General features: G+C 38.9%; 3 long non-coding RNA genes across 3 annotated transcripts; all 3 read right to left on the minus strand.

Moving 5' to 3' along the window:
- Positions 1 to 42,694: 42,694 nt before the first annotated feature.
- On the minus strand, positions 42,695 to 44,769 carry LOC114003372. Its single transcript, XR_003546205.2, has 3 exons — positions 44,683 to 44,769; positions 43,188 to 43,244; positions 42,695 to 42,795 (listed from the first exon to the last, which is right to left on the minus strand). It is a non-coding gene; the product is annotated as an uncharacterized LOC114003372 (long non-coding RNA).
- An 8,499-nt stretch (positions 44,770 to 53,268) lies between these two features.
- On the minus strand, positions 53,269 to 59,181 carry LOC114003369. The gene is made up of 2 exons (XR_003546203.2): positions 59,066 to 59,181; positions 53,269 to 54,966 (listed from the first exon to the last, which is right to left on the minus strand). It is a non-coding gene; the product is annotated as an uncharacterized LOC114003369 (long non-coding RNA).
- Positions 59,182 to 60,453: 1,272 nt separating this feature from the next.
- Positions 60,454 to 118,404, minus strand: LOC120324411. Its single transcript, XR_005565698.1, has 3 exons — positions 118,328 to 118,404; positions 63,022 to 63,088; positions 60,454 to 60,479 (listed from the first exon to the last, which is right to left on the minus strand). It is a non-coding gene; the product is annotated as an uncharacterized LOC120324411 (long non-coding RNA).
- Positions 118,405 to 144,179: the final 25,775 nt, after the last annotated feature.

A 144,179-nucleotide genomic window follows, 5' to 3' on the forward strand; every position in this document is an offset into this window, starting at 1 on the left:
CAAGCGTGCATCCAGTACAGTACTAATTAGTCTTTCTGACACCAAAGCCTCAATCATCTATCCCAGACCAAACGGTGCACTATGGGATGTCCCACACTGACAGTTCTTGAAATAGACACAAGATTTGAGGAAATGCCACCAATATTTCCCTTTCCTCACCAGAGATGCTCTCCTATCCAATGAATTTTGCTCATCTTAGGCTGGGGGAACAGTCTCAGTGAGGACTTTGGAATATTTCATCCTTCAAGACTAGCAGGATTCATGAGATCTGAAGCTCATGCCAGATAACAGCTCAGTGAGTTTTTCCTGATCTGTGCCCAGTCTAAGCCCAAACTTGAAATTCCTGGACAATACTAAAAGTGCAATTGCAACAGTTATGAGAGCAGAGCTCACAGTGCTGATATGAAGAGCCATGAAGACTGCAAGTTCTTCTTGTACAGTAAAAAAATTGTTCATGAGGAAGGTGATCTGAATGATAGTTGCAGCTCTCTCAACCTTCCTCCTGCCACAAAGTTTTTCAGACCCATTAAGAGTCTGTATCTATTACCAATGACTAAACATCACTATAAAAAAGACTTCCAGTGTTTCACAACTTAAATATCTGAAAGGTAGTAGAATATCAGTTAATAACTCATCATTACTATCACTATGATGTTTGCATTACATTTTTAATAACACAGGAACATCAAAATAATTATGAAGGCTATAGATAACTTAAAATCTGATATTCCTGAACAGCTCCTTGTAAATTTTTCTTCATTTTATTCTACATTTATTTATCCTTTGTATTAATGAAGCACTTAAACCTTACTCTTTGCTTACATACCAATACAGATTTCTGTCAAGAATAAACACAAAGTGAAAAGTAACTAATTGTTTATCAGCAAGGTACATTTGTTCTGCATTTTCAAGAACATCTGCAGAAGTCTGAAGGGAAGAAATCAGATCTCTGAAAGAGATTTCTAATTCTTAGAAAAATAAAAAAAGCACTCACATGTATTTAAGAAGGCTAGGAGAGTTAAAATTCTTTGCTCAAAACCTCAAAGATTTTGTTTTCAGAGAATTTACCTAAAGATTGTGCATTCTCAACAATTCTGAATAATCAGGTCTGATTCTGTGAAATCAATGATTATGAAAAAAATAGACCCTAAAGTTTATCCTTGTGCTTTACATGAATACCTGATATTTCTCTCTCCTTCTTTTTAACTCTTAGACCCAGTCCACTGTTCACATTTCTAGGCATAGCAGACATTTGATTGTTATTTTCTCCTTATGTTCACATTTTTGAGTCCTGGAGCAACCTGTGGCCTCAGCTGTGCAAATGTAAACCAAGCAACTTCATTCACTTGACTGAGTTTCCATTAGCAAAGGCATAAGCAAGACTTGGCTCTCACACCTGATGTGCCTTACCACTCTAATAATCTCATCTTGGGATCTCAAAAACAGAAATACTCGAGTGTTCATAACACTGTGCTAAATATGTGTCTAAGTCTATTCCAGCTCAGGCTTTTACTAAAGAACCATTTAAGAACTGTTTGGCAAAAAAAGAACTAGATTCTTTCACCTAAGTTTCTAAATTTACTATTTAACTATATATTTTTTCTTTAAATATGCTGTGGCTCACACATACTTTCATTTGCAATCTGTGTACACAGTGAATAGCTATACACATTTCATATGATCAGCCCTGTTTGCTTTCTGTGTAAAACAGAAGAGGTCACTGTATTTGAGACAAACCTGAACTTGCAACTAGAGTAAGAAGTATCTTGAATACAAACAACCAAGCAATCTTGCCCTAAAGTCAACACGAACCAGTTGATTTTCCTCACTGAACCCCTGCAAATGAGTTAAGTGGGAAAAGGAAAACATCTACTTCAGGAAAGACAAAAAGGAGCTTTTAGTCTGCTAAATGCAAACATGCACAGGACCCACTCTGCCTGACCAGGTGACCCCACTTCTCCCTCCCCACTGCCTGCATGCTCCAGCAAACTCCGAGTCCCCTCTCCCAGCTCTTGGGAAGGAGGGAAGAAGTTTACTACAGGAGAAAGAGTTTATAGCTCACCAGCTGTGTGAACAAACTCAGACTTATTTGGCTCTATGAATGGGGCTAAATCAATGAAACATCAGAGCTCAAAACTGACGCTTTATTTCCTTCAGTCTGAGGTTCTGCTCGCTATAAACATGATCTGGAACAGCACGTGTGAGACTGTAAAGCAAAAAAGAAATGAAAACAAAATGTGATTGCACGTGAGATCAATTCCATGCTGACGTGATAATACGTTCAAAATTCTCATTTCTGTAGAAAGCTGACCACAGGCACTTCATCAATCAGTATTTCGATTTGTAATGCGTTCCGTATGGTTTTCTGTCATTACTTAATGGGGAACATCCCCTCTGAAAACATCTGACTCTGAGCTCTGCATCGAGAGAGCTGCTCGTGTTTCAACCACGTTTCCCAGAAACTGAACACTCAGCAACATATTCATTTTAGTGACAGCCACCACTAATGAGAAACAGCCATGTGTTCGTTGAATTTTTACAAGCCAAAGAAATTTATATTAGCAATGAAAAAAAAATTCTCAGATTCGTTTACACAACTGAATCACTAGAATCTCCAAAATCTCCAAAATGTCAATTTTAACATCCTAAAGCTTATACTGAGTTGGTGTTTGTACTTCTCCTGTCTTACATTTCATAGTTTCTCTCTCTAGTTAGGCCAGTTGTTCTGACATGTGTTTTGCATATCAGGAACAGGAAGCTAGGGCAAGAATTGGAGTGTTTATCACAAGCTGAGAGCTAGTGGGAAAAAAAAAAATAAGTCCATCAGAAGTAAAAGACTCATACAACAGTCAGTGGTGGCATTAGATCAGAAGTGCCTAAAAGAAAGCAATTAGAAAAGCTGAGGCTTTTAATTGGAGAGTTGAATTATTTTCCTGTGTCAGTTTTCTCACAACATCAGGGGATTACTTATCTCAAACCTTCTTGTTTTTTGGGTTTGGCTTTTTTGGGGGACTTTGTTGGGAGGTTATTTTTGGGTGGGGGGTAATAAGGAGGAGCAGCTGTGCAAGATTTTGACTTGCCAATATATGAAATTTTTTAAAAATTGCCAGATCCACAAGACATGCAAGTTGTGAAGAAACTAAAATTCAGATTGTGTGTAAACAACTGTGTGTTTCAGAAGACTAGAGGTACCGAGTGCTGTACCTTTATTTAGAAGAGTCTCTACTAGTTTTTCAGGGTATTACTTTGAAATGGTCATTAAAAGTGAAATAATAAAATGGCTGGATGTTCAGTATGCCACAGAGTCACATTGGCAGAATTTCTGTAGAGAAAACCTGTGTCTCACTAATCTGCTAAGACTTATTTAAATCTACCAAGAAGACACTGACAAAGGATAATTTGTTTCCATAATGAACCTGACAGAAACGAAGCAGGATACCAAGCAAGACAAAGCTCTAGTAAGAATGAGAGTAGCAACTCTCCAAGATCATGGCCCAGCTGCTTTTTACCCTTACTCCCAGGGACTTCAGCAGGATTCATTCCAGGAGTAAACACTTAGAAGGAGGAGTTTTACATCTGCTTAAATTTATGCTGGGCTCTTCTTCAAGGCAGCTTACAAATAATTTCTGAAAAAAAATTAAAACAGTATTTTCATTAATAGTATTTGACAGCTAATTAAGTCAAAGTCAGACATGAAAAGTCAACTCATATAGTAAGTTCAAAGCATGATTAATAAACACTTCTCACTTTTTTAAAACATCCTTCACAGGAGTACATTATGTTTCATCACACTAAGAAAGTTTACATTTGCCTCCTAAATTCACTACTCTTAAGAAAATGGTCCCTCCAGAACCTTGTTTAGCTCCAATAGCAACATTTGATCTTCACTGGAGAAACTCGTTATGATCTTGGCTGTTCATAGACAAAGAAAGAAATGAAATCCTAACCTCACAAGTGACATGAAGACCACCTAACTTTTAGGTTACCAGATGCAAATGGAAGAGTCAAAAATTTAATTCACCAGAACAGTAATCTGCAAAATAAACAAATTCAGAAAAAGCATGGTGCGAGCAGCTGAGTCTCTTTAAAAGCATGTCTAAAGCAAGGACTTTTATAAGGGATCAGAAAGTTTCAAGCACTTTGAAATATGAGAGAGGACAGAGTTAGAAAGTAGAAAACAAAATCCTATCTGAAGAAAAGCATTTGAGACGAAAGATGAGGAAAATACCATAACTAGAAATTAAAAGAAAGCAATTCAGAGAAAGAAATTAAACAGAGATCAAAGAATTTTGATCAAAATTTGCAGGTTTATATAAAGGACAGTTACTGAGCTTCAAGACATGACAGCTATCATTTTACAGAAGAAAAAAATGGCAGACAATAAAAAAAAATTAATGTTTGTTAATAGACTTCTAGAAGCAAAGGCAAGGAAATAGGAACATGAATGTTGTCATGTATAAGCAAAAAATGCAGCACTCTGAGCTCGAGCTCCAAGCACCAAGACCAGGCATCGACAAAGACAGCCCTAGCAGGAAAGAGAGCAAAGTGACAGCGCACAAGTTAAGTGTCAGGCTAATCCAGGTAACTAGCTTGCAGATGCAAAAAATAAGCTTGAAAGGATGTTTTCTCAAAACAAGAAGCTGAACGAAAGCACACCTGAAATGGACTATCGGTGTGCGCCTCACCACATTGCTGATCACTCAGATTGCTCTCCTGACCTTTTTATTGCCTTCATTCAGAAACTGCATGTGTGTTGAACTCAGTCTTTTTTGTTTCATTTCATCTCTTAGTTGTCACAGAACGACTTTTCCAACTGGTAAAGAGCTTGTAGGTTTTATGCATGCCTTGTCCCTGTGAGTTGTCCCAGTGTGTTTCCCAAAGATGTCGTCAGAGGTAAACTTCAACTACATGTGTTCAAGTGTATTTCCTTCTAAGAACTCACACGTTCACCTCTGAAAAACAAATTATGCCAGATCTGATGCTGGCTAAACTTGGAACTGAAACTTTCAGAGGTGTTCCATTTTTTGCTGTCAGGGATGCATTTACCACATTTTGGCTGTTTGGAACCCAAAAAGTATGGCAGTGGCAGTAACAGGTCTGCTGCTACCAATGTCCTACCTGACCTCATGCAAATGGAAAGATTTTCACAATCATTCTATGGTGATAGGGAGCAAGGTAGAAGTGTTGGAACATGTGTATGCATAGCATTTGTCTGTCTGAGAGAAATTATTCAAAATCTCAGTATACAAAAAGGTAAAAGTGAGATGAATCGTGAATTATTTTAGTCACATTAGTAAACATTTATCTAGCTTGCTCAGATATAATCCTGTTCCAATTTGAGAAAATTAGAAAGGCTACATATATGTATGTAGGTATTTCTAAATAATAGCAGCAGTAAATAGTAATCCCTTGGTACCAGAAAATGCGCGAAACATGTTATTTTGCTTTTCTTTGGATTACTGTATTGATGTTAAATGTCATAACACTGTCATCCTCATTTGCAGTGAACAAATTGAGAGAGCTAAACTCTGGCTAGTTGCTTGTGGGCACAATTTCAGAAAACTGCACTTTGGATACTCTACTTGTCCAAAACTATCTTCCTGATGTTGGGTAGAAGATACAGTTCAGGACTTTATTTTTTGCAGGGAAAGCTGAAAATCTGATGTTGGAGAAGATGGGCACACTGATCCAACCAACATGAGTGGGAACAGCATGAGGCTTGAATTTGTAAAAACAGATTACAGTTCATTTTCCTTTAAAGGGATCCAGGCTTCTTACCAAAGATGGAGAAGTGCTTGCAGGGACTCATTTTTAATTTTATGCTAAACCCTGAATGGAAGTTCACCTTGCTCCATCATGTTCCAGGAAAAAATTGAGACCTTACCAACAGATGAGGAACAAATGAATCGAAAGAAGTCTTTACAATGCCATGACTAAGTAGTTACCCCTGTTCCATTTCTGCTGAGGGGAGGTACCTGGCAAAAGTCACCGCACTTCTTTTGCCAGGTACCTGAAGGAGAACCAGCCTTTGGTTCCTGCCGCTACCACAGGCTTCCCATTGCTGATTATAAATTATAACTAATAATATAACTAATTATAAAAAATTAGTTATCTATAATTATATCTATATCTATAACTAACAAGAGCTGTCACTCTGTTCCTATGACTAATAACTACTTATTAGGATTATTGTTGTGACTACTATGCTAATAGTCGACCAAATCCCAAGCTCCCAAGTCATTTTTTATTTACATAGAATTATTCTCAGTAGGTAAAACCTGACTTTGGCATGATTATTTGGTCAGCATTACTCTTCTATTTCCAGAGCTATGTGGCTACACTACTCCTTTCACCACCAGTAATAAACTCACCTTGTTATTTTGCAAGAACAGATGGGCTGCCACTCTCTTCCTCAACTCTGAGGGTAGGGAAAGTAATTTTTAATCATATTATTGTTTTGGTTTGGGTTTTTTACTTAAGAGTCAGAGAGAGGGTGAGTCATAATCTGTTTGCAATTCAGCAGCTGCCTCCTACTGTCCCCCTGAATCATGAGTTTGGATGAGGCATTACTGCCATGGTCTTTATCATTTGTAGAAAGGGCGTGATTAACCGACCCTTATAAAACTTTCTTGCACAATTGGGCTAGCTAGCTTTTGTTTGGAAGGGATGCAGTGAAATCTGACAATTGGATTGTGAGAGGAATTTGTAGTGTCAAAAGAAATTTAATCACAATTTTTCTTTTCATTTCTTTTGACACTGATTTAAGTAGTTGCTTTGATATGAGGTTACTATAGGAAAGAAGAACAGTCATTTTAAAGGTGTCTTTCTGCAGCCATAGCTGAAGATTTTAAAGAACTGCCATCTATGACATTGTCAACCTCTTTAGTTTTCTGAACTTTCACTTAATGTAGAGTATTCTCTTAATTATGGAAGATCAGATATATCTACTGTGCACAAGATTTAGAGTGGCTTAAAAAGTAGAGGTATAAACCATGAAACTCTGAAAACTTTGAAAACTGATACAAAATTTCAGGTATGCCCTTTTGTCACGGTCTTATTTTCCATGGTATCACCGGAGAGGAATCCCTGTAAACAGTTGCTGATGACACAGATGAACCTGAATGTCTGAATGGTCCCGCATGAGAGAATACAGAATGCCATTTTGATCCCCTTTTCATCAAGTGTATCGGCAACCACCTCCTAAATCCTTCTGGGTCCCGTGATAAGCTAAACTTTTTGGATGCAGTTTTGAGTGTATGAAGTGATTTAGGGACTTAGTAAAGGCATTCTGATTTTCAGTATATTAAATACTGACTGTGGGGATCTAAGACATGCCCCATTATTAAGGTTGACCTTTAGCATATCCTGATGTTCAACTTTCTTCAGTAACTTTGAGAGGCAATTTATGCCATGCTGCTTGCCATGTGTGATTTTCAGCTCTTGTTATGCACCTTCTCCCTTAAGTGCTCTGCAACAACAGTTATTAGTGACAAAAACAATAATCACCATCTTAATTTATGGTATTAGTTACTTGGAATTACAAGACATTATTTAACATTGGATCTGCCCATAAAAATTGTAGCTGTGCCCCAAAACCCAAATTAATTTTAATGCTTAAGGAAGACTGCTAAGTAACAATAAAAAAATGCCATGTTTATTAGGATTAGCCCACTTAAAAGGAATACATGAAGCTTCATAAATCTTGTGTTGCTTATGCAATATGCAAACACTTATTTTATAAAAAATATGTGACTTGACACTAACAACCTTTTTACTGTGTCAAAATAGGTGTCACTATTGAAGAGCAATTATTGAATATATTCCTCAAAATATGAAAAAAAGAAAATCTTAAGTTGGTAAAATACAGATAAATGTCTTCCTGGCTATCACTGTTCTACTGATAACACACTAATTCCAGAGCACATAAAAACCTATGCTTGGTGTAATTCCATGATGTCTTATGTAAATATAATACATTGAAATCATGTAAATATAATAATAGCTATTTCTTATTCAATACTATCCTTCCATAGGCAGTAAAAGCAGAAAAGTGTACAGATTTTTATTTGCGCTTATAGAGTTCAAGATAAGATAACCAAATTGTGATGAGAAGCCCTATTGTGTTTGATCAACATAGCATATTTTAATATATTGGCAGCATAGTACTGCTGATGTTTTTTATTCTTTCTGTTGTCTGTTTCAAAAATATTTAGATATTTAAAAATTGTGATGTTAGGTGCTTTAGTTAGACTGATGTTACCTAATAAGCCTTATTAGATTTCAAAACATTGTTTTTCATATCTCTTTAATCATTCCCTGAGTACAGCACACATATGAATAATTCATTACTGATAAATAATGGAAATAATTTCCCAAGGTGTTGCATACTTACTCAGGATTCACAATCCCTTCCTTTAATAATTGTAAGCATATTTCACTGAATTTGTGTTAGTGAAGTTAATGCCTAAAAATCAGCATTTTCTGTAGTAGCCCTCTGGATGGTGTTTAGCCAAAGGCACAGCTGTTTGAGCAGCTCTTTGTGTGGGTTACCAGGGAATGCCCACAGAAAGCCTGTTTGTGTGCATTACTGGGGGAAGGGCTTCTGTACATGCACCGAAATGTATTTTCTACTCACATTGTACAATCTCCTTCCAAGTTTCGAATCTCCTGGCACATTTTTATGCTTCCTGATGACCTCATCATCATCATATAAAACATGACTTGAAGGAAGAGAAAACAGGTGGAGGCTAAATTTTAGTGCTTCCCATTCTGTCCTCACTGCTCCCTCCCACCAGGCTGCCTTCCTTCTCCTCCTCCTTCCTCACTTCAGTTACCCAACAAAAACCAACAAGTGAAAAACTAACCAAGGAAATGTTTCATAAGAAAATATTCCATGGCACCCTCTCCCTGACACACACACACACACACACACACACATAAAAAACAGCCTTAGTAATAACCACAACCATCCAGCAAATCCAAAAAAGCCAACATAATGAACACACAAAAGTGTAAACTGCTAAACTGTGATATTCAGTTAGTTCTTGGCAGAACAGTTTTTAAACAAATAGGGTTGATATTTGATCAGAAATAGACACTTTTTCTTTCTTTTCCTTTCTCTTTTTTCTTTCTCTTTCTCTTTTCCCCTCCCTTTTGTCCCCCCTCTTTCATCTTTTTTTTTTCTTTTTTACTAGAAATGAATTATATTTGGAGTTCACTGGAGCATAGATAAATGCAAGCTAACGTATTTTTAACTTGATTACGTTCTGAAGTGATGTATAGAGGCACATAGCTACAGTAAGTGATTCCATGGAGAGGGAAGAGGAGGGAGGGAGGGGAAAGCCCTCCGCAGATATGATAAGGAAAGCTGGGATGAATTGTGGGCTCTGTTCTCTGTTATCCAAGGGTGGCTAGCTGCTGCTGCACTAAAGGCCTTTATTCCCTGCCTGTGGGAAAGTGGTGGGCGAAGGCTGCGTTCTCAGTTACACTGCACATGCAGATTTTAATTAGCTGGATTAAAAACAAGACCGTATCATGTCCTTTAGCAGTATTCTATCTAGAAACAAAAGATTTTCTTTCCTGGCTTCTGCAAGCAGCACAGTACAGCATTAATAAAAAAAAGGTCATAGCAGTTCAAGATGAAAGGTCACACATGATAGAAACTCTGTGTGAGGGGGACATCATGTTTATCTCTGTGATAAAGGAGCTCTGTCCAGGCAGGTCAGCACGCCGTGCCTCAGCAATAGGAAAATATAAACATATGGAGTGGATAGATGGTGGAATGGGAAGTATGGAAAAGTAAGTCCAGTTGTGGAAATAGAGGTGGGAGGGTGGGGGTGGGGGAGGGGGGTGGCGAGCAAATTGTTAGAGAGAGAATATAAGCTGAAAGGATCCATCTTTAAAACAGCTAAAGAGGGTCAAAAAGAGCCTGAGATGAAGCCTGGGGTGAGGGCTGCATAGCACAGCTCAGAGCCTGTGCCTAGTGAATAAGCATCGAGTCTCTGGTGATACCCTCTGCCAACAGGCAGGGAGTACCAGCTCAGGCCACTGAGCTATGTCCTTGCACACTGCAGCTCACTCACACATGGGCAGAGCGTGCATCCTTCTGTCCACAAAACGACCATGGAGATACTCATCCCTGGGTCAAGCTTCAAGCCTCTAATCCCAAAGCTCCCCAGAATTAGTGCTTGAGCTGAAATTGGGGGGTTTATGTTTTATTTGGGCCACAACTATCGTGTTGAGGTTTTGTATCTTAGGTTTTGGTTGTTTTCTTCTTTTAATGGGGAGTCAGGCTTTTCTCGGGTGAAGACCAAAGGAATCTGCAGGTACTTCCAAAGGAGCATTAGCCCTGGAATGCATGGAGCACTTTCAACACCACCATTATCAGTAGGAGCGAGATGCAAGCCCTCTTTGACTTCTCATAAGATCAATCTGCAAAAATAAACACATTATGGCCTTGCAAACCTTAACTGATGCAAAGATCTCAGTAGGTTTGAGTAGAGCCACTGCCATATGCAAGCATTCATGGGAGAGTGCTTCATGACTGTGGGCAACATAGAAAAGGAAGGAAAAGCGAGGCAAAATTAAATTTTGGTCTAATATTTCTCCTCTGCTTTGCCGTACTTCCTGCTTTTCAAAACCCAGCTCAGGGAAAAAACATCCATTTCTAAGTAAACCATTCTGAGCAACAACCCAACTCTTTTCTTCATAACATTTTCATTAAATAAGATTCTCACAGCCTGGGTCAGGTATGACTATGTACATATTGGGTTCTACAACCTCTTTTATGAGACTGATCCATGAATAGGTCAATTAAAAAAGAAAGAGTCTTTTCACTCTAAAAGGAACATTGGATGAAAGCACAAAATCAAGTTCTCATGGTTCAGCAAGGTGCTGCACATCAAATGACTGCATTAATTAACAGCACACTCAGCTTGTAGCAAACCTGAGGCAAAATATGCATTACCTTAAATGTTGTTGAGATCAGTACTTGTCAGCTTCAGTAATTCAATCATATATCAGCTCTAAGAAAAGTAAAGGTTAGCACTAGAAACCAGAAACCTTCTGGATAAAACAACACAGGTTTTTTTCATTTTGAGCAGCAGTTCAGAATAGTAGTTACCTACCAAACTGATAATGCAATGATTAAAATGTCCCAATTCTGCTGCTGCAGAATTGGAAAATCATGGTTTAATTCAATACATGTAAGTAATCTCAGTAATACAGCATGGCCTAATATAATAATTTTGTATAATGAGCTTTTTAAATCTACTTCGCCTTCACTGCCATTTATCTTTAGAATAGAGAAAAAGATTATAGCCTGATTTGCCGATTCTGATCTATGTTGCTGCAGGCAGAAGTATAACATAGTACTGTGAATTACAGTATTACATGGGATAATTGGAGTACCAGTGAACAGAGTTATCTCTAGAAACACAGAGCATGATATAAGGGTCATCATACTCGTGTCCTTTTTGCAGGGTTTAAAATAAATTCGCTTCCCGGAGATGTGAAAAAAGTTGCCACTGAAATCAAAGGGAGTTTTATGTTCCCTTCAGTTTAGCATGTTTATGTGACCTTAACCATCTGGTGTGTTTGTATCACAACAACTCGCAGCTTTTTACCCCTTTATCCAAACCGGGTGCTGAGTCACACAAGTTCTTAGTTACTTGCTCAAAGCCTTATGAGATCCTTTATTAGATAGGGGAGCTGAAGCTGGCTTTCCCAAAGGCTCAGCCTGTGTGAAAAACCTCTTGGTAGTTCAAAACTGACAAGTTTTGAGCAGGTAACAACCCAATTTTATTACTGTATGTAAAAAATGTTCATTTCAGTACTCATTTGGTAAAGAAATAGAATGAGAAAAAGAATCCAAATGTGAAGGAGGTGAACAACTTAATGATTATACTTCTCAGCTGAGAAGTATATTGGTCACTGAGACCAATAGGAGCTTCCTGTTGACTCCTGGCAGAATTACTGAGGTTTCCCTCTGGCATGGAATAAACTAAACAAGACCAGCAAGACATGGGCCTGAAAATGTCCATACTACTAAATTGGTTCCTGATATAGTTTTGGCCCAAGCCTGCTAATGCTCTTCCAGATAATGCCAAAGCACAGCTTGGGTATTAACCTGGGTCAGGCACGATCTCCAGTAGATATTTTGGATGTGGCCACTGTGATTTGGAGAGCAAGACAGTTTAGCTACATGAAGTCAAGCTCTTTCATGCCAGTTGGCCTCTAGGAAAAGTCTCTCACCAACTTTATTCAATAGCTTAGATGTAGTCAATGTGTCCAGGTCTTCCTTTCCTTTCCAGTCTTGCCAAAGCCAGCAGTCAGTGCTTCCAAACATTGGCAGCATAACATGGCATTCAGCAGGGTGACAGGAGTGACATGATTTGACCATACAGCATTCCAAAATGGAACACAGTTCATTATATTTTAAAGAAAAGCACTATTATTGAGGGAGTGGACTGAAGCAGACCTAGAATTAATAAACAAACCACAACACCAAATGATACAAACAATTGAAAAATGAATAGGTCAATTTGTTTCAATTAATTAGGAGCTAGTTCTTTGTTCCTATAAAGCTGTCTGCGCAATAAATAAATAAATAGTCTTTTTTTATAAATACAAACTGTGATATTATGTAGATTCCAGGTATACTGTTAATAACATTAAAAATAGAAACCCTTACTTTAAGTATCACACAAAATGTGGTAGGTTCAAGATGGAAGAAAACATTTTAAATAAAGACCTTCTAGTTTAAAGCAATAATCATCAACACGTGGCTTACATATAGTATGTGGCAGCTGTAACAACATTCATATCTCAGTGTGCCTGGTCTTAGGCAGAGCAAGGGAAGTGCTGAAAACAGTAGCATTCCTCATGGATCTGCTCCAGATCCCACAGAAGTCAGAGAGAATCTACACTCCATGCTTGCTTTCACACTTGGGCAACACAGCTAATGTTGAGCAAACAGACCACAGCTATGTGGCTCTCCCAGCAAGCCAGGCACATAAGAAAAAAATTCAATCTGCTCCCTAAAGTCAGGATTGAGGGCAGGAAGGAAGAGAAGTAGAGAGGTGGCACTACAGCTACCTGCTTCTTTCAGCAAAGTCTGTCTTGCATTAACCCTGACATCTGTGACGGCCTTAAAGCCTCCCAAGACCCATTGGGTAAATAACCATGGTGGGGTTGTTTTTTAGGGAGACAAGGGAATATGGTTTTATTTACTATTATCCTCAATATGATGTTGCAAAACATTGTCCCTGCTAGAAATAATCATAACTCAATACCAAGTCATCAAAATTAACATGAATCTTGGACTCAGTTGACTTACTCATTCTGGAAAGGTCATTAAAGTTTCTGCTGTGGGGAACTGAGAAACAATGACATGTCTCAGGAAACAAATCCTTTTTAATGCTGCCCTGCACTTCTGATGTTTCTGCTCCACTTCAGGTTATGTTATGGGGAAAGAGGAGAGAGCTGATCTCTTCTCCAAAGATATGGCCGTTGCACTGGATAAGCAGACAAGGCCTGCCTCACAAGGAAAATCCTTCTGCAGCTTTCCATGACAAACCAGTTGCGAAGGACTGTGAAAAGGGAATTCTGGTGATTTAAAAGGTACACCGGAGAGACATCAAAATTACATATGCTTTTCCATATCCTCAGCGTACATGAGTTAAAGATCTCAAAAGAGAAGTGCAGCAGGCAAAGTTCTATCTACCTAGCAGTGAGGCAGACTGAAAGTTCGTCATGGTCAGCTTGCTGAGCCTTCCCACAGTAGAAATATTTTGTGTCAATGTGAGTCAAGCTAAGAACACAGATCCTCATTCCTTGATCAGATGCATCCAGTCAGATGTTTTTTCCTGCCTACTCTACCCTAGGAAGTCAATATGAAGTAAGAAGCAGCACAGGACACCTCCTATGGTGGTGCACGTCAAACTGAAGAAATGGTAGTCTATTGTGTGCAAACTTAAAATCACGTTTGGGAGAGGTGATAGGAGGTAAACTAATTTCTAAGTCATTCCAAAAATAACTAATTCTATTTGTTTAGTTTCTGGGGTTTTGTTTTTAAATTTGACAGCATTTTTGAGATTTAATTTCAGGTTGATAGTGTCTGTTCCAATCAAAAATATGCTCAAATATGGACCCTGTAAACCTCTGACCTATATATTTGATTTGAAACTCAAGGATTACCTTGGTAAATGAAAAAACACTGGGAAAAAATACCTCATAACTGATATTAAATGATGAAATAATGCCAAAAATGAGAAACCAAAATAATTTTTTGCAAATGTGTTCTCTATGGATCAAGATTTCATAAAGATTTTTTTAGGGCCTCAGAACTGATAGTACTGTGGCAGGCACAATGCAAACATGCTTTGCTCCCAGAGGCCTGGCATCAGCACAGCTATTGTATACCATAGCTTTCAACCCACACTGGAGCAATGCTGTAAATCAGGACTCATTCCACCAAAGTAAATGGAGCTAAATAACCGTAAAACTGGTATGAGAGAGAATTCAGGTTGTTAACCTCTAAGTAGAGCTTGCATTTGTCTCACAACCTGTGTTTGATCAGGCTGTATTTTAATCATTCAGAGTGTGAAACAAGACCCTCAAGCTGGGAAATTAGTATTTGATTGTAGTTGAGCTATGCTTGATGTAACTTAATGATACTAAACTTTTAGCATAAACTTCTTGGCCCATCGTCAATAAAATTGTCTGAATTTGAATGGAGGTGTCTGATTCTAACCTCAAACAGCAACTTGTGCCATCTTCCGACCACAGTCTAATGATATGAGAACACAAAAGTAACTACAGGCTACCTTCTTTGACCTGGAAGTTCCCAGAACGTTTCTCCAGGAAAAAGAAAAATTACTATCAGATAGTGGTAGTAGATTGATTCTGGTTCTTTCTCTTGGGAATAACAATATTTTATATTACACTACTTTTGAAAACAGGAAGCTGAGGCCAGGAACCAGAATCTCAGAACATCTACCATCCCCTCCACTTTTTGAACACGGGCTTTACTTGTTATTTTGTTCCTCAGAAGAAAATTTTTGTCTAAATTTTCAATGAGCTGAGGCGCTTAATATTAACTGTTGGCTGGCTAGGGCTGGCTGGCAGGGATTTCTCCTTCTGGAGCACTGAGACACCTTCACTGCACTATAAGTTCAAAACACAGGTGTGCAATTCACATTGTCTAAACTGCTCTGCAGAGGACATAAAATCTGCTACATTAGGTAGTGTGGCCCTATTGTATCCATGAGTCAAGAGAAGAATTCCTCCTTAAAATGGATGCTTAAACTCCATGAAAACATCATCCCAACGCTCACTAGCAGTCAGACAGCACACAGGATGTCAAGAGTTCTTTTGAATGGAAGGGATAACAATGCAGAATGTGTTCAGGGTGAATATTGAGCACACCTTTGATCCCCTTACTTTCAAAAAGGCATAGCAGAAGGAGGAGAGCTAAGGCAGGATGCAACAAGGATTAGCTGGCATGCAGAAAAGCTTCTCTATGTGGGGAGTTTAGGTGGTAGAGGATTTCTTTATTTGGAAAAAGAAAAAAAGATGACTGATGAGTTGACATAAAATTAGGAAAAAAATCAAGAAAGTATACCGGAAAGATAATTCAGCATTTCTTTGAACATAAAAGCTAGGAAAGCATACTAGGAGGACTAAGAGTGATAGACTAGGAAGACTAAGGGACATGTTGTTTTGCTTTATACAGCTATGCAGTGTTGTAAAGGCCAAAACTATTAAAACCCAAAAAAAAATACAATTAGAAATACTCCAAAAAAAACACCCATAGAGGGTTACTGAACATGGAGATACGGACTCCTTCACTCTTTCTTTCTTTGCATGCATTTTGATGATATGATCATTTCACCTCACAGAGATTCCATATAATTTCATTAATTCTTTAAAAAATTACTTAGGATTTCCCACTGTCCTAGGTTATATATTAACATAGCAGTTTTATATACATATTCAAAGGAAAAATTATTAACTACACATTAAGAAACAGCCACATCCACATCTGGATTTCAAGTTCTTTACTGTTCAGAGGTATCTGGAACATTTTTAGTGACTAGTGTTATTAGCTGTATGTTATATGGCAATTTAATGCACATTGTGGATTGTGTGCAAAAATTCTTCAGCATGCAGTTCCTGTTTTCTGATTTCCAGCTACACTGTAATTTTAAGTCATTTATTCATGATGTTTGGTTTTGGCCCTTGTGTGGGTAGTGGAAAATCATGATAAAAGAGCCATCGAAAAATGCGAAGAAAAAATCAAGGAAAGTACACTTCCTTTTTTTTTCCCCCCTTCAATCAGAAATCCCAAAGAGCAAAGATAAGTTCAGGGTTTTTTACAACTCCAGCCCATAAGCCTGTCACTGCACAGAAGGGAGAAAGATGTTCAAGGGGAAAGGGAATACGCCATGACCTGAGTCAAGTGGGTGAATTTCAAGAGTTTCACTGAGCTTGCACCCTGATTGCCAGGCCACCCTGGCACCAAGTGCTCTTTCCACCTCGTTTCAGTTTCTGTTTTCTACCAGTGTTAAGGAGTTTTCTGTTTTATCATGGGGTAAATCTGGGTTTGGCAGATACAAAAAAAAAATAAAATATGCATTTCACTTTCTCTGGGAAATGTAAACAGCATCCACCCAGCCAGCACTATCAGTTAATGTAACAGCAGAGAAAGCTCTGGTCCAAATCTAGATTTAACCTCCTGAGTGGCACATACAGATGAAAAAGGTAAAATAATTAGTCTGAAAAGGTTTATCCATTTATTCCACTGGCACAAAGACCTTCTTTGCTTTATTTTATGTGATCTTAAGGATCTCGTTTCCCTTTTTTGACTATGTAAATAGTAAAAAAAATGCTGCTGCTGTATAAAAAAAAAGCATCAAACTCTAAAATTATTCAGAGAGAGAGCATTAGTTTTAGCCTTCTGTTTGTGCAATTCCAATAGGTGTATTTAAATGTAAATGCTACCCTTTCACCCTTGAGCCACCTATTCTTGCAACCAGCAGAAAGAGAGCATTCATGGTATAATGTCTTTATGAGGACAGATCTTATACTTAATTTCTCATGTGAATCCAACTCTTTTATAACACATTTTTGTGAGATTAAAAGAACAATATTAGTCTAGTGGCTCAGCAGCCAGATCACTGCTCTGTCACATGGGAGATATGGGTTCAAAGGGGTGGCAGGCAAGTGTGCTGGGAAATGCATGATGGAAACTGCAGCCATGGAAAGATTCAGTCCTCCACTCTCACAGAATTGTTTAACTTCGCATTATCTCCACCCTCGGGCCAGACAGAGCCACTCTGCCTCCAGTTCCTTACAGGAAAGTGTCCAGCTGCTGCTCCCTTACAGGGAACTGTTAGGAGTAGAGTTTGAGACCCCAGCTCTTTAAATCATTTGTGTTAGCTTGCATTTGCACAGAAGGGAGAATTTTCAAGAAGGAGAAGAAGCTTTTTGAGGATACATTTTCAAAGTCCCTTTGACTGCCCTGTTTCACTCCATGCCCATGCACTGAGTCATAGTGTGTTCAGGTTATCCGTGCTCGTGGTATGTGCATGTCTGAACTGCACAGCTTGTGAGCACATGGCATCCGAGACTCTTAGCAGAGGTATGACTTGATAATAAGACTGACAGAGTAAATCAGATCTTGTTATGTCAGGGTAGAGTCTCACAAAACCTAAGCACTTTGTATTAAGAGATTTATTTCTCGAGCAGGGAAGAGCTTCAGTTAATTTTGGTTAAGCAAGTTGAAAAATAAATTAATTAAGCAAGGTCAAGAAAACTATTTTATTTTGCCCTTACTGAATCAAAATCAGGTGTAATTTTTTTTTTCAGAATGATTTTTTTTCCTCAATCTGAAGCATGGTTACATGTGACAGACATCAGACTTTGGCTTCATGTCACCTTCATGCAACAACAAATACGTTTTGGAGCATGGCTCTGAGACGGCTCTAAGACAACATAGACTGGTGTATGTTCAGCACTCCTGATTACTAGAATTATTATGCTTTTTGTGATGCTGCTCAGAGGACACAGTAATAAGGAGTCTTTGTGCAGAGTGACATACAAACGCTTAACAACATGATATTTTTCTCCTAGGATCTTACAGCCCAAGTACAAGACAAGTTATTTTCTCATTCTTTAGAAGCTGTGTGACACAACACAGAGAGGTCTGTGTATGCCACATGCACCAGTACCAATGTCAAGCATCCTTCTTACTTCCCTCACTTCCCCTTCCCTTGATACAGAGCATATGTCTCATTGTGGCACCAAGCACAGTTAAACCGAGGGGAAATAGCCTATTATTTTAGGAGGTGCAGGACCAAGCACCTGGAACAGTGAAACACTTGGAAAGGACTTCTGTAAATATTTTAGGTTGTAATATATTAAACAATTAAGAGGTGTTGGTATTTCTCTGCTTGAGGGCATTTAAAACAGGGAAGTCCCCTTTAAAGGCACCAGACCGGAATGTGTATGGTCATGCTCCTTAAAACAAAAACTACCTGTTCTTTCCCTCCCTTTCAGCAAAATGTCCAAGTTTGAGCTGACTTGGTCTTTCAGCAGAGGAAATGAAGCCAGATTATTTTAATGCTGTTTTAGAGAGTTACCTCCTAAAAAAAAAAAAAAAAGTCCGAAGAATAGAACTTGTTACCTTGAAAGCTCCACTCAGGTAATTTAGAAAATTGTTTTGCTAATAACCTTAATGCATTGCTTGTGTACTCAGGACTGTCAGCATTACAGGCTACTACAGGTTAATCAGTAAATTGCTGATACCAGCTTCAACCAACCTTTAAGAATTCCTGCATCTCTTACATCTTTGGTTCTATTTTCCTCACAACAATAAATCAGTCACTGTGCAACACCAAATTAGCATGAAAGAATAAGAGCTTAATACTGACAATTCTTAGCTGAGCTCACAGTCAAAATTAAGTGCAGTTAATGAATGCGTAGTTAATTCTTAGAAACTCTTCTTCAAGCCCTTTATAGAGGAGTGAAATACAAGTTCTTTTAGACAGGTACACAGAGGCACATGCTTACACACACATACATACCCCATACATGAGTAGCCTACATGCACATATATACATATAGATAAATTCCAAACAGGCAATCTTTAGGAAGCTTTGTAAGAGAAACAAGAAAAAAATTACCTACTGGTCTCTATAACACCAACAAATGCACAGATTCTCTGGAAAAACTTCAGAATTGTCTGCTCTAATATTTTCTAAAATTATGTTAGCAATCATTTTCACCAAAATATTTTTCTGACCAAAAAAAAAAAAGACAGAACCTGAAAATTCTTAACAGTGGAAAATATCTGCTTCAAGCTGCTCGTAAGAAAACAAATACAGGAATTGGCAACTTCTGTGCAGTTTTAGATCCGAAGTAATTATGGCAGGCTTTTGCTTTAATCACTTATCTCAGGGCAGCCCATCAGATTAACAAGAAGAAGCAGAAAAGTATTAAAACTTCGTGAGTTACTGGAATCTTCTGGAACTGAAAACTATACAGATGGTCTGCAACATATTTGTATAGAAGATGCTCAATTGTTGATGGGTTCCCAACTATTATAGTAGCATAGTAAGAAGGCAGATACTGGGCAGTGAGCACTGAGCAACTGTTGTCACTGAGCCTTCCCCTCTTGGCTGCATCCCCACTTGCCCAACGAGCAGTTTTGGTCTCCCAGAGCAGAGACAAAGGTTGCTTTGGAGAAGTCGGGAAGCCTAAGAACACCATGTAGATTTAGGACTGGATAGGAGGTATTGTGCGGAGGCCATGCCCATTACTCATCCGCTGGCAACGGGCTCTCTTCCTTTTGTCTGGAAAGACGGTAAACTTTCAATGCCATCTGAAAACAGAAGGCCTTTCACAGAGTGCAAGAACTCTGCCATCTCAATCATGTGAAAATATTGTAAACACTTTCCCAGCCCCCATTCAGCTGTCCGAAAAGCAGAGCTAGAAAACACCAAACAAAACAGGAAGGAAAGAAAAGGGTGTGCATTGCGCACTTCGGTTTAATTTATATTTTTTACTCTGAATAGGAATTTTTCTTGGAATTTTCTTTTTTTTCCTTAACATTAGTGAAGAGGGTTAAGTAGCTATCATAGAGAAAAGGCAGTTAAAGCCTATTCTATGTTTTATTCAGAGGAGAAAAAAAGAGTCCAGTGCCCAGCAGTTTCTCTCCAGCAGAGCAGCTCTCATATTTCCTTACAGTCCCTGCAAGAATAGATTTCAAATGTGCTACGGGACTTGAATTTCTCTTTCAGTGCTTAGACTGACCCACCCCCATGAACTTTTTCCAGGAGGATCTTCTCTCCAAACATTTCATCTACGCAAGGGTTGTATTACTGACATATCTTGACATATACAGCAATACGTACAGCGTGGGAAGGGTTTCACAAAGAAGAATATATTCAGCAAATACCTGCCTGTGTGTGTACATATATGTTTGCATGTATATCAAACGTAACATATGCAAAGTATACATGTCATTTGCATAAAATTCTTAAGCTTCTTGGTTTTGCCTGATGACACCTTTTATGCAGGTTGTACTGGTTCACTATACCCTTAACTAGGGACAGTGGTTTTCACTGGTATATTCAGTGCATCATGTCGTTATGCAAAAGTTATGCAGTTCCTCGCTTTAAAAAGGCTGTGCTCATTCTGCTGAAGCCAGGGACTACTTGAAATTTCACAGTAACTCTGAACTACAGTAACACATTAGCACCACAGTTCTTCACTATTTGAAGTATGAGGTTTTCATTTAGATTGGTCAACTTAACCCCAGAGAGGGGCAAAGAAAAATAATTGTGCTGGTGGGAAATACACTTTGCTCCATTTTGTTCGGTTTGGTCCCAAAGTCAATTCTGAACAGAGCAGGAGGAGATAAGCCTGGATGTATTCCTGATCCCCCATCGGCAAACTCTCTGCTCCTAACCTAGGAAAGGGTCAGCTGTCATCAGCAAATTCTGTATATTCAGAGGAATATACAACTGCTATCTTGGAAGGTACTTCTTATTAACATTCAAAAAATGGTGCACACTGATGGAAATCAGTCCCCAAAAGGACAAAGAGAACTGACTGCTATAGGAGCATATCATATGCAGGGGAGGCTCTCCTACCTGATTTCCCCTCACTCTGCTGTAGATGCAGACAGTTGGCATAAGTAACAAAGGAGACTTTATTACTTAGATAGAGGGATATGAGTTTGCAGACCAATTGTGCTATCCAAGTAAAGAGCAAATGTAAAAAGGCAAAACAAGTTTGCATGAGTCTATGTACATTAAAGCATGCTCAGTGCTCTCTTCCTCATCAGGCATATCCAGCTAAGCTGTCCTTTGACACCTCTCTGCATGCAGTAGTCCATGTGTGCAAGAAACACATAGATATGAGAGTTCACTGTGCTCTTGAATGTTCCTCAGACCTCTTATGACATTGATTTTGCTATCTTAGGCATCTTATGACTTTCTGCACTGGCTTCTGCTCGACAAGAGGAAAAGCTATGCCTTTCCCTGTGCTAGAGATGCACTCCTTTATGCTGGTGAAACCAGCAACTGCTCAATAAGCTGACATTCCTGTTTCTGATTTAAGTAGATCTCAAGGACCATAATGCACAAAAATGCATGAGAAATTATTACCGAGCAGTGCCAGATGTGACACGTGGGGAGGGCAGGTTCTCCTCACCACATCTCAGGATACACATTATGCATTACTATGGCCTATTTATGAGATTTAGTTCAGCACTTTAATTTTGTACCCCTCCAAAAAGAGTGTATATTAGTATGTTGCCCTGGTTTCATCTGGGATAGAGTCTAGATAGTCACTTAGTTTTTCTATGCAGTGAGAACACAAAATTATAGGTTAGAGAGTGAGGAAAAGTAGTCACCAATAACTGAAGCAGGGGTTGATAAACTGCCCAGCATTTTAAATTCTCAGCTGCATTCCTTGGGACTGCCTTGCACATGCTATCTCAATACTCCCCTCCTCCCCTTTCTATTTTATAAAAAGAAGCTGCAATAAATTAGAATTTTATGAGACTCCAAATAAAAACCTTCACTAAAATTGAAAACGAGACAGAGATGTAGAAGCATATGGAAGGTTTATGAGAGCAGAGGAAAAAAAAATTATCCCAAGGCAATAAAAAACCTGTCTAACTCTTTCTTGGTCTTCACAAACCAAAAATTACAAGAGACAGATGAAGAAGTTTGCTGAACAACACAGTATTGGTACAACTTCCAGCATACAGACATTATAGTTTCTTACTCATTCTTCTGATACAAGGCAGCCTAAGAACTACACTTAAGACCCATTTTCTTAATTTCTTTATAAAATACTTCAAAGTTATACATGGAAATGAGATACCTTTCTGCTTTGATCCTTAGTATAGGGTTAACCAAGCAGAAGTGGCTTCCCGGCCCTTCATACAATTTTCTTTGGAACTAACCACTGCACCCTCTGAATTCTATCACTAGCATTTTAAGTGTTTTATGGGATAAATACACTTTTGTTTAATTTATATTTTCATCTTTGTTCCAAACCTGAAAGTGATTAACTTGGACCACTGTATACAGAATTTTACTTCTAATTCTTTTTTTTCCCCACTACTTCTCCCATCCTCACCACTCTCCCCTTCCAGAATGGGGTGGGTATGGGATTTTGTTTAGCTAAATGATAGAGTGGTTATTAAGGATTGTTTTGCTTTATTTTTAAATACAATAATCCACATTCCAGACATTTCTCTACCAGACACAGTGGTTTGGAAATGAAGAACACTGCAAGCAATGAAATTGGGGTCTGGCTTTAAAGTAATGCAAAATAAATGAAGAATATTTAGATTTTTCCTCTCTAAGATGACCAAAACTTGGGGGCTAAGCTATGGGGATATGGTTTGGCATCTTATATCAGAAGTGAGAATCCTATAGTATGTTTTGTTCTAGGAAAACAAAAGCAGGTTCTGTGCTCAGTCCCCTGTTAATTTTCATTTATAGTGGACAAAAATGATACTGACCAGCAAAGGACAATATTATATTGGCTTAAAAGTGTACTGATTTTACACTCCTGCTAAACTGGTCCGTTGTGAAACACTTAACAGTTATAGCCATAAAGTAATCCTTGCTTCCAATACCCAGTTAAAAATTAATTCAAAATGTGTGCAATGGACAGCAAGAATTGCCCATTGTGCCACATCTCTCAGCTGCCAAAGGCAAATAAATTCTGTAAAGAAGGTGAGAAAACAAAGTTGAAGACAACCTATATCAGAGTGGGGGAAGTATATTTACAGACCAGACAAGCTCATGGTCTGAGTAGGTGGTGTTTCTACAGAGAAGTTGCTACAAAGGGCTCTGTGCTCCAAAGATTCACTCTGTCCTGGAAATGAGAATGTTCGTAAACATCATAGAGAGAAACATCTGAAGGTACTTGGGGTTTTTCATCTTCCTTTAGATACAATCTCACTGAAACTCAGAAGACCTCTCCTCAGAGTGCTACAGCTTAATCAAACACCATGGAAGTATCGTTCTTCCAAAGGAAAACCAAACAATATTGTGACACATAATTCATTAAGAGCACCTGTTTGCATGGTGTCTTAAAGAAGCTGAGAAGAATTAATATTCTTGAGTCTCCTTCTTTCATTAGAGAAGTGATGAGAGAGGAGTTATTCAGACCTTGAATAGGATTGTGCCTGACCTCTATTTTATTAGAGTTTTGAATGTCCTTTGATTCCTTCTCTTTTTCTATTTCAGCCTAAATCCCTGGTTTCCTGTGTGCAGTCCCATTCAAGACATTCTCTTCTGGTATCTGCGTAGATGGTAGAATACCACAGTTTGCAGATATTGAACCAGATATTCATAATTATTCAAAGATGGGCCTATAAGTTCAGATATTGAATAAATTTGAACTCTTTATACCTTTCCTTCTGCTATAACAGATAAACTTACACAATTTTACAAGGGATTTGAAAGTAATGATAAAAAGTTTATTTCCTCTTCATTTATTACATCAGTTGTAACAAATTCTGACATATTTTTTGTTTTCAGAGACTGTTCATAATAGATGTTGTTTCACTCTAATTATTTTGCCACACAAAATACTCATACCTAAATACTGCAACAAATAAGAGCGCTACAGGGAAAATCAAGCAGTCCTGGGGGTCTCTCAAGGTCTTCTGGATCACAATCCCAAGCGAAGATAGGAATCCTTCTGAAGCATGGTGCCTAGCTGGAGTTCACACCTTTCTACAACAGTGTTAGGTGGCCATGAGTCCCCTTCCCGAGTCAGCACCCCATTTGTCTCTAACAAGTCTCCCAAAAGGAGGATGGTTAGAAGTTCATCAGTGCGGACCGGTCCCACAATTTCCCAAGGCAAATCTTGACTCTGCTCCCTCCACACTGCTTATGTTGCCTGCTGCCCCAAGCATTCATATTTCCCCCGCTCTGTACAAGAGATGTAAGACAACTCTAAACACAGCTGTCAAGTTCTAAAATCAGCATCAAAGCTCAGTAAAAGCAAGAGGGAAAAACAATATGCTTAGTTAAACAATGTGGCCTCAGATCTCAAAGGGTTATACAACGAAAGTAATACCCCCTTTGAGTTTTGTATGTGGCAATCATTACCTAACATCCTCAGTCAGAGCCTCACTGTTTATGAGGTGATGAGAAAAGAGTACAGCTCCCTTTTGTCAGTAGGACATCTCCACTGCCCTGCAGGAAAATTTTTGCTATATTTCAGATGTATTGAATCTTCTAGACATTACAAAAGCAAGACATGCACTGTGCACTCTGGAGCCATCACCTCTCTTGTTCAGTTCATAGGTTTGCCAAGGTCACAGCAAACACTCTTTTACATCATAAGACTTACCTTTAGGCTGTTTTACTCCTCCACAGGAACCCAAAAGGATTAAAACAGTTTTATCAAACCAGAAATAGAAATATTTACTTTTGGAAACATTGGTATTTCTAAACATTTCTTATTTCTTTCCTTCCCCACTGATACTGACTCTCAGTCCTTGAGCCATGAGAAGTGGCTTAAAAGTTACTTCTCAGGGAAAAATTTTTGCCTGTTAAAACACACACACACACACACACCCAGACATAGTTAAGGCTTTCTGCTGCACTACTGGTACTACAATATACCCACTGGTACTATATATACCCACACTATGTATGGGTATATATAATGAGTATTTATACATTTGTGCGTTGCATATTCATTTTTTCCTATACAAGTCAGCTTCTTTTTTTTTTTTATAGACATCAATTTTTATGCTTAGTATGAATCCTTATGATGGTATAATATGATCATCTATTTAATGTAAACTACAGAATTCACCAGTTTGTTGACACCCTGATCCCAGTATATTTCTTTAAACTGTAATAAAGATGAGACAGTCACCCGAACAGCTTTTATTGGAAAATCTGTTTCTCCTCTCAATTGAGCAGGGAGAGAAGCTTAAAGCTGAGATCAGGGACATTCGGTGCCTGTTCTTCAGGAATCTGGAGTAAGCCCGGTCCTCTCCAGAGCCTTCCCAAGGCTCTTCTGGGAAAGACCCTGAGCCACTGTGTTGGTCCAGAGGCAAAAGGTTTAGGAAGAAAAAATAAGTCTCTTGAATGGCACAAGAGTTCTTCTTTTTTTAAACTCCCAAATGACCAGGTGAGTTGCACAACTTTTGGCCCTAAGGGATCTCTGAGAGGCATATCAATGTCAACATTTGCTCATGCAGCAGGATGGATGCAGCCAGAAATGTGTTTAGTAATACAGCTACTTTTCAGCAGGATGAGGGTTTGCTCTTGTATCACAGCCACGTATGAAACACTTCTTGCTGCCACTCCATTTTAGTTGACATTTTGCTTGATAACAGGATGTGCAATATTCCATACTGCAAGTGTGAGCAAGGGATGGGGAATACTCTAAATGCTGAGTTACTGTTATCATATATTCACTGGAAAAGGGAATGGCTTTGCAAGGATCAGGGCATACAGCCCTCATTTCAGATCATTCTAAAAAGGACTAGAGACCAACTCAAGACTAAACAATATGAACAATTTTTCTCCTGCAGAGGGGCTACAACCACAACAGTGTATGCTGTACTCTTCTTCCTAGGTTACACACCAGGAGACAAAGACAATAATCCAGCAGCCCTAGTATGTTATTCAGCAACAAAGAGATGGAGCCTCCTGCTGCTATTCCCCCTCTAACAGACCTTGCTGGTTTTCCTCAAGCATACAGGAAACCTTATTCAGCACAAGAGGTATCAGTTTACCACCTAAAATCATCTGGGCCACGCCTGCAGTCTGTTAAAAATGTAGGGAGCTGGACATGGTGACAAGGAATGAAAACATCTGAGCTATTCAGTGATGAAGGCAGCTTGATGCTTCTCCACTGAGAACAGGTGATTCTTCAGAAACAACACGGGAGGAGTGACAGGTATTTTAGGCTCCAGGCAGGAATAATATTAGTATTTTAGCTGTTCCTCAATAAAAAAATTGGAGGAATAAGAGTACAAAATAGCTACTGTTTAGTGCCACATTTCAAAGTCTACCTTAGATGAGCATCCCAGGCCATCAGGCAAATAAATATGTGATTTATGTATTCCAGAAATACATACACTTTGATCAAAATTATTCTTTCTTTTTCATTCATTCTGTTTTAATTTCCGCTCCCTTCGCCAGAGAGGGGCTGTGGAACTATGAGCTCCCTGGGACTCTTTCCCCATATGTGACATCATACCACGAGCAGCTTATCTCTGCAAAATGCCTGGAGGCCTGTAGAGGAAAAAAGAAAACACACACACCACCCTTACCTCCTCCTCCTCCTCCTCCCAGTGCTTGGTCAGGATTGTAGTTCTCAGCCTGGCTTTTGGTGTTATACCCAGTTTGAGCCCAAGCAAATTCCATTGAACTCCTCTTCCTGAGGCTCTCATTTATTTAAACAGGTTGGATGTATGGACTGGGGAATGAGATGCTGGAAAGCAGTGCCATGGAAAGGGACATGGGGGTCCTGGTCGATGGCAAGTTGAATGTGAGTCAGCAGTGCCCCAGCAGCCAGGAGGGTCAACTGTGTCCTGGGGGGCATCAGGCACAGCATCGCCAGCCGGTCAATGGAAGTGATTGTACCACTCTGCTCTGCACTGGTGTGGCCTTACCTTGAATATTGTGTGCGGGTTTGGGCGTTACAATATAGGAAAGATATTCAGCTATTAGTGTCTAAAGGAGGGCAATGAAGATGGTGAAGGGCCTTGAGGGGAAGCCGTATGAGGAGCGGCTGAGGTCACTTGGTCTGTTCAGCCTGAACAAGAGGAGGTTGAGAGGAGACCTCACTGCAGTCTAAAACTTCCTCGTGAGGGGAAGAGGAGGGGCAGACACTGATCTCTTCTCTGTGGTGCCTAGTGACAGGACATGAGGTAATGGTGTCTCGGGGAGGTTTAGATTGGATATTAGAAACAGGTTCTTCACCCAGAGGATGTTTTGGTGCTGGAACAGGGTCCCCAGGGAAGTGATCACAGCACCAAACCTGACAGATTTCAAGGAGTGTTTGGACAATACTCTCAGGCACATGGTGTGACTCTTGGGGATAGTCCTGTGCAGGGCTAAGGGACTCAATGATCCTTGTGGGTCCCTCCCAAGTCAGCATATTCTGAGATTCTGTGACCAGAATTTCTGTACTTCCCAAAATGCTGCTGCAGCTGAACCAGCAGCTACAGGTATCAGTTAAGAACATGTAATGGGGAATTTCATGCTGCAGAGGGACAATAGCAACACAGCAGCCATTTCTAGAGCTTAAGTGCTGGCAAAGTCAAAAGCGATGCTTGACTATTCTGTAACTTTCTTAACTCAAAAGACCATTAGCTGGCATTGTTGCATAAAATTAATAACAACCTTTTTTTTTAATTAAAGGCTGTCCCACCACTCTATTATCTGACATTAATTTTCCATATGTTTCCTTCACCACCACTCTTAGGCTGGCTTTGGTTTACAGAGTTGGATCAGATTTCTTTACAAGCCAGGACATTTGCTGGCTTGCTTACTAGCTTGAGGCCAGTTATGTTTGAGTGAGGCCCAAGCAAAACAAGTGAGATTTGGTGTCGTTCCAGTGAGTAGGCACCAAATATACATGATCCAAGGTTGCTGTTTTTTAAAAGTTTAAAATTTTTAAAGTAGAAGTTCTTTTCATTATTTCAGGTTTCTTTTTTTTTTTTTTTCCATTTCTGTTTTATTTTAAAACAGCTTGTGGATGATACTTGCTCAAATGTTGCAGGATCCCTCCTCTTACAATAAAGCAAAGCTTTTTATTCTGTTTTCTTTACACTAACCATAAAGCAAAAGTTTCTCAGTTATCTGTATTTTTAATCACAGATGGGCAAATGCATAAGTATATTTGTAAAAGAGTAGCTGACGAGAAGAAGATGAATGAACCATTTTGTTTTCAGTCTTTGTACAAGATAATGAAGTCTAGTGTTCACAACTCTTTCTCTCAAAAGCAGTCAGATTGCATGTGAAACCCTCTAATTCAAATCTGATTTCTAGAAACATTCCTTACACTGTCACAAAGTCAATAAAAAATAATTAAATCTGAAGTGTCCTTCCATCCAAGACTTAAAAATAAAATAATGAGTACCTGAATAATCACTGATTCTCTAAATATATCCTGGATTATTTCATTCTTTTTTTTTCCTTGTTTTTATGTTTATTATTCTCACCACATCTGAAATGCATTTTAAATGCTTTGGGACAAGGACTATTGTAAATTGCCAAGAATAGTTGGGGGCCTTATGGAAATGCTAAAGTAGATTTCCAAAAGTAATTTGACACTGAAGGACCTCCAGACCTTTGAAAACCCCCCATTTTATATTCTGCACAGCATATGCACAGAAACTTACAGTAGCAGAACCAGAGTACAATCCAAATGTGAGACAAAATGAAAATACCAGTATTAGATACTGCATTTCAGGTTTAGTCAAACACAGAATAGCATGCTAGTAAGCAGTAGTTTGAAAATATCTTCAATCTAAAGGGATTCTTATGAAAGTATATGTCTTATCTGTCCTTAGCTGGTGCAAAGATATTCCCCTTGGTTTTGTTTCATAAATTCCAGCACAGTGTTATAAATATTGTAACAGATGTTATGTGAATGCTGCATATAAATGTCGTAATGTCCATATCGTTATTTTTAGTAGCACTTATCAAGGCAACCAAGCACAGACCCTGTAAAGCTAAGCATTTACATAAATACAGATAAATATTTTGTTCTGGACACAAACAACGCTTAGGCCCCACAGCACTGAAAACCCCAGCTCCTGACTTCCAGCAGTGTGCTTGCATGCTGGGTTCCAGAGGTTTGGGAAGCAGAGGACATCCCAAACAGAGGACTGAGCTGAAGCTGCTAAGCCATTACGAAATTAGTTTAAGCCTCTCTGGAATTTGGTCACCTATTTCAGTGCAGGAACCTCCACCCTCCTCCACTGTTATTTAGACCTCCTTCACCAAAACAGTAAGAGAAGTGAGTGCTGTTGTGGCCAGGCTTGCTTTACGCAATCATGCACAACCAGAGCACTCCTTCAGACTGCAGGAGAATTGGGCTCAGTTCCCTCTGGGCATGAAGAGATATGTATTATCCCTACCTGTGCTGGAAACTATCATGTTATAGGTTATTCTGCTCTGGAAAGTTCCTCCTCTTCCTTCTAATGTTGTTTCTTTTGGTATGAACCTAACCTAAACTGAACATCCTATCAACTCTATTTTATTTTTCTCCTTCACATTTAATATTCTTAGAGGGACAAATTATTCACTATCTGGGACTATTTACAAAGTAACAGTAAATACTTTCTTGAATACTAATGTCCTAAATTGCATGTGTTTCCCCCAAAGCAAATTAGAGTTTGATGAAGGAAGGGTTAAATAAATAGTCCAGTATAGAGAAGAGAGAGAAACTAACACAGTCAGTCCACTCAGGGCCTGGAAGTGTTCTGCAGAAGCCAGTAGCTCATCCCACCAAACCACAGGGACATTCCTTTTTCTTGCTTGCTTTATGATTTACGGCATGGGGAGGAAGGGAAGGACACTAGAAGAAGAAGGGGACAGGTGAGGAAAAAAACTGAACACCTCAGTGACGAAAGTAAACAGATCATATAGGAAAAGGCAGGTTTGCAAGTCATTGGTAAAAGTGCAGTTGCTTGGTTATTATGCCATGAGGTAGGTTGGACAGAGAGCATAAAGGGGGTAGAGAAGAGTCTACATACTGATCTCACTGAAATCCCCACAGAGATCAGAACTACTGCAGAACCACCAAAAAACCCCACCGTGAACCACTAAATGTGGAGCTGAATGAGAAAAGAGATTAGGGGGGATAGCTGGGAAAGAACAGTCATAGAAGCTAAGAAAGGGTGAGATTTCAAGGAGTTGATGGAGTGAACAGCATTAAGAGAGCAAGTGATAGGTAAAGAAAGATGAGGTTGCAGAATAGACCTGTTACTGGATCAGGAAAATCCCAGCGGGGGATTAACTACACACTACGGGTTTCTGTGCTTAGATACAAAAAGCTTTACAAGCCAGATTTTTGGCAAAACCTCATGAGTCCCACACTGGAATAATTAAAATAAAAGCTGTTCACTGAAGTTATTTTTGGTGGGCATGTTTGGATCAGAGAGTAGAGTTGTTGAGCACAGTATAATACATGCCAAAAGCCCTATTATGTGCCTGCCACTGCACCCTGCCATACTTGGAAATATGTTCAAAAACTGTGGTAGGCAGTCCTTACTGGCTTCACACTTGAAGGGCAAACCAGTGCTACACATTTCAGTTGGAGGTCACAGCACTGGTCCTGAGACATTTCTCCTGGAGATAGGGGCCCTCTCAGTTGAGTCTGCAGCAGACCTCAGGGAGGGCAAGGGACTAGTGTAAATGGGCTATTCCTACTCAAAATTGATAGATATATATATCAGAGTGACAGGGGCATCGAAGTCAACAAAAGGTTATGCCATGTGGTGTTAGGCCGTGTGGTGACCCTCCTATCTGATGAAATAGGGTGCTAATGCCAAATATACCTTCACAGCTGAAACAGGCTGGCAAACCAGATGGTAAAGCATTAAGACCCACTAGAAAATTATCACTCTACTCAGGTATAACATTTTGGTTGTCTTGCAGTGGAATTCCTCAAAGGACCCTTCAGAGAAGCTGGATGCTTTTCTGAATGTTCCTTCACCACAGGCTTTTTTCCCTGAAAAGCCACATAGTACTAAAGTTGTTGTAACTGGAGACCAACAGAATACAAAACAATTTCTGAGAAAATAGCCGTGAACTAGAAATTTCAGAGGAGGAGACAGAAGCCACGTTTGGATTAAGGATATATCTGGCCCAGAACCTGTCATTGCTTGTAGGGAAAAGTGGTAGACATCTAAGTAAATTCAAACTTCTTTAAACCCAAACAGTATGTACAGGGCTTGAAGTGGCTGAAGCAACCCTGAAACATTGCAACAAACAACTGTCACTATCAATCTGCCAGGGACCACAGCCTCCTGAGAAGAGAAAAGCAAAGCCCATACCCCATTTCCTAGTGAAACCACACCCACAGTACCATACTGCTTCTCCCCTGCAGTAGATGTAGGCCAGCAACTTTTTCCTCAAGAACATCTCCTTCCTTCAGCACACAGCTCCAGATGACCCACAACAGGGCAATTTGTCTTCCATTGCTGTGAAGGTTATTTTTTCCTCAACACTGGACAATGCAGTTGACCCTCCTTACTGCTGTGCAACTACAACCTCACCTCCAGGGAATAACTTTCGAAATGGGGCTTTTGCTGAAAGAGAAAATCAAATAATCTGAGAAGGTCCTTAAAAAGAAAATAGAACAGATACGTATATTATCTGTCGAGATGTGTTTTTTTCAAAGTAGTGGTTGTAATTTGCCAAATTCTTATTTAAGCAGCTTAGATTTACCTAGCATTTAACTCAGCCATGAAAGTGTTAACTAGCATGTGTGAGACTGAGTACTTGTGAACTGTTGTATTTCTGTCATCTGAAAGCTAAACACTGTGTTAGGAAAGTCCAAATGGTGGCTTCATCCTCAGAATGACAGCAGAAAGAAAAATATTTGCACTTTTCCCCCTCTAAGGGGAGGATTGGAAAGGAGTGTTTCTCTCAAGACACTTCTTTATTCTCTTGACAGGAAGAGCTGTGCTGCTGAGACTGTCTCCAGTCACATGTTACTAATACACCAGCTTCTCTTGTCTGGAGCCCATGTTGAAAATATTGTTTTTCCCAGAAATCACAATGTTCCTTGGCTTTATTTTGTGAACACCAGACTCCCTTTGCTCCATACCCTGGCAAAATCTCAGGTTACTTCTGTTCAACAGGTCCTCAGAAGCTACACAGCAAAGTTGTCAAAGCTGGGACTTGTCTAGAGTTTGCAAACTAAAGCCAAAATCTTTCTCCAGCTGCACCTATATAGCTCTGATACACCCTCCGTTGTCATGGATGTTATTTTGTAGATCAGAAAAAACAATCATCTCAATAAACTCTACTGATCTTTTTTTCTGTCAGCATCTGAATCTGAGACTTCTGGAGCCAATTATGACTTCCTAAAAATGCAGTCTGGATTCAGAAAAAAAACCATTTTCTCTGACACTGCTTCTGACTTCTTTTAAAACAAAATGGAAAATATCTACAAAAATAAACTCATTACTCTCTTTCAAATCTTACCTTGAAATACTCGTTTTGTGCAATAGCCATTTAAAACCTTAACTGCAGTGTGATTACTACTGGCTTAGGCTGTGCTGATCAATCTTGCTATGTTGGTACTCCTACCTCTTGTCTGTGTTCATCTCCTGAGTCTTTGTTGCATGTTCAGGCTGTGAGCTCTTTAGCGCAGAGATTGCTTTTACCTTCTCAGTTTGGACAGGAGCTAGCATCATCAACCTAAGTGCTAAGCTAGTATGAAGGACTAGCAAGGAAGACAGTTTTGCTTTGTTAATGAATGACTGGTCTTTTCATGACATGCTGAAGTTCACAGATAGGAAGAATAGTATTTGTACAATATTACGGTACAACAAATATTAGACATCAATTTGAATTTTAATCTACAATGTTCAGAATTAGAAATTATTGTGAACACTTTGACCTCTTGCTAAAATTTGGGACATCTTAAGAACAATCCTCATTTAATGTTTTTGACATAAAAATGTTTTCGTCATAAATATCACTACCAAATAAATCTTTTCAATTTTTCTCTTTTCAGCTTCTCCTGCCTGGAAAGAAGTATTGATTTTGAAAGATTAAGGGGTCCAGGCTCAGGGCCATATTCTGTTCTCTTTGGCAGGTCTGTAAAACCACAGCAACTCCACTGACCAAAGCTAAGTTTCAGGGAGAGAAAACATTATGTAACACTTTTGTTGGTCCCATGCTTTGCTATATTCTCACCTCTCTCCACAACCTCTTTAAAACACAGCCCCAAAATACCCAGCAGTGTCTGCTACCCTGTGCATTGTGAACAGCAGGCGATTGCATCGGCTCATGAGCCATCTGGAGCCAAGTGGGTGCACTCATGCTGGTCAGGGCTCCCTCACACTACCACAGGGGTGTCAACAGGAACATCACAGCAGCTCAGACACTGGGCCTCTCTGATTTGGTAAAGTTACCAGAGATAGTCTCCCTGCTGCCTTACTTATTTTCATGCCGCAGAAATACGAGTTACTGTGGTAAAAGATTCCATGGAGCGTGAGATTCCCAACCCGGGTCTTTGGAGGTTTGCATTTCTTGCTAGCAAGGCCTGGGTGCAGTTTACACAGATTGGCTGATGGGCTCCTACATTGAAACCGGGCAGCCGGTTTGCACAAGCCTCTAATTCTAAAATATGTGTAATTTATATGAGCTGATAGAGAGGATAAGAATCAACTGTCTGTTTCCCAGTTAATAAAAAACATACAATGAGAGCAGAACTCTGCCAGCATATCTTGTTTACCCAAAAATGTTTGGCATTAAATGTGAAATCGGAAATGAACTCATTATCTGATTATTTTCATTTTGAAGAATTAACTGCTTTGGGGGAAAGGCTTGTCTTAAACAGTTCCCTCATATGGATGACTAATTGCAAATACATATCTCTGAAGAACACGGCAAATGCTCGTGACACTCAGGGCAGGACAGAGCACTATCAATTTGGCCAAGAACATTAGGAGTATCCTCTCACGTGGCCTATTCCAAAACAGAAGGAAATATGTTTAAGCTAGCAGCATCATGCCCAAGCAGGTGAGAAGAGTGTCAAAAGAGGCAATGCTCTGGAATTCTTATCCAGGCAATACAGATAAGAAGTGTTTAACAATTACTTGTAGTGGATTTGCTCCTTTCCTGCTGAAAATATAATTATATAGCAGTATGGATAGTTACAACTTTCTGGATGTAGAAGTATGCTGAAAACAAGTTCCCTCAGTAATACAAATGAACATATCTCAGTAAAAATTGGGAAAATGGAATCAAATACCCTTTCAGGGCTAATAATATTTTAGGAAAACTTCCCATTCTAGGACAAAACCCAGGTCACTGTGGATTAAGAGACAACTGAATTCAAGCCAGCACATTGGCCTTGTTTGTCTCCTGCTGTTTCTTCAATTCAATCTCATTTGTTTGATCTCAGCATTCAGTGTTTTCTGGTTAGCCCTCTCTGTAGCTGGTTCAACAGCTCTTGCTCCTTCTAGGGTTGCTGAGTGCCTTCTCTGTACTTCAAATCTGTATTTTCTTTCCCTGCTGGGGTCTGGAATGAATTTTCAAAAGGGTACTGTGGAGCCCTCCACTGTGTGTCAGCGCTGTGCAAGTTAAACAAGCATGTGCCTTCCACTGAACGTGGAAGCCTCTTCCTTTCTTACTCCAGCTGAAATATTCCCATCCCCACATGCCCTGTGAACCTATCTGCAATAAGACCATATGAATGGCTTAAACTTCTCATTCCTCTTAGTTACATCTGATTTTTTTCTTTTTTTTGCTAGCCCAGCAATCCAGAGTCATAAAGACATTGAACAGTGTTCAGGAAGGCAGTAAACAGCCTAAGATGATTCTGGGCCGCCCAGCAAGCCAACACATTGCTTCACAGGCTTCATGCAGGCCGTGGATGGTATTTAGCATGGGCAGGGACAGCCCTGATACTTTTCCTTCAACTCAGCCAGTACAGAAAGCAGGTATCCAACAATTAGTCAGTGAAATCCCTACACACTTGGTCCCTATCACTCAGCTCAGATCTCTTTACAGAGCAGATTCAGTCAGGAACAAGAAATTACCCTGTCTGAATGAATAGCATTAGTGTCCCCAAAAAGGGGACACAATCCCAGTTGTGATTCTTTCTTAGTCTATGTTCTGCATTAGTTACAGTGGAAAGGGAAAAAACAACTCCCCAGAGCACATCTTTAAACTTCTTAGGGACTTTTAAAGGACAGAACCCATCAATTGCAATACTCACTCTCTGTGATCACGACACAGTATTTTGCAGGAAAATGCACAAATATAGGTAGAATTCTAGAGGTAAAATGTGTCACTGTAGATATAGACTATAAAACAACATTACAGGAAAAAAAACAACCCTGGAAACATTACATTCCCACCAGCAAAGACACACATTCCCAGCCTAATGCTAATGTAACAATTTTCATGTACTCGTTTCTTTTTCATGTAGCAGTGCACACACCAGTGCCCTGCCTTCTCTCCAACAGCTGGTCTAAGGCACGGAAGGGTCACCAGTACTGTTATCTTTCAGTTCCTGGAGGCTCCCTGCTCTGGCAAAATGCCACACTTCCTAAGCAACTCTATCTTGCCCTAGAAGCTGAAGAAATATTCCCTAGTTGAACTGTTAAACTTTCATTTCCTATCTGAGGTTGTTATCAGCATGAGCAGCATTTTAAAGTCTATTTTGATGTTTGCTCTTTTTTTCTTCAAATCTCCAAAAGATCCTAGTTTGGACTGAAAGACAGAAATGAGCATGAGCTTTATGAGTTCTTTGCTATAGCAAATGTAAGCTTTTAAAATAAGGTATTTTGGATTGTCTTTCCATTAAACTATAGAAAGTAATTAACTGGGAAGTGTAAACAGTTAGCAAGTGTGAGCACAACAGAACAGGTTGTTTGATTCTCTTTTCATTCTAAATGAAATGGAAAAGAGAAGGAGTAACAACTTTCTCAAAGGACTTTGTCACGTGTTATTTGCATATATCTTTCACTTCTTCTTTCACAGCCTATTAGACCCTGGAGTTGAAGCTGTGTTCTTCAACTTCCTCCTGTAATCCAGACCAAACCATGTTACTCATAGCTGTATTTTTATCTCCTTGAACACTGAGGTTTTCATGGGTTTGAGGGGTTTTTAATTGTTATTAATATGATGTTTAAAATTATGTCCAAAAATTTGAAAGTTACATCTGCTCCCCACGTTACCAAAAAACATTCAATGGTACTGGTTTCTATCACACTTGATGTTGCTGTTACTGACACCTTTCATGCCTTGTAATATTTTAAGGTCTTATCTCATTAAAGAAGGGCAATTAGAATATAATAACAATCACCTCATCACCATCACCACTGCTGATTAAAGAAAGCAGTTTGTTGATCGATGTTCATGCAACAGAAAAGAGCAAATGTGTCCTAAAATTTTCATGGCCATAATGTCACCTGGAGTCTTTTCCTGTAGTTTTTGCTTTTAAATTATTTCTCTCAATTTCTTTTTATTTAATCCAATTTTAGATTGGGACTGCTACTTTGAGGTGGTCCTGTCACCTGCTCCCTTCACCCATGGAGAACATGCAGCTAAAGACCTACTGTGGCTTTGGTCAGAGTTAACCAGAGGCCCTTAGTTAACTTAAATCCTCAGCAAACCACTTCATTTGTTTCTAACACACCGCACTGTGTCATGTAGACATATGTAGTGTAAGACCATTTCCTTCCCTTGCCTAACCCTGTAGCTGAAGGGGTGGGGATGTAAATAGCAGGTGGGTGGAGGCTATGGTCTTCCTGAGGAGTCCCTGATTGATTGGTCTTGCAGCAGCTGCCATAAAAGACACTCGGCAGATATACAGCCAGCCATGGGCACTCACTCATTGAAATTTTTAGCTCTAATATAAAAATTTATTTTGGAATGTTGAATGACACAACAACAAGCTGAACTGCCTACAGCAGTTGTATATTTTCATCTGCAAGTTTTGTACATCTTTGTGATGGCTTTGGCTTGTCCTAAGTTGTAATGATAATAATATATAATAATATAATATCTTTCACATCAGTGTTTGGGGCTGAACTGAATCCCAACCTCATTTTTAGAGTGTCCTCCCTTCTTTGACAGAATACAGCACAGGGTACAGGAGGCATGTGGCACAGGCATCCCCAGGTGCATACCTGGTCAGGAACAACTTGAACTGTTGGTGCCACAACCTGAATAATAGAACAGATCTAGCAGTTCTATAAGCTGCACATCTACTACTGTTTCTGTCTGTCTTCAAGGAGTAATGAAGAGGAAGAATAGCAGTTGTCAGTCCTCTCTCTTAAAGACCGATTTACTTGCAGGCTCGCTGTGTTACTTTGTTTTCATGAAACTTTATTATCAAATATTTCATTTTCCTGATAAAAATATAGTCAAGTGTACTGTCTGTTAGCACCTGGAATAGTCAGTGGACAGATTCTAAATATATTAAGCAGTTTTGTTTGTCCAATTTTTGGAGTAGGGAGTATTTATGAGTCAGCTTTTCCACATCTTCTGGAGCCACTCAGTAAGTGTGGGTACATAGGTTGATTTCCACACTGCTGCTGTTGTTGTTCAGGTTTTCTGTGATTCTGTACTCATAATTGAAAGCCATGTGCCTTGAGAACAGGGGGAAGACAATGAACCAAAGATCAGGCACACATGCCATAACCCACAATATTTTTCAAGGTTTTTTCTGCTGATTTTTTCCCTGTCAAATTGCATGCTGAAGTGTGCCATTGACTTTTTTTGCGGATAGCGTAGTCTCTGGTCTTAGTAAACCAGCTCCTTAGGGACTCAGGTTTACTCAAAATACAAGGCAGATGCTACTATGGTAGCCAAATATACTGTCTCAAAGAAGTAGCAAATAAACACGTCCCATTTGTCTTCAGGTTAATTTGGAAGATGAGGTTATACAGCAGAAAACACATCAAGCCCTACTACAGGCTCTCGGGAAAGTTATGTTACATTAACCCAACTCTGCAGCTCTGGAACTTGAGAGCAGCAACAGAAATGGCCAAGTAGCTTCCAGCTGAGTTTTATACAGCAGCTTGTTTTAATAAAGCATTGTTCTCTGTTATATTGAGGGTCCTAGGGCTGTAAGCAGCACAAAATCAAAAAAAAGCCTATGGAAAGTTTAAGCCTCAAGCAGAATAAGCATATTTATTAGTGTGAAAATTTACCAACAGTGTTTTCAAAGGCACTTAAAATGGAAATCTGCATGTCTCGTGCTGAAGCATCACAAATGAAGTAAAATACCAAACAACTTTTCAGTCTGACTAAGCCTCTTCTTTTTCCACCTCCTAGCCCATCTCTGAGGATAGCACTGAATGAGTTTTATTTTAGTCTGCTGGGAGGTGCAAGGTTAAGGACATGTGAAAAAGATGTGATTTGAGTATCTTTATAAGAGAAAAGACCATACACATAATTTCTTCTGTATTTCCACAAGCAACATGCAGGGAAAGTTTAAAACCAACTTCAAAAATCTTCTGGAAGTATCCACATGCTGGAAAGATTGAAACCATCTGAGATGTGGGTGTTGCCATAAGTCAAGGACACTTCTGAACACATGTAATGGCTACTCTCATTAGCCTTGATGAGATGAAGTGTATCTGAGAAGTTTGGGGTAGCAAGTCCTATCACAGTGGCATGTGTGTTGCACAGATGAGATCTGCCATAAACAGTTCGGTTTTGTGAAAGGCATGTTTTATAACCCTTTGGCTTTAGACCAAATGATAACGGATTCCAGTCTAGGTGACTGTGGTGGCTCAGACACATTTACAACATTGGCTTACCCTGTACATCACGTGTTCATTTTTCCATTCTCCATGTCCTTTGCTACAGGACATAAGAGGTTGATACCCTCAGTTCCTTCCAGTCTCATTTAGTCTGAATTTACAGCTGCAGTAGAACAATCCGGTTGGTGTCTTGTTTTCAAGATGCACCGTCTTATCTACCTATCTGCACTTTTTTCAACAGCAAAAGGTCTTCCTCACCCTGTGCAAGTATCTTCGTGCACTGGTAATCATTAACATTTTTAAGCCTACCTGCCACTTCCCTCCCCAGACTAACTACTGAAATGACAGCATGACTACTCTGCAGAGAAGCCACACAGAGCTGCAAGATATGCTGATTACAGGAGGTGCATCTCCCAAAGCGTGGTCTTTGACAAAGCACTGCCGTCTGCACTGTATCGTAATGACTGTTCTCTCATTGGTGCCTCAAAGCATTTGGGTTCCCATGTCAGATATGAAAATGAATAGCCATTTCTTCTCCAGGGTAGATGCAATGCTAGAATTGCCTGAATAGTATATTGTAGCCACCCTAGCCCAATCTGGGGCCTCCCATTGGATTTTATGAACAGAAAAGGGTTGGGTCTGGCTGATAATTTGGGAAAGAGATGAGAGGGGAAACCCTCAGCACGGCAGGAACTGATGTTACTGAAACAATAGCTGGAACTCTGACTCATTGCTGGAGCAATGTCCAAACGAGCATCAGAGGACATGCTGTACTGCAGAAAGAGCCAGCTTCTGTATAAGCTGCACACCAGGAGACCAGAAAAATGCTTAATTTTGAAAAAGTTAAAAATCCATCTACACATTTTTCAAGAGTGAGATCAATATCTCTCAGGTGGTTTTAGATTTGCTAAATACATTTTGCCAGACTCCAGCAATTTTAACTGGATTTTAGCATGTCCTTTGCTTTTCTGCTTTCTACAGTGGTAGGGTAATGCACCTTAAACAGTATTAACAAGTATTCACTGTATTCACTGGCAATATAGCAAATGAGTGCTTTAAAAGTATTTCCTGACTTAAGCCTTATGATCATGCAGAAAGTTTTAAAAGTCTGGTAAGATGAGTTCAAGAGGTCTTGGATTTGTTAAAATGCCATAAAGGAATGCTCTGTTTGGGGCAGGCAGACAGTCTGATTATGTGCCTAGTATGATCACAAAGCCAGGAGGAAAATAGAGAAAAAACTGAGCTCACCTGCCTGCCTAAGGCCAACCTTTTTGTTTCTTAATGCAGCTCTGCTCTCACTATCTGAATGAAATCATACTTGGAGAAAGCATGTCCTTTAGCTCAGAGCTGCAGTCACAAGACTGCCTTTTCGTTCCTGCTACAGAGGGTTTTGCATTTCAGGCGTTGATGAAATGATTCCTACGTAAGGTAAACAGGACTCAGTTCAGCTAAATAGAATAGATTTCTCCAAGACTTCAAGTGAAAATTAAGAACTGCAAAGCAGTTTAGGCAAAAAGCTCAGTTTCAGGGGAAGATATTATTCACTGCAGATTTTTAAGAATGAAAACATCAGCTGAGTCAAACTATCTCAAAGACAGAATATTTTATGTATGAACAGCTTAATAAATGGAAAAATGTGTAAATCTGCTCCTTCTAGAGCATTATAAAATGACATTACATAGGAGATTGATTTCCAGAGCTCCCAGGAGAATGCTCTCTGATACACGTCTAAGCACCATTAACACTGTTACCAGGGGGACAATATACATGTCAGTATAAAGTACATGATCAGAACCTTCTGAATTACAGCTCCTTAATTAGTGTCCCTGTGTCAATTATCCCATTCAGGATGTCAAATATTTCATGAGGATTAAATTTCAAAACACAGTCTCTCTGATATATAAAATCCCAAATGGCTGTTCAAACATATATCAATGTTATTATATCACATACAGCAGGTAAAAGATGAAACAGTCTTCCACATAGCTCTATGATTTTAAAGCTACCATGATTTTGATACCACTTAATTTGGCTCTGCAGTTGCATCCATATTTTTTTACTTGTGGGGATACTCACTGTACTAAACAAGAGGAAAAAAAAAGATTCAGGTTTTCAACCTAAAAAGGATTCAGGTTTTCCTTTCCAAAATAGTGCCAATATTGTAATGCAATACCCAAACTGAACCTCTCTGGTCCCTGAATCCAAAACTAAAGGGCAGAGGAGAGAAGGAGAGGAAGAAGAAAGGGGCTCTACAATGCCAGCATCTGAGAATTTGCACATTTTTCACTGCCAGGGAGTAAGGAACGTGCATGCACACAGATGGGATGTAAGCAAATCCAGTTAGAAGTGTTTGGGCTTTCAGATTAAATCAAATTTCCTCTAAGAAATATGGGTTTCTTGGTATATATTAATATTTAAGTTATAAAACAAACTTGGCCTTCATCTATTAGAGCAAGTAGATCTCTAGGTGAGCAAAATAATGCTGCACATATTCAACAGGACAGAGGCACACACCTAAATTAAAATCTCTCTGTAGTTCTCAAACTGAGATATTTCCAGAATGAAGATGAACTTGTGAATCAAGATATGGATTATTTTACACCGCGGACAGCTTTAATGTCTCACAAATTAAAATCTTTTAAAGTTTAATGTTTGGTTTAACTTGTTAACCTTTCCCTGCCGCTTTTCCACAGATGTCTCAATCAAAAAGTGGTTACATAAAAACACCCTAATGAGCAAATTTACTGACTGAAACCAGGACAAAGAATCTTAATTGACTATTCAAGCAAATGCACAGAAAGCAACTTTTGAGGTTATAATTGTAAATATTGTGTCAGAAACTCAGCCCTCAGAATGACACTCGTCTCTTTGAGATAGAAGCAAGTACTAGCAAGCCTAATCTGCTCAAATTTTGTCATTAGACCACACAATAGACTACTCTTGAACAAGCAACAACCTAGAAACTAGTCCCAGAAATAATTAAGGAAATAATTTAAAATATCAAAGGAAAGAGGATCATGTTTGTCTGCAAAGAGGCAAAATATAGCAAATAAGTTGTGTATTACAAACAAATATCCCAGTCAAGGGTTTCTTGTACTTCATTTGTGCTGTAATAGAGTGAACTAAAATAAGAGATTAGAAAGTGCCAAATATTATGAATACAAAGCTCTAAACTATAGCATCTTTTAAGATCTCAGACCAGACTTTAGAAGGAGGGGAAAGAAATAAAAAAAAAACAAACCACCACACAAAAAAACCCCCAGAAAAATCTAAATTATACCAAAATGCCTAGAAGAGCTTTACACATCTATAAACTACATTTTACCAAGTAATTTCAAGGATATTTCAAAGTCCTGACATTAAGCTCCTGCCCTCACTGCTTTCTGTAAGCAGGAACTCCCTTTATCCCACCCCTGTGGGACCTGTGAACTGTGAAGACAGGGAATCTTTTTAGACATACACAGAACAAAAAGTGCAGTGTGGTTCCTCCCTATGCTCTCATCCCAAAGCGGACCCTGAACACAACTCCAATACAAATAATATCAACTACCATTGACAACAAAGTATTTTCCCATTAAAATGGATCCCTTGTCCAAATTACATTTTTCTTACATTTGCTATTTTATACCAACTCTATTAATAAAAGGCAGTTATCATTTTCATCCTGTACTATCCATTTTAGCAGTGCCTAAATTCACCAATTCATCAGCATACCTTACTCTTTAATAAGCCAAGGTCAAACTAATTTCCTCCTCCTAGTGCTCTCTCCCCCACAACTTCTTCACGTGTTTCAGCTTTACTTTGAAGTGACTTCCTTGCCTGGCATGCTAAAATCCAGAAACAGAGTGCCTATCATTATGACTGCAGTTCATGCCCTGACTAGTCACAGCAGAAGGAGAATTAGACTATAATCTCCTAAACAATGTAGAATCTGTAAATCAAAACCAACCAGCTCTTTTTGGCATGTAGATCAATGAGCCACTGTGAGGGTATGAAAATCCAAGCAACTCTTCTAAGATAAAGTCGACCTCAGTGTATGAATTTGTTTAGTTTGAATTTTTTTTTCTCCTCTGCACTTTATCTCCCCAAAACAAGTCTTCAGAAAATAGTTTTTATTGCATTCTGAAAGACAGTAGCTTCTGCTGGACCAGATAGCAAAACAGGCACATACAAACTTAAGCTTAGAATACAGGCAGTACAGAGATTCAAAACAACCTACCTTCAGTACTACCCCACTTAGCTCTCTTGATGGTAAGGATGTTTGCATTTCTTTGCTCTAAATATAAAAACAAACAACAGTGGCTGTTCTAATCAAAGGAGTATTAACATGTTGCCAAAAAATTTACAATGCATTAAAACATTTATACAAATCTAGAGTCACTGAAGAAACACAAACTACCCATAGCCATTTACAGAAAATATCTAGAGAGTGAGAGGAATGGACTTGTGCCTGATAGAGAGAGTAACATACAGCTTCTTGGCATGGAACAATAATTTCCACAACACAGTGCATGATGGGTTTCTACTTGCAGAAGTGAAGCCCTATCATGCTGACTGATATGTCATCATGCACACAATTTAACCGGGATAGGCCAAGTCCCACTGGAGTTCACTGACACTTTGTATTGTAATTTACTTAAAACCTCACAGGTGTACATGGAGCTCTCTTCGAGTAACACAGGTGAGCCTAAATATAACTCCCCAAATAAGTGTCCATGGGACCAAATTTTTCCTTATCTCTTCTAGTGAAAAATGTCAAATCAAAGGCTTGTGGGAAAGTGTTTTCAAGTAAAATTTTTTCTCTCTAGTTCTCTTTGGCTTCTCAGCTTTGTTGTCTGCTAGGTTCATCATGTTTTCTGGGTTTTGTTCCTTAGAGGCTGCAATGCTCTGGGAAGGGAGAGGGTGACAGAGGCCGATCTGCTGACCACATACACCCAATATGTGCTTCCTAAGTCTTCCTCTTAGTAACATTTCCAAAATGGAAATTCAACAACTACCATAAACAAAAAAAAAAAAAAATCTGTAATCCTAACTCCTCTTTCAACTCAATTTTTCATGCCAATGTGGACCAGTGTGGAAAGAGAGGGCCTCCAGAGTATCAGCTTTAGTAGATGGGGACACACAGGATAGCGTGAAACAGTTGGAAGGCCAGGTTTAAACATGTAACCTGAAACACTGGAAACTAGAACTCACAGCGGGTCTTAGCAACAAAATCAACAATATAGGCAGCGCATGACATGTGATCACCAAAGCAGAAGCAAGGTTGCTTAAATATAGCCCCTGTAGGTATTAGAATATTTCTGAGAAGTACACATCAAGCATGAGACAGATGCTACTAATAAGTAGAGCTTTAGACATTTATTTTTGCATTTAAATATCCAGCTATATTTATCTGAAAGACTTAACCATACCATTCTTGAGAGAAAGGTATGCCAGTTACTTACTGCTGTCTAGACAAAAAGATTTAAAACTGGAAAAGATAAAACCTTTGTAAAGGAACATGGAAAAGTGCTTTAAGAATCCATGAGAATCTCTGCACTTGAGTCCCCAGAGCTCTGGCTTTAAGAGATTTGTCTGTTCAGGAATTTAGTATATTCGTTATTTCATAAACAGTTTCCTAATGCTTGTTCTTGAACCTAAATTGTTTGAGTTTGGGGGCAGAGGTTAGTAAGTTACGAAAACTCTAGAAAGCTGGGGAAATCAATCAGTCTTACAGGCAGGAGTGATGTCTGATGATCATCTGACACTTTTGAAGTTGTGGCCATGGTGTGGTGAACCACTTCAAACTAGGATATAAAGATATGAATCATCTACAGTGAGTAAACTGTCCCACTTCCAAATTTCCTGAGAAAAAAAAAGAAACAGACTATCTGGACACTCATCCTAAGTGTTTGGACAGCTTTAAATGATCCTGTGATCTCAGTGAAGAAATTATTCTTGAAATGAGTTACATGTTTCACCTCTATTTATAGCATAACCATAAACCAGACCTGCTAAACAGAGGTTTCCCAATCTCTGCTACAGATATTTGGTACCATGTGGTACATAAAGCTGGAAGGAAACAGCATACAAAAGAGTTACCACAGACTTCAAGGAGCAGAAAGGTATGAAGAATGTCACAAGCTTCTCTAAATATTCAGAAACTGATGTATTTTTTGGATAGTGGAAATATTTCTCCACCACTACACCCTCTAAGCATTTAATCACCAGCCTAAACAATAACAGACTGAGAGCAGTGTTCAAGTAACACTTCAGAACTTCAGGTCCCTATCAAAAGAGAGAGCTCCAGATAGACACAGGAATGAAATTGATGCAATTCATTCCTTGGTCACCCCATTTGCAGTGCATAAAATATGATCTGGAGGAATAACCAAAGACAAAGTCCAGGTTATAAAAAGTCAGTGCACTGGCTTTACAGAACTCATTCTCCCATTCTGCTGGGTATGATGTTGAAGTTCAGGCCATGGACACAGTGCACAGCAGTGCACAGAACACAGTGTTCTGCATGGGTCTCTTTCAACCACGAGCTCCTGAGAGAGCTGCAGTCCAAAACAGCAGGAGTATACATAAAGGTGGCATGAGTCAGACACCTTTCTTTTCCCAAAGCTTTCCATGGGCAATTGCGTAAGAATTAATTTTACTGAATACTCACCCTTATTCCCTAATTAGATCAAATAACTTCAGAAGTTACAATTAATTTCATTATACTTATAATAGTGATCTTTAAATATTTCCTGGTATAAATCAATATAAGTTTATCAAAAAAATTCACACAGCAAGAATGCTAAGCAGTAACTTCACCAAACCTAGTTCTTGTACACAGGGAAATATTGCTCATTTTGACTAGGAATTTTTCCAATGACTCATTGGATCTCCTCATGGAACTGGCTGCTATTTGAGATAAGCAAAGTTGCAAAACCTACTCCTATCTTTATATAAAATTATAAGAAGCAGAGCTGGAAAGGACTTTAAAAGGTCATCTAGACTGTTCTCAAGGCAGAATCAATATTCATGTCACTTGCTACATATATATGTTCTTAATGATTGTGACTTCACCACCTCTCCAGGCTTACCTATGTTTACTCTTAGAAAGATTTTCCTAACAACTATTCTAACTCTCCCCCGGTGTAATTTAGTTTGTTGTTTCTTTTTAAGTCTGTCGTGAACAAAAAGGACATATTACCTCTTTTCACAACAGAATGGTTCTTTTACATCTTAATTATTGCCCTGACCCTTCCATCTTCTTTTTTGAGTGCTTAATAACTTCAATTTTTCAAGTTCTCCTTGGCTGCACTGCTCCAAGCTGAGACCTTACCAGTATAAATTCCTAGAAGATTACTTCTGCAGGCTACATTCTGGTTTTCATATACATACTAGTTGGTCACTTAGCTTTTTAATAATTCATCAACTCATGCTTAATTTGATTCACATTCCCAGATCTTTTCCAGAGAACTGCTGTCTATTGTGTTACCCCATCTTGTATCTGTGCAGATTATTTCTGCCTAACACTTTGCATTTTTCCCTATTGAACTTAATCCTATTTTTTTCAGATGATCTCTCCAATTTGTCAAGATCATTTGGGATTCTAATTCTGCTTTCCACATGTTCAGAAACCTCCATCTCCTGTCATATGCAAATTTACTACATATAATATTATTCTTTCATTCAGATAATTCATGAGAATATTTAACTATATTTAATTGACAATAACTCCCTGTAGAAACTTCTCAGTATATATTTCAATTAAACAATATAATTAGGTCATTATTATCTATTTTCACTTTTAATTCAGCTTTGCATCTACTCACAAGACTTCATTTCCTTAGCTTTCTGATTAGGGAACCATTCAAAAGAGTCCCAAAACGTAAGTAACATAAGATCTGGAGACTTAGTCTGTCCTCTCTACCAGTGGATCTGTTACCTCATCATAGGAGGAATTCAGTTTGCTCTTAACAAATTATTAGATATTCCCTCTCTCCATGCTGTGTTGTAGCGCTTATGAATGATTAGAAAGTTTATTGCACAATATTTTCAGAGAGATTTTGGTGATTTTGTCATTGAGCATGAACTGACAATCAAGTATCAGCATGCAATATCATGCCAATTAATTTTAACCAAAAATCAAAAGGACTTTTGAATTCTTTGTCAGCAAAACATTCTTCAAATATTCACTATTATAGGGGCAGCATCTGTAAGAGGTCTTGAGTACATATAGAACCATGCACCTCATATAAAAGATGTATCTCATTGATCAGCATAGTAGAAACATCCCCCTATGCTGATTTATGTCTCAATGCAGCATTGATTGGAATAAAGGCACCCATAAAATATAAAGATACCATGTGGTCGTGAATCAGTTATGCTCATTCGGATCACACTCAAAGCACTTATGTCATATTGTTGACTCTTCAACCACCTGCTCTTGACAAGGAGGTCTGGCACACAGTCCTTGAAGCATTCTTGATTTGCTTCAGTCATGCTCTGTTCTGATTATAAAATAAATTGACATCATTTTCATATTAGTATCTTTTGAATAGTTAGCCCTATCTGTACGTATGCATAAATGAGATGGAAAAGGAGCAGAAGATACACGGTTTCTTTGGATGAATAAGTTTTTTGCATTAGTCAGATGATATAGACTATCTAAACACACATCTGCCAAATTAACATTGGGTTAAAAATGAAGCGGCACAACATCCCTGATCAGATTTACTACTAAAATAGATGATCTACTTTTCATCTGATGTCAAGTCATGTGGAAGACCAGGAGGCATTCAAATGTAAGAATCCAATAGAATCACCCTTGGAAATAAAGATGTTTTATTATTAGACTTTATGCAAAATAAAATACAAATGCACATTATATATAAACAACTCTGTACATAATTAAAATAAAACCCCTGCTAATCCTAGCAATGGTCTCCATAGTCATCCTGTGTCTAGGTGTGGAGTTTGTCTGCATTAATAGGAGGGGAAAAAAATGTAAAAAAGAACTGTTCATACTGAATCACATGAGAATATAAATCCATTTGTAGATCAGTATTCCCAGGATCTATTGTATTTGATCAAGAGCATTATTGAAGTTTTATGTTCACAGATGATCTCGTGCAAAACATATTGCTGGAAGAGCATCTTCACTTTTGAAAGGATGCTTAAAAAACAGTTGGAAAGTAGAATTTCACGAGTTGTTTAGGGGAAAATTTTCCCTTTAGTAATCTCATTTAAAATTGAGTTATTCCAGATTTATATTAAATAGTGCGAATAAAAAAAATATTGTCTTTCATAAATAACACATAAGGCTCTTGCTGGCCTTTCACTTCCGGTGTTACCTTTGTTGTCTCTGCAAGGAATTGGATAATTACGGGGTTCTCTACTTGCAAATTTATCCAGAGTCTCAGTTGCTAGATTTCCTTCACCCAACAATCTCATTCATTCAGGTTTAAAAATACTTTATGTAAAAATATAACATATTCTTCATGAATTTGCAGCAACAGGAAAAAATAAAAAAGAGTAAATGTACTTGAGACTGACATTTGAGACCAAACACATTCACCTGCGAGACTGTCTTATTGGACACGTAAGAATTTCAAAATTCAATAAATATGGACCAGGAGACAGTAAATGTCTCAAACCACAAATCAAATCTACTGAAGTCTTAAAGAAATGTTCAAGTTACACGTGGCCTTCAGGACTGTCAGTTGGTCCATTCCAGAACAAGAGGAGTAGTGCTGTCAGGAGCAGTGATGGTACAGAAGGAAAATAATCTCAGTACAATTACCAGTTCTGAGGACAAGAGACAAATATCTTTCCGTGTAGCTATGATTAATCAGTATTAATACAGCTGGTATTCTATTCTAATAAGATTTAGCTAATAACAAAACTAGAATTTTGTAACCAGGTCATTTATTACCATCCCTTCATTCTTTTTAGCCTATTACTGACTAACTTTAAAAGGATGAGATGCCATGGTCTGTGTGAACTTTGAAGATGCCATCCTACTAAACAATAAGTGGAAAAGATTTGACAAATAAGAAAATCACATACCTGCTTCTCACTAAGTAACTGTCTACAGCTACATGGAGCAGGGCAACTGCTTTTTTCCCTCACCCCCACCCCACATCAAACCTATCCTTAAGGCAATTTCCTGACACGGCACTTTCAGCTAATGGGAAAGTATATTATAGGACACAGAGAGAACCTATAAATGGTAACAAGGCTAAACTCCCCAGCTCTGGACCCCCATAACCTGTTGTTAATCTAGTCACTGAGGAAATGGTGGTATGATGATAATTACTTCTCAGTTCCTCCAAAGGAAGTGCTGCATGGTATACTTTAAATAGAAGGAAAGAATACTGTCTTTTTAGTATTTTTATCATGCATTGTTAATCCACTGCATTCCTGTGGTGCATTCCACTGTGACGAAGCCAAGGGTACTGTCTACCTGATGAATCTTAGATGGGCAGCAATTTATAGCCTGTGACTGATAAAATTTATCCCACTATAGGTACCACTGATCCTGCTATATTCCAAGTTCTTGTAACAAGAAAAAAACACACCTGTCAGACCAGAACTACAAAGAACCTTCCAAGAGATGAAATGAGGCTCTTTCCATTGATTTCAGTGGGCAGTAGGGAAGGATGTAGGCTTTACTAAACAGCAAAATTTCAAAAATGCTTGTTCCTGAAAAATACCCGCTCATCAATAGGAGAAAATTCCAAGAGGTTCACCAAGAGTAGAAAAGGAAGACTTACATAAAAGGGAATTAGACTTTATAAATATCTTTCTTTTAAAATGAAATAAAATATTAAATATATAGACAAAGGAACTGTTAATATAGGTCAGGATAGGCCTATATTAACTAGGATGCATAATTCAAATACAGCCAGCAGTCACAGTGTCAGAAATGCACTAAACTCAAGTCTTGTGTGTTTTTGTCCAATATAGAATGGATTCATGCTGTGAAAGGGTCATACAAGTCTTGAGAAACAACAAACCATGGTGCAACGAGGAGGCTGTTATGCTCTGGTTTCTCCATGTTCCCTAAACTGTTCAAATCTGGCTATAGTGAGAGCATGGCATGGTGTGTCAGAAGACTAGAGAAGCTTTACTTCACAGCAGCAGTGGAAGATTTTATTGCCTTCAGTGCATATGTGGTTAGTAAGCACAAATCCCTTTGCACACTGCTCTATGAAGACACCTGCAAACAATGAAGTGAAAACAATACAAGGATCCCCAGGTCACAAAGGGCATGCAGATGCCTATGGTTTGCCTGCCTGCCTTCCAGTACGGTAACCCAAGTCCTCACCGTGCTGAGTCTCTGACTCATGTCTAGAATCTTTTGTTCATTTTGGAAGATTATGCCTCTCCCTTAGCCAAACTTCTTCAAGCATCTTTAGTCCAGAGGGTGAACTGCGAATCCTGGAAGATCAAAGTTCCCCTTAAGATTTGAGTAGCTTATTTCTTCCTGTGAGTCAAAACAATGGAAAGCAGATCATTCCTCTTTTTGCTCCTGTAAATTTGTTTCTTCCCATGGAGACAGATGAGGTGGCAGCAGATGGAATTAGACAGTCAAACGTTTTGAATGTGTCTTGTGCAGCCCACTGCACTCTCAGGAATCCAGAGCAGCTAGTCTTGTAAGGGAAATGAGCACATCCTTGAAAATCAAATACCTGGCATCAGATGTGCAGTTTAAGCGTTATTTCCAGCCTTAATAAACTAATCTAGAAAACAGCTTGCTTTCCCAAACTTGCTGCTTCTCTCAGTCTTTTCCACTGAATAGTTGTAACAAGTAGTGGGGACATAATTGTGGATTCATCATAAATTTGGGAGACAGGAATTTCGAAACCCAAAATTTTAATACTGGTAGTTGACACTGTGTATTTTTATACAAAGTATTTAGTCTCACTATGTCTTACAATTCTACAAACATCATATACTGTATTAAAAATAATAGAAAGACACTGTGCCTAGGAGGTTGCCTGCAGGTGGTTATCACGTGAGCAGTAGACACATTATTGAAGCAATTCCTTCTTGCACATCTATGCCAGAACAACAATGATTAGAATATTTAGATTCTTTTGTTCACTAAAAACCTCTGAGGTATCCATCTCTCCAGCTGCTGGCCTTTAGTGAAGATGAGTTACTGTCTTCTAAAACTTTTATGGGCTACAAGCTGACTTTCAGGACAAATAGTTCCTTTTTCAGGTCAGAACCAAAACCTGTTGCATTAAATTATATTTGCTGTTGCCATGACAACATGCTTTCTTTGCTCACACTTCATTTTGCACTCTGAATGGCATGCCTAATAAAAAATCAGGACTTTCCGTTTTAGCCATCTCAAATGTACATCTGGACTCCATCCCAGACTGTTGGTTCCTTTAGGAAATATTCTAACTCCAGTTAAAAATACAGTTCTTAACCATTTAAAGGTGGCTAGCCATAGTCTCCCAGCAGGACTGAATTTCAACACAAAGCACTTTGATAGAGAACTAATATTCATATTTGCTGTTATTATGAAGTTTGGTGGATCTGTAGGGCAGAACATTAAGTTATTTTTCATCATGCAGAGCGCCTATGAAAACTTTAGGAAAAAATGTGGAAAAAAAAGAAATAAGCCTACATCTACCAAAGAATCTAAAGAAAAAGATGAGCTATGTAGAAAGTGCGGATGCTCTGGGGATACATGGCTTCCATGTAAAAATGTCTGAAATTTGCCTTGGATGACATTTTAAAAAGTTATCCAGCTAATCTTCAACATGTTACCAGGACAGTCTGGGACAGTGTCTTACTGCAAACACAGTTCTTGGTTCTTCTGTTTCCGCTTCATACTTGGTATAGGGAGCAGGGCTGAGTCACAGAAATGCTGCCCAGAGCATTCCAGTGGGCAGGGGAGGCACTTTGCTTTGTCCCCCATCAAGCTTTACCCTAACTGAAGAAAACAAAGAGCAGGTTTTGAAGACACTGTAAACTTTACCCTCACAGCTGGAGGCAGAGTGAATCAGTGGCAGCTAGCAATAAGGGACAGGCGAGAAGAAAACAAAAAGTGATGGAGAGAGACAGCCGCAGCACAAAGAGTTCATTCTGTGCCTCTGTTAAGAAGTCTGAAAGTCCCCTACTGGGGAAAGGTAATCATTAAAATGTTCATTAGAAAGAATATTACCCTGAGCATTCATTATTTATTGCAAGTCTTTATAAGCCATTACTCCTTAGATGTATTCCAATAAGTCCCCACGTACTCCTTGTCCTGCTGCAGTCTGTTAGCAGACCAAACATCTCACAGCAAGTGCCAATGATGCTCTATGGAAGTAGGACTTTTGGTTTACAAGGAGGTTTCTTTAACATGCACAGCTAGGATTTGAGCTTTTGTTGCTGAATCCACAGAGTATTTAATTTTAGATTATCAGAAGGAAACAGTTATAACAATCAAAAATAGAGCCAAATTTACTCTACATAGTTTGTTCAGCAGTGCCAGTGGTTTTAAGAAGGACAAAATCATATTGGAAGTGCTGGTCATGCACACAGTACCCATCCCACTTCTCTAGCTATGTGTCTGCATTAGCTTCTTGACCCCATAATATGAAATCCTCTACACTGATTTACCTCTAGTGTTTGGTTGCTTTGCTTTATCTTCTCCAGAATTTACCTGTAACACAGGTCTTTTTTCATCATTTGAAATACAGAGTAGGTTGAGAATATAAAAACTACATATTAAAGTTATGCACTTCTACATGCACAGCATGAAAGGCAAACACAAAAGATTGCCAGGAGACTTGGCATGTACCCCTACTTTCTCATTGCTTACTGGAAGTAGATGCCAACTGCATACAAAATTTCCTTTGGTATATTGGTTTGTGTGGTTTTTAAGACAAACTCACAACCAAACATTCCCCCCATATCCACCCAGATCCTACTGTAGGGCACATGGCCTGCTGGAGCATGACTTTATCAAAGATTCACAGCACACCCTCCTCCTGCTCAAGTACATGTCACTGAGGTGCCATAATTCTCAGTTTAGCATTAGGTACAGGTCCAGGGTTGTATCCATGATGATTCTCCAGCCTCAGTATATAATCACAGGTCTGCCACACTGCTGCAGCTAAGTCTGCCATTAGCTGATGCAGACTCCCATATACAGCAAATGCTGCCAGAGCGCACGAGAAAAATGTAACACACAGGCCTGTGAAATAGAACACGAACAGCGTTAGAAATTTCTCAGCCCTGTTTATTATGTCACCATGCAGTTTCAGAAATATTGCTACTCGTTGGCGCTCATTTGAATGAAGACTCAGAGTCAAGGTAACTCAGAGGTGACAAATAACTTTATATTCTCTAATGAAGAAATACAGAACTTTCCAAAGACTTTTAAATTGGTCATACCATCACATGTGACACGCACATTAAGTTCAGTTGAATCACTTACTAGACTCTACAAACAGACTACCTCAACTATAAAGACATTAGAAGAGCAGCAAACTGCTTTGTGAAATTAAATCCACAGTGCACCTGAATTTAAAGCTCTTGTTACAAAATCCCTATGTATCTGGATCTTCCTAAATTAAGACATCCAATATAAGAGGGACAATAGTTCATAAATCAAATCTTCTCTACTGATCTAATTCTCTTGTTTTCCTAGAAGTATTCCTGCACTTTGGAACTCTTTTAATTATGGGAATGATAACCAGGCTGGCCAAACACATCAAGTAGCCTTAACGATACGCAATACAAAAGCAATAAACAAAATGTTAAATTCTACTTTCATTCTTGACCTGCAAACAGAGCATTAAACTTAACAATGATTCTTTTCAAAGCCTTCTCAGTTCCCTATTTTATAAAGCCATTGTGCAACACGGTTAACACCAAGTAAATACTGATATGGTAAGATATATTTCCACATATTCAGTCACAATATTAGTACAGGGAACAAAGAAAAGATGTGCCAAAGTATGGAATGATGAGACACATTCATAGTAAGTTGTCGGTATGTTCTTCCTTTACCCACGTGCTACATGGTAGATTCTGAAGACACTTTTTCTCAAATTGCTTTGGGAAGAAAATTGAGTAGTTTACAACCATACTGCTTTACTCAAGGTGTCTTGTGCTTGGGCACATTTAGTCATAACTGTCAATTTGACAAAATTCATTATTTTCCTTGAAATGAACTACTTTCAACTCTGCAGAATACAGTTTTTTACTGTTTTTCCTTTTACAGCACTGAACATGAGCACAATGTACTAGGTACACAAACAAAAACAATTGCAATTACCTGTCAATATGACATCAATTAAGACAAAGTAAAATTTATTTTCACTTTAATTATAGAATTGTGTTTTTAAGCTGTAGCTTGTGGGGGTGGAGGGAACAAGTTGGGAGTGTTGACTCTTTCTTATAGAAGGAATTACTCTAAAGATGGTTTCCTAGTTTCCTTTTTAATGAATGTGTACCTTATAAAAGACAGAAATTCTATTCTTTTTCACATTCAAAATGGTTGAAGATTTAGTCTGGGTTAAGAGTTATAAAAATATCAAACCCAACAGACTGGACAAAAAGAGAATACTTTCCATTATTTCATCTTCATCATCTGACAGGAAATAATTCCTTTAAGATACCTAAATTCTGGTGCTCTGTTCTGTCCATATCTGTAGGTGCTATCAGTTAGCCAGGTGCAGTTAGACTGTAAAAATTACCCTTGAGATATGTTAATTGATCTCTGTGTCTAGGAACCTAAGGATATGATACATGCTTCTAGTACATGGAAACCAGAGTCAACGTAATATAATGCTGTAATGAAAAAAATCAAATAATTTCCGTTCGGAGTGTGATTCTGTATGTTACTATTTATAACTTGCCCACTGTTAAAATCTGGCTTTCCAGATGCTTTCCCATGCCTTTTGAAAAGAGCTGTGACAGTAAAAAGGTCTTCTCACTCTCTGGTAAGGATAAGCATCAAAAGCAGAAGTCTTGTCAAAATCTAAAACCAACGTGATACTCTCGTGCAAACCCTGCAGAAAAGCAAAAAAACCAAAATCTTACTATGCTTTTGACAATTCATATAGTTACAGTTCTGCTCTGCATTAAACACAACATTTTTCGGTATATGGAAGAGAGAGGAGAGGGAGAGGAGAAAGGGAGGAGACGGAGAAGGACGGAGGAGAGGGAGAGGGAAAGATGGATGGAGAGGGAGAGGAGAGGGTCTTTTGATCCGCGTCAAAAGTCTTTGTCAACACTAGAGAAGAGGGCTTACAATTTTGCCACATTGAATGGATATTCGGATGAACAGATAAATTAGGATGAATTTATTACTGTTTATAAGCTCTCTACTTTTCCAAAGGCAGAAAAGTAATGTGACTGCACAATTGTAATAATCCCACAGCATTCACAGATTTAATCAGCTGTAAAATATTAGTTATATAGTAGATACCTAACACTTCTGTGTGTCATAGGACTTGCTGGCTAAAGACAGATGTCTTCTCTGTGTGTTTTCAATAGATTTCCTCTATTACACCTCCTGAAGTTACTTGAAAGAATTTAATATTCTCACTTCCTCCTAGGTAAATCACTCCTGTGTTTTTCCTCCTGGAGTTTATTGTCTTTTTCTGTATTGTGTTTAGATTGAGGTCAATGTTCTGGTCTCTGTTTCCTCCCCAGCTACCCCAACCCATTGCCTCTCTTCCAGGCAGGAAAACCCAAGTGACGGTCAGCAGCAAAGTGAAGGTCAGAGATTTCCCTGGTTGTCCTTCAACGCCTTCCTACAGCAGCCTGAGTCAGCAGCACTCCTCACAGATCAGATCTGCCTGGTCTCTTGAGGGCACTCAAAGAATAAAACTTCATGACTGATGATCCCTTCATGAGAAATACAGTCATTTCTAGTCCAGTCCTTCACCCTAATGAAATGCTTTTCTTCACAAAGAGTTTAGCGGTTTTCTCTTAAATCTGGTTCACATCCTATCCCACGTAGGAGAGGATATGAACCATCTGAAGTATGTCTGAACAGAAATTTACATCCATTTAACTTCATTTGAATTCCTATTTGGATAGCAAGCAAGTAGAATTTTATGCACTTTTAATAGATGTGGTTTTTTTCGTTTAATGTTTTAGCATATCCTTAAAAATTATGAGTCAATCCATATTTCACAAAAATTTCTGTTGTTCTTAAACACAATTTTTAACTAACACTCCCTCCACAAATAATATTGCTCTGGAAGAGCAAAGATTTCATTTAAAACTGTAAATCTAAACTTTCAAAAACACGTATTGATTCTCATTTCTGATTATCCAACAGAAGTCAATTTACAGCCTTCAAAAAGTGGATATTCAGTATTCTCTGATATCCTATTGAGTTACTGCTGTCAACGGTATATCAGCTTTGACCAACACAGCCGTCTTAGTCCAAAGCCTATCTTGAAGCTTGATGGTTACTCAGTAAAAAATATGAGATACAAATATTGTTCAATTATAAGGGGAAGACTGGCTGACAAGACAAGTAAAATGCAGTTGTGCTGCAAGGGGTAGATAATTCTCATGCAGAGTCAATAGATGGAGAACATGAAGGCCTCTGTAGCTTTTTTCAATTTCCTTGTTTGCTAGCACAAGTTCAGCTGAGACAGACAAAAGCATCATCACTCCAAAGCATCACTTTTTGTTTACAGTAACATGATGTACCCTGGAGCATACAGCCTCATGGTCAAGGCATTACCAAGGACATCAGACACCTGCCTTCAGTTCCCTGGGTCAATGCTGCATGTATCTTCAGTGGGTCTCTCATGTGATGTTATGCCCACCTCTGGTGCAGGGGCCTAGCTCCCAGAGCAGGTTGCACAGTCTCAGCCCAGGTTGCAACCCCTGTGTGATCACAAGGCACATAGGTGCATGGAGATGGGATTCCCAGCAACCAGAGGCTGCTTCAGTTGGTCAAGCTGCCGAAGGAAAGGCTAAATTGACAAGTCTGTAAGGAATTCCTCATTTCTCTACACCACAGCTCTTCTTTAAACTCACTGTTCATCATAAGATTTACTCATCATAGGATTTACTCATTAACCCCTTCTGTATTCACAGGCCTCACTCATCCCTTTGGGTGAGGATGGCTAGATCAAGCTCACTTTTTTGTTCAAAGCAGCCAGTGTTAATATCATCATTTGCCTTAAACTATAGCACAGAGGGCAGAAGACTTTTGCAGGAAAGAGGCAGTCAGAACCTTACACCCATAGCACCCTTAGGGGCCTGAATCCACATATCCCTCACTCAGCAGAAAACCCCAGAGCATTTCCAAGTAAGCTTTGGTTGTTCTTATTTGAGGTGAAGGATACAGCTTTGAATGCTTGTGTGGAAGCTCTGACAAATAGCTCAGTATTGCACCACCATCACTATCCACACTCCTAAATGGAAGCAGCCACAGCTGCTTGTTTTTGTGCTCAAACCACTGATGTCACCACAAACAGACCTACTAAACCCAACTCTTCAGAAGATGTCAAATCAGGGAAGCCCATTTTTTGACTTCTGATGGTGCTTTCACCACCAGGACACTCAGTCTTGCCAAAATGGTATTACTTCTGAATAAAAGCAGTGATACTTAAAAAATTATTCACAAAATTGTGTCTCTGAGCTTTCAGAAACCATGATGTCTGCAAATAGCCTCACAAACTCTCAATCTGAACTGAAATTTAGGCATCTGAGTCTCACTTAAGGGGCTTGAGTCCTCCCTTTATCCAGTACAGGTGGGTATATTTAAGGCTAAGAATTGTACATATCCTGGTAGATTAAGCAACATCAAATATCTTTCCTGTCAAAGTGGTGGGGCAGCCCTGACACAGTTGTAGTCTGGGTCAGCTAGGATTTGGGAGAGTGCCAGATTATGTCTAATTCCTACCCACAGCTCAGAAATTGGTACAGGCCAGAGACTTCTCCCAGAAGTCAATTTGGGGTTTTGGACTGTAGGAGAGTTCAACACTATGGACACAGGTCCTTCCATATTTAGAGCTAAACTCGATAACATGGCAGTGAGGGCCAGGCACAGAAATCCTTTCATGTCTCAGCAACTATATTCCATAGTCCAAGTCAGCAAAGCAGAGAAGAATGTATATATATTACACAAAGAAGGTTTGTCCTTTGTTGAGAAGTTTTTGTTCTTGGAGACAAAAAAAAAAAATCTGCTAATGACAGGACATACCATATTCTTAAGTTGCACTTGTAAAATGGAAACACAGGGTCACAGCTGATAAATAGCCAGAGAGAGCATTCACCAAGCTGATTATAAATATGTGTTCAGATAGCTCAGGGACTCTGAGGATTGAAATCATGAGATACTCTACATGGCAACACAGTTATTTAAATACCTCCTCTTCCACTGGGAGTTCAGCCATTATTCAAAGAGAGGAAGTATATTCCCACCTGAGTGCTCCAGACATGGGACAGTTATGAAAAGCTTTCTGAACAAATGAAGCAAATGTGGTATCCCACAGGGAGACCGAACAACAGCTTCTGTCACAGCCTCAAGACCGACTGTACCTGAATGAACAGAGGCTGGAAGGTAACCAGGTTCATGGGCAGCAGTGTTTGTTGAAGTCTGTCACTCCCTCTCACGGGTTACTTACATAGGTTTAAAACTTTATACAATTGCAATAAATATGGCTAACAGCATGAAAACTATTAGATTAAAATATAAATGGTTGAGGCTATAATGCTATTAAAATGGATGTTCAAGGAAACTGTAACCATTTCTACAGCTGTTTTGGAAAGTCTCTCTTTGGCAAAACACACTGGATTGTCATTCTAAATGTCTGTGCTTCCCATGCTGGTTTCCTGAGGAAGGGTTTGTATATGGACTTGTTTATTTATTACATTTTTTTACCCCTCTTAGCTGTAGCTGTGGATTCCCCAGCCTTTTGAAAATTAGTCATTAGTTGCCTTGTTTGACCAGGAGAAATCTGTAAAGAAACTGGCTCTTATCCAGAGGGTTCCTGGAACTTTCTACCAACCTTGTGTAAGAGCTTAATAAAGTCAAATTTAATTTTATGTAAGATTTGTTACATAGCCATAGGTGTTTTGTGAGAACAGAGAGCAAAAGAACTGAAATTATGTTTACTATTCTGAAGTAAATCATACCAAATGAAGTTCAGATGGAACTTGCTAAGGTGATCAACCTCCCAACTGGAACAAGAGTCATCTAAAATGAGAAGCAAAAGAAATCAGCATCACCTACATCCACATGCCCCGAGGCTATTTTGAAGGCAAATTCCTTGGCTGTGCCAGCCTAAAGTGGCAAAAAACTCCCACAAAAACAATGGACAATCACAGTGTTTATGACCTTCTGTCCCCCTAGTGTTGATCTTTTTTTCTCTGGGAAACAGCAACCTGTTCTTATATGTTTTAAAAACAAACAGTTCATCACAAACGCCTCCCCCTGTGGAGGAAGGCATACAGAGCAAACACCTAACGGATTTTAGTCATGTCATTTAATATGCTGTTAGAAGCAGAACAGATGCTACAGCAAAAAGGGCTTTCTAAAGCCAGCATAACAGTATAAAATGTAGTAAAATAGTAACTCTTCAGAAGACACTTATGCACTTGGCACTGAACATATGAAGCTTAACAAAATACTGCCTTACGTAGACTGCAAGTCCTATTTTTAGAAGTTATGTCCCTGACAACAGTATCCATCATTTTCTGAAGTCTGCAGTCCTGTGTCGATTTTCAGTCACATCTATAATGTCAACAGTCAGTCACCCATAGAGTGCTGCATGCAGCACAACCACCTGAATGCTCTTGTTCTGATCACTGATTATGGAGTTGTCCTGTATCGTTACATACTTGTTGGGTGAGAGCAATGCAAAGTGCTATTTCTCATTTCAGCTGGCTGGAAGGACTTGCCCATTCTTGACAATCAGCTGTTCTGACTAAATTATAACCCCTCCTCATGCTTCAGGATATTATGAGCTATGTAAAGCTTAGAAAAGCACCTACTGCTTGCCCACCTTCTCAAGAAACCGGAACGACAAGCTGACATCAGCCCGACACTTCTTGCTGTGGTATGCTCACGCACTGGTTGATACCAGATTCAATTTAAGATCTTGTTCTTCAGCACAGATCAAGGACTGGGCCTTGTATATCTCATGTACTACCTTGCTTGACAGCTTACCATGACCTAGCATGACAGCTGTGGTCATCGGTAATCACTGCCAAAAGGGAGGATCATAGGAGTGGGTGGAAAGGAAATCAGACATTCCTGGCAGCTGGCCTGCAGCTCTGAAGCTTCCTTTCACCAAACATCAGGCTGAAAACAGATCTCCGCTTGCTGAAGAGAAAAGTATGGGCTTCCACTTTTCAATCACTTTTCCTTAGCGCAACATACAAATGGTTTCCTTTCCCTGAAGAGAAAAGAGAAAAGGCAAAGGGAAAAAAAAAACAGGTGTTCACCCAGCAGAGTGAAAACAAAGGGCCAGAGAAGGCTGTTCCTCCCTGGTTTGTTACTGTCGTTTTTGTTAGCAACAGTAGATTAGGCAGGCAGGGAATGACGGCCCTTGGAAAGCAAAACAGAGAAGTGTTTACCATATAAACAGAGAATTAGAGTTACACAACACAGAAAAGTTTTAACTTGTTTTTTGATGAGCATACTACACAGAAAAGGATACATTACAGCAGAATTTAATATACGCCTTTACTGTTAAATTTTCACAAATTCAGTAAATGCCTACAAGTGCGGTTGCCCTCAAGGGCTCGGCAGAATTGCCTCCACCTCCAAGGAAAAAAACCCCAATTTTTTCCCATAAATAACTCATCTGAACACAAACAAATCCAATGGTGTTTAGTCCAATAAGCACTTCTCTTAGAAATGTGGAAGAGGTTCTGCTTGTTTTGCTAAAATTGTATCTTTTTTAGGGCAGATGGAAGAGAAAGTAAGAAAGAGGAACAACCACTGACAGCAATTGTGAAATAACATGGTCTACAAAACCATTAATTTGAAAACAAGTAAGAAAGATTTAATGGCTATGTCCGCCATGGTAAAACCCCAAAATTCAAGAATTTCCCTGGCTTCTGGGCCTGCCAATAATTTCAGAACAGTATTGTGAAATCCTACAGCTATTTGTTCCAGCTGAGTCTGCTTAATTAAAATTCCTCAGCACTTAGACATATTTCCTTAACAGCAAATGATATAAATAATCACTTCAGGAGACAGCAGAAGATGGGCTCTTTTTTTAAAAAAATATTGTTATTATAAAACTGAAAGACAAAAGCAATAGCAACAGTTCCATAACAGATTTTTGTCAAACCCAAAGCAAGCAAAACCATCTCGAAGTTTCTGAGGCTGTACACACTGACGGTTTAAAAGTCTTTCTCTAATCCCACCGCCACAACTCTTTCAAGTGAACAAACATGCAAAGACATTTCAAGCACTATGGCAATATTGACTTGGAGCATTGTTAACTCCTACCAAAATGCTGTGGGAAGCACAGCAAAATGATAAAAGATTTCATTTATTAATCTGTGATGAAAACCAGGCTTCTGTTGATGGAGGGGGCAGGGGAAAGGGTAAAGATAGGCTGGTCTGTTTAATGCTTGGCCCAGATATAGGTGATTTTTGAAAAAAAAAAAAGCAAGCAGCTGAGCACAGTGCTTTTGGCTGTGTCTTTCTGTAGGTTGCCGGTTGCCAGCACTCACAAAGCAAAAGTTATGTAACGCACTCCTATCAGGAATCAGAGTTCAAAAACATTGCATGAAGTCCCATGTTGCTCCTGACAGAGCAATTGTTTCTGATAATGAAAAGTCTGTATCACCCTGATTCAGCTGTCTTGGCCCTCTCCGATGGCAGCACTTTGTGCTTTCCCTCAATCTCTTCTCCCTTCCTCCCAACGATCTCTGGATTTCTTAAGGAGACTGATCTCTTCCCTAAATGCCTTCACTGGCTTTTGCCAGAAGAAAATAAAAATAAAGGAGGAAACATAGTTTTGCCCCTCCCATATCTCTGAAACAGGCTGTTTTTCCTTGCTTATCATTTGGAAAACCTCATTTCTTTGGTAAGTGCAAAAGAAACACTGCATTTACGATCAAAAGTATATTCATCACAATGCAGTATTGACTGAATAGCTTTTCTGACTTAATTTTTAAAATAAAGACCTAAATTTCTGCAATCTGCCTCCCAGAAATGTATTTACCCCTGATGGAATCATTTGAGGCACTTTTTAGGAAAATTCTGCAATTTTTTGCAGAAGTAATTATTGGATGACTTGTTGAGTGAGGAATTTCATTTGTAGTCACTCTGCCACCTTTATATCATTAAAATCAACCAGACACGTGGATAAGAGCATGTAAGTATTTAAGATGTCTAAATTAGAGTTCATAAAGAGGAATAATGCAGGACAGCTCTTTCAATCTGTATTAATCAGGGGTTTTTTATACCAGTACATAAATGTGAAAATATTAGTCAATATATTTCAGCATGTAAATAACAGCAATCTAATTCCTTGATTAAATCTAAATATGAAAAATAAAAGTTAAGTAAAATTGCAATAAGGGTCAGAATTAGTATAAAGTGCCCATACTATTAACACTATTAAACTGTGCTTTCTTTTAATTCTGTTTTCAGTGTAGTTGCTGATATAGTTAACAGACAGTTTATTCTTTAAGAAAGAGAGAAATTTGATTCATATCATTGTGTCCAAGTAAATACAAAATTTAAGCCAAAATGTGTTTGGGATGTTGAATCCATGACAGTCAGTCAAAGGATTCCCATTTCTTTCAGCAGACTTCAACACAGATACTTGGAGTCAGGATATCTAGGCAAGATATGTTTAATGTTAAAGTAATGATTTATAAGGTACTGGAAAAGTGTACTGATAAAAACCTTCAAAGTACAATTAGATAGATTGACAGATGAAATATCCATATGTAAATCTCAATGTATTTCATCATGTGTGTTGAAATAAAGGAGATGAAACTTGAAAAATATAAAAGTTATTTCTAAAACAGCAATAGAAAGTTTTATTGTTCTTTCAGACACAGTTAATTTTCAAATAACTTCATTATCTTACATTTAAGAATAATTTTTTCTTCAATTATTTTACCTTAAATATCAGGGATTTTGTTTGTTTATTTGTCCATTCTAGTTTCCTTGGGTTAAAATGATAAATCCTAGAAAGAAGGAAACAGAAAATTATGAGGCACCTTTTAAAAAAAAAAATTCAGTCTTCAGTTCTCAGTTAGATAAAGATCAGAAATACTTCTGCTCTATTAATTTGTGGTCTAAGAAGTCTCAAGCCATATATGTGGAGGAAAATTAATCTTTGTTTCAATAAAAAGAGCATTTAAAGTTACTAATATTAAACATCAATGGGTAAATAATAAGATTCTTTTCACTTTAGCAACTCCAAACATTAGTTAATTCTTGCAGTGAAGCTAACGGATTCATTCATATTACTCTGAAGCACAGAAATGTTGACCATGTTCCCAAGTCAGTGAGAGAATCAGCTGCAGAACTCAAGTGCTACAGGTTCAAGATCCTAGTTATAAGAAATACCTTAAATTTGAATAAAACACAGCAAGAACTGCCCATCATGACTCAGACCTCAAATCCTACAACCACTTCAAAAACCTCATGAGTCCTGCTTCCATGAGTTCCCAGTGAAACCCAGGCTATATTGCTTAACTGACTGTAGGCCACAAAGCTACACAAGACCTGCCTCAGTTTTTATAACTAGAATAAATAGGGCTAATGGTACCAACCTCTTTTTAAAATGCTTTGCATTTTTTCAGAAAAAGACAGCACAGAGTTATACCGATGTTGGACCTATGCCTACAGAAATCAAACATAGCTCACAGATTCAAGCACGGTTCGTAGACTATGTCATTCCAATCTAGAGCTCTGAGAAAAATGAACAGAAAACATGGCGTCAGCTTGCAACGTCATGAAAAAAAATTGTGAATGAAACATGTAAAGGAGCAGCTGCATAAGCAAAGAATAGAAATCCTGATTTGTGTAGCTTACAGTCATTGAATGTCACACCATAACCAAAATAAAATATTTATTGCTACAAGGTGTTATATAATTTGGTTTCTTTTCTCCCTCCAGCATATTAAACTTCGAATGTCTCATTTATGTTATACATGCTTTGCAAAATAAGGTCAATTGCCTATGAATCTACATAAAACAGCAATTTGCTAAAGATTTTGTTGGCTTTGCAAAGCAAAAGAAAACACATAAACAATGAGTTACTGCATATGAATTAAAACTCAAATTCTTCAAGTCCTAAATACAAATTCTGGAGTACGTTTTGAACAAATTGTTGATTAGCTGTAAGAGTTATAGCACAATGTTAGATAATATTGAAAACTTGCATGGTAAGCTGAAATTAGCCTGAATTTAAACAAAACTTATAATAATGTACCTGGGCCTAGTGATATTGACACTACTACCAAACAGAAGTCATGTCAATATTGATCTGAAGTGAGAAGAGAATGAGACCATTCGTGGTTTGAAAATATTGCTATGGAAAATGGAAATTAACGAACTTTAGTGTTCACTTGAGTAAGAAAGTAAGTTATGATCATATAAACTAGGGTGAAAAAAAAAAAACCAGTTCTGAAATGAACCCTTTGCAATAAACCACTTTCTGATTGATACCATTGACTTCAGCAGCAGTTATAGAGGCAGAGAAACCTGGACACTTTTCAAAATCATTACTGAAGAAAGATAAATTATTACAGTATCTAATCTTCAAAACACGACTACGACATGTTCATAAGGTCTAACCTCAATTTCAGAAAACACAGACTATTTGTCTTACAGCCAAAATAGACAATGGATCTCGGAAAGCTGGATGACCTGTGGAAAGCACTGTAGCAGAAATAGCTACTTTCACCAGTTTGCTCCACTCCGTTTCTCAGCACCATCAGTTAAGGATTGCTGCAAGGATTTTCATCAGAACAGAGTACAGCAAACTCTCATTCCCTGGTAAAGTGTCAGTCCTGCTTTCTGAAACAGAAGATGTTTCCTAAAATGCCTTCCAAACTGAAGCTTCTGCACACTCAGAAAGTAGCAGTACAAGAACTATCACAAGGTTTGCAGCCCTATTTACATTCCAAGCCAATCACAATAATTTTGTGCAACTAGCCAATGAGGTATAAGGTAAAATTGTGTTCATACTTACATTGAATAGAAAATACTGCTTTTTCATTCAGTACCATAGTTTTAATTAATTTCTTCTACATTCCACAGAAATATGTGCTAAAAAGCATGTTGGTGGTGCATGTCAATTCTCACTCTTACTCTCTTTGACTCTCACTCCATTTCAGAGTAGTAGAAGGTATTTGAAGTGTTGAGTTGATATTTGTTTGAATGCTATGGCTGTCTTTGTTGGCAAGATTCATCCCATCTGCTTTTACCTATGTAAAAGTTGGGTATCACCTCTAAACCTCATCTAGGATTCCTGCACCCTATTCATCAGAAAAGTATTAGGGTCTACCAGAGAGTAATCATCTCATCCTTATTTTAGGCAGTTTATGTAGTTCAGATGAATCACTCTCTGGATACAGGCCTATTTCTATTAATGAAAAAAGAAAACAGAAGAGCAAATTGCTCATGTGCATCTAAAGTCACATTTAGACCATTAAATGTAGGTGAAATGCATTTCACCTTTACTGATTGGCATCTGCTTAGGACTGGACTATCTAAGACTTACATCATGGACCTTCCTAGGCCTTGGTGAGAAAACCCACACTAAATCTCCACCCATTAGTGAGCAAAAAACTTAAGGATGCCAGCAACTTTTATTAAAAACAATAACTACACCAGTCCCTATGGCATAGTGATTCATGAAATTACTTTGTTTATAGCATCTCAAATAAAGGAAATTCTGTAGTCTCCAATATAGACACTGAAGTGCAATATTATAAAAGTTTATAAGATTTCAAATGGTTAATAATAAACAGGACAAAAAAACCCCATGTCCATATGCTGGCAGAACAACGCCTCATGAATCATGCACCTACTGTGAACAAATATTTGTTGGAGGGCTTCACTGGGTTTTTTTGATGTGTCATACTGCATTCATAGGAAGACATCTGAGAAGAGAGGATGAGCAATGAAATAACAAATGTTTGGGGTTATAGTAATAGCCATTTTTAAACTTTTGGCTGGATCTTCTCCAAGACTTTCCACTAGTACTCCTAGATACAAAAACATCAGTCCCATCACAGAGGCCCCCCCGCAAAAAAATAAGAGAATGAGCTCAAAGCAGGATATTTATGCATCCCAATAAACTGTCAATTTAAGCTAATGATGTAGTTTACAAATGCATAGTAGTCTCAACACATGACAGAGAATTTTATGGCTAGTATCAGCCTCACTAATTGTGTTCCTATATAATCTAATGATCTTGTGATCAGCACAGGAAAGACGCAGGCACTGTCAGATGAAAGACTTGGGGCAAATATCTGACTGTTGACCAAAATCTCTCCCTCCTTCTTCCCTCCCCATAGCATCCAAACTACTCTAACTCTCTGCAATGCGGGTATGTGTTCTAAAAAAACCTGACAGAAATGAAACATCTATCTCAGATGATGGACACACCAGATCTCCCAAATCCTTTTTTTGCCCCCTCCGTTCCATGTTACTCTAGGCAGCAAAATGCTACAGAAGACACACAAGCTTTTTTATAAAAATTAAATAAAATTTAAAATACCTTATGTATTTAAAATACTTAATGAAAACAATAAAACATAAAAATAACTTTTGACACAATGATGCTGTAAATATTGTTTCAACTTGGTCTGAAAAGGCTGGAAACATTATAAGAAAATCATCAGTAGTGAAATTTTTTGCTTAACACCACGTCTGAAACAGAAATGGTGGTTATAACAATGGGAATCCGGGGAAGAAAAGGCTATTGCATATATGGTCTGAGAAGACTGTGTACACCCAACACTAGGAAAGGATCTTTCTCTTGTGATTCTTGCAGGCCCTTCCTCACTGTGTTCCTCTCCAAACACAGCTGCCTGTAAAGCCAATGACCAGGCAAGGTATTGCAGGGAAATGGAGAGGGCAGCACAAAGCTCAATTAGAGTACATTTTGAGTAAAAGTTATTTTATCTTCAAGATGGAGAAATGAAACAGTCCACTGGTTGAGAAAATCATGAATACCGAAGAAAGCTCTTCGGTTAAGACAAAGGCTACAGATTCCATGCTGGTGGTGTGGACTCTGTGCCTTCCAGGATGCACCTCCACTGAGGTACCCAGTTCTGGCAACCAGTGGATAGGTACATTGAGCAGCATGGTTTGAATCACTTTACTAGGTATTTTGCTAAACCCTCACTGAAAGCACAAAAAGAAAGACAGCTGAATTGGTTCTGTGTTATAGTTCTTCCTAAAGGATGTGGGAGAAGTGAAAACTTATGCTTTCCACAGACATAACTGAACAAAAAGGAGGCATGGCCACTAGAAGACTACAAAAACAGTTGAATTCATCTGGAAGAAAACATCCTCACGTATGTCCACAATGAGATTGAAAACTCAAGAAATGAAGAACAAAGGGCATCTATGAGGGATTGCAGACAGTCAATAAGCAACATCTTGCAACACAGCTGCAAAGATCAATACAAATTTGCGTTGCATGCACATACACATCTGGAGATAGTGCAGACTGTACATTTTAATAGCTTATACAGTTCCCATATGATCCTACATGGAATACTACAGTCAGTTGAGCATCAGATTACCAGAACCATATGATGAAAACTAGGGAAGTTTCTGAGGTGAGAAATGCTTTGTAGTAGATTACTATTTAATTTTCTGTATAAACTCATTTATAACATATTTAAGAGCTTTCAGAGAAAGGACTGTAAAGAGCAGTCTAGTAGTATTTGCGATGTAAACACCAGAATATGGGGAACAAATGAAGAATGAAGGGAACAAATTAGAACCATAGGCATTGAAAAATTATGCATGTATTAAGAAAAAAACCTGTTGAACAAAAAGTATCAGGCTTTGGAATAATGTCTTAGAAAATACAAGGGAATCTTCATAGCATGAAAACCCAACTAGAAGAACATAAGACCAGATGGCTCAAATAGGCCATTTCAAAATTACACCTTTCAGACCTTACCCTGTCCTAGTTTTCTAACTATTAATTGGAATGAGGTGAAACATAAAGAAATTAAGGACACTCACAAATACATCCAAGAAAGTAACGAGGAACATGTCTGTATTTTTCTGTGTGGACTCCTTTGAGGGTCTGCTTGCCAGAAAAGTGCAGAGACACTGAACTCACGGCATAACGTGCGAGGCTGACTCAAGGACTCCATAACAAAGTTATGTTAACCATATTAACCAGTTATTCTGTAGTTTCTTCAGCCAAATAAGGAACCTCCCAGATTTAGCATTTATATTTTTCTATGTTTTGAATTAAAATTTTTCATTGTTTTGCATCTAGTCAGTAAGAATTTCTCCAAGATCTATTTGTTTCCCTGTCTTCAGCGGATACAGCCTTTAGAAACACAGTAAGTCCCACAGAGACGTCAGAAGCAGCGGGTGGAAATCAGTCACGCAGTCCTTGCCTTCAGCACATCAGCTGACTGACTGTACCTGATGAACTGATTTATCCAGTGCAGAGATTTATAGACTCTGTGTTATAATTTAACTGTTGGCACAGCAAAATATGCTATCCACTTCATCTTCTGCAGACATGTTTCTGCAAAGGCAAAGACATGCATTTACCTCTCGTCCATCTGCAAGGCTCTACTGTTTGCTGCAATTACTGCTTGCCTGCAGACTTCTCTAATTACTGAGCAAAGAGAAAAGAATTTTTCTAATTGCTGAGAGGTTTTAGTTTCCAAAAATAGTTGACCTTCTTCCTTTTTGAAGAAAAACTTTCCTCTGCCTCTCTGCCTGCCTCCCCACCCCCTTCCTGCTGGCAGACATGAGAAGAAAACTGTGTTTGTTTTCACGGTAGATGGGAGGCCGGGGCAGTGACAAGGCTGATCTCACAGTTTCCAGCTGTAATATTTGATTTCTTTACAACTGCACATATGCAGAACTCAGAAACTAAACTAGTCCAGTAAAAGCAATCTGTATAAAAATATCTCGGCTCAAAAAAACCCCAAAAGATTTGAGTGGAAGCAGCATGTTTCTTGATATGAAAGCAAATACTCCAGCTAAGACACAAGGGTTACTTGGATCAAACTGCTGAACCCTGAAGCTGAGCATCTACTTCCACATATCAGATTTTCAAGTGTTGAAGATCCTGGATTTTACAGTAAAACTAGACAAAACTGGCATTTTTAGGTCACCTGAAACTGTCCCTGTAGGGCTCAGGAGAGTAACTTCAAGGCCTGCTTAGAAAGAGAAGAAAAAAGACCAACTATGATTACAAACTTTTCTTATCTCTCACTAACAGAGATAACTGTGTATCAGTCATCATGGCAATGCTGGTTTGCTGTTTTGAAGTTCACATAATTTTAATGTGCAGAATTCTTGTCTTCAGCTTTACAGTAACATTAATGGTATACAGGATTTACATTGGTCACTTTCAGACATTAGAGGCATTTTTCTACCTAGTTTTTCTTTGCATTCTTGTGTTTGGACAATGAGAAGAATGACAGAGAAATATTTCAACTTAAATTCAAGCTAGATAAACAGAATTTTCAAAAGCACATGGATAATTTTTTAAGTAATATTTTTAAGAACCATAAAAAAATGTATGACCTTCTGCTGGAGAAACTCAGAACTTCTCCAAATGTAAGAGCTGAAGTCTGAGGAGGAAAGGAATTAAATAAATTAAATATACAAGTCTTTTTAACAGGATTGTCCAGAATGTTCAGATAATGGACATCCAAAGGACACTATACTCCTAGTCCTGGCATTAACTTCATTATCTTTCTAGTTTTTATGAACTATAAGTTCAAGGCAGGAGGATTAATATATTCATTTTTATTTTGTTTTAATGGAAAGATTTCCCTCATGTACAGACTTTCAAATTGAGATTCACCAAGTAAGACACTCTTCTGGAAGACCGTGAGATCCTTTTGTTTACTCTCAGCCCAGCAGCTGGGATTCCACCTATCCTGTGGCCCCAAGAAGTTGAGCCCAAGCTTGCAGACTCACCAAGCCTGGAAGCCCTGAGACTTCAGGGCTTCACCTGGAAGCCCTGAGACTTCCTAGTTCCAAGGGAGGCTCCCAGGTTCTAAACTACAGCAGCTCCCAAGCAGACTGGCATGAGGCTGTGTTGCAGACAATTAAAAGGGTTTCCTTAAAAAGAAGTAAATTTCCTTAGCAAGCCTTTTTCACCTCTATTGGTGGATCAAAGATGACACTTTGCAGCCCACTTTGTTTCATCCTGTTCAGCTTTATAACAGAAGATGTTTTGTGGGGAAAGGCTCTGGACAGCTCTAGCTGTCCGTGCATTCTTACCTTAGAAACAACTTTTGTGTTTAATGCAAGACCAGTGACACGGAAAAGATCTCTTGTGGATAGCATTATAACTACTGTGGTGAGCCCTACTGTTATTCTGCAAGTTATCAGGCAAACCTGGCTTTCATTCATATTTTCTAGAGACCACCTGGACAGAGTTTGTGTGTGGTCCAAAACCTACCAATAAGAAGTTTCAAATGGCCGACATTAAGAGTTAGACCACTGTTGCACACCTGGGGAGCTGGATATTTCCAGCTTTGCCATTAACTTCTCTGGACCCTTTATTCACCAAGCACTTGAATTCAGCAGGAGCTGTTTCCATCCCTCCTTGGCATAGAGGGAGGATAGGAAACACTTGCATTTCTTTCAAATAAGAGAAACCTTATTTCAATTTGAGTTTTGGAAAAGGCTTGGGAAGTACTAATTACTACATCTGGTTCATTCCAGGACAAGCAGAGAGAGAAGAAAAACAAGGCTCTTTGACTCCTGTTGCAAAAGAGTAAAGCAGATCCAAAGGAGAAGCAAAGACAGAGGTACAAGGTAAACCAGCCTTGGATATGTCTTAGAAAGACATTACAGCACACTTCTCACTCTCTCTCAACCAGCCCCATTCTGACACCACAAGGTAGAGTAACTTGGGATGACTCTGGACTAGGCCAGCTGTCGGCAGCTTCTCCATAACTGCACACTAGTTGGGAACTGCTACACAGCCATGTTCGCTCTGATGCTGTGCCCTCTTTAAGGCAAACTATAGGAGACTATTGCCAAAGGTACCCATTCCTCCATTCCCTGCCAGCAGCAATTGCTTTTGGTCAACATAGCTCCCAATTAACTCTTTGCACTTCCTGAACAGCAACGCGGAAACAATCTAGGATGAACCTTGTGCCTCAGATATTGACCAAACACTTTATTAATTTCCATTAATCTGTTTGGTCTGTAAAAATGCTTCTCTTGCATAATATTTATATCAAATTATTTCCACACTAAGTTCCTACTTGTAGATTTTCTAGTGTGATTCAGTAAATCATTTACTCAGCCCCAAAACACTGCTCTCCTTCCAAATATTCATGTGGTTATCTCTTTGCATATTTACAGCTGGTAATTTTTAATTAAAATTAATTGAACTGCAGAGTTCACTATGGCATAGTTACTTTGCAGTGCGTTATTCCACACATGGGATTTCAAGATTATGATAAAAAAGAAAATAATCAGTTTATTTTGCTCGCACTCTATCCATCTGAGTTTGATCGTATCTGAGAGCACTAAGGATATTTAGTGTAAGAGGTTTCATAGCTAACCTTATCCTTATCCCGCTTGTGGCTTCTACCAAAACACAACCTCCCACCCTGACAGAAAGTGTCATTATGAATACAAATGTCTGTGGACAACTTTTTATTTGGCATCTGTATAACACTATGGACTTATTATCCACAAAAGAGTTTTACTTTCCTCAAACTGGAATTAAAGTGCATTAGGAAACCAAGAAAAATGTTGTTATTGCACATCACACTGGGTCAGGCAGCTTTAGAAAATCCCCAGAAATAAAGGAGAAAACCATTCGCTTTTTTCCTGTACCATCAGTATCATCTGACCAACTGCTAATTGTACTGCTGAGGTTTTAAAGACCTCTATTCAGGTAAGTGCTGGCCAAAAAAAACCTCTCTCATTCATCAAAGCACAAGTACTTTCAAGAGTAGCCTAGTAACACAGAAAAGACTTGAAAATCCTCAAAGTCCAGCCACCTATGGAGCGATCATGTGAAAAAATGTCAAAGAATCACTTTTGTAAATGCTTAAGACAACTGCTACTGAGTGGTAAATACAAAATACTGTTTAATTGCAATTTTCAAAAATTCTTCCTGCTTTCAGTCATTATATGTCTGTCCCTCTGATGGAAATGGGAATTCTTTCAGTTTTCAAGCCTGTGCTCTCCTTTCATTGCAATGAGGACCTAATTCAGAGCTTTAAACTGTGTTCTGCAATGCATAATTAATCTGGCTTCATAGAGACCTGGACAAAAGACCCCATTCAATCTTCGGCTCCTTCCCCCTGAGATATTGTTATTTCTAAAAACTCCTGCCAGCTGGGCTGGAGGGAAATCTCAGCACTGTGGGAGAATGAACAAACTACAGGCCTCCAAGGGATTTGAAGTAACTATCTGACTAAATTGGATTAGAAAGTAAGGAAGGGGAGGGGAAGGAGGGCTTATTCTGAAGTCTACAAAAGCTCATAAAAAATTCTTAGAAGATTTTCATATGGTGAAGGGGAGAGAAATATGCAAGTTTCTTATAACAAAACGGAGAAAGAATTTTAAAACATGCGTGAGCCAATACACTTGGGGATGTTTGAAGGGATTACTGCTGGTATTATTTCAGGAAAACTGTTGTGTCTGCCTTGGAGCTTTGAAATGGCATTTCTCTGTGAAATCTGGGCTGCCCTGCAATCCAAAATAGTCATACTTTCCTTCCAGGTATTTGATGCGTATCCTGTTTGAACCTATAATGTAGCCTAACCTTAAGTTCCTTTAAATTTCTTCCTAAGCACATTGCAATTAAAAGCCTCTGTCCAGAAAGATTTCAAAGGGCTACAGAAAAACAAATTCAGTCTTGTTAAGAGAGCCAGTACCCTGCTTTTGTTCCCTGCAAGCTCATTCTCCGAAGTGTGTCAGTGATGCTGCCCAGATCACCTGGCCACCTCTCATGCATTTCATCATATTTTTAGCAGGCATGCACATACTCAATAATGTTACCCCATTTACCAGCAGACCCTTTGGAAGATGAGGCAGAAAAAGCCCATGGCCCCACTGGGAGAGTGGGTGGCTGAAGGAAAAGATGCTTTGAGCTCTCTGTCTTCTCTGCCCTGTTCTGCTGACCCCCACTGATATGGACCAGTTGCTTTCAGGCTCTCTGCTCCTGCAGCACTAACACTGTGAAGTTATGTGGATTTAGCCCAGGACAAAACTTGGCTCAATAACTTCAGAAATATTTTCAAAAGTCAGATCATTTAACCACCCTAACCAACACTCCCCATATTTCAGTGGGCAGCCCTTATAACAGCAATGACTTCTCCACTGTCAAAAGGAACAAAAACATTCCCTAAAAGTTGATCTACCTAGGACTCCCATGCTGTTACAGAGTGAAAACTGTGGTAGTTTTCAGAGGTCTAGCATGCACTGAGGAGACCAGCATGCACGATGAAAAATGGTGCATCTCTGTAAAGGACGGTGCACAAAAACTATAACCCACCAGAGCAATCCTAATCAAAAACAAACATTTGTGTTCTTTCATTATCATCATTTGCCATTTCTAGACCTATTGTCACAGAATAATTTTCTATAATCTCTCTTTGCCCTGGGGAGGAAGTGCAGGGAGTGGGATTAAAAAAAAAATTAAAAAGGAGAAAACAAGATTCAGCAAAATATTTCAGAACAGTGGAGGCTTTTTTTAAGGGTGTCACTTCATAAAGAAACACTTGTACGTAACTTAGCAACAGCAACAACAAAAGTACTGGTAGCTAATATTCCAGACAAACAGAGAAATGTTTAAAACATTAACTGGTTATACAAAATCCATACAGACTCTTTTCAGTCACTTTAATTTCTGGGGGTGCAGTAACAGCAAGATAACACCACTACTCCTTTCCCAGTCAACATAATGAGCCACTTTGGACTATGTGTAACACCTATCACAAGTCATTGGATGTTGTCAGATCCATGTTCAGGCATCGCATCAAAAATCCTTATTTACAACAGTAATCTAACAACTCTGAATAACTCTGTGGCATTTCTTAAAAGGGACAACTAAAGGTTTTGCATCTGTGCAACAGAAAACCTGGTGGAGGTAAAAAAAAAAATATCAGTGTCATGACATTCAGCTAAACATCTCCTGAGTAATGCTAACGCATAAGTAAAAGACCCACCTAAATTAGTACTGACTTTTCTCAGCTGACAGAAAATCTCTGCTGTTGCTCAGTGGCTCTAACAGTGCAGTGAGAGTATTAGATATGTCCTCTCTATTGACAACATCTACTTCGATGTCCCAAAACTGGCAGTGAAGACTTGCAAGGAGCAAAGGACAGACAGTCCAACCCGGGGCACAAAAGTCAGCATTAAACCCCATTCCCTCACTCTGGACTCTGCATTGCACTGCTCTAAGCATGAGACCTCACTGAGAATCTGCTGGCAGATGGCATTTTCTGCACAGGCTTCTTACCCACTCTGATCAGGACCTTTCCTAGCAATGTCAAGCAGCCTGACCCATCTCCACCAGCCCATCCACGGAGCTGGACTACATGAGGAACCTGTAGGAATCCTGCAGCTCACCTGGGACAGGAGCAGAGCCAGAGCAACTACTATGGGTGCGTAGGCAAAATCAAATCTGCTGTTTCAGGGAAAAAAATTAGCTCGTTCTCTCTACAAGGATGACAGGACTTTGGCAGCAGCACTGGGCAGGTGATGGAGGTAGAAAGAGGTAAGCCTGGCAAGTCTGCAGGTTTCTGCAAAGGGGCTGAGGCTCACTCCTCTTGCAAGAAAAGGACAAGGGTGTGCCTGGAAAGGAAAGCAGAAGAGACTGGGGTTTGCTATTCCTACTCCTGTGTGAGGAGTGAAGAGGACATGGAGCAGAGCTGTCTGCCTCCTGAGGAAGAAGGTCCTTGCCCACAGCCACACCACTTCACAGAGAGGGAGTGGGGCACAGATAAAGCCTTTCATTCATACATCTCTAAGAGTATTTCTCCCTTAGAGAAGAAAACAGAGGCATGACAAGAAGCAGGATTTGCTCCATCTTACAGAAAGGGTCAAAGAGGAACCTGAAAGTTTTGGACACAACTTCTTCATCCCCACACACTTGTGTAATCTTGGGAGGCTAAACAGATATCCTGCTGCTTGCCCTGCACTCACTCCTACTTGCTGCTCACTGTGCTCCCAGACCTATCTGGTGCTCAGCTTAGCCCCACTGTCTCACCCTGCAGCCTGACAGCTGACCCACTCTGCAGTTGCTCCCTCACTTGCTCCGCTTACTTACACACACATACTCATCTGTGTATAAATACTCAACCCAACAGCTGAAGCCTATCAGCCAAATAACCACGGCAGCAATCTGACTCACTTTGAATGACAGGAGTGAAACACCCGAGCCCAGCCCAGCCCCGCGGGGCCAGGGGTGCTGCAGGCATGGTAGCCATCTCCACCATCCCTGGCTGGCTATCCTGAGGGCTCCCATCCAGCTTGCTTCACAGCCCTGACAGGTTAAAGTTTTATCCTACGTAAACACGAGGGGAATTTTAACTCTCTTTTGTTAACTCTGCATCAGCTGCCTGACTGAAAATCCACCACAAAAATGTCTTAGAAAGGGATAAGTTAATATCGAAAGGGGAAACAGGGCTCTTCAGTGAGAACTTTGTCTGCTATGGGCACTTCATCTCCACTCCTCAAAATCTACTGTCTGCCTCATCTCATAGAAATAGGTAATTAACTTCCTTTTTCTTAATGCTTACTCCATGCTTTAAAAGTATACTAAAATAACTTCGAGAGAATTTAGTTCCTTTTTTCCCTCCACCCCTCTTCTTCAAAACCTTGGGCTTTAATTGACAGTAATCCCCTGTACAAAATATGAGTACAACTCAAAAGGGACTGAGGAAAAATTGAAGAATAAAATAAGGGCCAAATTTTCCCATCACTTACTCTTGTACCACCTTGGATTTCCACTGGGAAAAAAAAATAAATAAAGATAAATTGGGCTGTTACATTCTCAAAAAGAGGCATCAGTCTGTTTTCAATATGTCTGCCACATAGATCTAAACAGCCCAAGAAATTTCCATAGAGAGACGTCACAGTATGAAATGCAGGCACAAAACTACTCCAGAGCAGCCCTGGCTGTAGTCCCCAAGTCCATTCTCAGGAACACACTACTGAGCATGCACACTGTGTAACCCCTCTTGTTTTCAGCTGTCTCACTATACAAACTGGACTGTCCCACCTATACCGCCTTGTCCTAATCCCCCTGTTGAAATGTAATGCTTCCTTTTTTTGAGTCTAATAAATGTAGTTACTTATGTCTTCAAGAGGGTCTAAGCTGGGCATCAAAACCTCAAAATATTGCTTAAATGGAATACAAAAATGAAAATAAAGCTTCTCATTCAGTTAAAGCATTTAGTTGGGCACAGGAAATAACTTGGGATAAAAATTGCTAACTTTAAAGTTCAGCAAATCTTGCTGAAATCAGAATATACAGTCGTGTACTTTAAGCATAAAAAAATAAAGTTTTATAGAAAACAAACCAAGATGTAAATGTAACATTGATTCAAATTTTGGGCAAAGGCATTCTTAAAAATTTGTCATTTTTACAAGTGTATTCTTGTCTAGTGTTACAGTAACAGCAACTAGATCCAGAAGAAATATTTTGGCTCGTCAGCTCTAATAAAGATGACTTCACAGAGACTCTCAAGACAGCAGAGACCCAAGTACAGTCTCAAACACACCACACCGAGGTCAGAAGGTTTCCATTTGCTTGGCTCTATTAGCTTACATAGAGCAACCTGTTGTTGTGTTGCTTTGTGCCTGATATAAGATGTCCCATTCAACCCCTGCTGCACCAAAACCAAAGTAAAACACAGTCTTTCTAGTATCAGAAGTGCAACCCTTTAATAACTTTATAGGAAGCATTTTAAATGAAACAAGGAGAAGAGATGCATCCAATGACAAGTTAATCTGTTTGATCAAACATTGAACAAAATATTAACAGCATCCAAATTCCTCTTTGTCCCGGGACACATTCTTCAGATTACATAAAGGCATTACATTTCCCTATATAGGAAATGGGTTATTGACAGTTCACAGCCCTCAAATGCAGCATAGACCTCTTCTGCTTATGCTGTAAAAATACTCTGTGGTCTTGCTTAATAACAGCTCTGAAGAGCACAAAAATAGTAGGGGGAAAGAGCTCAGAGCAGGATGTACTGTCTTCTGGCATCCTGCTCAGTACACGTTCCACCAAACTGCAGCTCAGGGAGCTAATGGGCGATGACACAAACACGCACGTGTACTTTCCCTCCCACCCAGGTGGTATTTTTATTTCTAAACTCCCTTTCCCTGGGTTGCAGGGAAGTTTGACAAACCCAGTGAGCGTCACAGGAGATGCTTAGGAGCTGGCAGGCTCTGGCCTGAATTTTACCCACTGACCACAAAGTACAAAGCAGTTTAAAGCTTAGGTTGAAATTTTTGTTAACAAGAGGTCATTATAGACGGGCGACATGAGACTGAGAGCATGTAATGCAGCCAAGCCTTGGTTCCGCTGTCATGACACATCTAAGGCAGACTGACAGCAAGCCCTTACCACTCTGGAAGACAAGAGGAAGGTTTGTGGGAACCGTGTTTGGCCCCTAGGTCTCTGGACTTTAGTCAGCATTCCCTGCCTCACTGTTATCCAGGCACTGTGCAGTGACTATAATCTTAATGATCAGTTGTTTCAAAGACCATCTCAATTAAAACAACCTTGCATGGGCTGTTCAATGTACTAAAGCACTGCATGAACCCACGGCTTAATGATTGCAGCTATGTAGACATCAACCTTTCTCCAAGCAATGTGTGGTACCTACTGTCATAGAGACAACATCCAGAATACCTAAAGAAAATCTGGGATATAAGTTGTGCCATTGTATATTGTTCCAGAGATATAGAAACCAAATAAATGGAAACTTTTAAAATGCCTTCTTCTAGCAGATATTTGTTTCATCCAGATAACGAGTTTTATTTCAAAAATCAGTGCTAAAAGCATACATCTTTCCCATTCCTTCACCAAAGCTGAGCTGCAGTTCTAGCACTACAAGAAACTCCACCAAAACAGAAGCTATTTTGTCCTCTGGAACTACAAAGCTACAGCATAAGTCTCCTCCCACGTACACCAGGACCAATTTCATGGACGCCACACTCATGTAAATCAGACTTAAAAAGAACTGAAAAAGAACTACTAGTGGAAGGGAGGTGGCTAAGCTTTCTCTCCTTAGATATTTTAAGAAAATTTTTAAAAAAGAGTGGTGGGTGGAGAGAAAGAAAACAACCCCTCCCATCCCCAAGTTTCTGAAGATTATTGGGATCAGCAAGTCAGCTAATGAATGGCACTTTAAAATAAAAAGCCATCTACACAATATTTTGAATGCCCTGGTAGATTTAATTCCTCTTCAAGCATCCTTAAAAAGTGAATGAGGAAATGGAGATTAGAGCAAGGTTGTCATAGGAAAAAACAAGAAAACAAAACAAAATAAACCACTCATATACTATTGAAACATCTACTCTAAACCTGTTTATGGTTTAAAAATAGAAAATATTTATAAGATAATATGTGTTTTAATCAGCATGCAGGAAACAAGCCCATAATTAAAAGTTCAAAATAAAGGTTTAAACTCAAACATAGTTTTGCAACTACAGTTATAGCCAGATTACAAAACTCCTTTCACACAATGCACATAGCATCCTTTGAGACTTAATGACATTCTGCAGCTGGGTTAGTATGAATCTGAGTTCTTTCTGTTCTGAGTTATTTACTTCTGCAAGAAAATTCCCCATGGCAACTGGCCAAAGGGTCTTGTCTCCTTGGTGTGTGAAATGTGAGCAGATACAAACTTGACACCATATTTCATCCCCTGGCCTTCCCTCGTGTCTGCATTCCTAACTGTAAATTAAGGGGTGGCACTGACCATTCTGGGGTAGCAGGAAGCAGCTTATTCAGAAAGATAGGAAGCAACTGAGAGAAAAAAAATATATTGCAATGCTTCAAGGCAGTTTCTGAAACTATAGTGAGATTCTTCTCACCCATAATCAAGACAAGCTGCAGTTGTGCAACAGCTGTTTCCCTTCTAAAAATGTGACATTTATTCTTTTTATTGACCTTCCAGAGATGTATTTATCTCTGCACCTAAACAAAAATCAGTAGAAATTTGTCAATACTTCGTAATGCATGTCTGTACTTGCTGCAGCACCCTTCTCAATTATGGTCTCTTTTCAGGAACGCGACTTGGGTTTTTGCCTGTGTGGAGGGTCCACTAGAACACAGAATACTTCTGCAGCACAGTCTGCCAAAGCTGATTATGAAAGAGGCAATTTGGAACATGGAGCCTCAAGCTGGACTTTAGAAAACAAGAGGCACCTGGGAAATGATGTGCAACTCTCTGAGACTCTAAATACACTCTGGCAAAACCAAAATTTCCCTAAGGACTTCAGTCAGCCAAGGGTGAAACTATGACCTTGGACACATGTTTATCCTTCTTGGAGCTGTTCTGCGTAATGCATCTGCTATTTTAGCTAAGGGATATCATTATCCTCATTTTTGCTCCAATTCCTGCATGCACAGTTATGTGCAGTAGTGACACCAGTAAAACTTACTTAAAATATGTTTAGTTAACGAGGTACATTTTCAAAGAAAGCTTGAAAGAGTCTCAAAATATTACCATCGACTTCAAAGCACACCCTGTAATGTGCCATAGTTAGGGAGCTATGTCTAGCTATTGTGTCCCACACACTATCTAGAGAATTTCAGGCTTCAAACTACCTTGGAAAGAATCCTTTGATTCCTTCTGGCATATGGAAAGACTCTTCCAGTTTTATTTGTAGCCCTCAAAGATGTCAATGCTATGGGTGCAACAACAATTTGATTCACTTGAAATGAGGTTTTCTTACTTGAAGTTTCAAGGAACAAGACTGAAACCAAAATTCTGACAGTCCAACCATGTTGTTTGCTTGTTGCTATTTTGGATTTAGGAACAAACAAGATCAAAGACTCTTGTTCACTCCTGTGAGCTCTGCAAGGACTGCAGAGGGACAGGTGAAGAAGACTCTTACTGTCAAGAGGACCTCACAGCAGAAGCTGTGCTCACACCTTAGTTCCCCAGAAGAGCTGAGATCTTGTTCAGACTGGCTGCAGTGAAGAGGCATTCCAGGACAGGGAAGCTGAGCCAGGTGAATATAATACGCATCCACTGATCCCAACCTGCACAACACTCCCCATGCTAGATCAAGCAAGTGAGAACAGATTAGTCTATACAAAACTCATGCCAGAAAAACTATCAGTTTAACCAGCTTTAGTCAAAATGTTTGCAAACCTTAGTGATTTATTTGTCATTTAAAGAAATGGAAAATGAGGCTGGAAGTTTTGAAGAGAAACTCGGGAAGCTGAGTTCCAACAAAAGGAATCAACAGGCCAAATTCTGAACATTTTCCTCTGCTTGTGCTAAGGCTCACTGCAGAAAATCTCCCATTAACATCTGTGTTACAGCTACCGGATCTGTGAGATGTAGCAATCAAACATGAATGTGATTAAAGCCTGGTTGGCCGGGGTTTATAACAGAAACAGAAATGCAAATGTCAAATAGTGAATGGCAAATTAGAGCTTCCAAATTATTCTTATTGTTTTAGTAGTCCTCTGCAAAACAGAAAAACAAGTGATGTTTTCAAACATCATTTGAAAAGCTCAAACTGTAAATTTGAGCATTTGGAAAGCTCAAACTGTAAATTCATTTGGTACTGCTAGAGACAAGTTAGATACAGTCCCTTATGCTCCTAGGAGAATACTGCTGAAGTGACTGCTCACTACTGAGAAAAAGAGTTAACTATCAGCTAACAAATGGAAGGAAGAGATTTGAAGCCTGTTCAGAGAAGCGAGGAAGCTTTAAGCGCAGTTTTGCTCTTGAGGGATAATGGAGGCTGGTGGAGTGGGCTTTTATAGCACCATCCAAAATGGGTGACAAGGAGGAAGGAGAGGTGAAAAATTATTTTCTTTTTTCACTGGGAAGCAAAGCAGAAATGCAAAGAGCTAAGATCCTAGGAACAAAATGAAAGAGGATTTGTAATCCAAGATATCTGTAGTTCCCACAGCAGTATAGTAAAAGTTGTCACACACTGTTTCAGTGTTGCCAGCAGTCAGTAAGGGTGTGCCATATGATTTGTTCTGAAGGGAGACTGCTGCATTTTGTGCAGCCTAGTAAACATGCTGAGCAGAGACATTATTATCCAGCATCCCTTCTTAGACTTACCCAGGGAGCAAGCCTTGCAAGGATCTAGCAGTGAACACAGGCCCTCAGCTCAACAGCAGGAGCTAGACAGCGTGGCTTGTCCACAGCTACCCTCTTCCAGTTGCAGCAGTGCCATCTGAGGAGGCTACAGGTTCTAACCCAGCACCAGTTACTCATCACTGCCTTCTGCCAAGGGTTATTGCCTCCTCAGATCTGCTGGATGATCAGCTTCACCGGCCATCCCTAGGCTGTTTCATTCAAAAGCTCAGATAATGTAAGTAATTTAAATGTTGTTCTGCGCAAACTCAGCTCATTTGACTGAAATTGGGAATAGTATCAAGAGAAGCACAACTGGCTGCACAGAGAAGTTTGTAGCCTTCAGTAGGAGTTACTTACTGCAATTGGTGCAGGGTACAGAGATTTTAAATCTCTTCAGATGTTTCAGCTCCTGCCAGGAAAGGACTTGTGCATCTTCAGAACTGCACACCAGCTGAAAGCCAGTAGAAAACTCTATAACTCAAAAGCCCATACCCTCCTGCTTTCTTGACTGGGGAGAGAGAGAGATGGTAGTAGTAACTCCAACACTTTACACCTGAAGAGGTCTTAACTGGCCAATTGGGACCTGGTTCTGCTCCTTTACAATAAAAAAAGGATCAGAAAAGAGTAAAAAGAACTGGCTGAGAGGCTGGGGGCGAAAAGCAGAGAGGTATGCAGAGAAGTCCTGTTTCAGTGTCTAAGCAGCATCCCTTGAAGGAACAGCACAGCATAACAGTTCAGAAAAGGACAGGTTTATAGGAATTTACATGATCTCATAAGCTGCAATAATAAAAGAACATTTTGAAAGAAATAATAAAAAAGAAGGAATTAGGGACAGGCAAATTATTCATCTGCTCTAAACCAAGAATTTGGCAATACTAAGTCAGCTGTTTCATATCATTTCAAAATAGATGGGTTTGGGTTACTTTCCTCTTTTCAAAGTCTTTTTTTCCCCTCCCCAAGCACCATTATCCAAGTTCACAGAAGAGGTCAAAACAACTAACAAAGGGAGAAAAAAAATCACAAAAATTAGCTGAGATTCAAAAGGCAATTGCTGTATTAGAACATGATTTTGACTTTCTATTAAAGGGATCTGCTCTTACACAAATCCTAGGATAGCACAGGTTGGCACTACTACATTTGTGTCAGGAGGGCCGCTTTGATACACAGTACCCGAAGATCTGTTCCAACTGTTCTGAGGCTCAGCCCCTGTGGGACCTATGCCTGTAGTGCCGAGATGAACCAGATGCATTCTTTTTAAATAGTGATCTTTTGAGAAAACTGAAGAGTAGTCAACTTTGTCAAAACAGCTTTCATATTTTAAAGAGCTATCTGTCTGGGGAGGCGGGCTGCTGTTTTTTGGTTTGGGTTTTTTTTAAATACAATGTATTTTCTAAAGGAGTTGGCATTTGTAGGGTGGGTGGCATGGACTTACTGTAAAGCACCCATGGTAGATTCAAAGTCTGGAGAGAGTATCGGGCACCATAGCATCTATTCTCAAATTTACTTAATGCACAAGTTTATTTTTCTCCCTTCATGTTGCAAAGGGCTTTGAAAACACCATGCAGCAGCCAGGATTCCGCAATTGACTTAAACAACCAAACTCGATGTACTAAATGAATGATAGTTGTCCCAGTAATTTATACATAAATAAACCTTAGTCCTCACTAAGTTCACAATAGTGACTCTAACAGTTTGTGTACCATCCTCCAAGAAGAGTTTTCTTCCCTCACACTTCATTCCCACTCACCACTTCAGTCCCTCCTTTGATTTCCTGTTCCTCACAGCCTTCTTAACAATTTTAGATTGACTCCAGCACTTAGAGACATGATGATGAAGACAAAGCTGCTGCTGGTCTCCAGAACAGGAAAGCTACTGTCCTTTTCCAACCAAGGCAGAAAAGTGCTGTTCTAGAGTGGGGAAGACTCAAATTTAAAGTAAACTTTTATAACCCACAACCACACTTATCAGGTGTCTGCAATCTGGGAAAAAATCAAGCCACAAGCAGTGCTCTCCATAGTATTTTTGTTTCAAAGGGGGTGAGGCACTAAAACTTCCGTATCTGCTCACCGAGGTTACCCAGCCCCTGAGATGTCCCTTGGTGGGGACATCTGTCAGTCACTCCACTCAAGTTCATCACAATTTTGCACTCAGACCCCCAGTTTAGCACAAGTTAAGCCCATCTAGACAAACAGGGCCGCTCAAGTTCTTATGAACCTCCATAACTAACAGATTCAGCAAAGACAAAAAGCTGAAGGTCCTTTGTTTTTACTTCCATTCATTAACCATGAGAGTCACAAGGAATAAGGAATCCTGCCTTTATTACACTTTGGTTTTAAATTATAAGAAAAAGAACAAAGCTGAGGTGTGTTGCTCCCAGAGAAAAGCAAGTGGAATGATTTTTGTGTAATTTTCACTCTTGTTGATACTATCAGCTGGCATTTATACCATTGAGACCCATATTATCATCCATGAGCTTGGCACCTCAGCAGCCCATTGCTGATGAGCAAGAAATTAAATCAGAGCTGAGGCTCTTGTCTCAGCAACATCCCATGGCAGAGCTCTCAGATGGCAGAAATTTACAGAGATGCAAAAGAGTGAGATCAATGGCACTCTCCCAGATTGCTCTTGAGAAATGCACTGGAGTTTAGGCACTCCCCTCCTCCTGCTGTCCTCTGCTGGACTTTTTTCAAATCAATCTGCCAGATTTTACCCTGAGAAGGACACCATTATTGACAAGAGAGAAATCTCAAGTAACATCAAGTTGAGAGATCAGTAGAGATGTCTGTCTGCAGTCTAAAACTGCACTCAGCTGTAGTAGGATTTCAGAGAATTTCAATTTCCATTCCCACATGCAGCACAAGAGGGCCTATAGAGCCAAAAGAATCTGGGCCAAACCACTAAGTTTTCATCTTTACTAACATGCACTTGACCACACACTGTGGGCAAGGCATGTAGTCAGAATTGCTTATATCAGCTTACTGTAAAGACCACAGCCTTGTAAACTGTGAAGTTTCATCTCACACAGAATTGGGAAGGAAAGGAACTTTTGCTGATGTTGTGCTGAGTAGAATTTTTTTTTCCCAAAAAAGGAAGTGTCCTCATAATAGTAACATTGTTGGATGTATTTATTATCAAGCTCATCAAGGCACTTGCTTTTCCTTTTTATGTTATTTGTATCTTTCACCACAATCCTATCAGCAGTTGAGCAAACATCATTTCAGCTTTGAGGGAGCAGGTTAAAAATAATGTCTCCTGCTTAGGAAAAAAAAAAAAGTTCTGCTCATTTAAAACAAGTCTATGCTACAGCTCTTTAGAACTTTGTACCCACCTTAACTCTCAGAATGAGAGCATATGCAAATTCACAACTTCCCTTCTGAACAGATAACCAGTTTTGGAGATGTGGAAGTATCTACCCATTATGTTCAAAACTAGAAGCCCATAGTTAGACTTCTAAGCTTATTGTTTGCTTTTCTAGAGGTAGAAAATTTCCATTATTTACCTCTGAATTTCAGTACTTCTTTTTAGGTATGAAAATTTAATTTGAAAATATTGACATACACCTTTTTCAGAGAGTTGTCCAGCTAAATTAAAAGATTGTTTTTGTAGTATTTCTTTATTTAGGAATAAACATTAACTATTTATCCATGTCTGCAGATACATATGTAGTGGTTTGCGCAGATAATACAGAGATGAATTATCACTCTGCACAACCAATTGTTTGACACAAAGTATAAAAAGAAAAATTCCTCAAAAAAGCAAGATGAGCCACAGACACAAACACACATTTGTGCAAATACATTTTTTAGGAGAGGGACTAAGGACAATGATACCTACCGCCATTACTTCCCCCATCCAGCCAATCTCAAGGATTGTTCTCCCTAACAAAGCACTTGAATGAAGCTAGTAAATTCCTAAGGCTTAACGTAAAATACAGCATATTTTCATTCTCGGGATGTTCTTATTCTGGATAATAGGAAATTCATCTAAATAAAGTCTATCTTAAATTTCCCTTATGAGAGGAGATTTCAAATGATTTATCAATATTTCTGCTTCAGGTATCAGAGTAGCAACAACACTGTTATAATCCCAACTCCAGAAATGATAAATATCAGATCAATCTATAAACCCAACCTTTCATTTTATTGTTCCAGTATAGATTGTTCCAGTTTGGCTACTTCCTGAGCCTCAGGAACTCGAAAGAGTATGAGCATATGCAATGTACCTCATTTTACCTCACAAATACCATGTTTCTAGCTGTTAGTTGAGTTGCATTTGTATACAATACATTCGGACATGCAACCGTGATGCAACACTCCCATATGTAATAATCACTCTAGCAGTGATATTAAAACACATATCTCCTAACAGCGTGAGAAAGCAGAGCTGTATCCCATGCCAGACCAGCCAGATACAGAAGTTTAACACTATAGTGGCAGGCACACCCACATCCAGGATTTAGCTCAGTGTATGGCAAGATTTTAGTAGGAAAATGAACAGGTTAGGGAGATGGTTTGTTTGCAGAAATGCAAATTAAATTTCTCCCAAGAAGATAGCATCTTCTAATTCAGGTTTTGGTATGAGCCAGTATCCACAGTAAATATTTTTTTCACGTGATAAATATCAGAAATTGCTGCTTTCATAAAAGCAGTTATCGCCCCTCAGAAAACCAGGAAGGCCAGGAACTGCCAAATCTAGGGAAAAAGCTTAGTCTTCCATCATGATCCTCCAAAAATAGAGATCTATACTTGCATCTATATCCGCATGTCTAAATGTGTCAGTCCATCGGACTCTTGTGAGCACAAGGAACAGTTTTCCTTCATCTACTTGCTTATTTAAATTCTAGATTATAAAAATAAATAAAAACAATTCAAGACTCACACTTATTTTCTGCTTTCTAAGGAAAATTCTTAAATAATTTGCAATCTTAATTAGTACACAAGAGTATAGTAAAGTACAAGGAAATAAAAGTTCCAGCATAACAAAAACAAGATGTGTGGAAAATATAAACAACTTGATTCAGTAAGCATGCAAGGGATTGAGCCCTGTTTGTCACCAGATCTCCCCAAACTTCCCCCTGGAGTGAAACTCAAGAAGCATGCATGGACGAAAGCATGTCAGGACTTGGTGGGGAAGCCAATACAAGAATAGCTGCAGTAGTAACAGTGTTCAACATTCGTGAAGATCTTGGGTTACCAAGATAAATTCAGCTACAAGACTCAGCCTTGTGCTTTCTTAACCCCTTCACTGCTGGATGCCTTCATACTGGGCTGTGTGGGGAGTACAGAGAGGCAACAGGAACACTAGGAAATCTTAGGAAAGACTATTTCTTCTGGCTGACAGTGATATATATACTACCACTCAGATTTAATCTTCCTAGTCTTATTTAAGGGGTAATGGATATTTCTGTGGTTATAAAATATTTTGCCATTAAACCATACTGATGTGATTAAGTCAGCTATTTTCCTCACATACTAAGGCATAAGACCTGCTCATTCCACTCTCCACAAATGCAAAATTAAAATAATAATAAAAAAATGCTTCATTAAACTGCTCCCAGATCAGTTTTTGAAAGATTTCACTTCCTTCAGCTAATAAATGGCATAATTTGAGGTAATTTTCCAGTTTCCAGATGCTAGACTAGCTGCAGTGTTAACAGACAGGCAGCTATAATTTTCTTATCTTTCTGAAACATAATATTATAAAACTGTTCTTTCAAATTTTTCAGTTAACTGGAACCTCTAATCTTCGCTTTCAACAATAAATTAGTGCAGACAGTATGGAGGAAAGAACATTCCATCACCAACACATTTCATTAAATTTCTTATTTTAAAAATATATTAAATAAGACCTTTTAATAAATGCTTGATTGTGTGCTTAACTGTGGCTTTAAAAAGATTAATTTCTGTACAAGTTGGGCAAGAAGCAGAGATAGTGTAATGTTTAAAAAAACCCTTGTATTTTCTTTTTCTCCTGAAATGATCGCAAGAAGTAGAGGAAATATTGCAACAAAGCCTACTGGTATGATAGTCGGGTTCAAAACCTACTAATGGGTCACATTTCAGTGGTGTTTCTACCAACAAAGGCTTCCTCCATTCTTGCTCTGCCCGAATTTTATTTTGTGATTACTCTGTCGGTGTCAATGCCTCATCTGTAAAATGGGGATCCATAAATACTTCCCTCCATGACAAGAGAACTGTAGGAATAAAGCCATGGATTTTGGGATAGGTGATGAACAAGCATTAAAAGGGGACATCCAATTATCAAGACAGAAAAGCTCATAGTAAGTATCGAGACTTGTGGTCCACTGAGTAGGATACAGAATTAAGAGTTGGGTTTATGCCAGATAACTTGAAAGAACAGAGAACACTGAAAGCTGCTTTTGCCTGAACTTGTAGCTTCTTAGCAAAAGGGTGGGTGTTGGTGTACCCTTCTCCTTCCAAACAGCTTTTCTAAGGCTGCAGTAGGAAAAGCCCTGATAATAGACTGAAATCAGCACCATGTACATGAGGTGGGAAGGCCAGCTCAATCCTAGCAGCAGTCAGCAGTCAGTCCTTCCTCACTCAGATCCAAGCACTCAGCATTTGAACTCTTCACCTCCTCTCCAGCATGCTTCCCCTCTAAATATAAACTGCACTGCTGACATGATTGCAGCTGGCATTAATCTTTTCAGATGTTTTCCATGTTGTCCTTGGGTTTGTTTACTATGTTAAATCAGGAAAAATTCCAATTTAAGTAACAAAGAAATAGCAAAAATGTATAGAGCTAAAACAAAAAAAAAAAAAAAAAAAAAAAAAAAAAAAAAAAAAAAAAAAAAAAAAAAAAAAAAAAAAAAAAAAAAAAAAAACAAAAAAAAATTAAAAAACCATAGGAATCAACAGAGGGGTGTAGGAAGGCAGGAAGAGAGATCCATAGAAAGCAAGTGAACTAGTGAACCTGAATTAAGTTGAGCTAATAAAATTAATCTGAAATATTAAATATCCTGCAAGTGTTATAACCTCTCTCATCTGTAATTCTAGTGGAAACAAAGCTGTAGACTGCAAACAAACATCTTTGCACCAGAGATCTTTGAACTCCATTAAATATTAACAAAATCAGAACTGAGGCTCCCCTGGTATCTGAGCAGCTAGAGGAAGAACTTACAGGAGAAATATTGTAGACAGCAATTGCCTGCAACTTGTGTCATTCAGTGGAAGTACACGAACTTCAGCTAAAGTCTGTGTATACAACTAACTGTGGGAGTACATAAAAATTTCAAAATTACAAGCCTTTTTAAGAACTAACGGCAAAATGCAAAGTTAGGATGAATAAAAAGCAGGAAAGCATTATGTACTCTAATGGAGGAACTGTCTCTCGTGCAATTAGATCTCTTCTTCTTCCTGAAAACATGTCTCAAATGATAGCAATAAGAGACTGTTTCTTTCCCAGTTGCAGAGTAGTGAACACTGCCACAGTATGCAGACAATCCAGAGGTGGCTCAACAATCATACAGACTTGCTGTGTATCACTTCTGATTTTTCCATTGCCATAAAAATGGTGAAGGTGTGAGTTTTGGAACTGAGGCAGCAGGAACAAGGTTCAGAGTTCTGAGCCAAAGAAAGGGAATGGGGAAAGACCTGCTAAAAAAAACTAAATCAAACCAACACAAAGCATGCGAAAAGATTCCAAAAGTAGCTGAGCAACAAATGGACCAAACAAAGCTGAAAAATGCCAGAGCCCTGTTTTCCCAGTATAACTAACTGTCATTAACTGCAACTTTTCAAAGAGAACAAGGTTATGTAATTGAAGGAAAGTTTAGGAGACAATATGCTTGCAGTGACATCCGCTGCATGTTACAGTTCCTCCCATGCCTGCATGGACAAGCTGGAGGGCAGATGGATAAAACGGCATAATCAGGTTCCCATTAAACAGCTACAGTCCAAGTACATACATGCTCTAGATGTATTTAGTTATCATACTGTGGGCTGCTGTGCTTTTCACCATGACTACCAATAAACAAGCTTTTCCATTAATGTTTTACAGAATTTTCTCATTTCTACCTCTTCTCTCAACATTGTAGGCCACTTAACTCACCCAAACACTTGCATAAACATACAGGGAGAGAAGGGAAGGGGGCTGTTGCTGTTTGATGAGCCAGTGTACAGCATAAAATGTCTGGGCAGAAGATAGACTACAAAATTATGTATCCATATCAACCTGAAAAACATATAAATGTATGTATTTGTGTGCTTTTATGCATCTGTTGCATGCTCAAAAGGAACTTTAAACTTGTAGCTTTATCACTGTGATACCTTCTGCTTCTCTTTCTTCAGATTGACATTTGTCTCAGGGATTAAGCCTACTCACATGAAAGATCATTTAGCTGTAAGGACAAGAGGAAGAGGGATGAGGCAACAAAATAATACTAGCAAAACAAGGGTATATGGTTGTTATGCATTGGAAAACAATAATAATGTCCCTGTCTTTGCAAAGTAACCTGCACTGCGAGCTTTCTTTTTCTCCCAGTCCAAACAGCCCCATTTCAGCCTCTGGGAGCATAAGGATAACCAACAAAATTCCCACTGAGGGTTGCTGTACACACGCTTGAATGAATGAGAACTGCAATGCATTTAAAAGCTAGTAACATTATGCACATTATAAATAAAAAATAGGACAGTTTTGTACCTAAAAAAGTTCTCTAAATGCTACGTTTCAGGACACAAACGGATTCCCTTCAGTAGTCAGTCTAATTTATACCCTCTATACTACACTGTGCAATGAACAGTTGCTCATAAAGAGCCTTTCTTGCTGGAAAGCACTTTCTTGCTGGATATTCATTGCTCTTTGGATGCTAGAACACAGATTGCCAGATTTGGAGAATCACAGCTCCTGTGTTTCTGTAACATATCCTTAGCTAGCAAAGGAAAAAATAATTCAGAGACTAATGCACTATTAACTGTCCTGCTAGATAACTAGTACTTCACCAGTAATTACAGTTAACTCTTTTACAGGGGCCAGAAAGAAACCCCAGCCTCCCAGCATATCTTCTGCACAAGGTTACTCTCTCACCACAATAAGATCTGTAAAAGAAAACTGTTTACACCTCACTGATTTCATTGCAAATGCCTGTGTTTTGCTGTAAATGCACCACTTCCACTGGAAATTTAAGCTAACAAATCAGATACACCTGGAAATCACTAGGGGCACACACTGCTTTCTTCAGACCCTTTTGGAGGGGAAGAGCAAGAGGCAAAGAACAGTCACAGTTTCTGCAGCTTCAGGACTGCTGCAAACTTTTCTTCTCTATTTTCTGTTCAAAGTTGTGATATCTGAGATTGCAAACTAGCACCAACAAGAATTTCTGATTTGTCCCTAATCACTTACAGGCAAAGGTATCTCAGCTCAATAAATCAAGATTACTGACTCATGCACTAGCTTAGAAGTATTCCTTCTTGTGCTTAAGAAGGGAGGGGGGAGGAAGGAAGGGAAGAGGGGGAAAGGTGCAAAATTTCCTGTAGGCTGTTAATATGCATAAGCAATTAATTTTTCTTAACTGGCTAAAAAGTGAACTGAAATGGAGTTGAAAACAAAAATCATTTCAAGAGTTATACCTTACAAATTATGTACATTTTACAACTGGGGAATTTTAGCTATAACTCTTGATAATTATTGCTGGTGGCAGGAGTTCGATTAGCACTGCTCAGAGCTGGCAGAGTTCCTGCACTAAGGGCAGATTTCCGTGGACTGAAAAGCATGGCACTAAACACTCCAAGTGTGCCATAAGGGGGTGGAAGGACTCTGTGTAATTACACTTCTTGCCAATCTACAAAAACAACAGCCATTCACCACTCCAGCCCAAATATAAAATCTGGCAGAAGGGGGCTAGACATTCACACTAATCTGCCGGCCTTCTGTTTCAAATGACACATGCTTGCAAACAAACAAAATACAAGAAGAGAAAGGAGAACTTTTTTAATGCATGGGCTAAAATCTTAATAGGTAAACCATCAGGGCAAACTCTAATTGCCCAAATTACTAAAAATTCCTTGCAAAATTACAGCAAGCACTCTACCTAATGGCTAATGTGGAAATACTAAACTGCAAATGATTGACAACTTTTCTATGGCATTAACATAGGAGACTTGAGAAAAATGAAAAATTAGATCATTCCAGAGGGCAGACAGGAAAATGCACAGCTTTCACGCATTGCCTACATGTTTGCAATGAAAACCACACAAAATTTGCCTGAGTTCAGATTTCATTGCAAACATGAAACTTAGCTCAAGGGAAAATTTTCTAATGTTTGCATAACTATTCAGTCAACTGGGGCCCAGCTTCAAGCAGAGCTTTGTGATCTAAAGAGCCAAAAGAAATGTGCAGTTTCACATCAAAACTAGGTGAAATGGGGAAAAATTTGACAGTTTCATTTTGAATTATGAACACATTTTAAATGAAACTTCAGAGGCAACTGTAATAACACAGACTGCACGAGCACAAGTGAAGGCTGAGGATGATATGCTGTGTAAAATAATCATAACAATTTAAAATAAGGTTTAATCTTGCTCTAACAAGGCCTGTCAGAATAAAAGCTGTTCTCGCCCTCTCCATACACCTTAGGGATGGGGAGCACCCTTAGTTCCATGTTGTTGGTGGGAAATTGAGGTGCAGTGGTTACACGTGAGCAATAAAGCTTGACTGTGAACCTAATTTCTCACCCAAACATCCTTCCTCTCACTCAGATTTGCTTCTGCATTCAAAGCCAATCACACATACATGCCTGTTTCAAGCAGTTCATTAACTCCAAAGCCAAATGTAGTCCCATCAGTCTCACTTTGCACACACTTTGAGTATATCACCCAGGTAGGCTCCACGTGCAGTTACCCATTCGGATATCCTTACATCTTACTATCAATATCTGGTGCCACCTATTTTCATGTAGTACTTTCTAAAGCAGTTTGCATCCACGTTCGGTTTCTGCCTTATTGAATTATTTGGGCTTTTACATCACTGCAGTAGAATTCAGCCTGCTGGGGATGTTCAATGATGGAAACTCTAATGAGCAATCAGGCTGGCCTACAAAACTGTTGGCGATATCATAGCTGCCCAAAAAATTGCATGTTACTGTATTGAGCATGTCCCCTTGTATAGTCACTAAATGTCCTCCCACACACTGCACAACCAGAGGCTCCTCTTAAGTGAAGGGAATAATAGCAGTAAAATATATATTTTTCATATGTCAAAATAGGATTTTACATTGAGATAAGTAACTGAAGAAGCATAGCTTATTTTTATCTCAGTATGCATAATTACAGTCAGATATATAAATTGTCATCATGCTACTGGTGAGGAGGGGAAGAATACAAGGGGTTTTTTTGCAGAGAGAAAGGAATGATTTTCTTTGGTTTTACCATCTACTAGTTATCTCAAAATCAATATTCTTATGCGAGAAAAAAAAATAAACAAAACAAAAATAAATTCTCCATTTTATGGTGAAAACATAGCTTCTAATCTCCACAGTATGAAGGTAATGATGGAAACACTAACAGTCCTTTGAGAGTAATTTATTCCTGGAATAGAATAGCCTCTGCCAGCAAAATTACATTCAAAAGTAACAGTATTAGAAAATCCCAATGACAGGAACTATTTAGCAAATTACACAGCTAAGAAGAATTTTCTGACTAATTTTGTTCCCCCAGTTAAAAACATGCTAAAAGGTCAAATTCCCCAAATGGAAAGATCACTTGGCCCAGATTTTAAAATACAGAACTGTTGTTTCTGATAGTATTTAAACCAACACAAAGGCATAAACCACATAAGAAGAGGACTATGATTATTTGGAATCATTTTGGAAAACTAGAGCAATAGCAACACTGCAGTTCAAAATGTCTGAAGTAGCACCAGCTCAAAGTGGGCCTCCACACAGTCCAGTTCTGCAGAGTTACACCCAAGAACCAGCACAGCTGCATCCATTCAGCGACTTAAGAGGTCCTGTGAGATCCCCTATAGGACCACTCTAATCCACCTTCATATTTTCCACTTCCAGCCCCGTCTCTTTTAACTCAAGCATCTTTTTGCTACCCCCACCACCACCACTTTCTCCATCTTCTTTAGCATGGTGTGGACAGGTGCTTTGCACTCAGTATAAATCAGCTCCAAAACCAGACAGACCCTGGAGTCACTTGGGCCTCACAACTTTAAATTATGCCTAAATTCCATTTTAAACCCAAGCCAGGGTCACCGCCTGTCCTGTTTCACTCCTCTATTGTATCACCCCAACAACAGCTGGTAGATGCGCTTTGAGCGGCTTGTCTTTTGGCACCTAGTAGATAACTCCCTTTCCTTGTATGAGGGATTGCTCTAATCCTTCCCTTTTTTTTTTATTCTGTGCAGGATATTAGGTGAGCCTTGCAGATACCACCTGAACTGACCAGGACATTGTTAATACCCAAAGAACAGAAATTCCAGTTCTGAAATTAAGCAAAGTCTCAAAGTGACCTACTGTAAACCCATTTATATCACACCCTGAATTGAAGGCACATGAATTTGTCAAATGAGGTATCAAGTAAAGCAGCACGGCTGCAGCTACTGCATTTCTAAAATGTTTCAATAAATCTGCAGTGTTCCCTTAAACTTCTAAGCATCTCAAAACCCCTGTGCAATTTTCTTTTTCTACATTCACAACATGTTATAGAGACAATCAAAAATAAATTACTCTTCCTTGAGATGATGGACACTTGGCAACAACACCTAGAGTTTCTCACGGCAAGTTTAAGAGCAGACAGACAATACAGACTGCTTGAGAATATATAAGCTATAGACAAATGTAAAGTGGCCAAGGGGAGCCAAAACCCTGACGCATCTAAATTTTAATGAACTAGTTCAATCAGCAAATCCTGGAAATTCAAGATTCACCCAATAAACCCAGACTCCAGGCCTCAGATTGCATTCACTGACCAGACATTTTAAGAGGCCTTAGTAACATCTTACTGGGGGAGCCTGGCCATTTCCCCCCCCCCCCCTTTTTTTTTTTTGTAGGGAATAAGTAAATCACAAACACCATAGGCCAACCAGAGCCACATATGTTTTATGTACATAAATAATCATAAGAAACAAAACACAGAGGACCATTTTGCATTATTGTAATTGCAGTTGATAGACTCCAGAAGAACAGGAATATGACACATCAAAAAAAAAGATGAATATGCAAGCTTAAACTATGCACTTGATGTGAGCTTCATAATTACGCACTCTGAGTCTCTTGGAGAGCTACAGGCCATCAGCCAAGAGCTACATAACTCATTTGGCAGCAAACAGGTAAGAAAAAAGCCCATCGAAATCCATCATAATCTTTTTTTTTAAGGAATGACTTCAAGGTACTTTGGAAATGGCTTTAAGTCCCCTGTCTGCCATAGCTAAGCCACCTTACAGCCTTGACCACAGTTACCATAACAAGAAGCATCAAGGAAGAATCTTTTCTGCCATGTTGAGCAGGCATGTTCCTGACTTCACCTCATTAAAAAGTCTTTTCTTCACCCCCTCACTAATTCCTCACTACAACACCAAGTAAGTCTATTTTTACCACAGGGGGAAGTGTCAAGAGAGACTGTCAAGGGTGGTGTATCACAGAGCTGACCTACCACAATTTTACATACATTTAATAAAACAATTATCTTCAAAGCTCTTTGTTTTCTTAAAATAGAAGACTACAACCAGGAAGCAAAATTAATTAAGTTGGAAAATGCCTTTGTTGGTGAGAAAGAAGATAGTAGGTTTGCTGCTGCCAGGATGGGGAAAAAATAAATGCTGAAAAGCGGAGCAGTTTCTTTTTGTTGTTATTTGAAATTTAAGTGAGAAATTCTTGTTTGCTATTTTTTAACACTCCATGGCAACATTTCAAAGCTGCTGGTAAATGTTTCAAAATCCATTTGAATAAAGTAATGCAGATCTAAATTTAGCCTTTTGTTGTTTTGATCCTGTCGACCTATTTTGTTGCAAATGTTTCTCCAGCATCATTCAAGTCTGCATCTGTGGTCCTACTCATTTATCTTGCTTTGAAACAAAAAATCCACTTTTGGCAAATGGGCAACCAAAGTTTTGCAGTTTTGATCTTGTAAAGAACTACACAGGCAACTCTATTGACACAGAAGTTTTCAGTGTTGCACTGATCATGTCCATGAGTCAAATGCAGAGGGACAGACTGTGACCTCATATTCAAGAACTGAACTGAAGGAAAAGTACAAGAAAGGTCTTGCCAAAGCAAGTCCTCTCCACACCACCATAGCAGGACAAGTGCCAGTATTATAGAAAGCCTCATAACCTTTTCCATCTGTAATCCTTACTGTCAAAATTCCCAGGAGAAAGTGCGAGAACTAGGCTGAGTCCTTGGTGTCCACAGAAGTCAGGGTCATACAGCCATCTGTCATTACCAGAGTCCTGTAGACATCTTGATGATGTCAGGTTCAAATAAACCTGTCCTACAGAAACATCATTATTACCTTAATGTTTTGCCGCTTTCCTAAGCACACACAATTTACAAATACTACACGTAGCATTTTCATACGTATAACGCACAGGTTATGGGTAAAAAGCAAACCGCGTTTCTGCAAGTGCACAGTGGGGAAATAAATCCTTGAGCTCTCTTTCTTTTGGTCTCCAATATTCCTAGCTCTGCTCTCACTATCCCAAAAACTCTCCTGCTCTTAATTTTCCACTACACTCTCAGCATACAGGTATTGGGGAAGCGGAAATCGGATGCAGAATTTGTTTTCAGTTTCTGCCGAAGAGTTGAGATTCAAGAGAGATGCACAAAGCCCACATTACTATACTTTGTATTGTGCAGGAGCAAATGCAGTCTCATGTTTGACTGGAACGGTGAGGTAGCTGCCATCACACCATGTAGCAGAGACACACACCACCACCTCCAGCAGTAACACAAGAAGCTGATAGAAACCCAGTAAACTGACACCTTCATAGAGAAGTAATTACAGAGGAGGCAGAGACTTACCAAAATGATTTTAATACTGTAATGTTAGCAATATACACCATGGCATAGCACACCTTTTCCAACAGACAGTGGCTGAGTGCCATCATTATCACATACCTTTATCTTTCTAAAAAAATATAGGAAAGGTTGGCTTTCCACTCCAGCAAAACATTTGAATTTAAACAGCTGTGTAATTTCTTAGTCTTTAATCTGGCTTTGGGCAACATTTGAAAACGAAAAGATCAGAACTATAAATCTGGATGTCACAACAAAATGTTCATCTATAAACAACAACCTGACAAGTCTGACAGACTAGTCTGGTAACTATGGCAAAATGAGAAATTAAATCTCTGTGCAGGTTATTTGCAGAACTGGCTGCATGAAACTTGTCTCAATGGTGTCTTTATATGTTTACTTGCACATGCATACATAACTGTAGATATAAAATCACAAATCAACAAGTCTATCAACTATATTCTCAGTCACAAGAATCCAGTGAGTGGTGTCATTTTTGATAAACCACCAGCAGTGCAGAGAAAAGTAACTTCAGTTTAAATAAAGTGAAAATCTTGCTCAGACTTTTCTTTATGCTTCTCCAAGTTTGGAGATAATTATTCCCAGCAAGAGAAGAATTTTTTTTTTTTTTTGCTTTCTCCTTTTAATAGATAAAAAAGCCTAGAATATAGATTGTATTGAAATATTTTTATGTATACTGAAACATCTTTTTCCATACTCTGAACATACAATCGGAACCGCGCAGCCTCAGAAATGTTCCAGCTTGCCAAATTCCAGGGTGCAAGTTGTAACACTGGTGCACTGAAGCTATACTGCCCTATGCTACAGAGATAGCGTGAATAGCTTCAGTACTGGCTGTTTCCTGTGTCACACCACAGCAACATCCACTCATGACTATTGCTATTAATAAAAGCTTAAAAAGCATCAGTTAAATCACTCACTGTTGCAGTTGCATGGTCATAGGTGCTGCAGTCTTCTACATTTATTCTGAAAGACATTTTAAAAATTTATGTTGGCAGATTTCTTAGCTTCAGACACTGCCTCTGCCCTTCTGATTCTCCAGTAGCAATTACAATAGCTTTTCAAACAAACTGGTAATTACTGGACCAAAAATATAGCACAAGAGTCCTATGGAGATCAATGCACTACCCAAATGTGTCAAATTTAGCAGGAATGGTGCCATATGAATGTTCATGTGTCTTCACATTGATCAACTAGAATTCTCACAGGGTCTTGAAGGATCGTGTTTCATTTTCACAGAAAATATCCCTAATTCTTTGCTTTTCAAGGGCTGTTGGGATTGTGAGGGGAGATGTAGGATGAGGACGAAGGAAAGAAGGGTAGTGTGTATGCAAGGAGATGACTTCAATTTTGTCCCAGTGAACATTCAGAGCCCTCAGGGGGAGCTTAAATATATCCATGACTTGGATTTGAGTTTTCTCCAAATAGTTATCAGTTGTTCCTGATGATTTCTTTGTAATAAATTAAATAAAATAAATAACAAAAATAATAAAATAATAATATAACCATGTTTTATTAATGAGACTTTAGATATGAGTCCAATTCTTCACTTTTCCAGAAAAGCCAGATACAGAAGAAACAAAACTCACCAACTCTAATCTGTAGCTTGGTAACACCTTTTAAAAACCACATTTTGGGTAAGTTATTTGCAATATGGTCAGGTACATCTCAAAATCTGCTGATCTCCATTTAGATTTTGAGTGTTTTACCTCAAGTACCTACTAAACAAGCTCAAAACTGTTTTTCTCTTTTCCAGTTCAATATTAAGTGTACTTATCAGCTATTGCTGCACAGGTATCTTTAGAAATATGTTCCTAGTTTATTTCCCCATATCACATCAGGATGCACACACTTACGGTGGATTCTAGTGCATCTGCCAAAGGCTCACAATGACACAGATCTTTGAAGCAGAAAACATGTGCCGTGCATTTAAAAACCTTACTCAGCTCTATTTATTATTGCTAGATTAATGAATAATAACACCCGGTTTGTGTGTTTCATTATGAAATATAATATGCCCACACAGACCTAATCATACAGTCCATCGAGTAAGCAAAATTCAGAGGAAGACAATAAAGGTTGACATTAGAGCATGACAATAGCATAAGAACCACAGGGAACTTCCCCGTGAATTTCAAGCCCTCTTGGTAACTGTGTTAGTACCGAAGATGAAAGTATACTGGATCCCAAACCTTTGAAGGTCAGATTTTCTAACCACTACCCAGACCCAACAGTGTAAGTTCTTCCACTCATTTCAGGAGTACCTAAAAAACTGTAAAAAATACTGCTCTATTTAAATACGAGTGTCCAAGTCTCACCCACAGAGATTTCATCCACATGTGTGAGAAGATAAGATTTCTTACATGATGAAGGCAATAAGCAGAGAAAGAACATAAAGGTCAGAGAGATCCATGGGTTGAGGTCAATGGAAAAGACTGCTCGCTAAGACTGCAGCAAATCATGATAGAAGCAGCCACAGACTGTTTTCCAAGCAGCTCAAGCAGGAACTCTACATAGGGCCACCTTCCTGATGCAGAAGCTGCGGTACAACCTCAGTCCCCTGGTTTTAGGAGACCCAGAGCCACCACTCCTCAGCCATGCTAGGACTCCAGTACACCTGAGCACACTCCGTAGCACCTTTAGGCACTGTTGTCTTCCACTGTTCAAATGCTCCTCCACTGTTCAAATCCTCCTCAAACTATCACCTCTGAGGCTGACCCTCTTACTATTCTACATGGAAATTGTGTTCAAAAGCAAATTTTATGATACCTATTGAAGAAAAAAAAAAAGCCTTATTACAAGGCCTGATTCCTCTTCTGTTCTGAGCTTTACAATGGCTTACGATGGCTACGGGTCAGGTCCTTTAACACATTCATCTGACCATTACTATCCCTAGAAGAAGCCATCAGCTTTAATGGCTTTGGTGTGGATGAAGCTGCAGTGCTACTTTATGACTATTTGCGAGTATCATTTCTCATCACCAGTACCAGTATTACACACCATATGCTTTTGCTCAGAGCAAGGCAGAAGATAGCACATGGTTTCAGACTGCATTGAGCACACAGCATGTTGTATAGCACTTCCTACACCACCAATGTGTACTCTAAACCATAGTTTCCTGCTAGAAATATTTCTTTTCACCAACTTGCAACAGACAGGAGCAATCAGACTCCAACTCAGGGTTCAAGAGACTATCTGAAGAAATGAGGAAAGCCTCACCACGGTTTCCTGCAGCTGTCATTGCAAGAATAGACTCGCCTCATAAAGTCAGCATGGTAACTATCATTTTCTTTTGAGGTCTAGTGATAGCAGCTTTCTTGTGTAACATTTTCAGACTCTTGCACCAGCCATATCTTTGCTATTTCAACAGCATCAGCAAAAAAAATTTTGTATGCAGTCCTGTTCTGCCAGCTCTAAAAGATGGATTCGTTTGCTCATTCAGACTCACTAAACTAGCTAAACGTTGGCATTACCTTAGAAAATACCCTCCAATTATTAGGCAGCCCCAAGAAAATGAGCATTAGATTTCCACAAATCTATCTGTATTCTGAAAAAGCCTGTGGTTTCTAATGCAAGGCTGGGGGATCCAGTGACATACAGTTTGCAAGGTCAGGGTACATATACTAAGTTATGAACCATTATCTAATGAGTCTATACAGTTCTGCCTTTCCTCTTAAATGTCAGAACCTCAGACAAAGGGAAGAGACTACATAATGTATCTGAAAAGAGTAAAATATCCTTCATTCTTGCTCTAAATCTGCAGATATTTAGAAGAGATCAAGAGATGAGAAAGTCAGTATCCCTAAAAACATTATGGGAGAGTCCATGAGGCAGCAACTGTGTTCCAGAAAACTGTCTCTGACAGCACATACACCACCACAAACAAAACACCATGTTTCATTACCAACCATTTTACTTCCAGCACTTGATACCTTCATGAGTTGGAATACCACAGGGATCATTCTCATGGCAAATTTACCTTTAACCTTAATACAAAGCTGTGCAGAAAAAAAAGTGACAGAATTTTGCTGCAGGCACTATAACTAAGCAACTTTGCTCTGCATAGATAGAAAATGGGGAAATATTGCAGAAGCTCAAGCGACATGGTTTGATTTGTGAAAGATTCAGATGTTTTACTTGGAGTCCATTTGAATGCATCATATAACATTCTCCAGTTCTTTTTGTCTGATATTTTATGTCTTTTCATTTCAAGACAGAACCAGCACATATGCACTGGTTTTTAACACATCTAGCCATTCCATCATGCCCCACATTTTCCTGGAAAACCAGCCTTGGCATCAATAAAGTTCCAGATTCAACAATAAATACTGCATGACAGATTGCATCCCATTTTCACTCAAATCATCATCAGGCCTCTACACAGAGCTAATTGTAGATGGCTGCTGCAAATATGTGCTTAGCAAATATATGCTTAGCAAAGGTATAATGTACATACAAATGAAGAATTGTGGTCAGACAATACTTCAAATTAAATTTGTTTGGCCCAGGTCAAAAATCAAAAATTTGTGACAATTCTCAGTCTATTTAAACTGCTTTCACACCAAATTTAAACAGAATTACAGTTGGTTTGACATCGTAGTAGGTTTATAAAGAGGCAACACATAAATAACAAAGTTGTAGATATAGATATTTTTCTCAAGTTAACCCCTAAAGGCAACTGACAATATATATAAGTAATTTTAAGAAGTAACGAACTAATTTTTCATCCATTTGGCCTTGAAAGAAAGCATTCTATTAACACTTTGTGTGCCTGTTTCCCTGCATGTAATGCCATTGATTTTCTCAACTGAAAACATCCTTGGAGTGGCCAGTGAGTCATCATACATAGGAGGCATCAGCTGTAACCTGTGAAAAGTACCAAATTATGTTTGGAGCCAAATGCACATGAAGCAGTACTTTTTCTAGAGTTTGGCTGTGTTGCACTACTACTCGAAAAGGATGGGCAACTGGTTACAGATGAATAAAAAAATTAGCTTGCAATTAGTCTTCAAAAATCATTGAGATTATTCCACCAGCCCAAGGCAAGATGAACTCTACATGTGTCTTTCCTTCCTGAAGGTTATCTAACCCATTGGAATTTCTATTACTTGATGTCCGTTAGAGCTTCTCCAGGCAATTTATACCAGTTCTTTACCATTTGTCTATCTTTACCAGTAGAAAAGCTGACCTGAGCCTTTCTTGTGCTAGTTTGTGCCTTTTAGCTTCCTCTCCTAGCTACCAGGGACATGGTTACCAGATTGATCCCTTCCTCTTTGCAGCTGCTTGATACATACTTCAAATCCGTAATTTCCTCTTTCATGTAGGTTAAGAAAATCTGATTTCAATATTCCATGCAGATGTTTTGTCAATCCCTTAAACCTCTATTTTAGTTCTTCTACCCAACTGATTATACCTGTCACAAAAGCTTAAACCCAGGAGGGTCATGTGAGATCAGAAGGTTCGTTTTATGCAGCTTGAAAAGTTATGACTTTTTATAACCTTCTGAAGTACTTGCCTTTTTTCTACTTGCAGTCACAAAACGCTCTTGATTCCTGTTCAGCTGCTTAGCCATGACAGTACTAGATTCTTTTCAATTAAAAACTACCTTCATTATTCTCTGTCCTGTGTCTGTACTGTTGCCTATTCACATCCTCCTCCTCTGCATTTACTACTGCTGAAATACATCCCATTTCTTCAGAATTTTTCTTCATTTTTCTCTTCAAGTTTTGGACATTCCTCAGCAGGTTCAGTTTGGGTGTTACCTACACCCAAATGCATCATCCAGATTGTGCAAATTTTCAACAAAACCAAGCTTCAGAGGTAACTCCACTGAGCCCTGCTCAGGAGCACACTTTTATGACAAAGGATCATTGCTAACATCCTCATTCCAATTAGTTTGTCACTGCCTGAAAGGATCTCTTCTTCTGTTTCCCTCACTTCATTATGAGGGTGTCATATAAATCAGTCATAACTCCAGCAAATTCAAGTCTTAAAGTATTTGAAGTTATGTAATACCTTTCAGCTCTTTTCAGCCTTCCCTCCCAAAGTCACCCCCCAAGGAAAAACTGGAGCCTCTGAAATTGGACTTGTTACCAGAAGCAGCATGAACTTGAGCTTGTGGTTACACTTTAAGCAACAATACTGCCCAAGTAATCTTAAACCATCTCTGCTCTCGGCTGCTCATTCACACCTCCACGCTGCTTAGAAATGTGTGATGCTGCGTGCATCACACCTGTGTGTGGCAAACAGAATCAGAAAACCAAACAACCCAAATGCCTGTGCAAGCACAGAGAAGAGGCAACATTAAGGTTAGTGCTGAAAAAAAAAGAGGTTCATAAATTACACCAGTATTTTAATACAAACCTGAAAGTCAAACCTGAACTTCTGAGACAGAATTTCTTGTGATCTAGCTAGGTTACAGATTTCAAAGAGAAACCCAGAGTTGCTTAAACTGTACAAAGGTATTAACTTTGTCAAGAGCCAGAAAAGATAAGAATGGAAGCATCTTGTGGTGGTGATCACCACCTGCATGCTAGCAATTACTGACCTAAGACTCACGAGACCACAGCTGCAAGCAAATTCAGAGTTTCTTTCTATGTGCCAGTGAAGACCTGTGCACACTGCAAGTTGCAACCAGTGGGCCATGCTGAAGCATTAGGGATGTTAGTGTCTTCAGTCAGCATAGCTGATCCTAGACTGAAAAAAAGGTCAGCCTTTACAAAGTCACTGTGATTTTCATGAATCTGATCTCAAACCAAAATAACAGTTTCATATGTTACTTCCATTTCAAAAGAAAGTTGGAATCCTAAATTCACAAAGCATAAACAAGTCTTTCTTGGGTTGACATATGCTGGATTTCTGCAAAGTGAGATAAGTTTGCCATATATACTTCAGAATATAATAGATCTTTATGCATACCTTATTACCCATATAGCATGTACCTAGGACCCGATCCAGAATGCCATCCTCATGGTCAATGTAAGCACATTCCCTTTCAAGCATGGGGCAAAATCACAATTGAATTTAAAGTCAATGCCTAAAGAGGATGACAGTATTTGTTTCTTGTTAATGTGGTTGTCACCCTGTCACTGGATTAAATGGTAGATCTTTAAACATGCTGTCACATCAAACAGCAGTGACAGAAACATTAATTTGCCTTCTGCTATTTTGGACATGACAGCAACTACTTTTTAATCAAGTTTCCATTCATAATTGGGCTTCCAACATGTGAGTTCGATGTTCTCTATCTGATTATTTTAATGGTCCCTTGTACAAGCCAGTCAAGGTTATTATTACTTTTATTTCTGTGTGTGAAAAGGCAAAGAGTCATGAAATAGCTTACATTCCTAAAGCCTGTTGCCACTGGGCAGGAGTGTTCTGGATCATCAACACTGGCAACAATAGACAGTACTGTAAAAATAGCATGTACACACGCAGCACAACAGACCGGCTGGCCATCTTGGGACGAGAGAAATACAGATCTCATGCCCTCAGTAATAGTTGTCTGTGCCAGTTTAAATCTCCAACAGAGGAATTCAAATGAATGTTGATAAGTGCCCAAATAGACTCTACCTTCAGTGGTGGGATGAATCCTTATTATTATTGCCGGTTCTGTCTATAATAAAGACGGGAAGTCTTTTTAGTAACATATGGAAAATCATTATAGCCACAGTCCAAAAGTAATTGCTAGTGGGCAGTGTGCTGTCAACTCCTTTCAGTTTGTTGTTTCATCACTTCACCCATGACCTAGAGGAATAATTTCTCCTTCCCCAGCATAGCAGCAGTTTAGTTTCCATACCCATTAATGTTTGGTGCCTCTCAAAATTATAGTTCTCAGCAAATCCAAAAGCCATAAAATGTCTTAATGTCTGTGAAATTCTATGTCTTCCATGAACATTTAGTACTGAATTCTAAATTTATGCTAGATTTACTAAATTAAATGATACAACAGATTTAGCTTTTGAAAACATATTTGGAAGACAGAATATTCCATTTGCCATGAAAAAGCCCAGAAAGAAAAATCATGCTGTATTGGCAAAGAAAGATATGGGCAACATGATTAGAGAGCCCAATATACATAATCCAGCTTCAAATTTCCCAAAGTTAGTCATGCTTATATCCTCCATGAACAGGAGTCAGCTGCAAAGTTTACAGCCCTCATGAAATAAAGATCTGAATCTGGTGAATCAATTCAAAAACGTAATTAGAATTATTAAATCCTTCCCTTTTCCAGCCATCAAGGTTTTACCAGGTGTCAGTAAGACACAGAAGTGAATGGGGCTTAGCCATGACCATCACCAATCTGGGTATTCCCCTCCTGCCTGTACCCCTCCCCACTCAGCTTTGGATTGGCTGGATAATTTTAAGTTTAGACACTGGATAGAAATTTCAAAGATCAAGTTTAGTAAAATACTGTGGCTAAAAGATTTAACTTAGTGCTCTCCACTTGAGGAAATGCAGGCAGAAACCATCAGCAGCAAGTCCACTTGACATTTGGGCAGTCAACAAATACTCCCTTTTGAATCAATCTGGCACGGTAGTCTCTTGCTCAGTTGGGTTAACTAGGAGTACCTAGGAGCAGAGAAGACCCACAGGTGATGAACGATTGCATAGCCATAGCAAATGCTGTATCTTCTAAACCTGTTTCTCATCAATCAAATTTGCTAGCAAATCTGTAATTTAAAAATATGAAAAATTCAAACCGCCTTAAAACGCTATGGATTGAACAACTCTCTGAAACACGACAAATCAAAGTAACTTATTTTTATTTTTAATAAAGGAAATCTCTACTTAAAATCAAGACTGGAAGATTTTTACCTTTATTGTTCTTGAAAGACTTCCTCCAGTTCCAGACAGAAATAATTCAAGGAAGTCTTACATAAGAGATCTGATTAGGTGATCCCAACAGTCCTCTCTGTCTTCAAAACCTATGAATCTGTTTTCAGACAGAGCATAAAACCCAAGAAACTGGGTCTCAAAAAATTTACTTGAGGATTCTTATCAAAGAAAATTGGTTTGCATGTTTCTAAGTCAAAGCACATGCAGAAAAAAAGAAGAAAGATTTTAATAAAAAAATAAAAATTAAAGCGTGGAGATCAGTTCACATTCTGAGAAGATGGATGTATAGGCTTCCAAATTTTTCAAATAATCCACTTGGTTACCTTTGCTTCAAACCAGGCTACCATTCCCTTATGCCAGCATACCCCCCCACTTGTATCTGTCCCTTCCAGTGAACTTAGTATTCACCTACAGTCTGACCTGTTGTGCAGAAACTAAGACACTGTGATCTGTGTGTCAGTATTCACACATCATCTGTTATTTCAAAGGAGGAATAAATACTTCCTGCACATATGATCTCCAAAATCTAACCAGAACACGTAGTTACAGCAACCATTTTTGTTGAGAGGGGTAAGGTCAGAAAGAGAGTGCCTTGAACCTTCACTATTTCCTGATACTAATGCAATGGTTCAATATATTCACACACTATTGCTTTTTATGAAAGAAAAATGCTTTGCAAATGATGTTACTAATGCATGGAAAAACATGAGACAGATGAACCTTGTCCTTAGTATGCCTATTTGAGAAAAGGACAAAAGCTACTGTAAATACAGAGCTCAAGATGCCATTACAGTAAAAGGTCCAGGACTACTTCTTGGCAGTAATTTCCAATACCCTTATTATAGATGCAAGGATACACACCCCCATTTTTTATTTTTTTTTTCTTATTTTTAAAAAATTCTTCTTTGTCAAGCCATCTGACCTGCTTAGAACGGGAAAAAAAGGCTAAATAGAGCAAGATATTTTTAGCATTCCTGAAGGAGCTTCTTCCAAATGGCATTCATTATAGAGCTACGTGAAATCGTCTCTCTGGACACTCACTCGAGAATCTAGGACAAAGTGAACAACTTCAGCCACAGCCCACCCCAGAGAAACACTGCATTCCCTGCTCCAGCATGCTGTATTCAATTCAAATTGGTTTGTTCCTCAGCCAAGGGACATAGCAACATAATTTACTATTTCCCTTTTGAATATCCAATACAGAATAAATCTGATCTGCTGGGGAAGTGTTTTGACAGTCTAGGCTGAAAGCACATCATCTCTTTCCTGGAGCTTCCTTCCAAAGATTTAGCAGCTAATTTTACACCACTGTACCCATGAAGTCTTTAGAAAAGGCAGGTGGAAGGGAATTAAATGGTTTACGAAGCATAAACAACAACAGCAACAACAAAATATTCTAAAAACTGAGTCAACAGTGTATACTCATTATCCTTTTGCTGGAAAGCACCTGCAATATTCCATCTCAAAAGATAAGATTGTTCACTTGCAAATATCATTCTGATAACTTTTCTTCTATAACATCTAATCCCACTTTTTGCATTTTGAACCAAATCTGCACTTGTTAGTGGGAGGAAATAGAAATACAAACTGAATAGTATTGCCTAGCAATAGCATGACTCATCTTTCTCTGTCATCCTCTGTTTCTTTCAGGGTGGTAGTTTTTCTGTCTACCCAATATTTTAAAGGCACTGCTACATGGTGAACTGCACATGAGAAAAGTAACTTTTGGGTTCATATTGCCTACCTGTGGTCTTCCTCAACTCCCAGCCAGCTGCATGTAAATTACACATATTGGTATCACATGAAAAAGCAAAAATTTGCTTACTCAAATGTTGCACATCCAGCATATCTATATAGCATAGCAGATGCTCTTTATCATTAACAATAATTTCTTAGGCACTCACAGCTAAAAGCATGGACACATCACTCCAGAATTAATGACAAGAGAAACTCACTGTAGGACTTGTGGAAATTATGGGCAACTTAGGCGGGAATCTAGCACTGAAGCCCACTCCCTTCCTCTTTGGATCCCACCATGGCAGTTGTTCCCAACACCTGGGACTGTACAAGGGGGGCAGGAAAGAGGTAGAACCCACTTACCACTGCTCTCAGCCTCTCATGATTATTCAGGTGTAGGATGATGCCAATTCAGCATTCACTAATGCTGCTTCTCCAATCCTCAGTGAAATTTATTTAAGTAGAAGTTGGATGTTTAGTACCTTTCAGAATCTGCAACTAAGCTATTAGTCTACTTGCAGTTTTATCTCTGTGAATGTTTAGGTGGTTTACAGAAAGGGACTAGTTTTCAAGGGGGCAGATCTAGACAGGAATAGTTGTGCAAAGAAGAAAAACTCTTATATGGGTAACAAAAACAGCTGTGATGAGGGCACTTTAACAATGGCAGGTCAACTGTACTTCCCTTTTATTTCATATGACTCAGCTACCCATGTCTGACATTCACAGCACAGAGGTCTCACGTTGCTAAAATCTGGATAGGAAAAAAAGAACAAAAGCAGATATTTTATTCAGAGTCACACTAAAACTGTATTTCACTGCTTTTTTCCTGTGAGGGAAAGGAGGAGAAAACCAAGAGAGAATTATAATACTTAATTAGCATGTAACCCTGGAGGAGGGTGCAGTACTCAATGAATCCCTTCATGCACTGTGAAGGATGTATAAAATGCTGATTGGATCTTTCTCAGCCATTCATTTTATCAATCTGTAATACTGTTTGACTTCCATTGTAATTTATCCTTCCTTTTCTCCGTCATTTTCTATTTTTTCCTTATTTTCTTTCTATAATTCTCTATTCCTTCTTTATTTATTTCTCACATTTCAAAAGGGTTGAGAAATGGACTCATTTAGATACAGTTTAAAGTTTCTCACTTCTTATGTTTTCAGTACATACCTATGTATTTGATGACAAGTAGAGAAACTAGAAAGCCTCATGCCAACATTAAAGTCTGCCTCCAAAATCACCTGAAGGTGCAATAAAAGTCAAGGAACTGACTTTTGCCCCTTTTCTCTTTTTAAACTCTCCTGCTTTCAGCTGGTTCTGTTTGTGGAATGTACGAGCTTGTCCTGTGGCGCGTTGCATCCAGTGTAGCTCTGTCATTTCATGATCAAGCCCTGAATGTACACCCATAGGTGGAAGGAAGAGGTCTTTCTCAACCAAGTTAGTAGACTCATTTTGAAGTCCTGCATAACCCATATTTCCCATGCAGATGGTTTAAGCACATCTCCTATCTGTCTGCTATCAAAGCCCTTAAGCGGAGGGAAAACTGACACCTGCTAAATCGTCCCTTTCTGCACATATATCACTGCTTGAACAAAGTAAGCAGAAATGATAAAAGGACTTTTCAGCCACCATCTCTTAATCTAAGTTTATCCAGCACATTTCCTGGATTTTTTTTTTTTAATTGTTGTTTTGTTATTTTTTAAAGCTCTCAGCCAGTTTTAGCAAAGTTTATAAGCATGGACAAGGCCTCAGTACAACTCTGGGAGGAGATACTGTCGGGAAAAGTAAACTCAGCCTAGCCCAAAGTGATTATTTGTTAAATAAACAGAGAGCTTTATCATCCCATAGTTGGGTAAGAGCAATTTTTTCTTTTTGACTAGTTGTGAGGTTTTTCTAGTTCAAGCACAAACATAGTGGGAAGAATTTTTAGTCCAAAGGTTGTATAGTTTTCAAGGCTGCCTGACTCAACAGTAAGTGAGCTCATCCTCAGCCCTGTGACTAAAAATTGATTGGTGTCTAGTGAAATCCAAAATCCACAATTAGGTCCCAATACTCACTGGAGCACATCAGAAGAAATCAGTGTCAAAGATCACAATTTAGACAAAAAGTGAGGCAGGAAACCATCCAAGTTAGCCAACAGAAACTGCTAAAAACGAAGTAATGCTGAACAAGATGATCACCTGTAAAGGGGATTCAGAGTCCTGAAACTCCTCCAGCCAGTAGGAAACTACACCTGGCTTTTATCACAAACTACAGTTGATCCCATCATTATCACAGCCAAATACAGATGAAACTTTCTTCCTCCTACCACAAAAGGTTAACAGTGAAAATATGCTTAAACCTTTTAAGATACTTAAGGGGAGAAGGAATATTAAACAGAACACTTTAAAACTATTTAGGCAAGATTTAATTATAGTCAGGGGGGACTGATGGAGTTTTATTGAGAAAGCTTCAGCAATTTCAAATGTCTTCAAAAGATAATAAAAAATGCAAAGCCTCCAGGTGAGAAAAGAGATCTAGGGAGTAGGAAAGTAACAGCATTGAAGGACATGAGGAACTATGGCCTGTTAGAATCTATCTCTGTACCATATAGGTCATGAAAAAATTTGTAAGCAGATCTACAACTGTCATATCTCAAGTCCCAAACTGAAAAAGCCACCAGAAACCCTGCAAGTAATATAACTGTACATATCAGACCATTTCCAAATGTTATATTTTCACTTATTCAGGTAGGAGGCCAGCTGTGGACCACTCGGAAACTGTTGCACCGAACACCAGCACATACCACAACCTGAAAGTATGCAATGGAGTAAGAAACATTGGCACAGACTTGCCAAGAAGAAATGAAGAAATGTTAATCTAAATTCTTCTGTTGACTGAGTACTGGGATATGCCCCTAAGAAGATCACAGTGTATGCATGGACCTTATGTACACCCACACAAACATTGGCTTTTATGAGATCTTAATTGAGGCCATTATTATTCTCATAAACAGATTAGGGAAATAATTATGAGACAGACACAAAACTGGTTGGGAATAAAAGAGCCACTACTACAAGAAATGTGAGCCAAACCAAGTTGCAGAGAAGCTGCTCAGCTAAAGCCCTAATACCCCCTTGCCAATCAACCTGGACTAATTCAAAGGAAGTAGTTGCCTTACCCTAGACTGTAGTGAGCAGGAGCAAAACAGCATCTGCCATATATTTGGGAACTCTGTGTATGTGATATCTCCAAGTTGAATGTAAAGGTTGTGAGGTTCTACATTTGAGCATTGTAAATCCTGCCCAAATTCCTGCATGCTGAGTCTTTGGTCATTAGCTCCTCCTGTCTCAGGGGCTGAAGCATCCGGCTGGGTTACAGTTTCTCCTAGATGGTTTTGTTGATTTTTGGTGTTTTGTGGGTTGTTGTTGTTTGTTTGTTTTTTAAGTCTCCTTAAATATTTATTGGATTCAGGACTATAACATATGTGCTTTTAAATGTGCTTTTAAATGTTAAAAAAATTTAAATTTTTTAAATTGTTTGTAATCAAATAAAAGTTTAGTTTTAAGAACAGATACTCAGGTGATGATCCTGAAACAGCTTCTGCAATAACTTAGGATGAAACAGTTTTAGGGAGGGGTAAAAATTATCCTGTGATCAGGTACTCTTTTTTACTTTATTTCAAGGAACCACAGAAAGCTTACACACTTATTTCCAAATTAACATTTTAAATCATTCTTTACTGTTCCTTACCTCAACATTATGTATGTAAGTATGAAATAAAGCAAAATATATATATATATATATATATCTTTTGCATTCTGAGTTATATTTGAACTCTAGTTATCCCAAGTAAAGCTACAGATCATACTTGATTGCTATGCAGTACTATATATGTTATTATGGCAACTCAGGAGTTATGGATACAACATTAGTATCTATCAGCTGTCAGAGCTTCTGCAGATCCTGCTAAAATCCAGGAGTGTCTCCAGTTCCCTCAGCTTTGCAAAAGAGAGCACACGCATCTGGCAATGTGTGCGCTGCATATACTAAGTTCATGGCCAAGCCCAGCATTCTTTAAACAGGAAATTCCTAGGGGCCAAATCTCAAAGCTGTTATTCAGCCCTATGCTGTGCCAAGAGTCTTTTCAATTCCAGCACAGTCCTACAAACCAAAACAAGAGTTATCTCCCACGAAATTCAGGGTTCAGCTCAATGACTTAGATTACTTATTTTCCTTAAGTGAGGGCTGGTCCTGGATTTGATCCTCTACTACTAAGACAAAGAGGATTAGTCATTTGGGACTAACATAGACAACTAGAATGAAAGTTTACACACAATAGTCTTTTTCTTTCCCTATTTCACCATAAGGTCTCAAGCAATCCAGTATGGCACAGCTTTGAGCAAAAAGCAAAGCAGAGAAATATACTAGGTGGGAAAGAGTACATACATCTAAGACTATGTCTTGGGGTAAAATCTTTTAAGCCTACTGTGTCTTGTAGCTGACAATCCCAGAAACTCTGATGTTGACCATATCCCAGTGTGCTATGTCTCATACCTCCTCTATTACAGTTATTATTTTCTATAACAATTGTGCAGATTACTCACCAATCTGGACGTCAGAGGGGTGAGAGTAGTGGATTTCAAAATAGACTTTTATCTCCTAGCTGACAGACTGTTGAAGCACTAATAGTAATCCATAAGCCATAGCAACAATGACATGCTGATAGCAGAACCAAATTTGTACACAAAACATGAATGATGGTTGTTTGATAATAAATGTTTTTCACGGCAAATGTTTCACAGATTTCAAAACACAAGGGAGCCAATGCTAAACAACTGCATTAAAATCCAACCTCCTAACTACATAAAAGACTAATTTTGAATCAATCTTGCAGAGTCTTCCTATCTCCAGAAAAAAAGCAATTCACTACTCATTCATTATTTTATTTATTATGGTTAGAAAACAAGAGATAGTGCCATTTCTCATGTAAGTAGTTACAGAGAGGCTCCTAGACGGTAAAACTACAGAGCCAGTCTCTCTTCTGATAAAAAATTCATACAATCCCCTGCAGATCATAGACCTGCATGGGCTACAGTGTGGCAAAGACATGAGTGGCCACCAAAAATCTAGAATGAGCTGTAAAAAAAGTAATATTCAAAGGTTACTCATAGAGCTTATAAAGACATAATTCAAAAATACTATTACTGACTTGAGAATTAGAAAGACATTTTCATTCTTTCTACCTTCCGAGGATGACATTGTATAGAATTTTGAGAGCATTTATTGTCATAGAAGCATGAGTAGGTTTGTGTTTAGCCATTAATCTCTTAAAACCTCCAGCAAATTGTTAGGAAGCTGAATATTAGCAATTGCATTCAGTGCAGCAAACCGTATCACTACTCAGTTCAGACACCTGAAGTGACACCAAGGTTAAACATGCCCAGAGAACAAGGTGGTGCTGTGGGTAGCTTAAACTCCACTCCACTCCATATCATCACCAAAAGAATTGGGAAATCCAGTAACAATTACACAGAGAGGGAAATGGTGACACTCTGAGCTTTGAATTAATACAACGGACCAGTGGGGTCTGTAGCAGCTGTGTGCTACATGCACATTCTCATACAGCCCTTATCAGCTACTTTCATTTCCAGGTAGCAGGAGGCCAAATACCCTGAGGTGTGAAGACAGCATGGAAACTGAGGGGGGGGGGGGCAGGAAAGAGGGAAAGACATTGACATCCATCATCCTGCAAAGAGATAAAAGCAAGACTACCTCTGCAGCTTTGTTTTTCTGCAGTCCACCTACAGTGAAGGCTTTGTGCTCCAGTTTCAGGGTCTTTCTTCTCTGGGCCTCTTCTGCTCCAGCCCTCCTTTATTTTCCACTCCATTCCCACCACCATTGTGGTTTTGAGTAAAAGGCAAACAATTTCTATTCTTGTTGTTTTCTTGTCCTGCATTCTTCTAGCATATTCACCTCCTCAGTTCTTGATAGAGCTCTGATTTATTGGAGCAGCAGCTGCTCTTGACTGCTTGTATTAAATAGGAAACACTAGGGACTCCAATTCTAAGCACAAGGTTCAAAGAATCCATTTTTGCCTCTAATCTTCAAATTTTATGCATTAGGGCCCATGATACAAATTTAACTGTACTTCTATGCAGTTATTTTCCTTGCAATTTTCAAAATCCCTTTCAAATATCCCCATACAGAAAAATCAGTAATAAAATCAGTTCCCTCTAAAAGAGCACTTAACCACAGATGCATCACAATGACTGTGAATAAACTTCAGGTGCAAACTTCATTTTAGTTCTCTTAACTATAACTTACCTAAATCTAGACGACTTTTAGACTTTATACTGAAGATGCCTTCCAACTCAGAAGAGTTCAAATAGATTAGCTCAGTTGGTTAGAGCCCGATACTAATAACACCAAGGTTGAGGGTTTGATTCCTATATGGGCCATTCACTTAAGACTTGTGAGCCCCTTCCAACTCAGAATATTCTATGATTCTGGGATGTTGTTGGCCTGTCTGACACATAGCTATAGCCTGAGAGAGTGTAGCAAAGTTCATTGAATTTCCAACAGGAAAGTTTTCTTGTAGAGTAACAAAAGTATACAAGGACTCATAAAAGCATCAAGTCTAGCTTTTTGCTTTCTGTCAGGTCCTCTAAGCTGTGCTACACCTTTGCATTGGAAATTTTATGTGTTTCCTTATCTATTACATTGTAGCTGATGGTTCCATAAAATAATAATGTAATTTCTTGTGGGAAAAGTTTTTCTTCAAGCATAATCAGAGATTGTTACCACAGTTTTACATGCAGCTTTTGGATTTTTCAGCACATGTTAAGGGAGAGGCTTGGAAGCTTGAAGCGATATTGCATATTGTTGCCAGTCAAATTAGAAGTGGCAGAGAGGTTTTCATGACATTTTGCAGAAAGTGCAAGAGCACATCAGACTTAGGAGGTTCTAGTATACATATATTGTAGTAAAGTATTTGCCAGCATCAGATTAGATTCGTATTTTAATTGCAGAGACACCTAATTCACCTCAGTCTGAATTGGAGTGGCCTTCTGCCTATTCAAGGAATTAATAGTCCAGTGGATTTGCATAGAAGAGAAAAGGAAAATCCAGTAGACTCTGAGAATCAAAAGAGATCGGACCCAAAAGCTGGCAGTCTTAGCCCCAAACCTGTCTACGAGAAAACATGAACCAGATCCCCAAAAATATAATGCTGCTCAAAGAATGTACCCTGTCTAAATCCCCCTTTTTACTGGGCTTAGTCTCCTGCGCTTTGGAGAAAGACCAGAGAACCCAAAACACACACATCAAATTATAACTTACTGCAGGGAAGTTTTTCTTTCCTGACCCCATAGATGACAAGTGAAATCCCCAAAGCATGGCATTATTAACCAAGCATACTTTTCTCTTCTTTTTTTCTTCTTTAATAAGCACCAGCAGGAGACATCTTTGCATTGGACGTGATAGGAAGTTAAGGTTCAAAGTCAGACCACTCAGGAACAGACGTTTCCTAGTGGAAAGCTATGCATGAGGATTGAGATTCTCAAAGGAGCCAAATGATCATTGGGTGCCCTTCCATGATAAATTGTAACATTGTAATCATCATTAGTAATGCTACAAACCCAGACTCCTAATTGTACAAACTTGAGTTAAAGCTGTCTTTGTTCCAGGATCCTGAACTCCATCATTACAAAAAAGCCTCATGAAACTCTGAAGAGGGCAATTTCTCAGGTGGAAAGCACCCCGTCGCCACGTTCCAGTCTGATAAGTAATGGTAACCAGTCATCCTTGCTTCTAAAAATGTTTCTTCAAACACAGTCTACCCCTGAATTTTAAATTAATTTTAATTGTGGTAAAATACAATTTTAACTGCTATTCTGTTTTGAAGATCATGTGATCTCCAAAAAGTAGTGCACAGTGATGAAATTTCCAATTAAAAATTGTTCAGTACATGACCTAATTTATAACAAGGTTATTTGTAGACTCTCAAATTCATCCCCTATTCAGTGAGTGGATGCAACATTTTGGAATAAGATGTTATAAATAAAAGTTGAATCCCTACATGAAGTACAAAATTGAAATCAACATTGACCACAGATCTGAGATCAGCTCTCAATAACAAGATCTGAGATCAGCTCTCAATAACACAACAGCTGCAGACTGTGGTTATCATCATGTCATCTAGAGCATTTTTGCAGATGCTTCATTGCAACAAACTGGAAAATTTGATTTTTTTGTTTAATTATACTTTCAATTTTAGAGAATGTTATGGAGACAAAGTAATTTCTTACTATAATTTTACAATAACAAAATAGCCATTCAAAAACTGGCAGTTCCTGCAGGTCAAACATCAGTAATTACTTGGAAAAAATCATAATAGCCAGACACACAGATCTTCAGCATTTTAAGGCTCCTTTGCACAACTTAATTAGTGCAACAGGCACTTAAATCTGTCCTAAAGCTGACAATGCCTCAAGCATTTCCTTAAGAGAGGGCAGTGCAAGTTCAGCTGTGTCAGGCCACACCAGCTGCCTGGCACGCCAGTCTGGGCGCAGAGCAAAATAAAGGAAAAATACAGTGACTCCCACCCTTCACCAACAGGGAGTCTAAGCTGTACTAGGGTCAGGATAACCTGGCAGCTTCTGTGACTGAATAGAGTAGAAAGCAGACAGAAAGGCAGAGGGAAAAACAAGCAATCCCACTGAGCACTGCTGTGCAACACCCAGGAAAATGCCTTTTCTTTGGGCCGGTTGATATTGGTACCGTGCACCCTGCGCTAGTGGCAACAAGCTTTAAACCTGTTACCAAAACCACCCTATACCTTTAATGGGAAAAGCAATTATTGTATTTTTCCCATGTAAACACACATCCCACCTAGAGCAGAGGAACATCTGAAGCAGCAGACTGGATACCCTACACGTCCTTGCCTTGCCAGTCAGAAAAAGAATTTGTTTTGTAAGGGGAGAAACAAAAGACATTCCAAGTGATTTTTAAACTTTCTAAAAAGATCTGAACAAAATTAATTTACAGCCATAAAAATATATTACACTGCTAAATGTACGTATTGGACATTAAAAATGTAAGGCATTAAAGATATTCTCTAGCATTTTTAAGTCTAAATGAATACATTTCAAAGGATGGGAAAGAATACATTTTCCCAGGAGAAAACAAACAAACAAATGTTTACGACCTTTATGTTCCTATGAAATACAGGAAATTCAACTAAGCTGCATTTCTGAAAAGCAAAAATAAGTACTTTGAATGGATAGTTTTACAGTACTAGCTCCAATAATCCATTACAATTATAGATGATTATGGAGCTCCAGATGAAGATCCTCTGTAAAGATTACTATGTAACAAGAAAGGGTGTTGGTCCTGAAAATACACTCTCAAGTTTCCATGAGTTTTGTCAAAATAGTCTGACAATCTCACATTATATGTATACAACTACTTGACTACTTCCACCATTGTCACTTCTGAGGTCAGAGTTCTCTCCACTACCCTAAATGGATCTTGGCCAAACAAGATGAGTCTATGGCACTAAAGCTGGTGTCTGTGCTTCCACTGTCCCTTTCACCTATGCTTTTCTGAAACAAGGAGCCTGAACATGCTGAACATTCTGTCACTTGCAGCAATTAAACTGTTCTGTCCTTCTGCTGTACTGTGGCACAAATTATTCTTCGATTCCTGCAGCTGTAACAGCTGTAATTATTTGCAGTCTTGTGTTCATTTGATCAGAAATTTTAGTGCACCCATTCATACTACTTAAAACACGGTGAGTCTCAGCTAACAGCCAAGGACTCTGAAGGACAAGGCGAGAATCAAGTATTACGTACAGAAAGTCTTGTTTCTATTTAGCATCTGAACTAATCTGTTACTGGATTTGTTTCACTTTTTTGTTTTCAGTTGCTATATCCCTCTGGAAAACCAAGGCTCTCCGAGTCATTCAGCAGTGTTACGTCAACTAACATATCAGTGCAGTGGATGTCAGCATCACCACACTCCTGGAGCACAGCCAGCACCGGACAAAGCATCCAAAAAGCAATAGAGACCACTTTCCTCCTTAGAAGGTTTCATTTTAATATTCCTTAAGGATGCTGATTATAAAGCTAAGAGATTACTGTAGAAACAATGTCCATCATCAAATTCAAGCTTTTAAAACAGATGGATCCAAGTCCTATGGCTTAAATAGTGACTCAAGCTTGTACAAAATTAAAGAGACAGATTCTATTATGTATTTTAATTTTCTCATTACTAAAGCAAGGAGGTTAGCCAAATTTTCAGCAGGCAGAGAGGAAGTAATTCCACGGTCATCTGTTAGTTCCCCTCTCAGTTTGAAACCATCTTACTCATTCCACCGAAATCATACCTGTGCGAGACCCAGACCAGGAGAGAATCAGGGTCTGGCATTTTGCTTTGGGACATTTTCGATCTAAGAGGGAACTATAAAGCTCAAATCCGAGAGCTATGTTTGTATTAAAACTATAAAAAAGGACTCTAATATGTACCATAAGCAAACAAGTCACAAGTCAGACTAATTATATCACTCTTGCCCTTTGCTTATAGCGATTTTAACTCTTCTCTAAATTCAGTCATCTGTTTCTAATTCAAGTACATTTCAATTTCCTCACTCAATATGAGGAGCAGCAGCACTAGTGCTCACCAGGGGTCCTCACCAAGGGCAAATAAGAGTCAAGAAAAACTCTGGTGCTCTGCAAAGCAAGCTGGCCTGGCAGTCCTCAACATGGGCTTTCAGTAACACCACTTGAACCCAGCATCCAGCTCACAAAGTATGGGCAAGTAGCCCATATAGGTGCCGTTTCTGAATGAATATAGTTTTAGCATTTTAAGCCAATGTTCAGACTTTAGAGGAAAAAAATATCAGATTTCCCCTCTTTTTTCTGTTACTACTTGCTAGAGAAACCATGCCAATTGTTAGAAACAGCATTTCCATCAGCTGTTGCCCTGCTTTGATGCATCGTTATTAGCAAAATATTATTTTGAATCCTGTAAGATGTTAAACCTGAATGTCTGTGTGTGAAACCCAGGGAGATGAAGACCAGCGTAGCAGGTTATGGGAGGAGCACAGCTGTGTGGTTACCAATTTATATTACTCTATAGTTCATATTGCACATATTCTTTTGCCTCAGAATAATAAGATAAAATGCAATTACCTCCAAAGGGGATATGGGAAATATTCTCCTTGGTGGAGGGGAGAAAGGGTCTGTATTTTCTATTGTTTATTTACAAGATGGAACCTAACAGTATTTACCATTTCAAGGGAAATTTTCTTCAAAGAGAATTAGTTCACAAATAGAAAATACGATGCAGATGAGGGAAAACTAATGTTTCTCAGACTTACTGTACTGACTGTAGAGCTGAGAAAAGACTGTCCCACATGTGTGCCTGGGATGGGTTTTCTTGATAGGATATGTAGCTGCAAGAACAAAAGGTAAAATGTCCTCATCACAGTGGGAAACTTTGAACAATACAGAGAGAAGGAAAACTACCAATCTATGCCAAATAATATTCTTTATAGCTGTTAGAGGTTTCACTATTGAAAATAAATATCCCCCAATCATATTTTAATAAAAGTTCATTAGGGGAAATTTTGGTTGATTTTGCATTTACTCTTGGAACTCAATTATTTTTTATTTTGCATTCAAGTGTAAATTAAGAGGAAATATTAACTGTATCAGGACTTTTCTCAGTTAGGGTCCCCCTAAGATTTTTTTCAGTGAGATTTTTTAGTCGAAACACTTAATAATAGAAACAACATCTGCAGCAAAAAGGGTACAGACAAGGCAGACTTTTTGCATACTTCAATAGTTCTGTGATTTCCAGATAACCTGCGTGAACCAGTCACTACTTTGTCAATGAAAATTTGAATTTAAAAAAAAAATTGTTAAAATATTGCCGCAAAGTTCTAACAAGGAAATCTTTGACAAAATGAGTTAAATCCAGCACTCACATGTATTAATATCACATACCTTATCTAGACAATTTCTCAATCAATTGTAAACAGTTAAATCTCAAGCACTATTCTTAACCATACCTAAATTGAAATACTATAATTTTTTTTTGGTAGATTAGCACAACCTCCATGGCACATACTTAAAATCAACTTCACACGAAATCAGAGGCATGTGCAAAAACCGACAAGCCAGAATGATGAGGAATACTCTCAGCTTCTCTGAGTAGTAGCAGATGTGAAGCTCTGGCAGTACAGCCTCCAGTCAAAGGATTAAAAGGGGTCTTAATTCACATTTGCTGCCAGATTTAGATGAATGAGCTACAGAAACACCTCCAGTTGACTGCTACCTCCCATCCACCCCCCACTACAACTTCCCCGCTGACAGCAGGCACAGCTGAGTGGATACATACACACTAAATCACTGTTTACTTCTGGCACAGTTACATAAAAAGAAATAGGTGGGTATACCATTAGAGTGACTTATTTGACACTCTGTATGCAGTTATCAGCATTCAAGTAATCTCCCCATTCAGAAAGGGGTTGGAAAGAGAGATGGCTTCAGGCCTGTCGCTGGCCTGCGTTTCTTCTGAAGAAGATCTCCACAGAACAAGTCACACTTCTTCAACAGGCTGGACAATGCCCACACACATGGATTTGTAAGAGTACAGGTAATGTTGCCATCTAGTGACTCCTGCCATAGCAATATTGGCAGGATTTTGATTGGGCAATATGAAGTATCCTCAGCAACTACAAAGTTTTCATCAGTCTGACAGGTCACACACTGTGTAAGTTTGAGAATTGCAAATTTTCCATATCATAGCATATTATAATAATCAAATCATTTTACAGTCTGTCTTTGTCTATATCTTCTAGAAAACCATTACAACCCTTCTTCAGCCTGCTCATGATCAAGCTGATGACCCTTGGAAGCCTATCACAGATTTTCCTGGCACTAGACTATTATCTCACGTCACCTCCTTAGACTTCTACAAAAAAAATTAATGATGACATTTTTGTTAAATTCAGCTTGCAAGGTGCAAATAGATCGAAAGAACATTCTTGTAGCATGCCAGCAAAAATATCCTGCAGCTGTGCTACATCTCCAGCACATTAACCAAACTTTGACAGAGACATGCTGCAAAACATCCTTTTCAGAATGACACAAAAAATTCAATCTTTCATCTAACTTGTTGCAGATACAGCAAGACAGGACCCTATCCTAGTGCAACTCTGGCAGAGTTGTGATCCAGTCTGAAGCATTTAGCAATCAGTGCTTTTGCTTATAGAAGACACTTCCTTTTCTCAGGGAATTTGGGGCAAACCTCTCTGCAGAGGTGATCTGAGGGAGATGCCATCTCAAGACATTTGGTATGTTTGGTGTGATCCTTCTCCATTTGGTTTTTTGAAACTGGAAGAATAGTAGCAATTTCCCTTCAACAGGCCCATACTGGAGGCTTTGGGGGAGGTAGGGAGAGGACAATATCAGGAAATAATTTAGTAGGAAAGCAAGCATGACTACCAGATACAGAAACATGCAAAATGCTACAAATAAAAGCATGAAGGCTAGCTGTAAAAAAGATGGTTGGGCTTGGTTACAAAGAAGTGAGGGGAAAGCAGAAACAGAAGTGAACAAAATTAGAGAGAGCTTTAAGAAAAAACAGTAAGTCAGGGAAGGCACTCAAAGAGAAAGAATGTGCACTCTTGGACAAGAGGAAAAGTACAGTCCTGAGTAGCCAGGAGACAAGCAAGGCAAAGGTCCAAGTTAAAATGGGTTCCAAACAGATAAACACCTTTGACACTCATGGAATTTGTTAATGTCCCACTACTCAAAGTAAAACTGGAGGATTTTAATGATGTTGCTTCATTCTGTGTCTCACACTGACAGCCGGCACTCATGGGTCTGTTTCATGGATTACTCAACAGCGCAGGCACTGCAGACAGAGCTTGGGCTAGGTATGATTTTAACATAAATCATGGAACAGCCTCAGTGCTTTGCTTTCATATCATTCTCACACTTGAATAACTTTAGGAACAGCAGCTGTATAACTCAGAAAACTGAGAAACCCTGACAATGTCTCCATTGCAGTTGGTCTAGCTAAAACAACTCGGTGCCTTGGGAAATTGGTCTGGCCTTTTGTGTCATTCAGTGTTGCCACTGGCCTCCAGCTCTACGTTAGCTTTTCTCATGCATTCCAAGATTTACTCTGTTATTCTCTCTGAAGTTTTTTCCACAGTTTGTGAGCACACCAGTGCTTTCACTCATATGCACACAAGCCTGGAAAGGTCAGAAGTCACAGATGTTTTGCAAAAAACATAGAACCCATGACTTGCATGAGGTCTGCGTCTTACTCATAATACAGAGAGAAGGATATATATCCTGCATATGGAAAGCATCACATTTAACTCACTTAAAACATGAATCACATTTCTCATTCTTGCATAGCTCATCCCAGCTATATAGTGGCTGCTATCACATGGCTAACATCCAGCTCTGAAAAACTAAAAAAATAAAAAAATTTATCACGATGAAGTACTGTTCCCCATATATGAAACCTTGAAGGCATGACCAATGAAGAATGTACCATTTCAGAATAGAAAAAGACTGAACAATACAGAACACTCATCTAGCACTTGTATCATACATATAGCAGGCATGCCTAGGTCTCATTTATGGGCTGCCACCCATATTGATGTTTATATAGTGCAGAGTCAAACAAAGAGTTGCTGCCTCAGAAGCCTTACAGCTTAATTCTCCTACCAATCCTTAGGTCAACTCAGCCATAGCAAGTAACAATGACACATTCCGAAAGCAGAAATGGACTCCTGTAAAGACATGAGAGTGTTTTAAAATGCACTGAACCCAGTCTCGGAGGAGAGTTAAGAATGCCTCATGAATGCTCTAGCTTAGCCAGAAGTTTTGTAGTAGCTTTTCACTCCCTACTCCTTCCAGCTGCATCTTAGGAGTACAGAGTCATCATATCCGATTTCATCTGAGATATACTCTCAATAGAAAGGAAATGCCCACATACTTGATTATGCCATCTTTTGCGGTGTTTTTTTTTTATAGAGGGCTAGCAGCACCAAAGGTCTGTCTGGACTCAAGCAGTACCAAAGGTCTGTCTGGACTCAAGCAAAGCTTTAAGTTTTCTTGTAAGCCAAAATTTTTTTCATTGGAACTTGAATTTTGGAGCTTGTTTCAACAACCAAGCCTGAAGCCCTATAGGAAGTCATGAGTTCTTAGCTCCCATTTTTGTTCAACATACAGAGCATAGTCTGTACTGGAAAATATACCAGCTTCTTAGGCAGAATGAATAATCACATTTGTTGCCCCTAAAATCCACCATTCTGAGGAAGTCTGGCATACTCAACTTTTGCAAGACCAGTTTCCTATCTGTGGATTGTCCACACTGACATCTAAATTAGGCAAGACAGAAAGGCAGTCTAGGACAGCAACAGTTCACAGAAACAACAAACACCTCAACAGCTCTTAGTAGTGTTTTGGTTTGGTTTTGGTTTTTTGTCCCTCCTTGGTAAGGATTTAGATAGAATAGCATAAGTTATATGAAGAGATGTGGAAACAGCCACCAAAGAGAAAAGCAAACTAGGCAGAGATGAAGATAAAATCTTGGGGATGAAGCATAGCTGATAGAAAAGAAAAGGAAAGAGAAGATGAAGTTGCTCAAATAGATAAGATTAAGATTCAGTCAGATCCACTCAAAGTTCTGCAGCAGTTTAAATGGCCCATGGCACTGTTTAAAAAAAAAAGAAAATTTATTTGGCCTTGCTCCACAGGGCCTGGCAAGGTTTCTCTAGATGTATGCAATGTCACTCACTCAGTCACTGAGGGTGTGACCCAGACCACCTTTCCTGCTGCCCCCAGCTAAGTACTATGGCCTGACAGGGCAAATAATAGGGAGTAGTAAGTTGAAGCTGCAGTTTCTTCCTTCTACTTCAAGGCAGCATACACAGAGGGTCCAGGAAGCCATAGGCAAGCACAAGGCTACGAACCTGAGCTATAAGAAATATTGCAGAAGAAAAGCAAAGGAAATGTGCAGTTTGAAGCTAACTTCCTCCATCCAATACCAGAGTAAAGTGCAGAATGTGACACACAGCATCTGCAGCACATGAACTCCCACACTGCCCAGCATGCATGAGTTACCCTCTGCAGATGCCCTCTCCATGCAATAGGCCTGAAGTCATCTTTGAAGCCACACTGGGACTTGATTTTGAGGCTGAAAAAGTTGGGTGGGAGCACAGGGCACCGCTGAAGTGGGGTATACAGGAGAGGTGAGAGGGAATTCATTCAGGCAAGCTTAAACATGGAATGCTGAAGGACAAGGAGGAAACATGATGTGTCAGTCTTAAAGAGGGCCTATAAGGGATGGTCAGAGGCAGACTGACTTTAAACACCATTTCTGTCTGTAAGGCTACAAAGAGCACATGGTTGGTATTTGATACGAGGGAGAGGAACACAGCCATATCTGCAAGAAATCAGGCTACAGGATTTGTTCTTCAAATGTAATTTGCTTAAGTTTAGTTAAACTGCAGGTATATAGCAAAGGAGATCTCTAAGATAACGGAGAAACTCGAGAATTTCCCTCTTGCTGATGAAGGAGATGTCGTGAGGTATTTGGCATTCTGAGTAGCTGTTGCAGACATGCAAACTAATAGTCATACATCTGAAAGACTAGGTAAGAAACTTAAGCTTTCAAACATACTTCTAAATGTTAAAATTAATTAGGACACAGAAATAAGTAGTATTTTACTGGAAACAGAAAAAAATAAGTCCCGTATGAAAATAACAAGTTTTTCATTAAAACAAATGAAATTTTAAAATGCACTATTGTAAACACCTGTGCACTATTTACATACAGAGCAAAGGCTTTGACAGTGGTGCTAGGAACAACACATCAAACTGAAGAGTAGAAAAAAACATGTGCTGGGTGATACAAAAAAGCTTTTTCTTATTAGATCTGTGACTCTACAGGATGGTTTAAAATGAGTGTACTAAACAAGGGAGACAAAATCCTGTAGAAATTCATGCCTAAGTGATGACATTTATAAGTCTTTCACTGCTGAATGTGAATGCAAAAGCAAGGATTTTCACCAAAGCAAGAAAAATCTGGTTTTTTCCCCACCCCTTCTGCTTAGTGACCAAGATAAGAGGTCAGGAAACACAGATGCCCATGCGTGTGTCTTGCAGGGACCATACATACCAGACCCATCACCGCAATCAACACATTTTCTGTTTAGCCTTTTTTTTCCTTTGCAGTTCCTGTAAGTTTCATAAGTCTGGTTTTGCTTTTTTTTTAAAAAAAAACTCAAGTAAGCTGTGCATGTTTTATAGTCAATACACCCATAAACCAAACACACCAAATGCTAGAGCAGTTTGCTAAGAGTCATTCAGGCAAGTCCTAATTAAAAAGAAAAGAAACCTTTGCAAACAGCATGTCTCCAAGAGGTGAAAGGTCCCCATGCTGCTCAGTGAGGAAACACCAGGGCCACCTTTAAACTTTAGAGTTTTATTAGTGCTTTTGTCAGCAGCATGTATCTGTGTGTTGTGTTTTAATCGAGGCTCTGAATTTGTCTGTGACAGACTCAAAACAGGAAATTAACACCCTGCGGTGTGGCGGCAAAGCCTCAGAGGAAGCAGCAGTGGGGTACATGAGGCTGAAGATGAACAAAGACCCATAAACATAACGTCACCCATAAAAGTCACACTTTAAGGCACAGGAAGGATACTAAACAACACTTGGCTGCATAACACTTTTGCAGTAAAAAGAAAGCCCCAGGTTGAGAGTCAGAACATTTACAAGGCACTTATTTTTCGGAATATTTGCTACGGCTTTTATTTTGAGCAAAGTAGTTCAAAGTTAGGCATAGGAAATACCCAACGAGCTCACAAATGTTACGTTTCCACTTGATGTGTGGCTCAGGGCTAAGATATTGCTTTTTATCTACCTCCTTGTTTATTTGGGTTATTTCCTATTCGTAAGGGGTTCAACTTTTCTACGGGCAGCTGGATGGATTTCCACTGTTACCATGGTATTGCTGACCTTTAGCATGGGGCTGTTAACATGACCTTTGCTTCTTTCCATTCCTACAAGGATGTTTCAGTGTAAATAATTTGGAAGCCAAACAGCACCGGGAGATTCCTCCTCTAGGAGATGGGAATACAGCTAGCTCAGCTAGGAGAGGAACAGACGAAGAGCTGCAAGCTGATAGCCAACAGCTAAAAGCAACATAAAACTGAAGTAGTATCTTCACAGAACTCCTGCAGCTGAGAGATACTTAGCAACAGACTTTTACAGTACTTAACACTACCTGTGATCTGCCCTATCTTGAAAGGAAAAGATAGGGCAGACCTGACGCAGTTCCAGGGCCTGAAAGGCAGACTCTGTAGGGCAGACATCTGACAGTGGTGTTGAGAGGGCTAACAGAGCCCTGGGATGAGGAAATATTGGGAATATTGCTTAAGACAGCTATTGCAAACAGGAAGGATGTTCACTCTTTAAGAAAAGCATACATTTGACAGCATGTCAATTAAAACAACATCAAAAACTACCTAATTTACTATTAAAAAAAAAAGTTAGGAAAACCCACTGCTGTAGCCTTTATCTAATATATTCTTTGCCTCAAGCAACTCTTAATATAGGTATATAAATTCTATTAATTTAAATGAAAGGCAAATCCAGAGTTTCATGGGGCAAAAGGAATTGCTGCTGTGAATTAGATCACTGTGTAGCCTACTGAACTGAGGGGAAGTTTAAAAGATTTCTGCCAGACTCCTCAGGCATGAAGTGATATTTTGAACACTGTAACAGTGGCTAGAAGGTTCAAGAAAAGGTGTGCATTATTGGGGAAAAGTTTTGTTCACAGTGGGAGTTTTCTCTAATCCTGCACAGACTTAGAATTAATTTTTCAAGAAAGACCAAATAATACCCTAAATTCCACTAAAATTTGAAGGGCTTTGTGTGCCTAACATCCTAAGTCCTTCTGAAAATCTAAGCTTTTATGTTGGGCTTATGCAGTAGAGCATGAGAGGGAGATATTTCTTATATAACTCAAACAGTTCAGATTATACACAAGTAATCCAAACCACCTGTGGATCACTGCAGTCAAAAATTTATGGAGGGAGGGATTTTTTTCCCCTTTTCTATTTTTAAAGTGGGGTTTCTAATACATTTAGGATTAGAGCAGACTATAAAAACACACAGATTCTGGGTGAGCGTCAGAGCAGTCACAAAGCTACCCTAGTTTTCACGCCTGGTGGCTGGTCCTGACAGGCTCCCCTACGCGCAGCTGCAGCATGGTGTTCACGGAGAGAGCCAGCTATGCAGGGAGAACACCAGCTGCAGATTCCCTCGCGCCTGGGGAATCTCCAGCAAGGGAAATCAGTTGAACTTCAAGTTCTTCGAGCTATTAGAGCAGCACATAGGTGCTCACATTGATCAGCTTTGGGTATGGTGTCCCAGAGCTTCCACCCGTTACTAACACAAAATATGCTACAGAATTAGAATAACTGCACTGACTGTGTATGGATTGTCTAGAAGTGACTTAAAGTAATAGAAAAGCATAAAATCAAATTACTAACATAAATCAATAGCATTTTTGGAGTTTAATTCTTGTGGATTCCTACTTTTTTTTTTCCAAACACACAGGGTTAAAACACTAAAGATAAGTTCAGTTGAAATGTCATCTAAACTCTGGCAGTTTGAACATGTGGCTCCACAAATGCAGGTTTTAGATGATACTCTGCACTGTCAGATACTAATGTAAAAAATCAGCAAGAGGAAAGTACCAAAATAAATGTAAAAGCCTTCCACTACCAAACAGGAAGCAAAACAGCACCAAGAAGCTATGCAGTTCACCAGGGTTATGGTCAAATCAGATGTTATTGAAGAGATTCAACCCAAACTAGGATGCTGTGAAGACAAGCTTAAATACATGTCACAGGCTCAAACGGAACTTAAAATTAGTACAGTGTTTTATCTCTTCACTCTATATTCCTGTCCTATCTGATGAGATCATATAGCTGTTAGAGCCAAATGCTCTCTCTCACTGCTGTTGCTATGAGAGGCTAACAAGCTGCCAAGACCTCTTATGAAGCATTTTAAATGAGAATCTATATATATTTTTTTACTATCCTTTTTATCACCGTACAATGTCTTATAGAGTTAACATTCTGATATGGTAATTACTTACCTAGCAAAGACAGTAAAGCTGAGCCTGATTTCACAACATATAGCTGATAAGTGGTTACATTTAATGTTAGAAATATTTCGTTGAATAGAAAACTTGAAATGGGAATTGGCTGCTATGGGCTTTTGAGGCACTTATATAAAAATTAAAATTGGAATAGACTCAAAGGCCTCATTTGTCTCTCATTTTTACAAGTAACAATCCAAATGAACCCCCAAATGCCAAATTAGCAATCCTGGAGTAAAATCTAGTGTGACAGGAGGCCAATTAAGCCACCTTAAAAACTTAATTTTAACAGGAGTAAGAACTTCAGAAAAAGCCATTTTCAGCAAAATAAGTTCGTTGTAATGATGTAATGTTTCAAAACCCAGTAGCATTCATCCTAGCATAAATATGCTGAAAACATTTTCATAGAACTAAAAACCAAAAAAAAATCTTGAGAATACATCATGAAAATGGCTTTTTCAACCAGCTGGCACTTGTCAATAGGCAGCTCTACAGTCAAAGCTCAGGCAGTCTTATTTCTTAGGTATGTAGGGACCAGAGTACATCCATTCTGAACACTTACACAATTGCCACTGGCACATGTAACTCTGCTGTTTCTTTAGTTTCTCAGTCTGATGCTTCTACAACAAAGTTGATCAGATAACCCAGAATTACAGTAGGATCTGGTGGTGCTACCCAAGGTGCATCTGCCATTCATCTCCAATAGGGAGGTAAGACACAAGGTATCTAGGTACAGCCAAAAAAGGCAAGCTTAGTTGAAATCAAGAGTGTAGTGCAATAAAATTGGACTGCTTTTTGGCTCAGATTATTATTGCTGGCCATAACATAGTGATCCTGCTCCTGATTTTCTGAGCTCTTTCCAAGTTCATCCAGCATTTAATTAAGAATGCAGAGTGATATATACCTAGAAGACTATCTGCAGAAATCTCAGGACTACTTTCCTTATTCAGAGGAAAATTGTAGTAGTGCAAGATGCAATCTCCAGGCTTCATTTCAGTTTTACACTTCTTTTGCTGATGTATTTGGTGAAAAAAGTGAGAGAGGATGAGAGAAGACAGAAAGAAAACATTAAGCAAATGGAGGCCAGGTAGATTAAATCAGAATTAATGTTTTTACACATAATTTGCAACTTTTGCTTAAAACTGTTTCATTCCCTTTGGTATATTTTAATCCTGGGACAAGACCAATGTATACAAGCCACTCAGAAGACAGGAAAGGGGTAAGAGTTAAAATTTATCACCCAAGATCAGAGATGGTCACAGAGCTTGAGATGGCATCACAGCTGAAACTAGAAATCAGGTTTACACTATCTTCCTTTTGCAGTTACATGTCTGGGACACGGTGTGCCTCAAATGAGCCTTATTGACTTTCTCTGCACTTACTGTCAGAATAGACTTTTTCCATCTATAAGGAAATCTGATTCTCCTACATTATAAAGAAAAAATAAAGGATCACATTTGCTGAAATCAGAGGGACATCCATTTGTAGCAGTTGTTAGGAGAACCAGGCTTAGTATGGTTTTTTTCTCTTGAAGAGTCCTTCCACAAGGTAAGAGACAATCTAAAGTTTACTCTTGAGCGTTATTTTTGATCTGTTAGGGAAAAAACTCATTTGGACCGATTTAGAATAAAAGAGAATGGGAGGTTGTGTTCTAGATTGTCTACCGAAATAGAGTAGTACCTGGGTTCCACAGATCTAGAGAAGAGAGTTAAGGAAACACTGCTTCTGAATGGAATGCATAACACTTCATAAACCTTTTTCTTAACTAGCATCTTTGCCAAATAACACCTCATTGTACTTCTTCGACCTTACAATAAAAATATGAAGAACCTGTCTGGCCGCTAACAGCATTCACATAAGGGGAACTTCAGTCTTGTTATATACAAGCATCCTCTAAGAGGTTTAAACCACAAACTTTTACTGCAGTATAAAAAGGGACTGCACAGGACTTTGTAAAAACATTTGCGTAGAGGTATGAATAGCTGCCTTGGGGAAACTCCCCCATATTAATAGAAATAGCTGTTACTGCCCATGCTGAGCAACAGCTCAGAGGGAATAATTACAAATATTCTTGTAACTTACTCCATTTGAATGCAATAGTTTTCAGGAAGACATCTCAGTAAGTGAAGAAATCAAAAATGAGCTGGTAAAAAAAAGCAGCAATGTTTACCAGTACAAACACTGGCAGCATGAACTGCCTTCCACCAACACACAGATTTCTGACCAAGAGGCTACCAGCATTCTGCCCTTTGCTCCATGATGTCAAATTGCCCCTTTCCCATAGGATTTGTAACTGAAGGAAGACTGTTGCTCAGTCTCATGAACTGCACTCTAATTAGCAAAATATCAGCCCAAACCTTAAAGGATGCCTGAAAAATTTAGATCTAGGATAAAGAGGGGAAAAAACTGTAGCCACCAACATAAAATTATGGATTCTGATATTAACATATGGCATTTCTCAATTGTCATCAATTACAACAGAGACTGCAACAGAAACCTTGTACTCCCCAAAGGCATCAGCTATAGTCTTCTCTTGTACCTCTTGTCTCCAGGGGCTTCAGCTATAATGCCTTTTCTTGTCCTATTATTTGCTCCAAAATAAGTTTAAGGGGTCACAAATGACTGACAGACAACCCATTTTTATAATCTGTCTTCAAAATGCCAAGTGTAAAAATGGCAATTTAACAGTGAGAAATATTTAAATTAGCTGTTATTTATGTATATGGAAAGCTACAATTGTTATCAAATTCTCTCCAGTGTTTCCTGGACACACTTTTTTAGCTTTCTAGATATTTGGCAAAGGTTATCAACACCAACAAAGGAAGAAACATGAGAAAATCTGAAACAGCAGAGATTAGGAAATATAATCCATTTTGTTTATTTTCTGAGAGAGCCATTTACAATAAAAATTAATGCTGAAATAGAACTCTGCATCATTAAATATTTTAACAGTTGAACCCTGTACAGTTTTCAGGCCTTTTCACATGCAATATGGGCTGCTTGGGGTCCAACTAGGTTTGACACTTCAGTTGCTGTTTACTGATGCTATCTGGTTAAATCATGTACAGCAGCAAAAAAACCCCCTAACCAAACAAAAAACATTCTATTGCACAGATATCACACAAAAAAAATTAGAGACCCCTCACAAAGTTTCAACTTTTTTTCATCCTGAAGTTGACCAAAGAAACAGCCTTTAAAGTCGTTACTAGTTTGCTGGTTGCTCAGCCTGAGGTTAGGGATTCATGGAGCTCAGCATTTCACAATTTTAAGTAGATAGTTCAAGGAACTTGAATTTGACTTTCAGAATACAAGGTATAGACTGTAAAGTATAAACCCAGAATTTTCAAACTGTTCTGGGGAAAAAAGAAGCTAAGCTTAGAAGACAACTACGTTTAAGAGCTCGTGGTCCCAAATTGGCAATTTAAGTATATATACTCTATCCATTCAATCATTAATGAAAGCAGGAAAATGGGATGGCATGAAATTTTTGTTCTTTGATTTTCTTTCTTTCTAGTCTTGCTTAGCTTGGAAGATCAGAAAAGATATTTACAGCAGTGGAGACCATAGTTCTACCTGCAATTATATTCAGAGAATGTTCTTTATAATGAGTTGGAAACAAGTCTCTAATTTTGCAAGACCAATGGGGCTGAAGTCTTTCCATGGCATGTGTTTGACTAAACCAAATTTGGAGGGAGAAAAAAAAGGAAGAAGAAATTCAATCAACAGCTCAACTATTTCTAAGAATCAGGGGCATCAAAAGCAAATTGGTTTTCAAAGCTCAAATTCTATCGACCTTTTCTTTGCACATCCCTAACATTTCTAGACCTTGGAGTAGGAACATTACATTTCACAAGAAAAGGTTTTGCATCAAAGATTGGCCTTTGTGGTTCCTGGGTAGCTGGATTACCTCAAGTCTGTCACAATAAGCTCTTTCAAATGAAAAATACAATAGTCTCCACTTGTATCCAGAGATATGTTAGCAGTTAACATTTCCTAGTCCCTCTTCATTCAGCAAACTACCATCTCTTGTCAGTTCAAGCTGTGTATACTGTTCAAACCAGAAAATTTTAACATGCTCCATACATTTACAACTTCTGCCCGCAACTGCCACAGGATATCTGAATTCATTCCAGCTTGAGAAGAAGCAGATGAATCTGGATTTATTTTTTCATTTCTTAATGTAATACCTCTTTCTATTTCCTTTGCTTGGAAAGTTGATGGCAGAGGTCTTGTCTGTTCTTGGTAACGCAGTGAATCCCTGAAGGGCTTCGATGTAAAAAAAATATTCCTTTGAACTGAAAACAAGGGGGTGTTTGGGGGAAGACAGGGAAACATGACCAAAATATCAAGTTTTTGTCTGGAGGAATGGAATCCTGGGCATCCACATTCCACCTTGCTTCTATATCCATCAATACTGGTGGGTCTGACTAGCAAGATCTAGATTTCATTCCACACCTGTGCTTGTCTACAGAGAACAACAACCTGCCATGGCTATTGGTTGGTCCAAGGTATCTTCAAAGTTCTTCTAGTGATCATCCAAATTGTCTGCAGCAAAACGATGCAAACACTACAAAATTAAAAGTCTCTATCCACTACAGATCTGGTTTATGGAACAGAGATGGCACTCCTCTTTCTGTTTATGCTGATAACAGAGACCGGTGGCTGCACAGCAACACAGCAAAAAGAGAAGAGTCCTGTAGAGAAACCCGCTATCAACCTACCTTTAGAACAAGGACTGAATATTGCATGTAAAATAATGATCATTTTACTTTTAAGAACTATCTCATAATGGTTTTGCATGGATAAAATTCATCCTTCGTGCATTCTCTCATTTACCAGGCACTGAATGCTTGCCTTAGCAATCTTGATTGCCCCTAATTTTACTCAATTATTTAACAGCACATGTGACATCTGAATACATACAACTTCCCATTTTCCACTGCCTGAAAGTCAATGGCAGTTACACAAGAAGCAGAAACAAAGAAACCTATGACCACCTGGGCTGATGTCCTTCATAAAACGAGAAGAAGTTTACTCAGCAAGTCCAAAACATCTGACTAAGACAAGCATATTTTTCAGAAAGGCACACAGTGTAGAGGTCAAGACTTCAACTGATGGCAAATCCCCTACACCATTATAAAAGTTGTTCTTAAACTGAATTTTTTAATTACAATTTTACACTCTGTATTTTGGTACAAATTTCATCCTACTTGTTTTTTCTTACCAAAGTTCACCAATACCAATGAATACTAAGCCAGAGATGGTAAAAATTAGTGTAGGTGGATGTACTGTGCATTGTTTTGAATACTTTATTTTCTATTAACAAGTAGTTCCAAAGGGGCAGTTTCAATATGACTCAACAGACCTTTGATGAGCCCACTGGCCTGATTCTACTTTTAACTACTTGTAAAATGCAAGTTATACAGTAAATGTTTGGGTTTGGGTTTGGTTTGGTTGTTATTTTTAAAAGACTTTCTGCTTTGTTTCATTAGTGTTTGGATATTGAGATTGAGAGTTTAATAAAATTCATTTAGCAGTGTCATAGCAGGACAAAAAATTATATATGCTTTAAATATTCATTAAAGATAAAAAGAAACAACCTTATATTCTTGTATTCAAGCAAAACTCCTACTTGAAGTCAGTCAATTTTGCTCACCAAAGAGCTTGAGGTTGGCCTACAGGTTTCAAGAGTGAAGACTATCATATCTACAGAGTTACTCAAGGGAAAAAGCCTCACTTCTTTGCTTCTACTTGAATCGAGAAAACTTCCGCAGAGACGTGTGCTATGCAAAAGGAACAAAATCAAAGATCTGTTTACACTCTAAGCTCAAGTCAGAAAACAGTAGAATAACAGGAAGGCACATGCTGAACCTGGTACCCATTTGGTTTCCGTATGTGGTTTCACACTTCTGAGGTAATGGACCTTGCTGCACACGGCCAGGTCACACTTGAGGAGCTGTGGCACACACTGTATGCGTGCACAGCAGTTCTTGAACAGTCACTACAAAAACAGTAGTGATAAAAAATTTGAACTGTACCAGTTGGTGGCAACCATGGGATATAAATGATAGAAAAGTTTCATATAAATGTTCACAGAGGCAGAGGAAGAAATGGAAAGTGGTGGAAATTTAAAAAAAAAAAAAAATACATAAACTCAATGAGACACTAGAAGTTGCATGTTTTACGCTCTGCCTTGGCAGTTAAACTGTAGTTCAACCAGCGCTACTGCAAAAGACCCCTTTCTTAAAAGACTAATCACCAAACGTGACCCAAAACTACCAGTTGCTCCAAGTTTTAAATTAAAAAAAAAAAAAAATTGGGCAGGAGAAGGGGAGCTTGGGGGGTGCCTGTTCCCCTTAACTTATTCACTTGTCAAATGACAGTCCTGACCTTCTGAGCTGCCTGGGATACCATCTTGCCTTCATTTATTTGCTTTTACAGCTAACAGTACTACAAAATCTTACCCTCTTGGGGGTTTCTAGAAGTAGGTGATAATAGATTCAGAACATATAATTAAAACAAGGATATAATTAAGACAAATGTAATCCATTAAGCAAAGATTTTTTCCTTCAGCTTCAGTGGAAACAGGTCTATTAGATGCAAACAGATTAAAGATGATATCAGGGCACATGGTCTCATTTTTGACTTCCTGTTCCCATTTCACTTCAGCTGAGCTTTTGAGACATCCTCGTTTTGTCTAAAAGAGTGAAGGATCATGAATTTGCAGCTGGCTGCTTATAGATTGCAAAGCATCTGCCAGCAAGTTTAGCTATTGTCCATGTAAATACGGATAACAACAGCAGGGTACTATACTCAAAGATCTGCTTGGACAGGGACTCTGAGTCCATCAAGATAACAATACTTTCGCATACCAGTGTTGCAGTGTCCCAGTTTAAAAAGGGGATAAGACACTTGACGTTTTTATATAAATGGGTAGTCAGCACAGTGCATAACCATATACTGAAGAAGCAGAACTCTTACAACAAAGGAAAAAATTTGACCAGTCACATCCACATATCTTCATTTTGCGTAACAGGGGAACTCCACTGAATTCAGAGATATTATATGTAAAACTCAGGATTCAAAAGCCTTATCCGAAGCCCAGTAAGTTTCTTCAAATCTTTCCAGTTAGTGCTTCAGATGAGCAATTTGGATAGAATTTGGCCTCCAGCATATCATGAAGTTTCCTGTCAAAGCTTGAGAACTATTTTCCTCATATTAATCTCCAGGCAATTTTCTCTACTATCTCCATAAACAGGGAAAATACAAGACCGCTCTGATACACCATTAATCATGAAGCGAGAACACACACAAGAAAAGAACACAGTCAAGGGAGTAAGTAAGTTTGCAGAACCAACACGCTTCCTCACAGAGAAATAATAGCCAAGGGGAAGACTAAGCAGCAGGGGGGAAAGCAGATTGCCCAGTTTGAAGAAAAACAGGTACCTTTAGGACTTCTTTCTTGAAGAATGTCCAGCCTCCCTGGACTCCTCTGCCTTTCAGGACTGCCTCCCAAGGGACTCTGTCAACCAGTCTCCTAAACAGGCCACATTCTGACCTCTGGAAGTGCAAGGTGGCAGTTCTGATGATCCCTCTCCTTATTTCTCTGAGAATTGTCACTGCTATGACCAAGACAGCCTTCAACCATCACATCACCCACAGGTCTTTCTCTGTTCACAAACAGGTCCAGCAGGGCACCTTCCCTTGTTGGGAAGGTGTGTCAGACAGTTATCTTCCACACGCTTCAGGAACCTTCTAGACTGTCTCCTGTCTTCTGTATTGTATTTCTAGCAGATATCTAGTGAGTTGAAGTCCCCCATGAGAACAAGGGCTAGTGAAATAGATGAAAACTCTAGAAACAACAATACATTTTTGTACTTGCAACTAGGTATGCCAAAAGGACATTTATTTGTTCACACATTAAGTCAGTCCTCATAAGGAATTACTGAAGGTGTGTCTTCTATTGTTCCTGAAACCTAGACTTTTCCTCTATTGTTCAGAACAGCTACAGAATCTTTTATGCATTTCCCCTTCAAACACACGATCCATAAATTTATAGAGTAGAAGCATCTCAGCATCATTTTCCTACCCAAATCCATATGTGGAGACCAAACTATTCCTCTGATCCAGTCAAAAGAACTCTTTGAAACAGGTAAAACCCACACTCATATTTATCCTGTGACACAAGCTTCTACAGAAAAGCTTTAGCATCTTTACGTAAGCCCAACTGACATTTTTAATACCCAAATCACTAGGAAGACATATTTTCCAGTGTACTCCTTCTGCTGGAGCTGGCGTTTTGGGCAATACACCAACTACCCATCAGGAAGTGAAAAAGAAGAAGCACACTTTATTTATGTATGTTAGCAGTCCTGTCACGAGTACAAACAATCATTTTATGGATATCGAGGGACCACAAGCCAACACAAAATATTCAAACATACCACATAACCTAATACATGTAGCCCCAACATGAGTCAGACCTTGCAGTAAAGCGTTCTGTTCCAAAATGATTGCCTTAGTGCAAGTACAACTCAAATTACTGTCAGACAGATTAATGCAGCAGAGCATTTAAATATCCTATTGACTAGTTTTACTTCTAATCATTGCAGAGCAGAGCATTCTAATCAAAATATTACTTCAGTAGGATAAGAAAAAACATACTGTAATCAACATAACATTGTCATTATAAAGATGTGTCAGGGCCTTGGAAGTGTTGGGAGGCAACCTCTGGAATTACTTTTCAGTGTCTTGTTTTAAATTTATATCAGTGCTTTGAAACTCTAACTTGCAAGATTTGGAGAAAGGCTAGCATATAATCAAGAATTCAGTAACACAAGAGAAAGTATATAGAATTGTACAGCTTTAATCTCAATAAGTGACAGCTAATGATAATAAACTCAGCTCAAAGAACTATAGCATAAACACCCTCATAAAAATTATACCTGTTCTTGAAGATTATCATTAATACGAACTCATTGTGTTATCTCAGTTTCAGCTCAAAGTCTCAAAGCATGGCAATAATGCCCAGCCCAATTGCTTTCTTCACCTCTTCTTTCATCCTGCCAATAAGTGCCATGCGTATTTCCCCAGATGCATAATTTTCTGCAGCTCTGTCTCCTTGCTGTGTCACCTGCAATCAGCACATTAAGCTTCTATCTCTGGCTGTCTTATCCCCTCTTTACAAATAATCTCTCCACTCCTTTCAAGACCGGGAGGCAATACTAACAGAATGACCTCTTACTCTCAAAGGCTCTCTTTTCCTTCCATCTACCCTAGTCTTTCTTGCAGCATCCCTTTACCTTTTATGCCCTCAAGATCTCTGTTCTTCAGCTGTCCTCTGCTAATCAAAGTGTGAGGGACACCATGGCTGGGGCACTTGTCCTGCAAGGAGAGACCGAGAAACCCAAATTTGCTCAGTATGGAGAAGAGTCAGTTTTAGGGGAGCTCCTCAGTGCCTGTGGCAAGGTTGCTGAGCTGATGGAGCAAGGCAATGTACAACAATAAATGTTGGAATGATCATAGAATCATAGAATCAACCGGGTTGGAAGGGACCTCTGAGATCACCAAGTTCAACCCTTGATACACTACCACCGTGGTTACTAGACCATGGCACTAAGTATCACATCCAGTCTCATCTTAAAAACCTCCAGGGATGCAGAATCCACCACTTCCCTGGGCAGCCCATTCCAATGTCTGATTACCCTCTCTGTAAAGAATTTCTTCCTAATATCTAACCTAAACCTCCCCTGGCAGAGTTTAAGACCATGCCCTCTTGTCTTACTGAGAGCTGCCTGGGAGAAGAGACCAATCCCCATCTGGCTACAACCTCCTTTCAGGGAGTTGTAGAGAGTGATGAGGTCTCCCCTGAGCCTCCTCTTCTCCAGGCTAAACAACCTCAGTTTCCTCAGCCTCTTCTCATAGGACTTGTGCTCAAGTCCCTTCACCAGCCTTATTGCTCTTCTCTGGACCTGCTCCAGCACCTCAATATCCTTCCTGAACTGAGGGGCCCAGAACTGGACACAGTACTCCAGGTGTGGCCTCACCAGCGTTGAGTACAGGGGAAGAATCACTTCCCTGGACCTGTTGGCCACACTGTTCCTGATCCAGGCCAGGATGCCATTGGCCTGCTTGGCCACCTGGGCACACTGCTGGCTCATGTTCAGCTTCCTGTCAGTTCAAACTCCCAGGTCCCTTTCTGCCTGATGACACAATGAGCATAAATTGAAATGGTAAATTCAGACCAGATGTGAGAAGAAACTCTTCACCTCATGATGACAGTGAAGCAGGTTGCCCAAAGTGTCTGTGCAGTCTCTATCCGTAGAGGTTTTGATTATTTTTCTGGATAAAGCTCTGAGCAACCTGGTCTGAATTCCCAGCCATCCCTTTTCCCCCAAGACAAAATATACTGATCTGTGAAAACTTACCTGTACTTGCTTTACAAAACATAAATAGTGCAATGAATTTCTGACCTCTTTAACCCCAGGCCCTCAGAAGCAGTGTATTCATCACTGGGAAAAAGTCAGTATATTTTATTAAGTATGAATATCAGTCACTGACGCAGTAGAGGGGGTTTTGACAGTCTTCCTCATTTAAAGTTTCTGACAGCTATCAAAAAGCAAAGCCGTCACCTGGTTAGACTTTGCAGGTTGGTGTCTTGCAACAAACTGCCAGAACCATGTCATCAAAAGCAGGTCATGTCTCTAAATCTTATGCCAAGCCAGGTGCCCGTGGTGATAAAACATTCTTCCAAAGACAGCCTGACCTTGGCAGCTGCACAGGTGCAGTTATCAATCAAAGTTTACAAGCACAAAGCCAGCCCAGCGTCTTCATCCTGGACAGACAGAGCGGACACCCTGGTGTTTGGATAGGCGGGTGCTGATTGCTTCACCTCCTAGCACCCACTGCTGGTCAGTCCAGAGCTGGAAGTCTGGCCTGACAGAGGAACAGGTGCACAAAAATAGGTGCCTGAAGTCCTAGTTGCTAAAGGATTGGCAAGATGACAGATCGTTCAGCTAGAGGAAGATCTGGAAGAGAGAAGCAGATCATGTTGCAATTAGAATTTAAATGCCTTAACTAGTAAGCAATGTCATCCATTAAGCATTTGTCTTAATTTCTCCTTTAGAAGAAATTGGATTCTTGAATATTGCTTTAAAAATTATACTGAAATTTCAAGGTATGTTGTGTCTGTGGCTCATGAAGTGGAAAAAAATTTCAAAGATCTAACAGTTCTGTATTGATCACTTCTGTCTTAAGACATGTTTCCCATTGTCTAAATTGGCCTAGGTGATTCCAAATTTTATATTTAAGGTAGGCAGTTAGGTAAAGCAAAGACATTAAATGTCCCATGTATTTTTTTTAAGGCAATTAACCTGGAGAAGTGACTTAGCAGTAGTTTTTTTCTTGCATACATGGAACTTTCCCTTAAGGAAACAGGGACACTTCCTGGTTCACATTTTAATGAAAAAGCAATAAAGATCTCACACATTGTAAAACACCCAGGAATCTGCACAAAAAGGAAAGAGGAAGTTTATAAAGAAACAGTGCACAAATATTTTCCAAGCTGTATTTACAAGACAAAACCATAGGACATCAGGCTTCAATGGTTCTAGCACTCCTAGGATTTCGTGATTGAATGTAATCCCCCTCCATGAAACAAGCAAAGACATGGTAGACTACCGACACTAAAACCAAAATAGAGCATCCAAAGCATTTAGAGATGACAAAAACATGTCCATATAACTAATTGGAATAAAAGATAAGAGGAGTTTCAGCTCTCTAGTGTTTTTGGAAAGAAAATAATTTTTTACTTTAGCAGAATACTAAGACTGTATGCAAATTGAGACATCATTAAAAAAATCAAAGTAGAAGTAACATTTTTCATTCGCCCCATATCAAAAAGAGGCATTGCAAGCAAAAAGTGTTAAGTTTTGATAGAGAGTTCTACAAATATTTCAGGAGAAATTGACAGAATAAACACAAATATGTCTTTTGATATTACCAAATTTGCTTTTTTATTAAAAAGTGATCAAAGCAACATTTTTTATAATCTTGAAGTATATCTTTAAAGTATTTTCTGTACTTGGACATGTGTGTTTCACGGATCAAAGTCAGTTTTGACAGTATTTTTAAGACACCTCCACATTTTTTCCATGCTACTTTAAAGTATTCAAATATAACCACAAATTACTCTAGTCTCCTGTTTTACTGATAGATTTCATGTACCTCAGTTTTCCTAAGTGGATTTCCCAGATTTGCAGACAGAAAGTTTTTAAGAGTCAGGAACAGGAGTTAACTCTCCTGGTTTCCTGTTCAGTGACTTAATGAAGAGGCCATCCTGTCATTTTTGCATGTGTACATTGTATGACTCCTTTGGGGATCAAGGGGAGAAGAGATGTGCGTGCATACACATACCCATATACATCCAAATGAACTACTCTGTGATAAGGCAGACCATTTTTGTATAGGACTCCCACCAAAAATGTATATTACTATGTGTTTACTCAAATATTGACACTTAAACACTGCACATATCATCAGGCTTTGCAGCCATTGCATTGAGAGACAGTGAGAATAGCACCACGATGCAAATCGTATTATTTACAGAGCAAATCTTGATTCATATGCAAATGCTCCATTTAATAGCTCACCTAACTACCTGTATAATGATCAAGCATACTAAAATAAAAAACAATTTACAAACCAAAATCAGGACCTATATTGTTGTCATGAAGCTTTTGTTGCAGACACAACAAACAATTCATATCACTCTCATCATAACCAGATTTCGCTAAGATAATCTGTTCAGTACAATACCTATAGAGGTTAGTCAATCAATCAAAGGTTTAACTGTGTCATTACACACTAAAATCCTTAATAAATCTGCTTTTTTGTTTGTCTGTGGACTGAATTGTGAGAGGAGGCTAATCAAACTCCTCTAAATCATGTGGACGCTGTGAAAATTTATAAATTTATAGCAAGTGCTTTGAACATGTATTGTAAAGCTGCTATTCAAGTTCTATGTATCCAGCAGGTCTAGGTTTGCTTAGAAATTCTTGAACTCTCAAGGAACCTGATCTGAGTTTCAACCGTAAGAAAACTCGAAACCAGTTGAGATTTGCGTGGTCTCAGGTTTCACTGGGCACTTAGCATAACTGATAATGATCCCTTTTCATACATGTTTCATCTCTTTGAGTTCTTTTGATTTACTTTCCAGTGACTAAGCAACATAAACATGTGACACTGCTTTTGCAAGAGAAGTGGGCTCATAGCGAGTTACTCTAGGTATCCAACAGATTCCTGTGTTTCACGCATTGTAAGCCTAGCTAGTTCAGACATTTTTGATACCAAAAATGTAGTTTCATTAGAAGGCATCTTAGAGTACAGTACTTTACTGAGCAAAAAAACCCTCTATAAATATATATACCTTGTTGTCTGAAAGAGTGATAAAAGTGAATCGAGTTCAGTTATGCTGTGAGTACAGAGCCTTTCACATTCTCATTTCACCTGTCTTCCATAAAGGACTTTGATCCCTTTAGAGCCTTATGGAGTGTGGGGAGAGCTCACAGAATTGAGCCTAGCTCTGGAGACACAAAGCCAGCAGCAGATTCCCACTGCTTTAGACTTTGTCACTCAGTTGACCCTAAATAACTACGCACCCACAACATTACAGACTCATTTCTGACTGCCCTGTTACAGCCAGGATGCACATTTTGTGGCCTGTCTCCCCCCATCTAAATCTAGCTCTGTTTAGAGGAGACATTCAGTTTCTAAGTAAACTCAAAAGCATAGAATGGTACCTTGTCTCTTAACCACATCCATCTAAAACTCTCACAAAAAAATAAGGTAACACAAAGATCAGCAATGCTTATATATTAATTACTGACATTAAGTCAAAGTTATATCTCTCTGTCTAAATCACTCTTGTACCTCTTGTACACCACAGCCCAGGGAAAAAAAAAATTGGAGGAAAAAATATGCCTTTTTCTTTAGTAGTAATAACATTCAGCTCAATGCTTGAAATCCTGGCATATCCAATACCACTGAAATCCAGAAAAACCAGTTAGAATCCCTTTTTCCATATTCATTTAAGTAATTTTGCATCTCTACTTCTCAGGTTTGTCTCAGCAAGTCACAGCCAGCATCTTATAAAGCCTGTGTATCGGGGGCTTAACATCCAAATAAACTCTAAACATCATATCATTTTTAAGAAATGTCAGGTACAAAGATTTTCCTTCCAAGATTTTCCTTCCATAAACCAAATAGTTTTGCTAGCATTTTTCTACCAGTTATAAACATCCAAGATATGAGGCAAAAACATACACTATTCTGCACCATAGTTAAGAATGAGCAACATCCATACCAAACCTGATGTGCTTTTATTCCCAACAGCTGTGCTCCTTTCTGCACCCTGTTGTCTGCCTTCTACCCTTGCCCTGCCTTGTGTTGGTTTATTTAAACCCCATCCAATCAGAACAGTTTGTCTGTACCCAGAATTTTGCTGTTTCTTTATTCCTCCTCTCACCTCCAACATTACCAAACGTCCCTGAAGACATTAAAAAATGCAGTTGAAAAATTAAAAGGATTGACCTGATTTGTACTTCTTCTGAAAAAAAGTTGATGGAAAGTGGTTGTTGCCATCAGCTGTCAAATAGAGGGAAAATTTAATTGAATGAAGCAGCTGAACATAATAAGGAAATATTAAAGGTTACTAATTTTAAAAAAACTGTGAACTGCTGTAGCTCATCTATTGCAGGGCATTAGCCTTCCCTGCAACCCAGGCAGACATTTCAAAATTCCAAAGGGGTGATAAACATAAAGAAAAATACTGGTTTTGAATTAGGGCCTTTTGCTCCTAATCTTCTACTAAGATTAGGGGCCTAACTTGAGACATCTGGAAGTTGCCCAATTCTCCACTAAGTTCAGCCATTCACCTCTAACACATTCACTACCCTTTTTGGTATGTCAGTTTGGGGCATCTGAAACAGAGAAAAATAAAATGTGCTGGTCGCTTTAAAACCTTTATACTATAATGATGTGAGACGAGAATGACTGGCTTGGGTTCCTAATCCCACAGCCTCTGAAAAACTTAGGTCTCAACTGTGAGCTCACTAATAATCACACCAGTTGTAGCTGAGATGATTCATAGATTTTCCAATCATTAAGATAATTCAATCTATTTGAGTAACACAACACAAAGTCTTACATGGTAGTTTATGCAGCACAATGGATTACAAACCACACAGTAATTTTACTATTTCTAGAACAAAAACTAATTAAGCGACTAAAACTGGAGGAAATAAATTAAATTTGTAAGGCACATGCACATAGAATTGTCTTTAAACAGAATGTCCCCTGACAATGGCTGAATCCCAACACAGGAGTTCCTTAAAGCGTATTTTCAAAAGTCATTTGACTCCAAATCATCATCTCCTAATCTCAGATTTTAGCCTGCAAACAGCCCCAATGGGGAAGGACGAATAGCTTTATGCACTCCCCAGAGCGTATAATCTTGGTAGGGCAGCTGTGTTGCCGTAAGCAGGCTGCTCTAGTATATAGCACAGATTCCTCCTGATCTATGCAAGTCCTGCCACAGCAAAATGTAGTCGAGAAAGAGAGAAAGAATGTGGAGCTTTCAGCAGAGGGAGGTATTGACACAGCATATAACTCTAGGGGAGGGCATCTGAGACTGGCGGTTTCAGCGCTTGGCTACGGTTAGAGACAATATATTCCTCCTCCGGCACTTTGTTAAGGGGGTTTTGTTTGCTTTTTGTTGTTGGGGGCAGAAGATTATTATTTTTAAAACGGAATAGCCCTTAAACAGCTTTGCTGATGTTGTTTTCCTATTTGCAGATCTTGAGTTGCATTCTGTTGTCAATGAAAAAAAAAAAACCATAAGTGAGAGGGTGGGGGCAAAGGAAATACAGGCATAAATTTAAAGAGAGAAGCCTTTGGTCACCAAAAATAGCCACAGCAGATAGTGTAACTAAAACCCAACTAGTGCCTACGCTGTCAGCGCAGCACACAGGGCAAAGTTACATAATATTTTCCACATTTATTTCGAGCAGGGCAGCCTGCCAGCTTGATAGATTTCTAGAAAGGGTGGGAGAGAGAGAGTGGTTTGATTCACAGACTGCTGTATTTACAGCTCACCCCACAGCCACTGCCTTCCCCTCGTTGGGCGTTTACCTTTGCAGTTCGCCAGACAGCAGTGTGAGCATAACCCTGATATAGAAAGTAAGTCACATTTCTGCCTAAAGCACTACAGCTGCACAAGTTACCTTTAGTTTCAGTGTTTTGAGGGTGCTAACATGCAGTGATTTGCTGAAAGTTTGGTCATTTTCAAAGTCCAGAAATTAACAGTAGGAAAGGCACCCTGACAAAAAGATGAGGAGAGGGGGGAGCTTCAGCCTCTGCTCCTTCGCTGCCCTCACCTTCAGCAAGAGACTCCAAAAGTAGAGTCTTCAGAAAGAAAAGGTTTCTGCAAAACTGTGGAAACAGAAGTTAACCCATGATGAGTTAAGGTTAGAACTGGGCATAATGAATCTCAAAAAAGGACGTGAATTTTCTCAAAAGACAGGGCTTCTCTGACCAAATGCCTGGGTGAAACTAACTACATCGTTTCCTGTGAGAAATCTGCTATTGAAAAATATTCATCAAGAACAGTCATACAAGTAACTAAATGAACAGTTCTGTGTTATGTGTGACAGGACAATCCATAAAACAAAGCACTGGACTGCGTATTTCCTGCGGTTATTCTATATTTTCTTTACGTGTGTCAGGTTCTCCATTGGGACTTCTCAAATACCTCATTAAGGTTTGCCTGTTGCTGGCAAGCAATTACATTGCAGTTTTCCATCAAAGATAGACAGGAAAAAATTACAAGAGAAATGACAAACAAAAAAGTCTGTTTCTGGCATCCAACTTGCATGAAGAGAAAAAGGGGGTGAAAGACAGGCTAAAAATAGAACACTGATATCGCTGTAATAAACCCAGTATGTTGTCCATAAACCAGACCACAGAAAGCACAGGT

This window comes from Pipra filicauda, unplaced genomic scaffold, assembly GCF_003945595.2.
Source record: "Pipra filicauda isolate LSUMZ 115617 unplaced genomic scaffold, ASM394559v2 scaffold51_size4534324_pilon, whole genome shotgun sequence".
Classification (NCBI taxonomy): Eukaryota; Metazoa; Chordata; class Aves; order Passeriformes; family Pipridae; genus Pipra; species Pipra filicauda.